The sequence below is a fragment of the Pteronotus mesoamericanus genome, unplaced genomic scaffold (genome assembly GCF_021234165.1).
Source record: "Pteronotus mesoamericanus isolate MK-2021 breed Mesoamerican mustached bat unplaced genomic scaffold, CSHL_Meso_final contig_164, whole genome shotgun sequence".
Lineage (NCBI taxonomy): Eukaryota > Metazoa > Chordata > Mammalia > Chiroptera > Mormoopidae > Pteronotus > Pteronotus mesoamericanus.
In genome coordinates this window covers 17,812,530-17,956,708 of record NW_026555065.1, presented here as the reverse complement: position 1 = coordinate 17,956,708, position 144,179 = coordinate 17,812,530, and the positions used below count along the sequence as shown (strand labels likewise).

The window sequence follows — 144,179 nt, the reverse complement described above, 5'->3', positions numbered from 1 at the left end:
TAAGATGACTATCTCATGGACTATCTCATGGACTACTGCGCAACGTCATAAAGCTTTCTTTCTTAGTTAAGTTTGAAATTGATATATGTATATATAAGTTTACATACATATAATTTACATATGTTAGATAATATATACATCAATTTATAAAACTCAAAGTAATTTTTTTATCCTCACCCAAGGACATGCTTATTGATTTTAGAGAGAAGAGAAAGGAGGGAAGGAGAGAGAAGGAAAGAAACATCAATGTGAGAAACATCGATCAGTTGCTTCTCTTATATACCCCGACTGGGGACAGAACCTGCAACCCAGACATGTGCCCTGACCTGGAATCAAACCCACAGCCTTTCAGTGTATGGGACAATGTACCAACCAACTGAGCCACACAAGCCAGGGCTCAAAGACATTTTTTAAAAATATATTTTAAAAAAGGAAAGGAAATCATTGATCATCACAGCCCTGCGAAGCCGGCAACTGTTTCGGTGATCATTGCTGGCTACAGTGCCTGTGAAGTGCCAGACAGCTTTCTTGCTTAGGCAGCTTTCTCACTCCTGTTTGAAATAAGTGCCTTAAAACCTCAAAGCAAATGATACAATTTCCCACTGCACCTTGAGCAGCCTCTCTCGAGTGTCTGTGACCCAGATTCACCATTCATTCAAAAGGGAACACAAGAGGGAGACAGGAACATTAGCTTTAAAAACCTGGGGTACTCTCCTTCACTCTCAGCTTCAACCTGGATTGCTCAGCTGATTTGGAATGAATTCTAAGGTGAGCCACCAGGAAGGGATTCTGGTTCAAGAAAGAGAAAGGCAAGTGGTAGTGAGGGGAGGTGGAAAGCAGAGACACCTACTACAGGCATACGACAAAAAAAAAAAAAAAAATCCTCTGTGCATAGAAAATCCACAGGCTGGCTGTAGCCATGACAGTTCTTGGCCAGAGCCTGCCAGAGATATCTTCTTTAGGCAGGTACAAAGAAAGCGCTGCCTCTCTGGTGATGCAAGATTTGCCCTCTGTGTTAGGTACTGATTTTTCCTTCAGTGGAAGAGCAAAGGCATGAGAGCATGAAGGAGAGAGAGGTAGGTTTCCTTCCACCATCAGGGGCTCAGAGTGATGAGTCAAAGCAACTGTGAGCCAGTCCTTATCTTGCACATTTGATGAAAAATTGAACCCGGGACTACCTCCCCTAGAGATGGCTGTGAGAACAAGAGTGCACCAAGAGCCTCTCTGAGAAATAAATATTCTTTCCCCCTCTCTTATCACTCTGTCTCCAGTCACATACAGTCTAGTCAGGGTGCTGATCACCATGTTAAAATCATCCACATGTAATTTCAATAGAATGAAAACACAGCTATATTGAGATTTGATTCTCCTTCCCAAGCAGAAATTGTTGTCTTCCTTATTTCCCTAAGTTCCTTAAGGATTCTGCAAATTGTTAAGCTTAATTATCAAAAAAATCTGTTCATATCAGGGAGACTCATCCATCCATACAAAGCAAAGGTTTGGGCTGAGCTGATCCAGTGATTCTGCCTCTTTGACGGGGAAAAAATTGCTTCTGTGTAAGAACTAATACCCACCTGGTTTCAAACCTCAGCCACTGGCAAATGTGTCACAGCAAGAGACGTTTCCTGTTTCTCTGACAGATTGGCCAAGGGCTGAAATTTAATCTAATGTGTCAAAAGTGGTAGGGAGTGGGAAAAAAGCAGGGAAACACTAAACATACTCAGATTTTCACAGTAGTTTGAGACAAGTATGGGTTGGTGTTGATAAGCAGTAAATGTAAACATTGCAAAATGAAGCAATAAAGGGGGATTATAAACCTCCACATTTTTTTAATGATAAAAATATTCACACCAAAAGCAAGATGTAGACATCCACATGGGGAAAAAATGAATCTAGACACTGACCTTATACCTCCACAAAAATTAATTCATATTGGATCACAGGTCTAAATGTAAAATGCAAAACTGCAAAACTCCTAGAAAATATAGGAGAAAACCTAGATGACCTTGGTTGAGTATGGCAATGACATTTTAGATATGACACCAAAGGCACAATCCATAAAAGAAATAATTGATAAGCTGGACTTCATTAATATTAAAAACTTCTATCCTACAAAAGACACAGTCAAGGGAATAAAAAGACTGGCCACACATTGGGAGACAATATTTGCAAAAAATACATCTGATAAAAGACTGTTATCCAGAATTTATAAAGAACTTTTAAAATTCAACAATAAGAAAACAAACAATCCAATTAAAAAATAGACACACATCCTGAACAGACACTTCACCAAAGATATATAGATGGCAAATAAGCATATGAAATGACGTTCCACATAATATGTCATCAGGGACATGTAAATTAAAATAACAATGGGCTGTTCCCTAGCTGCTAGTAAGGTGCTTGGTGAGGAAAAGCTAAGGCCATCTTGGGGTGAGGCCCTTACTTTATCCAGCAACTAGCACCATGCTGGTAGTACCCGCCCAGCACTCGTCCCATACCATGGCACTGTCTCCTCCCGCTTTTATCTACTCCACCCTCATCCTCCACAACGATGATAAAAACAACACCCTCGTTAAAGCAGCCAGTGTAAATGCTGAGCACTACCGGCCATGCTTGTTTGCAAAGGCTCTTGCCAATGTCAACAAGGGGAGCCTCATGTGCAATGCAGGGGCGGGCGGACCTTTCCTAGCAGTTGGTGCTGCCTCCTCCGCCACTGATGCCCCAGCTGAGCAGAAGAAAATAGAAGCAAAGAGCGAAGAATGAGAGGAGTCTGGTGATAACATGGGCTTTGACCTTGTTGACTAAACCTCTTTGGTAACTCGTCCAACAAAAAACGGAACTCTGGAATAAAAAATAACAATGTGATACAACTGTGCACCAAAATCCAGAACACTGACGGCACCAGATGTTGGCAAGGATGTAGAGCAACACGAACTCTCATTCACTGCTGGTGAGAATGCAAAATGGTGCAGCCACTTTGAAAGGCAGTTTGGCAGTTTCTTACAAAACTAACCATATTTTTACCATATAATCCAGCAATCATGCTTCTTGGGTTTTACCCAAACGAGCTGAAAACTTATATCTACACAAACAAACCTGCACACAGATGCTTAAGCAGCTTTTTTCATAATTGCCGAAACTTGGAAGCAACAAGGATGTCCTTCAGTAGGTGAAGGAATAACTACATCCAGACAATGGAATATGACTCAGTGCTAAAAAGAAATGAGCTACCAAGCCACAAAAAGACAAAACTTAAAGGCATGCTATGAAGTGAAAAATGCCCATTTGAAAAGCCTACATTCTATATGATTCTAATTACATGACATTCTGGAAAAGGCAAAAATACAGAGACTATAAAAAGATTGGTGGTTTCCGGAAGTTGTGGGCAGGGAGGGATGAACAACAGAGCACAGAGGGTTTGTAAGGCAGTGAAGTACTCCGCATGATACCACAACAATGGCTCCATGTCATTATACATTTGTCCAAACCCAAAGGATGTACAACACTAAGGGTGAACCTTAAGGAAAACTATGGACTTTGGTGATAATGATGTGGCAATGTAGGTTCATCCAGTGTAACAAATGTACCACTCTGCTCAAGGATCTTGATAGTAGGGGAGACTCTGTATGTGTGACTCAGGGGGTGTTTGAGGAATCTCTGTACCTTCTGCTCGATTTTGCTGTAAACTTAAAAACACTCTAAAAGATAAAAGGAGGGAAAAAAAGGTGAAGTGGCATAATGATGAAGTTCCTATCCATGGAAGGGAAAAAAGAAGATGGGAAGGAAGTAGAAGACTTACTGATCAGATTTAAAAGCTGACCTTGCTGCTGTCTCAAAGCTGCCATGCAGTGTCCATTGCAAAGCACCTTTGTCTGTTCTGAGGCTGGCCCTGCGTTCCCACTTCACCATGGCTCCTTTCTCCTTTCTGCTCTCGCTCATTGCTCCCACCTGTCCCCTTTGCTTCATCTTCCTATTGGTACTTGTTTCCTGTTTTCTTGTTGGATACCCTTTAGGGTCTGGTTTCTGGACTCTGAGCCTCTTCCCATCCCATAATTAGGAATCTTAGCCATTTCTTTGACTCTACAGCAGGCACCCCTTGACTCGGGTAAGATGGAATGACACCAAAGCCAGCATCCTCAGTACATATAGCCGGAAAGAAGACGTGTGTGACACCCACACATCTCATCAGAGAGCAGTCTGGAAAGCACAGCAGTTTTCAAAGACAATATCTTCATGACACGTGTCCTCAAATATGGCCCCCTTAAATAGGTAGGTTTCTCTAATTCCATAAATCTCACTGAAGCACTGAAGTCACGCTTGTTGACCTTGAGGAAAGGAGGACTGCCTTTCTCATGTGGAAGAGGGACTCACGTGCAAACAATTGCAGTCCAATGTGCTTAGTTCAACACAGAAGAAACATTCAGAGGAAGGGCGATTATGGGGAACATAATCAGAATTGCCTAGAAGTGATAAGGGGAAAAAAAAAAAGGCCCTCAGAGGAGGGGTATTTAAGAGGAATCTAGAAGGAAACATGAGCATTTTCCAGGCTGTCAGGTCAGGGGAAAGACAATCCAAGTGAAGAGATAGCAGAGGTTCAGAAGCAGGAAGGCCCACACAGTGCCAGGAGACACACCGGTGCTCCTGAAGCAGCGAGACAGGCGGGTGTGGCAGGGGATGTAGCCGGGTAGGGACAGGTTAGATTGGGAAAGGCCTCTCAGGTTACGCAAGATTTGGCCATCACTCTGGGAGAAGTCCTTGAAGGGTGTTCTGGGTTGGATTTCATATAGGGAAGCAACTAGAAGAAGGGGCATTAGAAGTCCTCCTCATAAGGCCAAACAAGGGACAATATAGCAACAGTGCTTGAGGAAAGAGAGAAGTGAGTTGAGAAATACAAAGCAAGGGGGAATGAATAAGATGTTTTCTTTGGGAATGGAAATTCAGGGGAAGGGGGGAGTGGGAGCCAAGGATGCACCAGAGTACCTGGCTCAGGCGGCTAACCACAGGTGTGGAGTATAAGGACAAGGGGGTGCAAACTTTGTACAGAGATGGGAGATGCCAGTCCCTGCACAAGAGAGTGCTCATTAGATGAATGAATGAGTGACAAATAAACAGAATGCTGAAGAATAGCATTTTGGTTAAATACATTTCTCACTTACAGCGTATTATGTCCATACGGCACGAACATAGGAACAACTTACTTAGCAGAAACAAAGGACTGATAGCCAACCCCAAATGTGATGTCCCAATCCCAGAGACTTTTATCTCAGAGCACAATCTCATTCTCGTCCCCACTGTCACAAGCCCCAGCCCCATCCTCCAGCTGAACAGGTAGCTGTAACCTCTGTAGCACCCAGGACTGCACTTCAGGCTAAGAGCCATGTGCAGGACACACCTTCTCTCAGGTCCTCAGTTCCAACAGAGAAATAATAGCGCCCACTCCACCCACTGTGCACCCTCTCTGTGCAGGCACTTTGAAAAGGTAAGTTGTCTGATACACCCAGTCACGTTGTGTATTAGTGTGGAAAAGTATTTAATGTGAGCCCATTTATGAAATACTGTTGCGTAAGAACAAAGCCTTATATTTTAAATTAGGTCATTTTGGATGAAGCTCATCCTTTAATGTCTTTTTCTTGCTAGTAGTACATAATATCAGATTTTATCCCCAAAACTGGTCTCTCATATGTGCCACCATAGCCAGTAGTTCAGGTCGTTGTTGTTGTAATAAGTTGGTAACAACACACTTGTTACTTGGCAAACAGTATGCCGCACAGTTACATACATTATCAATTAGTCCTTACTGCACCGTAGCAACAACGTTAAATATCTCCACTTTTAAGTTGAGAAAACTGAATTTCAAAAATGTTAATGAAAATGCCCAAGGTCCTGTGCTAAGTAAATGGAGCAGCCAGGATTTATAGCAAGTTGTCTAAATTTTAGTCATTAGGCTGTACGTGAATCAAATGGCAAATCACTGGCTTTGGAACTGCCCACAGAGAAGAGCTTCACTGGCTAAAACTGAAAAGTATGTGCTCGGTTTTCTTGTCCCTAAAGTTGCCTGAAGTCTCTCTGCTTAGAAATGCATAGCACATCGAGGCAGAGAGGCAAAGGGTTTCAAAGAGCCCTGGATGCTCTATGTACCTCTTAGCGCGGTTTTTACTTTTAGGAAAATAACAAGGACACCTTCATTTAGAACTTCCTTCAGTTCTCAGGTTTCTGTGTGTGTCTGTGCATGGGCGCGTGTGAATATGCACTTGGTGGAATTCTACTCCCAACTTTTTATCTGCAAAGAACTGTCATTAAGTGCAAGCTGATAAAAGAAGGAAGGAATATAATCACCAGCTATCTATGCATTTTCTTTAACTACCCAGATGGGAGCCATTATCAGAACTGAGATTAATCATGGCACCCAAAAGCTACAAAGGAAAGCTTCTTTCCTCAGGAGACACCTTCATCAAGATCCTGTCCTATGTCAGATAGAAATCTCCCCTAGAATATTAGAAAACCATTGCAGTGTGGAGCCTTGATTTGATCAAAATCAGTGCCCTTCTAGTCCGAGCCCCCATCTTGAAAACTGGCATTTGTCTTCTGATTTTCTTTCTCTCTCAATTTGTTTTCCTGTCAAAGAGATCACTCCCCGCTCTCCTACTCCATAGCGCCACCTGATTGAATTCCACTCAGGGCTCCTGGTGGTCCTGTTCTCCACATGGACATGAGGGAGCCCTTTTGCCTGTTTCATATCATCCATCTCTCTGGGAAACTGAAATTGTGCTGCACAAGTGCAGTACTTCTTGGGACCTCATTAACACCAGCTCCAAGGGAATGGGCTTCAACAGAGGAGGCATTAAGCATCTAAACAGCGCACTGAGACAGCAAAGACATCAAGAGCATGACAGACAAGTGGTAGAAATCAGGTAAGTGTTATAAAAAGCCAGGGGGTACACAGAGGGCCAAGGGAAGCTTTTCAGTTTATATTTTGTGTTAACATCACATTTGTTCCCCTGTAGCAAGGATAGGTCCTGAAAGTACAGAGATGACAGAGAGTTTGTGTGCCTCCTGGGGTCCCTAGATTCACCTGAACTGAAGCCAGAAATAATACCATAAAACTAATTTAGCCATCACACCAATAGCGCTCCTCAGCCGTGAGACAGACTGGATAATTATATGTTTCCTGCAATTTCCGCCACTCGGCTATTTCAGCAAATGGCACTTCTAAATATACATCACTTTGTTGCAGCTACTTGTCTACCTCAGTTTTTCTTCAAGCAAAAGAAACTGAACACAAAGTTAATTATGAAGATGGAAAGTCCAACTCATTTTATTAGAACAGTATAAGCTCATTAATAGACCCCAAAGTCAAATGTCCTTTTTGGTCAAAGACAAAGATGTTCAAGCCACCAGGTTCTAAAAGCCCATGCAGGTGGTGCCACCTCAGGGCAGTAGCATTATCCCTGGAACTTCACCTGTTAGTGAGGAGATTGGACTAAAGAACCAATGAATTCTGTTCTGCATGGTCATTTGTGCTGTGTCAGCCACCACCCTGTCCTATCCTATTGTTTGTGTTTCTCTGTTGACTATGTTAAGGCAGAAAGATTTCTCTGATCTCTTATATTGTCTGTCCATTGGCTCCCCTGAGTCCTTATGAACAGATACTCAGTTTTCTCAAGTGTCTTCCAAAATACATTTCAGCTCACACATCTATTCACATACACTACAAACAATTAACAGTGAAATCAGAAGCTCTCATGTGGCAGATCTGCTGCTGTAGCTCAGATAAGGGCAAGCATGCACCTTGGATGCCAAAGTCTTTACCACCTTGAAAGGGAGTCCCCCCCATGGGGAGATGCATGCCCTGTGGCTTTGCCCTACCTTCCCCATAAAACAAAAGTGTGTTATACAAAACCACGGAGAAAAACAGACAAGGAGAAAAATTAACAATTTTTTTTCCTGTTCAATAATCTGAGTAGAAAAAAGGTGTGTGGTGAAATACAGTTCTAAATCATGGGTGACCCATAAATAAGTTATATTTACTGAGAGCTAATATGCTGAGCACAGATCTAAAGATTTATTACCTTAATTCATTAATCCATGGTAGCAATTCTGTGAGGAACTGTTGTTAGACCCATTTTATAGATGGGAAAACTAGGATACACAGAAGTTAAACTACCTGTGGTCAAAGAGTTGGTAAATGGAAGAGGAGATATTTGAACCCAGATTATTCAGGTTTCAGAAACCAAATATTCACCACTACACAACACTTTTTATTATGCCCTTAGGAAACATTGATGAAAGTCACAATGTACTGTGAAAAATTTCCTGAGACTATAAGGCAGATCTCTATCTGGAGTCCGTATGCTGGTATTCAGGTTTCCGTATGTTAGATGTTAATTAGAGTCTGAATAGCAATGAGCATACCTACACCAATAGAGGTAGAATGGCTTTGGACCCCAGGCAGAAAGAGAACTATGGTGGAGGAGTTCTTCGATGAGAAAGGCTTAGGAGAATAAGGATCCAGTACAATGGAACCAGGCTACAGTGGTGTGAAGTCATAGAGACCTAAGCTTGAATCCTGGGTCATCCATAGATTAGCTACACAAGCTGAATGTTTTGGTTTTATTGCTATGTTACACACCACCCAAAGACTTAATATCTCAGTACAACATTTATTTTTCTTATAGATCTGCAATTTGGGCAGGACTTAGCAGGGTCAGCTTATCTCTGCTCCACTACGTTAAGGTGGGGTGGCTTAAGGCTGGGAGCTGGAGTCACTGGAAGGCTTGGGAATTTCTGCTGATTGTTAGCTAGGACCTTAGCCAGGACTATTTGCCAAAACATCTATATGTGTCTTCTCCATGTGGCTTGAGCTTCCTAACAACATGGTGGCTGGGTTCCAATGGCAAGTATTCCTAAAGAGAGACAGAAAGGGCCAGAGAGAAAATTGTGAGCTTTTATTGACCGAACCTGAGAAGTCATACAGCATCACTTCTACAACGTTCTAATTGTTGAGGCAATCACAAAGGCCCACCAAATTTAAAGGGGAGAGAAAACTGCCCTCACCTCTGGATACGAGAGTGGCAATATTGCTGAGGCCAGATTTTGAAATTATAATCTTCCATACTTGGTGAAGTGACTTGATTATTTGAGCCTCCGTTTCTTTACCTGAAGAATTAGGATGATAATATTTCACAGAATACTTATAAAGGTTAAAGATGTCAATGTAAGAGATGCTCAAACTTGTAGAGAATTTTTGGTAAGTTTATTTGAGCCAAATTGTCAACAATTGCCAGGAGGCAAAATCTCAACGGATTGAGAAATGTTCTGGAGAATGGCAGTTCTGCACCTTATTTTATGCATTATAATCAAAAGAGGAGCAGAAGCGGGGTACAAGAAATCCATTGGTGATAGAATAGTGAGGCAGGAAGAAGCAAAAGGTGGGGGGAAACTCTGGGACTGGATAAAGGCAAAATGATAGACACATACTTTTGCACAGGTGGGTATAGGACAGTTAACAGTTAACAATTAACATGACAACAATAACAATGAGAGAATTTGTGGTCTCCCCTTAGTACAGTGCATATGTTTTAAGGGGTTCAGAAAAAGGAAATTTAGCATTCCAAAGCTATTTTATCTTAGATGCAAAAAGACAATAGACAAACTCAATTAAGTAAATAGCAACCTAGGACATAACTACTCGCCATGAACTGCTTTTAGTTACAGTTTTAATTTTAGATCATCCTATGTAATTACCTTAGGTCTCTAAATTTATAAGGCCACCTCACAGGCTTCCTCTGAACTTGTCAGGTTTAATATATGACCCCTTATCTTCTACAGAGATGATGTAAGCACACACAATAGATGCTCAATACCAATTCTCAGCCCAGGTTTGAGGTCAGATGTCGGGAAGCAGAAATGATCTATTGCTCATGCAAAGGTTGCTGACACACCTGGACCTGGGTGAGAACTGAGGCCTGTTAGAACTAGAATAAGACTAACAAGGTCAAACCATGCATCCTTCAGGCTCTTCCTAATTATCCTGGGTACATCTCACCAGGATTTCCTCTAGAGAAGGCATCAGTTCAGTTCTGGAATTAACAAAGTTAATTCCTCCCACATCATTGCATCCACATTAGGCCTTTTAGACTGAATGTAAACAAGTAACGAAAAAACTGGTGAGTTAAATGCTGGGACTTAGAAGGAATCTTGATCTCATTTTCAGATGTTTACTTATATGAGAAGGAAAATTCTATACAAAAGCTCTGCCAGGAGGACAAGCTGCTGGGATTATTCTCAGACTCCAACATGCTCTATAAATAAGTTCTGGGCCTGAAGTATTCCTAGTGGTTTGTAGCAAACCAGTTTAAAACATTTAAAACAAAAACCGATGTGATAAACCCATTTCAGATTCACAAAGTTCACACAAAAATACCCATTTGATTTCCAAAGACAAGTTCATAATCTTTTGGCTGACCCCAGAGGCTACCTGTAAGGCCTAAGTAAAATCTGGGCAGGGGAGGCCTCCTGAATTACCCAGGACATGTGACAAACCCATACTCCAGGGAAACCATCTCTTTTCTAACCCAAGTTTGGGGTGGAGATTCATGGGAGGCTCCCCGCTGCCGAGCAGGAGTTTTCTCACAGATTCCAACTTTCCATTCCCTCCATAAGGGATGAGAAAAAAAGCAAAATAAATGGGTTAAAATATACTCCGTCTCAAAATAGCATTCATGAGTCCATCCCAACAAAGGATTTCTTCAAAAGGAAGAGATGAAAGTGGGTCCGGCTTTTTGCTGGCATTTGAGCTGGCATTTGCAGCATTACCGTATGACGTCGCGCAGGGCATGAGAAGCTCTTTGATTGCCAAAGAACAGTTGCACCTCTGTCCGAGTGGCTCTCATGACTCATGTGGCTTTGCAGGGAAAGAGGACTAGGAGCAGATGCGAGGGGGCGATCACAGCAGAGGGAAAGTAACTTGAATACAAACCAAAGGGGGAAGGGAAGAACACAAAAGAAGGGGGATCGTGGGGAAAGAGGAGAAGAAAGAAGTGTTTGGTGTTCTCTGACAGAGCACCTGTTGTCTTCAGAGACAACAGCACATCCAGGAGGAAATAAATTGTTCTTTCTTGATCATGAGCCTGAACAACGCTGCCCAGTAAAATGTCTCAATGGCAGCAAACACCTTCCTTCTCTTCTGGCTTCATGAGCAGAAGCTTGAATTGTATTGGAGAGTGTGGAAATATTTGTGTATTTTCTTTTAAAAATTAACATTTTAATAGTATGTACTATGTGCCAGGTATTCTGCTGAACTCTCTACACAAGTTAATTTATTTAATCCTCTTGACAATCTAAGAAACAGACAGGAAACTGACAGTCTTGTCTCTTCCCATTAATCATCATGGTTGCCATCACCTCCATCCACCACCACAACCCTACTATTGTTTTTTCACTTTCAAAAAAAATTTTATTGGTTGATTTGAGAGAGAGAGAGACATCAATTTGTTACTCTACTTATTGATGCATTCATTGGTTGATTCTTGTACATGCCCTGATGGGGAATCGAACCCACAAACTTAGTATATAGGGACCATGCTCTAACCAAGTGAGCTACCCAGCAAGGGCAGATATGCTTTCATTTATAGTAAGTAAATATCTGATGTTATAGTCAAAGTAAATTTTAAAAACATTGTTTTGGAAAAAATATTTCATTGAAATGCTTCAAAATTTAAAAAAGAGGAGAAACTATGTTAGGAAATAATAATAAATAAAGCCCATTAAATGTTATGATTTTGGGTGGTTGTTTTTTAGGATAAGGTTAGTAAGTTTCTAGTAATAAGCTTGAATCAACTTAGTAGAAGTTGCTATAAAGATGGAAGAAAACAGAGACTCACCAAAATGAGTCTAAGCAGATATCTTATTTTAAGTTCATGTGTCCTCCCCCCCAAAAAAAACTTTTAAAAATGCTATTTCATAAAAATTAAATATAGAATTAGCATTTCTTTCAGAGTTTGGTCAGTGACTAAGTAGGCTCTTTCCTGATAAATTTTCAGTTGTTTATCTAAAATGGCCACACAAAAGCAAATTTTAGCCCTTGCTATGTATCAGCTGCTTCCTACAACATCTTACACACCTCATCTTTTCAGTCCTTTAAACACCACCATAATGTGAGCACTATTTTCATTTCCATCTTTCAATGAAATATAAGTGTGAAGATTTTGAAATAACTTAGAAATGTTAACCTATTGAAACATAAAGTGACATGCTAATGAGTGGCAGGTCTGAGAAAAGAGTCCAGTTCAGCCTGACCTCAAAAGCAGCACTTAAACCACCATGACTCTCAGCCATGAACCCAGGAAGCAATAAGTACTCCCTGCCTCTTCTCAGGCATTGGGCACTGGGAGACACTCTGGTCTCAAGGAATTCACTTCCCTGTTCTAAAAGAGAGGCTATTCATAAAGTTCCCTGTTATTTCCATCTTTGGTGGGTGAGTTACCAGAAACCCAGCCCTGAGTCATAGGACATTAGAGCTTTCCCTCTCCAATCCACCCCCATAATCCACACAGAAATTAAGGTCCGCAGTATTAAAGAAAGTCAGAATCGAGATTCAAATCTCATGACTTCAATCTATCCCCATTTCAAGACATTGCTGGCCCAGAAAAAATGGATCTATATGGTCAATTTTTGGCAGGTGTTTTCATTTTAACAGGATGGCAAAGCACAAAACTTGGGATTGGAACAGGAATCTCATCCCTACTTTCATCGCTAACATAACTAGGGAACTTCTTCCATCCCATTTTCTGGTAGTTTGAAAAGAAAGACTCATTCTACTCTCTGTGGATAAACCTCACATGTTGAAATGACTTCTACTAACTCCAGAAGTACACTTAATTTCGTTAAAATTAATTTAGAAATATTTCCTAATTATTTTGTTTCTAGGTGACAGACAACCACAAAGCAAATCCAGAATATATACTGAATTTTTTTAGTAGAAATCCCAAGTTTGGTCACAATCAATTAATTAACTTCTCTGAAATTTTATTAATTTTTTTATTAAAAACAAAAGAAAACATTTACTTTGTATAACTTATACCCAGTGAGGCACACACAGGGGCAAGACAGGTTTCTAGCCCCTAAGGCACTCCCTATATCACAGAGGAGACAGTCGCGTCTACAAAGGAAATTCAACAGCAAGTTAATCAAAGACTTTCATACATAGAAACCCTAAGAACAAGGATGTGAACAAAGATTGAGTTCAAAGATCTTTTTCTAATTCCATCAGCTGGATAATATTCAAATGACCATTTACCAAAGTGATTTGAAATTGCAGAATCGCCTAATCTGCCTTCAGAATTAATGCTCAGATAATGAATGCCCAGTTCCTTCAGATGTTTAATTACTGAAGGGCCTTACTTTCTAAAAGAGAGGCTATACAAATCCAGGAAGTGACATGGAATCTTAACGAGATGTGATCTTGAGAGGTTGTATAATTCAGACTTCATCTTCAGGCAAGACTTATTTTTAAAAACCTCAGGGAAAAAAACTTGACAGCCTTCTTTGTTGACAGTTTTGATAACCCTCGGATGAGTCTAAAGTGTTAGCTCTTAATGTATGTTTCTCCATCATGATTTCTAGAGTCCCTCATGGAGACTTGACGAGAGAAGGCCTGAGTTCCTCCTGCATCTAGGACTGAAGTCCTTGGTCCCCTCAGGCCTGAAGGACAGTCTGACACTGTAATTGGAGAGTCCAGAAACTGTGGGGCCAAAGGGGCTGGTTACAGTAGCAGAATCTTAACATTCAATCAATAAAAACTAACATCTGGATAAAGCTTGCACATTTACAAAGTTTTTTGACATTTGGTTTCTAAAGCAAGGCTGGGATAACAGCTTTGTAATGTAGATTACCATCCCATTTTATTGAAAGGAAAATGAGACTCAGAGGATTTAAGTTACTAAGTGGTAATGATTATAATAATAATGAACATGTATATGTGCCAGCCACCTTACAAGGAATGTTACCTGATTTGCCTAATGACCAGGCAAGATACGGTAGAGAGTTTCTAAAATCCCCATTTAACAGAAAATAAAACTAGGATTTAAAAAGATTAAGTAATTTGTCTATGGTCTCACAGTTAACAAGTGGTCAAATGGAATTCAAACTGGGGAATTTGATACCTAAGCTCATGCTCCTGTTATATTCATTAGATTTTAGAAAATAACTACCATTTCTACTAAGAGAGAGATTCAAAACCCTAATAAACCCCTGCCCAAATTTTCCAGATGTGCATTCTAAGTCACTCCAACAGTAGCAAAAGCCACCTCTCCCAGGCTCTGGACCCTTGGTTGCCGCCTTCACCCACCCTGCTCCTTCCCCTCTCCCACTTCCAAAGGATCCCAGCAGCGCCTTTACTTCCTTAAGCATTAACAATGGGCTGGGTCGATAATGTCCCTCCACACCAGTGGGACACAAAGAATTGGACTGAGAGAGTGGGCTTCATTTCTCTTTGAGCCTCAGGCAGGACTCTCAAAGAATAATACAAGACCATCGGTAATTTTCTTTCCAAAGCATTTTCCCATCAAACATTCCCTGGGCCTCGCGAGGAGACTCATTCCTGTGTTCAGGAAACTCTTACTCAGTACCTAGAAGGTGTCAGGCACCACTAGGGCCTCTGAAAATATAACAGAAAACAAAATAATACTGCTGCTTTTCTGAAGCTAACATACTAGTGGGGGAAGAGAGGCAAAAAAAAAAGTATAAATAAGGAAATAAACATATGTCAGTAAGTGCAGGGAGGAACGCAGAGCAGAGTAATGGGGACATGGATGAGCGCAAGGGTTGGGGGCTTGCTGCTTTACGTGGGGCGGTGGCCTGAGGCAGAGACCTGACAGAAGGGAGGCTGTGAGCTGTTCACAGATCCGCAGAAAGAGCATTTTGAACAGAGGGAAGAGTGAGTGCAGAGGCCTAGAAGCAAGTGTGTGACGGCATTTTCAGAGAACAGCAAAAAGGCAGCTCTGGAGGCCCTGGAATGGGAAAGGGGAAGATTTGTAGAAGATGAAGTTAGACAGGGAGGCCAGACTAGGTAGGGACTTGCAGGCTCTTACAGGACTTTGGCTTTGCTTTAAGAAACCTCAGGAGCCAAAGAGGGGAAACAAAGAGATATGGCCTAATTTAAGTCCTAAGTCCTTGCTCTACGGAGGCAGCAGGTGGCTGATAGCCTGGCATTCCACTGCCTTTCTTCACTCATCCAAACTCCTCATTTCCCAGACGGCCTAGCCTGGATTTCCTAATCAAGTCTCAGGGCCCTGAGACACTGAAGAAAGAAAAAATAATTTCTATTCCTATCCTGAACTTTGACTTTTAATAAAATAGGCTCAAACTGGATATGATCATCTAGTCATGGTTTCACTATGCTTTAGAATTTCTAGATATATCCAATATCATGCCTGCTCTTTTTTTTGGCAAGAAGTCTAGGCTAAATTCTCATGCCTTGTTTGTCCATTATTTATCTTTAGCTTTTTTTCATGTAGTCACAATGAAGTAAGCACATTCGTATTTACAGCCTGTCCCTATTAAATTTTACTGTTCATTTATGGCCACTTATACAACTAGCCAAGATCTTGGTCTAAGATGACTGATCTCTAGAACCATATCCACAACTCCTAGTCTGAAGTCATTTGTGAAGTCAATGGGTGTGTAGGCCTTATAAATCAGCATAACAAGTCCTATGGATTAAAAAAAAAGAAGAAAGAAAGAAAAAACTATGGTGGATTAAAGATGACCACAAATTCTTTTCTGTTCCTCTCAGTAATGGTGAATTGTTTCTCTTGCCTTTGAATCTGGATTGGCCCTATGTCTTGCTTTGACCAATAGAATGCATGAAATTCTGCAGAAGTAATATTCAGGGACATCTGAACCCAGGCCTTAAAAGGACTATTAGCATCATTTTTTTTTCTCTTGGAAACCAGTTGCAAAAGTGGTAAGAGGATTGAGCTAGATTATTGAATTATGAGAGGCCATGTGGAACAGAATGGATAGAGGATAAGAGAGCAATTCGAACACTCCAGCCTCAGCGGAACTCCTAGCTGAACGCAGCCAATTGAGTGACCTCAGCTATAACAGGTGGAACAGAACCACCCAGCTGGTCTCAGCTGGCCCACAGACTGGTGAAAAATAACAAACTGTTATTATCATAAGGCACTAAGCTTTGGGGCAAATTTTTACATACTTTCCTTGACTCGGATGCTCACAGAGGAATGGTAGGGAGGAGAGGAGAGAGGAAGAGCTACCTGGCTAGCCTGGCAACTACATTGTCATTCGGTTCTTAACTGATCTTTTTTTCTTTCTTGCATCACAAAGTCCTCACCAGTAGTTTCTTAACACCGGTCCTCAGACCAGCGCTGACTACACAGAATTATCTAGGAAACTTGATTAAAATACCAGTTTCTGAAACCTTTCTTTGACAGTCTGGATCCAGAAGGTTTAGAGTGGGGTCCAGATATCTGAATCCTTAGAAATGTCTCCAGGTCATTCTGATGAACATACATATTTGGGGATCTTGGCTCTAGACCATGAATAACTTGAGTAATGGAAGTAGGTTTATCCATCTAGCCCATTGGCCTGGTAAAGTGTCTGACACATATAGGAACTATTGATACATTAGTGTTTGAAGAATGGATGAATAAATTAAAGATAAATGAATAAATAAATCAATCTAAAAACAACAGGAATATCTGTATCTTGACATCCTGTAGCCTCTTTCTCTCAACCACTTTTGCTCCTGTTGTCAATGACAACACTACCCTGTGTATCTTATTCTTCCCTCCTGTTTGTTACCACTGCTACCCAATTAGGAATCCTGTAGGGGTGAGAAGAGGGTGCAGTTTTAAGGAGGGAGCAGGTAAGAAGGGTAAAAGAGATACAGGATTAAGGCAATGCGTGTATGCAGAAATAAAACAAAGCCACACACACACACACACACACACACACACACACACACACACACTTGGCACAGGACTTGAGTTATTTGATTCACACAAAAAAAGCAGCCCCTGAAAAATGGAAAATAAACTCTCATTTTCTCTCCTTACTTCTCTCAGCAATTCTGCTTTCTTTGGAAACATGTCCAAATTCAAGGGCACCAGCAGTTTAGGAAGCTTGAAGGAGGAAGCAGAGAAAAGGCAGAGGGGTGTTTGACAGGGGAGGAGAGGAGAGAGGGCCCGGGACGCTTGGGGAGATGGGAGGGATAATATCTCAGCCAAGGCTACTTGCTTGCTTCTTGCACCAAATTCTTTTCCTGTCACGCTGAGGAAACTCAGTCTAAGGCCTTCGAGATCTGCATTTTAAAAACCTAAGAACCTGAAGGTCCTCCTCTCCCACTTGGGCTTTCAATCTTCCCTGAATACAAAAGACTGAAAAAAAAAATAAAAATCCTGAAAAACAGTCCCAAACCATTTCCTGCAGCTTAATTCATTCTGATCCACATCTACTCAAATTACATTGGTGGCTTTGTTCTCTGGCTGCTTTACTTACCAAATGAAAGGGCAAATTTTCTAGGTATGGGGAGCAAACAGACACAGAGAACCCAAGGGGAAAAAAAAAGATCTAAGCTGAAATTTAATGAATGAAATTAACAACCGCCCCCCCAAAAAATGAAATGAGTTAAAACATATTTTACAGAAATTTAAAGTGCCCAGCTAGAAATGGGACTACTGTTGTCTTTTTCCAAGAGCCTTCAGATTTAAGAGAATCTACTAAAACTTTGATATCAAGAAAGAAAATTTATTACACAAGACACACATTTATAGTAGAAAATAAGCATATAAGGATAAGCAAAAAGAATAATCTTCCATTATCCCATGATCTTAAGATAAATATTGCTGACAGTCTAGATATAGCCATCCATGTTATTATATCTATAGCTGTATTTACAAAATATGACAGACACAATATATACTTTTTTCATTCAATAACCAAACTAAACAGCTTTCTAGGTTAATTGACATTATTAATGATAGTATAGTAAAGTAGAAATACACTTTTTAAAAAACAAACTTATTTTCATTATAGCACCTAAGTAATATATACCTATATATTACTTTGCATATATTTTTTTACACATTTTCTTAAAATATTTTTTAAATCAGTAACATTATTGGTAAAAATAATGGGTCAAAGTTTTTGATAAATATTGCCAAACAGCTCCTCAGAAAATTTGTACCGCTCTACACTCCATTAGCTGTATGACTGTGGCCATTTCCCTATACGAGTTATTCTTGTCATTCCAGGACACTATTTTGTTCTTTCAGCTTAAGGGTCAGAGGGAAAATGTTTCTCTTTATTTGAATTTGTTGTTTTCTCTTCACTGTAGAGATTGTGAAGGCAGAGCTGAGAGCCACAAGGAATTATTGCCAGGCCTCAATACATACTCCAGGAATACCTGACACTTATCCAGCTGGAGTTCAGAGTTGCTATTTCTAAAATACCAGTGACTTTTTTTGTGCTTTCCATTTCCCCCCTTTTTGAATAGGAATGTCTGTAGCAGTTATCCTGAACCTGACCCCCATTGTATGCTGGGTTCAGGGAGCAGAAAACTTGTTTCTTTAGTTTCATTTAAGTGAAGAAGAACTGTACTGAGGAGTTGCACTTAAAGAGCTACACCTGAAGAGCCTCTTCTCATGGACCCATTTTAAATAACAAGATTCTGGACTTCAAGCTGATGCTTTAGTGAGATACTTGAGGGGGAGGCGGTGCTTGTGCAGTTATGAATGTACATTCCATGTGGAAATGTGAATCAGTGAGGACCAGAGAGCAGAATACGGTAGTCAACTTTGGAGCCCCAAGATGGCCCCAAGGAATCCACATTCTGCTATCTATTCTCTTGTGCCTTCTCTACCACATTGCACCAGGGTTGATCTATGTGTCCAATACTGTACAGACAGGACAATGTGCCACCTCTGATGTTAGCTTATGAAAGTTGTGGCTTCCATCTTGGACAATCTTACTCATTCACATGGCTCACTCCCTCTGGAGGAAGCTAGTTGCTGTTGTGTATGTGCAAAGCAGGCAACATGGCAGTGATCTGAATGAGGCCTCCAGCAAACAGCCATGTTCATGACCTTTGTAAGTAGATCCTCCAACCCAATCAAATCTCAGATGACCGCATCCTTGAGAGATCCCGAGCCAAAGAATGCAACTAAGCCACTCCCAGCTTCCTGGCCCACTGAAACTATGAGATAATAAATTCTTGTTGTTTCAAGCTGCTAAGTTGTTACATAGAAATAGATAAATAAAACACTCAGTCATCCTCTATTACAATCTTAAATCAGCCCTTGGCAAGCATCTCTGAAATTCACAGATGAGCAAGAAAAGGGAGTAAGCTGGGTCAATAATGAATCAGTTGGAGCAGATAAGGAGCCTAGTAAGGATACACTTCAAGCAAGGCTCTCAGGAAATTACAAACAGGGATCACCTGCCTGAAGAATCATAACATATACTTTGTATAGATCAGGAGACAGAGATTCCAAACTCTCTCTTCCAGAGCAAAACAAGCAGAAGGTATCAGGTAGTTCAATGTAAATGAATGAATACCTGTCTAGTTCTCGAACTCATGGCGAATTTAAAGTGGCAATGAATGTTTGAGGATAGTATCTTCATCACTGTCAGAGCAAGAATAGAATTCAATTCAGTCCAACAAATATACAATGGTCACTGTTTCTGCAGCAAAGGAAATGAGTGATGCTTTAAGACAGAAACTAGATCATCAAAGGTATTGCTCCAGAGTATTTAATCACTCCACTGCACTCTGCCTCACTTGGCCAATAAAAGTTAGTGCCTGGGCATGTAAGCTAGATAGCTATAGTCAGGATTTAAAAGACTGAAGTAAGACAAAAAGAGAATGAAGGATGGAATAGGCCAGAATTCAGGGAGGAATTCAGGAAAGAAAAAATGGAGGCAATGAGAAAGAGAGCCTCTATAAAGATGCAGTGCTAGGAAAAATGTCAAGAGCCTACAAATAGCTTTTAAGGGAGACTCTAAAAGGATATCGCCAAGGCAGCAAAGTAATAGTAATCATCATCATCATCATCATCATCATCATCATCATCACCATCATGGCAAATGTGAAGGACTCAGCCATATACCAGGCATTGTTCCAAATGGTTTTCATGGATTAATTTATTTAAGCTTTAATAACCCTATGAGATAGCTGCTATTGTTTTCCTCATTTAACAAGCACTGAAGCATACCAACTAAGTCAAATTCCCAAAGTCACAAAGCTGCTGAACATCAGGATTAAGATTCAAATCCAGACATCCTAACCCCACAAGCAGTGCACTGTTGCCTGTAAGTGAGTCAGTGTGGACTGTTGGCCGGAGTCCCTGACCACTTGCCCATTACAGCACAGCTTACACTTTGACTAGAGAAAGCCAAAAGTGAGAGAGCAAATTGGCAATCAAAGCTCCAGATACCTCCCCCAACTTCTCTTTTTTTTTTTCTGCTCAGCTTTTCTAGGTCAAGCATGGAAGAAGTCTTACTTAAAAATGCCTCTGAGGTCAGCCAGGCACAGCTAACTGCCACGGTTGGTACATCCCCGACCCGCTGGCATCCAAGGTCACCCCTCCCCTTTTGAAGAAGACCAATCCAATAACAAGGCCACCCCTTTCTCAGGCCTCACTGGGAGACTTGCCACCTGAACCATGTGCAGTGAACCAGCCTTGCTGAGCTGCTCGAGACCACAGCTTACAGATGACTTAAAAATTAAAGAAGCTTTATTTTTTATAAGCTCCATCCTATGCAGGATATCCTGGACAAATAATGTTTTAATAATACATATAGGACAACTGATAATAAAGCAAACTTTATACCTCTGTGTATAAACTGGTATTAAGAGAAAGCTAAAACAGTGTTAAAACAATAAAATAAGTTTAAAAAACAGAAGAGTTAAGCTGCAAATATGATAACATATTTTTTTTCTTTGTTTCTTTGGCTCCTTGTTTAGCTGATAGCAGAAAGAAAAAATTTAAGTCTCTCGTGGTTAATTATACATTTGTTCTACTGACCTTCAGAAGACTGAAAATTGTACCTCTTTTATATAATCACCTCCTCGGTGCTCCAGGGATACCCTTGGGTACATCTTGACCTCCATATTCTCTGCTAAGTCATGCACTTGTGTCTCTTAAATCAGGGATGGGTAACTATCTCAGGCTTGTGGTTTATACTGTCTCTGTGGGCAAGTATTCAATTCTGACACTGTAGTAGCATAGCAGCCACACAATACATGAATGAATGAGCACAGCTGTTTTCCAATAATACTTTATTTATTAACATTGACATTTATATCCGTGTAATTTTCACGTGTCAAAAAAATATTAGTTTTTATTTCTCTTTCCTAACAATTTAAAAATGTGCAAGCCATCGTTAGCTCACAGACTGTACAAAAACACGCATGTTAGGTTTGTCCCAAGGACTGTGCTTTTCTGACCCTTGTCTTAGACCCTAAGCTGCTTAAAGGTAAGGCAAGGACTCACTCGTCCTTGTCTTCCTCTTACCTAACGCAGAGTCTGCATCAGAGTAGGCACTGATACCCCTACTTTAAATGGCAGAATAAACATAAGTAATAATTCCCCCTTGGTGAAAATAGGGGTGTAGAGCATTACATTCTTTGCCAGATTAATCTAATTTTATGTGCCAATTCTCCTGTTTCTAATTATTGCACCTTAATTTCAACCTAAGTGCTAGATATAGACCTCATACCCAAGTGTGTTTTTTTCCTGCGTTTGTAGTTGATTCTGGCTCATCTTCTTGTTTATTTTCATAGAATACTGGCTTTTCTACCTTGACCTTTGTGGCATTCAGTTTTGGCCTAGTGGCTATATTCTGAAGGCCACCTGCCCCAGATTTTCTCAGGCCATCCTGTTTTCCAAGATGTGTATGTGTATAATAATGTACCTTGGTCTGGCAGGGCCCAGGTCTCAGGGGTCAACAATGAGCAGAACAAGGTGCCTCCACCCTCCTTATACACATTGACATCTTCAGATTTATGTGGAGCTGAGGAAACGTGTATAGACATGTCAGGTGGATGCAGGAGTGCATTGGAGTCTCTGTTTGAGAAAGACAATTGAAAGAACTGACTGACTAAACGTTATAACCCTTGAGGCCCAAGCAACCTGAGCTCAGTATGCTGGAGAAGGTGATGACATAGATCACCAGCTCCGGGCACATGGCTCCGTGCCAAGGGCACTGATAACAGACCCAGATTTCCAACTCTGCCAGCTTTGAAGTTACAGACATAGAGGCAGTCACAGAAATGGGAACAAAGCTTCAGTTCAGAACAGTTGCTCTGTACATTGAGGCCTAAGTCTACAGATCTCTAGCTTGGCCGGCAGAGCAATAGGCTAATGTCAAGAGTGATCGGCTAACTCATGGGAGACACCTGAGCACTCTCCGGAATTCTCAGAGTCAGACACTCAGTAACACCTCATTTCCCAAATGCATATGATCACAAATGTATGTGATTGTGAATTTACAGAATATCAACCATAGCACATGCCTGGTATGCAGCAACTGCTTTGTAAACCTTGGTCAAGACAGATGATTGAATATCATCTATCGCCAATATTTTGTCTGTTTAGTCTATATAGTATTTAGCACCTAAAACCACACCTGGCATACAAATGGCATTCAATAAGTATTTGTTGAATGAGTAAAACTTGAGTTTGTGCCTTTTCAGTTTATTTCATTGTTTTCTATAAATGTGATTTATTAGTGAGAGCATCGTATAAAGATGTAAACAAATGAACACATCAGGGAAATGTCCTGTGTCCTATGTCCTGATGTATGTTTTAAAACATATGATCATTCTTCCTGATGTCATTTCTATGATCCACTTTCCTTTGAACCTACAGCTACCATTATTCCCTTGTACAGGAGCTTATAAATTAGACCAGCCCTCTCTGGATAGCAATGCTGACAATGTTTGAATATCCATTTAATAGCAACTAGCACTGGCATTTTCTTAATGTGCTTTCTCTTGTAATTCTGACAGCTTTATGAATGCTCCAGTAACTTTCAGCTAAATCATCCCCGAGTTTCAATTTCCATCTTTAAGACCTGCAGATAGATCTGTAACCATATTATGCTAACAAATAACTGCATCTCAGGTGGGTGGTGGAAAACGATCTAAACAAACATACAAGGTAATAATGTTGGTCCTTAAGACTGCACCAGCCCTCATTCACTTATTTCCCCTTCAGTGATCAAAGGCATATTAGCCAATTAAAAATAAAATTGGCAAATGGAGCTGACATGATTTCATTCTTGCTGTTTACTTTGAAAGTAGAACATTTCTAGCGAGTCAGTGCTCTCCTGGCAATTTCCTACCCCCATTGCAAAGCACTGAAGGAGAGTGGCAGAAATATGTAACTGGCTATGTTTCTCAGCTAGAACACAAAAGCGATCTTGAAATTATTGTTTAGGGACCTGACTTTCCATTTATGGTTCTGGCTTCTCTAATGTCTTAATTTCCCCATATGAAAAATAAGGAACTCTTCCCCTCAGGGAGTGCCGTTAAATATTCTTGAGAAAATCTTAGATTTCTGTTATTTACTGGGTTGTCTTCCATTTATTTCAGGGAGACTTGCTTTAAAAATGTACCTTTTTATTCCATAAGACCTCAGTGTTTCAGAGCTCTTAGAGTTTCAAATGTCTGACTGGATCAATTCAAAGTGTTCTATTTTTAAGGTAGAGGACAAAAAATAAGAAACAACAAAGTGTGCTTTGAATGACAAATGACTTTCTTTGGGGATCTCTAATTCCCAGCCTTGGAATCTATCAGGACAGTTGTTGATAAGTTTACAGAACATGCAGTGATTAGTAAAATGAATTTATAATCTCTGTCCAGTAAATAATATAACTTCTTTTGTTCTAAGTCCAGCTTACTTAGATTCACTGCAACCTCCTGTCTCCTTGCACTGAATCCAGTCCATCTCTACTCAGCTGTCCTGTGGGTGCTCCATCCATCAACAAGAACTTGTTGAACATCCAGGGGCACATCCTTGAGCCAGCAGAGAATGCATCTTCAGGGTCAGAGGTTGAATGGTGCCCTCCCAAAACATGTCTATGTCCTACTCCCCAGTGCCTGTGAATATGGCCTCATTTGGAAAAAGGGTCTTTGCTGATGAAATTAAGCCTAGGAACTCAGAGATCATATTGGATTTAGGGAAAACCTAAATCCAAAAATTGATATCCTTTTCAGAGAAAGGCAGAGGGAGATTTCAGATACAGAGACACACAGAGAAGAAGGCAGAGATTGGAGTTACGCAGCATAAAGCTCAGGAACACCTGGGGCCACCAGAGACTGGAAGAGGCAAGGAAGAATTCATCCTGAGAGATGTCAGTGAAAATGTGGCCCGGGAAACACGATGATTTTGAATTCTCATTCTCCAAAACTCTGAGAAAATAAATTTCTGCTGTTCTTAAGTCACCTAATTTGTGGTAGTTTGTTATGTCAGCCTTAGGAAGAGAATATTACCAGGTATTAAGTTTAAAACCTCATGCTGAAGACATCTAGGTTTTGATTCTCAAGGATTTATTAGAATCCTTTCCATTTTGATAAGCAACCCAGTTCCAACCGCCATCCTCCTACCATGCCCTGCCAAAAAGAAAAAACAAAATCTATTCTTGTATTTACTTTAATTATACCAGCACATGATATTACCAAAAGAACATAGTTAAGATTTACTGACAATTTGCTGCTGATAATTAAGTTGGTTAATAGTGTCTCCTACCCTTGGGTGGTCGTTCTTGTCCTCTTATTTAGAATTAAAAAGATATTGTTGTCATAATATTTCTAGTTGCTCTTTGATAAATCAACAACTCTGAGAGAGAAGGAAGATCCAGAACGATGACATAAGAGTACAAAAGGCTAATTTCAGCCCAGTCTTTGCCTTGAGCATTTGAGTTTCCGTGAATATGTTTATGAAACTTGGTGATTTCCATATATTTCCACATATGTTTACTCACTCACACATTTTAATGTCCCTAAACAGACTCCATGAGGAAAGCAGCATGATTTCAACCCCTTGGATAGTAATTAATGAAAGTCTCCTTCTCACGAACACATTATTGCCAAAACAGACATACATCCTGGTGGGAATGGAGAAATCACCTAATCAAAGAACACTTGACACTTGGTTAACTGACAAGGGTGTTTTCTAAGCCCCCCCAAAATTCAGAACATTGTATAACTGGAAACAATTAAACCACAATTCTACACCACTTAACAGGATTTTTAACTGTTATTCTTGACTTCATTAACAAAACAAAAAAAAATCCTAGCTATAAACAAGGTTATGTTCAGCCTCTACACTTTTTGAACAGGACCACGTAATTTGCCCCAAATCTGCCTCTTGTTCTCTATCTCCTCACCTTTGCTCTTACCTGGAATGCCACAGTCACCTCTCCTATGTCTACCCATTGATCTACTCTGTACAAAGTCTAGCTCAAATATCATAACTCCCACAAAGACCCTTCTCAACATTTATCCCTGATGACAGCACAAGACCTGCTATTCAATCCCACTCCGCTGCTTGTTTCCTCTTCCTGTAGTTCTTTTGGGCTCCTCTGATCATCCTCAAAAGATGGAAAAACTTGGAGGGGTGTGGGGTATGTGTGTGTGTGTGTGTGTGTGTGTGTTCAATGTCTCTCACTCATCTTTGTGACTGCATACATTTTAAATAAAATATATATACTGAAAGCCAAGATGACAATGGAGTAGATGGATGTTACACTCATAATCTCCTAGGACTAAACTGAAATTACAGCTAAATTATACAGCAATCAACCTGAATAACCAACTGGAGGCTAGCAGAAAATAAGTCTTATAACCAAGGATTTATAGGAGAAGCCACATTGAGACTGGTAGGAAGGACAGAGACACAAAAAGATCTGGTCTCACTCCCATGGGCAGAGTCTGAGAGAGACCTCAGCTGCAAAGATTCCCCCTGAGAAGAATGGGGTCTCAATGCCAAGCCAGCCTCCCCAGCCCAGAGCATCAAGCATGGAAGAGGCACCCACATAACACCTGGCTGTGAAATACAGTAGGAATTCTGTCTGTCAGGGAGAGACAGGAGTTGGCTCGGGATACAGGTAAGCTCTGAAAGGGCCAACACACAAAATCGTGTTTTAACTATTCACCCTGAGCTTCGGTGGAGGAAAGGCAGAGCAGAATATAGTTGTATAGGGAAATATGGGGGTTTGTGGCTCTAGGGAGAAAGCTGAAGGGACAAATGTCACAACTTCTGTGCTGAGTCCCTCTCCTATAATGGAGATGCCATATAACTTGGGTGGAGCACACCTCTCCTTCCAGCATCAGCCTGGGGGAAAGTTATAGCCCCACCCTCTGGACTCCCTGAGAGCCCACTCTGTGGAGCTTGTGCACTGCTGAGAAGTCAGCTGCCTGGGCCAGAGTGTAGAGGTCTGAGCAGACTCAGGGGGTGACAGTGACTGAGTTGTGTGGCTTTGGGATGGGGCCATTCTTCCCACTTTCTCGCACACTTGACTGGTGTCTCCCCAAATAGAAACCTGTTAGCCAGACTTAATGGGTTCCCAATGGCCCCATCTTCATGACTCCCAACAGCCTGCCCTGCTGAAGTCAGTCTCCTAACAGAAACTGAGCCAGACTGAGTTATGTGGCTCTAGGGCATGGGCCATTTTTTTCCTCTCACACATCCAAACAATACAGAGCCCTCATTTTGCATGACCAAATTTTGGCTTGTTTGGGCCTGATAAGCTTGGCTGGCCTCACCCTGATGACTCCTGAGACCCCACACACACCACAGAGTGTGTGTGAGCACTCACTAGGTGGCAGCTGGATTTGGAATACCCTGGGATATTTGCTGAATGGCCCCAGACCCAGCATTGGCGCTGAGTATGAACCTACACCAATCTGGTGAATACCATTTGCATATACCTGGTGACTCACTGAGAACCTTTCATACAACTAGAGTACCACCAAAGACACCTTCAGTGACCGAGTCTAAGAGGCAGCCGGCAGATTAAGAAAGGCAGAGGCAGGTCTCAGGGTACACTGTAACTTTAGCTGACCCATCCCCCACACTCCTACTGATAAAAGCCAGGCTTGGTGCACAGCTTGGTCTTTTTCATACACCTCAGACCCAGCAGAGGTAATCACAAATTGTGGATCACTTTGTAGCTCCAAACAGGCTGCCCAGAACCAGTCACAGGGAGCATCTGACACTGGGCTGCACCAGAGTCCCTCCCATGAACATACCCAGGGGCCAACTTCAAGCAACATTAGAGCAGAATCCAATTAGCTTCACAAGTAGCATATACAACGGAAGATCTTGGTAGATCTCAGACCCTGCTGAAGTGAATTCCATTTTGTATGGTCAGTACCTGCACAGCAGCTCATTCTCTGTGATCAGAGTTGATCCTCACAGTCAGCCAGCCTGAGGGTTGATGTCATGCACAAACAGGGCATTAGCAATTAAGACTCAATTATAACAGGAGGGTCCACATAACCTGCACAAGGGACATTTCTGGAGCACTCAGCTCAGATTATCAAGGAGGCTATGCCTCTGGGGCCCACAGGACAACTACCACATAAGGCCACCCTACCAAGACGGAGAGTCATAGCACAATTACATAGTACATAGAAACAAACAGAAAAATACAGCCAATATGGGAATAAGAAGAAACATGCCCCAAATGAAAGAATATGAGTAATATCCAGAAAAAGAGCTAAATGAAATGGAGGTAAGCAATTTATCAGATATAGAGTTAAAAAAAATATGGTTATAAGAATGTTCAAGGAACTTGGTGAGAACAACAATAGCATGAAAAAGGACACAGAAGCCATAAAACAGAACCAGTCAGAAATGAAGAATACACTAGAAGGAATAAATATTTGTTAGATGAAGCAGAAGATTGCATCAGTGATTTGGAGGATAAGGTAGCAGAAAACACACAATCAGAGCAGCAAAAAGAAAAAAGAATTTTTAAAAAATAAAAATAATTTAAGGAAACTTTTGGGACAACATAAAGTGTAACAACATTGGTACCATAAAGAGAAGAGAGAGACCAAGGGATCAAGAACCTATTTAAATAAATAATGACTGAAAACTCCCCTAACATTTTGAAGGAAAAAGACATAGAGTTCAGGAGGCAATAGAGAGCCCCAAACAAAATGAACCCAAATGGCAAAGGTAAAGACAGAGAGAATTTTTAAATCAGCCAGAGAAAAACAATCAGTTATCTATAAGAGAGCTCCTATAAGATTGTCAGCTGATTTCTCAACTGGAACATTTCAGAACAGAAGGGGTTGGCATGAAATATTCACAGTGTTGGACAGAAAGGACCTACATTCAAGACTCTGTTACCTAACAAGTATATTATTTAAAATTGAAGGAGAAATAAAGAGCTTCCCAGAGAAGAAAAAGCTAAAGGAATTTTACCACCAAACTAGTATTACAGAATATATTAAAGGGTCTGCCTTAAAAAGAAGAAGAAAAAGAAGGATGAGGAAGATTGGAAGTAGGAAGAAGAGGAGAAAAAGAAGAGGAAAAGAGAAGAATATGTTTATAGAAAATAAATTAGCAATAAATAAGTATCTATCAATAATCACTTTAAATTAAATGGCTTCAATGCTCCAATCAAAAGACATAAGGTAGCAGAATAGATAAGAAAACAAGACCCATATATATGCTCTCTACATGAGACCCACTCAGAAATAAAGATACAAACAAACTAAAAATAACAGGATGGAAAAAATATTTCATGCAAACAGAAATGAAAATAAAGAACTGGGGTAGCAATACCTATGCCTGACAAAATAGATTTCAAACAAAGGCTTTAATAAGAGACAAAGAAGGACATTACATAATGATAAAGGAGTCAAACTAACAAGAAGATATACCTTTGTAAACATTTATACACATAACATAAGAACACCTAAATTTATAAAGCAAATCTTGATGGACATAAAGGAGAAATTGACACTAATTCAGTTACAGTAGGGGATTTTAACACCCTATTGGCTTCAATGGATAGATCTTCAGGGCAGAAAATCAACAAGGAGAGAGTGGCCTTTAATGACACACTTGACTAGATGGATTTCATTGATATGTTCAGTGTATTTCACCTCAAAGCAGCTCAAGGAACATCCTTTTCAAGTGCACAAGGAACATTCCTTCAAGTGCATAAGGAACATTCTTTAGGATAAACCATGTTAGGATACAAAGCAAAGCACAATAAATTAAAGAAGATTAAAATCATATCAGTATTTTTCTCTCATCATGCGGTATGAAACTAGGAATCAATACCAAGAAAAAAACTGAATAACACACAAAGACATGGAGACTAAGTAGTATGTTACTAAACAATAAATGAGATAACGATAAGTTCAAGGAATAAATCAAAAGATAACTTGAATCAATTGAAAATGAGAACAGAACAACACAATATCTATGGTACTCAGCTAAAGCAGGCTTGAGAGGAAAATTCATAGCATTACAGGTCTAACTCAAAAACAAGAAAACGCTCAAATAAACAACCTAACTTTAAACTTAAAGGAACTAGATAAAGAACAACAAACATATCCCAAAGTGAGAAGAAAAAAGGAAATAATAAAAATCAGAGCAGAAATAAAGGAAATAGGATCTTAAAAAACAGTGAAAAAGGTCAATGAGACAAAGAGGTGGTCCTTTGAAAAGATAAACAATGCCAAACCTTTAATGAGATTCATCAAGAGAAAAAGAGAGAGGACCCAAATAAATAAAATCAGAAATGAAAGAGAAGTAACAACTGAGACCAAAGAAATACAAAAGGTTATAAGAAAATATTACTATATGCCAACAGAATGGAGATCCTGGAAGACGGATAAATTCCTGGAAACATACAATTTTCCAGAACTGTATCAGGAGGAATCAGAGATTCTTAATAGATGGATTATGACTGATGAAATAGAAGCAGTAATTTTAAAAAAAACTTCCAATAAACAAAAGACCTGGACTAGATGGCTTTCCAGGTAAATTTAACCAAACATTCAAAGGACCACTAACAATGATATTTCTCAAACTATTCCAAAAAATTCAAGATGATAGAAGACTCCCAAGCTCATTTTACAAGGCCAATATTATCCTAATTTCAAAACCAGATAAAGACACTATAGAAAAAGAAAATTATAGGCCAATATCCCTAATGAACATAAATGCTAAAATCCTCAACAAAATACTAGCAAACTGGATCTAGCAATATATTAAAAAGATCATACACCATGAGGGTTTATTCTAGGGATGCAAGATTAGTACACTATCTACAAATCAATAAATGTGACATATCACATAAACAGAGTGTAGGATGAAAATCACATGATAATATGAATAGATGCTGAAAAAGCACGTGATAAAACCTAGCCCCCGTTTTTGATTTAAAAAAAAAACTCTCAGCAAAGTGTAATAGAGGGAACACACCTCCAACTAAGAAAGGGCATTTATCAATAACCCACAGCCAGCATCCTAATCAATAGGCAAAAATCTGTAAGTGTTTCCCTTAAGATCAGGAATAAGAGAGGGATGTTAACCTTCACCACTCTTATTCAACATAGTACTGGAAGTCTGAGTCATAGCAATCAGACAAGAAGAAGATATAAAAGGCATCCAAATTGTTAAGGAAGAAGTAAAGCTACCATTATTTGCAGATGACATTATACTGTATATAGAGAACGCTAAAGATTCCACCAAAAAAATACTACAACTGATAAATGAATTCACTAATGTAGCAGGATACAAAATAAATATTCAGAAATCAGTTGTATTTGTATACACCAGTAATGAACTGTCAGGAAGAAAAACTAAGAAAATAATCCTATTTATAATTGCATCAAAAAAATAAAATAAAATAACTAGGAATAAACTTAACCAAGGATGTAAAAGACCTATACACAGAAAACTATAAAATACTGAAGAAAGTAATTGAAGAAGATACAAATAATTACAAGCATATGCCATGTTCATGGGTAGGAAGAATTATCATTAAAATGTCCATACTATCCAAAGCAATCTATAGATTCAGTGCAATTCCTATTAAGATACCAGTGGCGTATTTCACGGACTAGACCATGCATTCTAAAAACTTACAGGGAATTACAACCGACGCTGAATAGCAACAGCAATCTTGTGAAAAATAAAACAAAGTTGTAGTAAATACTGTACCTCATATCAAACTATAATACAAAGGCACAGTAATCAAAACAGCATGGTACTGGCATAAAAACAGACACAAAGATCAATGAAATACAATAGAGAGGCCAGAAATAAACTCATGCCTTTATGGTCAATTAATATCTGACAAAGAAGGGTAGAATACACAATGGGATAAAGATAGCCTACTCAATAAAATGTACTGGAAAAATATGAAAGTTATGTGCAATAAAATGAAGCTAGACCACCTTCTTACACCATACACTAGGATAAACTCAAAATGAATTAAACATGTAAATGGTCAGCTAGAAACCATAAAAATCCTGGAAGAAAAAAACATAGGCAGTAAAACTCAGACATTTCTCATTGTAATATTTTTTGCTTGTATATCTCCCCAGGCAAGTCAAATAAAAAAAAAATTAACAAATCCAGTTACTTCAAACTAAAAAGCTTTTACTCAGCAAAGGAAATCATCAACAAAATGAAAGGACAACTCACTGAATGGGAAAACATATTCATCAATGATATATCTGATAAGGGATTAATATGCAAAACTTATAAAAAACTTACAAAACTCAATACACACACACACACACACACACACACACACACACACATTCCCTATTCAATCCAGCTAAAAAAATTGGCAAAGGACCTGAATAGACACTTCTCCAAATAGAACATCCAGATGGCCAATAGACATATGAGAAGATGCTCAGCATCACTAGTCATCAGAGAGATGCAAATTAAACCTTAATGAAATATCACCTCACACCTGTTAAAATGGCTATCATCAACAAATCAACAAAAAGCTAGAGCTGGTGAGGATGTAGAGAAAAAGGAACCCTCATGCACTGTGGGTGGCAATGTAAGTCGGTGCAGCTACGGTGCAAAGCAGTAAGTAGGTACCTCAAAAAGTTAAAAATGGAAATGCTTTATGACCCAACAATTCCATTTCTGGAAATATACACAAAGAAACCTGAAACACTAATTCAAAAAAATATATGCATCCCTATGTTCACTGCAGTGTTATTTACAATAGCCAAGGTTTAGAGGCAGCCCAAGTGCCTATCGGTAGATGAGTGGATAAAAAGGCTTTGGTGTATTGACACAATGGAATACTAATTGGCCATAAAAATGAATAAAATCTTATCTTACCTTTTGTGACAGCATGGAGGGACCTGGGGGTTATTATGCTAAGTGAAATAAGCCAGTCAGAGAAAGACAAGGACCATTTGATTTCACTTAACATGTGGAATCTAATGTATAAACAAATAAATAATATAATAAAAAAAAAAGAAACAGATTTATAGCTACAGAGAAGAGACTGACAGATGCCAGATAGGAAGGTGTTGGGGAGTTAGGTGAAAAAGATGACGGGATTAAGAAAAAAAACCCTTATAGACACAGATAACAATATGGTGATTGTCAGAGGGAAATGGGGTTGGAGAGAGGTAGAATAGTGTAAAGGTTGTATAAATGGTGACTTAGGGTGGGGTGAGAAACACATGATACAATATACAGATGATTTATTATAGAATTATACACCTGAAACCAATATAATTTTATGAATCAATGTCACCCCAATAAACTTAATGAAAAAAAATTTTTTAAGCTACTGAATAAAACAAAACCAAACAAAATCATTGAACAATCCACTGAATTAGTGAACCTGTATCCCTTATCCCTCAGCCACACTTCCTGGATGACATTAAAGAAAATATTCAGGCATCTCTGATTTTCTTTCCCAGGAGACAAGTGTCGGCTGCCCTGGGCCCCTTCCATGTTCTGAGCCCCTCCAGACCACCATCAGTATGTCACCTTCTCCTTTCTACTCACACTGCCACCACTCTTTTCCTCTCAAACATTTTTGTTGATGGTCTTCCTGATCTACAAGGCAAGATTCAGCTTTCTAAAACACAATTTGTTGCCATGCTCACTCTTCTGCCTATTGCACATCTGACCAAATTAAGTCAAAACCCCTGGTCTTGTGTCGAAGGCCTTCCACAGGCTTGTTCTGGTCAGCTTTTCTAGACTTTCAGCTAGAGTTTCCTTAGCAAACTCTAGGCCTTAGTTAAACTAAACATTATTCAATTTCCGAACATTCCAGAACTCTTCCATCTTTCTATATCTCTTCAGGCAGATTCATGTCCACCTCACCTACCAGGTGATGTGCACGCCCATCCTTCAAAGCCAAGCCAAGTGCTACCTCCACCTTAACACCTCCCCAGAGCACTGCAGCCAAGAAAGAGTTTCTGACGTATTGTGTTTTGTTGATAGCACCTTCGTTGGAGTTGTCTGATTCCCTTTAAGAGCCAGTCTCTGAGGCCTGCACATCCTCAGGCAAAATGTCAGCCCCAGGCTTGTCTCTCCTACTGTCCCAGCCTCTTCCCAGCACCTCTACCCAGGGACCCAGGCAGAGTATTTTCTCAGTGAATATTTGCTGAACAAAAGAATAAATTAAAAAGCAGATTCTATATTTGTTCTTGCAAAAAGTCATCTTTGATTATCAGACAAAGAATAGAATCTGCACAAAAAGAAGTTAATAAATAGTCTGGGCATATAAACAGCATCATGGCGCCTTCTCACTGCCCTCTTCCAACCCTTGGAGAAATGACGACATGGGAAGACAGAGGACCATCCCCAGCCATGGCTCCTACCTAGACTTGGGGGTTTCTTTGCACCATGATGGGGTATCAAATATCACACAGGCTACCCCACCCACTGCCAGCCTCTGTATCTTCAACCCTTTGTAGCAGAGAATAGAGTAAAGGAAGGGCTGGGAAGAAGGAGACCGGATCTGATAACAAAGCCAGTGTAGCAACAGACCTAAATAAGCATGTGGTGAACCCCAGGAGGTACAAAGGCGGAAACACCAGGAATGTCTGCCCCGAGGCTACCACTTACCCAGTTCCCTGTCTCCAGGGAGGTCTGCCATTTGAGCCTGGTCTGTGGCCCTAAACCTCCTCTCTGACCTCCTTATCACCATGGGGCCTCATATTCCACACTCAGTAAACCCTCTCCCCATGGCAGGAAAGCCACAGTGCCGGGGGCTCGGGGCTGCTCTCAGTAGTCTCCCCGAGGCCAGCCAGACCAAGGTGGTGGCTACATCGGGCTGTTTTCAGACCCTGAGCAAAAGCAGTGGAGACGGGACCCACATCCTGTGTGGGCAGTGATGGTGGAGAAAGCAAAGTGGCAACAGAACAGCTCTGGGGAACTCAGGAAAAGGGCCTAAACAGGGTGCGGAGGGGCCAAGGGTTTGCCAGGAAGTGTGAGAGTCAGTGCACGATCTGACTGTAAGGAGGGAAAGATCCTCTCTTCACCTCCACCCCACCAACACTGGGTGAGGAGACACAAGCTGGTGACACAAGGGTCACAGCTTCTTATTTTCTCACCATCAGAATCCAATTCGCAACTTAGCAGGGATTGCAGGTGAGCTGGGAGACAGGTCCGTGGAGAAGACAATCACCACTGGCTCTCTTGTGTAAGAAATTCTACTGCATGAGGAGGAAGAGAGAGAAAGAAGTCCTCAAAGAAGAAAACAATGACAAACATTAGTAAATGGCCAGTTGGGGCAGAGGGATTTGTAGTAGGAGGGGAGGGAGGCACAGGAATAGCTGAGCAAGGGTAGGATGCAGGGAAGTCCACATGTGCCCAGAGGAGAACAGCACTTCCTCACACAAGGATGAGAAAACGGAAAGCTTCTTAGTCTCAAAGGAAAGTGTGGCCAGAGTGCCCAGTAGCTGAGAAGAGCAAAGTGGGCCTAGGAGATGAAATTCATTCTAGATGGGTTCCTGGGCCCAGATGAGGAATTGGCTCAGTGGACCAGTGTTTTCCAGACTTGCCTGGGACATGTATTAAAATACAGATTACTGCTCTGGCTGGTGTGGCTCAGTGAATTGAGTGCCGGCCTGCAAACCAGAGTCACCAGTTCAATTCCCAGTTATGGCATGCGCCTGGGTTGTGGGCCAGCTCCTCAGCAGGGGGCTCACAAGAGGCAACCACACATTGATGTTTGTCTTCCTCTCTCTCTCCCTCCCATTCTCTAAAAATAAATAAATAAGATCTTTTTTTAAAAAAAATGTAGATTCCTACCACAGAGATTCTGATTCTGTAGATCTGGAAGTCAGTCCAGGAACTAGAAACAACTAGGAGCTATTGAAACAGAAGAATGCATCAATGAAACCTGAAGGTTACCACAACAAACATAACAATAGTGGTGCTCATGATAAAATTACTACAGTTACTACGTGCCAAACTCTGTTGTAAATGTAATGTTACACGTTTGACCTGCATATCTGCCTTATTACTCTCACTTTACAGAACAGGAAACTGAGGCTGAGAGCAGGTAAGGCCCTTGTACAGCGTTAGAGTGGCATCATCTGATGGGACCCTGTCAAATCAGTCTCAAAGACCTGTGCTCTGAACCACTCTGTTATTTGGCTCCATGAGGCTAAGACAAGTCTTCTGGCCTTTGACGAGGCCAGGGTTCTGCCCTCTTCCTGCGGTGGCTCTGGGTTCACAGTGCTCTCTTCACATCAGCTCACTTCCTCCTTACTCCCAACCAGCAGGCAGGGAGAGATGAGGGGACTCAGGCTTAGGGGTGTCCAGTGGTTTGTCCAGTCAAGTGGAATGCAGCGGAACCATCCAGCACCTCCTCTTTGCTCTATCTTCTTTCTCAGCTTATTTGCTGAGAAAAACTGACACTTCCACTGGAGAGTGTGCTGATTTTTCTTTCTGACATTAATCTTAACAGGTCTCTTATCTCCTTAGGCCAATTGATCGTGCAGACCTGACGGCAAATAGTCTGGGAATTAAGCAACCAGAATCGAGAGATTAAACCAAACTCTACTTATCTGGGTCAGACACTTCCCCTGGTTTCTCAGATGCAATTTGTGTGGCATCCCTCACTGGGGTGTATTTAGGATTCCTTCCTAATGCATATTGCTGAAATCCTTGGTTTTCCCTCAGGTCTCTTCCCTCTATCTCTAATCTGTATGTCCCTGTCTGCCAGCCTTGCCCTGCATGACCTTACTGATCTTCATTGTGGAGGTAACTCCATCAGGAATGCATGATTCTTTAGGCAGCTGTGGAAAGAGGAGAGCAATGCTAACGCTGGCCTTGGGAACAAAGGCACAGTGCTGGGAGCCTGTAAAGTTGCTTCTCGGTGCCTCTGGGATAAAATGGAATGCTGGAGTGAAGGCTGACTAACACAGCGAGTATGTTTGTTTTTTTATAAGTAAAAAAGCACCATCATTTCCTACAGCCCAATAAATTCTCTCTGACACCAGGCCAGTTTTTCAAAACATCAAACTCTCCTGGATCTGGATGGGGCATGTACATTGTCTAACCGGCTTACACCTGCTCAGAGCAGGTCACTGAGTTCAGGCTTAACGGCCTCCCCAGTGCTCGGCTGTGAGTCAGAGGCTACATCAAACAGAGGAGTAGACCGGGAGCTTCTTAAGCACCCTTCTTCCGAGTGAACCTGTCGAACTATCAGGGGAGGCTGGGAGGAGTGTCATTTTGACCACAAATATGGTAAACTGGAAAAATAGGTCTTTTGCTAGGAGGATCCTGAGGACCCTCTCCGCTCCAACACAAAGACCGGAATAACTGGCCCATTTCATCCCAGTGGAATGTGGGATGCAAAGCCAGAACACAACTGATGATGATACTTGGGGCTCCAGCTCGCTACACATCTGCAGAGGTGGCAATTGGAGAACACCTGTGCCCAGTGTGAACGATGCTTTGAATGTTCACTATGCTGGTCTGGGGCTGGTGTTTGTTTCTTAACAATAAAATTGTCTCCTATAGTTCTCTGCCATTGCATATATGAGTCCAGAATATGAATATTAATGAAATAAAATGATACATCTTCTACCAAAACTTTATTTGTAGATTTTATTTTCTGTTTACTGAATCGTTGATGTCAGTGCTAAGGTCTTTGCTGCATTTAAAGTGCCTCTTTAAAAATCTCATTTAGAGTGAATATTCCATTAATGTTTTATAGTTTTTAGTGTTGTTCCTGTGAGTCTTGGTTGTTTGCTTCCCCACTTTCAGAGAAGGGTGGGGAAAGAGAAAAGGAAAAGAAGAGATCTAGCTATGGAGAAGGCAATGTATAATCAAGCAACAGAACAGAATGAAGTGGATAGAGCCCTACAAGATAAATTCTTGTTATGGCAAAGGGAAACCCAGTGGGAAATTTTCACTCTCCCTTGGTCCCTCCATGCCAACTACCAATTCTTTATTTTGATTACTTTCTGTATTTATAACCTCACCTTATTCCAGAATGGATTTTAAGTAGCTTCAAGGAATTGTTTATTTTGGTGGTTGACTAAATGACTTCTTGGAGATCCCAAAGCTTTGGACAAATGATTCAAGCTTACTGGGATCAAGGTAAGATATGGAGCCAGGTGCCCTAAATAGTTCAGATGACCAAGTCAAATCTGTTCTAAACCTCCTAAAAAAACAAAATTAACAACTTGGCTGGGGTGACCAAGTCATCCCAGATTTTGGGTGAAATACTCTATCACACAGAACCCCTGAGGGAAACCCAGTCATTGAACTTGTTAGCTCCTGTCATCAAAGCTCTTTGGAGGGTCGGGTGGTGTCTCCCTATCCACATTCCCACAGTTCAAGAAGGTAAGGAGCCTTAGTGGGGGCCACACCTTCCCGGCAAGCTCTTTGCCGGAAACCAGAGCAAAGGGAGCAAGCGCTCACTGTTTCACGAAAGCATCCTCACAGAACTTCTGTAGCATAGTAAAGCCTTGCTTTATCATGACCCCAGATGGAGGCTTTGGGAGCCCCAAGTGCACAGCTGAGATCTGGAGCCTCCTAGCTACTGTACTATATGGCTCCGTGGAGAGAAGAAAATGTCCAGGCAGCCAGGTTCCTACCAGGGCACACTTTGAAGACAAGATGAGAGAACATGGTCCCTAAATCTCAAGCCAGTTAGTTTCAGGGAATATCAGAACCAATCCAGTTGTGCTGCACAACTTCTACAGAGAAAGAGATCAAATGGGCAAGGGTAATAAAGGGGCAAGCTGGGGGGCAGTCATGTCTGGGAGCAGTTCTCCAACCCCGTGTGGCCATCTGCCCTAGCAGCCCAATCCACTGGCTAATCGGAATGTAAAGGATCCTAAAAAGCACAAAAACTCAAAGGCAGGTCACTTCTTGATGTCACCTCTGCTAGTTACCCAGGCTTATCAGACATGCTATTGTTCCCTTTCCTATTGCAAAGCCTGCCCAAGAATGGGCCAGGAAGGTGGAGGTCGGCCACAGCACAGCCCGGCTCACCGGGGCCCTTTCCCAGCCAATCACATTCCAGTTCCATGAGAAGGGAGAGCGACTGGTTTGTGCGTTTCAGGGTAGGAACTTCAGTCATAGTGTAACCGGCATCTCATAAGTGATCAACAATATCTCTTGAATAAATGATGACAGAGAAACCTAAAAGGCTGCCTCAGTGTACCTTCAGTGGACTTATTTATGGTTTGGGAAAGGAACTCCAAGGACTTAATCATAGAAATCAGGGGATGTCTGAGTTTCTAGTAGTTGAAATGAACATCTTGAGAGAGCCCAGCCGGGCCACCAGAGGCGGGTGGCAGTGAGCAAGGTAAGGGGAAGTCACATGGTGTCATTAGGAGAACCCTAATGAGTTCACAGTCCTTGAATCTTGGCTCTTGAAAGGATCATCAATGTTATATCTTCCATTTTGCTTCTCAATAGGACTCCTTTTCAGTAAGACACCCACAGCAGAATAAGATGCAATAGAGCCCCTAAGGGCAGTTTTTAGGTTGCAAAAAAAGGTAAATGAGTATCCCTGCCCCACGTCAATCCTTGATTATAATCAGAAGGAGTATTATGAGAACGGTGTTATCTGTAGAATATTTAACTCATTCATTCAGCATGTATTTACTGAGTGCAAGACCTCTGAAGATACAACAGTGGTCAAAATCTAAAGTCTGGCCTCTAGGACTAAGGCACTGCTTGCTTTTGTAACACCTTTCACAATTCACAAGGCACTTTGATTTGACCATGTGGCCACATTAGGAGGTGCTAGAAATATCCTTTGGGGTATAGTCTATTGAAACAAAATTTTTCATGCTGGGGACCCTCCTAGGGTCCTAAAACTTAACCATCCCTCATGCCTCAAAGTTCCCAAAGGGCAGCAATCATTCACCATCGGCTATCCCCAAACTTCCTCCCTCTGCTCTAATCCTTCAGATCAATAAGATGATTACCACTGTAGTCTGAACGTTTTAAGTTTTCTGTTTATTCTAGTCCATTTTAAAAGTTTATTTTTAACTTAATGATTTTTATGGAGAGATTTTCTGGTCCATTGGAGATTTTTGGTTTTGTGATGGATTTAAAAAAAAAAGAATATAATTCTATCTGATTTTCTTTTCTTTTTTAACAAATCTACAAAAAAGATTTTACAAATCTTAATTTGACAATGTTTGCCTGGGGTGAGTTTTTGTGTATGTCTGTTCTGCTGACCAGTATACCCATGAAGGCATCAGAGTTTGCTACAAGAAAGAGAATTTTCTTTTGTAAAAAAACAATTTGGGAGTTTGAGGGAATGAGGGCAATTGTAAGAGTCAGGATGGAGAAGGACTTCATTGGGGAGATGAGGTAGAGTGAGGGAAATACAGTCCAGTCTGACGGACAGCTCTATGACTTTGGCAGGCCACTTACCCTTCCTGAACTCTGAATTCCTCACCTGCTAAATAAGAAAATGATGTCAGGATCCTGGGCAGTGTGTGCAAGCACTGGGTGTTCAGTAAGCAGCGATCACAGCAGGGAATTGTGTGGCATCGGTGCCCACAGGCAGGTGCTGCAGGGCTGATGCATCTGGCCCTGGAGACCGGCTTTCTGCATGGGGTGAATTGGGTGCCTCGGCTGTATGGACACCTATGAACCAGCCTCTGGCATTTCATTAACATTGAGCTGAGGGTATTCAGTAAATGTGCACGAGGTTTGCTCAATCTCGGAGACTGTAAAAGAGCCTCAAAGACCAAGAGGCCCATTTGGTAAGCAAGGTCAACACCTGGGGAAAAGCTAACACCCACCATCTCACTCATCTAACCCAGCAAAGTGTTCACTCCATGACAAATACCTCACGTGTGCTCCCCTCGTCTTTCTCAGCCTGAAGATAGATGGTGAAACAGGTTGGCTGCCCAACTCTACTTTCTTCTCCCATATTTTAACCCCTCTCCCTTTTGATTCCCCCTCCTCTTGCTGCCACATTGGGCTCTCAGCTCATGCAGCAAATAAGAAAACCTCTTTAGCACACTTGGGGAGAGTCCAGGGTGCAAGCTCTGCATGAGTTTTCACCAACGCCCACATCATGCTTGGCCCAGCCTGTAGTGGGTCCCGACTTCTGCTGGCTGCTTCCTCTGTCCCGTGGAACTGAACCAGGTCTTTCTGAGGAGCCCCAAGTACAGACAATGGTCTCTCTTCCATCCCAGCTCTAAGTCAAATCCACCCTCTCCACAGTAGTTTCACCTGAAGCTACTGCTTCACCCCACCCCGCCGGGGTTCACAATGACTCTCTCCCACTTTTCCCAGGATCCACAGGTCTGAATATATTTGGGGAAGTTTTTTTTATTGTACTTTGTCCCCAGCCTTCTCTGGGGACATCCTAGGATTTTCCCATCTCTTAGAAGCCATTTAAAATAATTTATTCACATTTCCTGACCTGGTTTTGCAGGTCATAATCCATTTCACCTTCTAAGAGAAACTGGTCTAGGGTATCCCTAGCAGATCTTATTGCTAACACCCCTAGGCCTTCCATTTCCCCATCCTTTCTCTCCAGCATAGTAGGACCTCAAAATACAACCTGAGGCCAGTCAGTCAGGCAAACCTACTTTATTATGGAGTATAAGATTCTCTATTCAAATACATAATAAATCCCAGTTCTCTATCCCCTAAAAACATAGAATTTGAGTGTGTTTCATCCCCATCTTATCCCTACCCTCATGTCCCAGCCTTTCCCTGTTTTTCCATTTTGCCAAAATAGTGTCTGTCCTAACTGTGTAGGCTGTTGGGAATGGACTGTCCTCCCTGGCTTGTTTCTCTTTGTCTTAGTATCGCACTGAGGCTGGGCTGCACTCCAAGTCACCCTGGCATTCAAAGAAGGGATCCTCCCCTTGCCTCCCGCAGACTTCACCCTGATCCCTCCCCTGCTAGACTCAGCCTCCTCTTCCCTCTGCTACACTGTTCCAGACTGACTCCTGCAGATTTCTCTTGCCTCTGGTCGCTCTTGACCATCCTGCAAGCATAGTCACATTTCGGGGCTTTCAGGATCCAGCCTCTTCACAATGCTTCCCCTTTCCTTCATCTCTGCCCCAACTTTGACCAAGCCCATTATCAGGGTCTCATCAAGTGCCCGCTCTCTGGGCAGGCACAGTTGTGGTAAGCAGAGTGGAGGCTGGATTTCAACCCCAACTTATTGCCAGGAAGGGCTGCTAAAGCCCACAACTGTAAACAGCAGCTCTGCCCATGACATAGACTTTGAATACTACATAAGGAAGTGACAGTAGAGAGTGGACTCCCCAAGAAACCGAGGTATGTCCCCAAATTCATACATCAGTTAGGGGCCAACCCAGAAGTATGCCTCCTTATTCCCAGCCTTGGGATTCTTGCTCTATTTCACAAATGCTGGTAGCAATCTCCCCTCTCTGACACCATCAGCACGCTAAACTCACATTTAAATTAACAGCGTCTCCTCAGTCAGTTTCAAGTACACATAGAAGCACAAATTTGGGGATGGGCGTGGAGTTCGCAAACTTCCCTTTCACAGATTATATCCACCCAGCACTGGTTCCTGCTCACCTGGGCCCCATGGGGTAGTTAAGAAGAGAGACGTTTAGTGTACTGGAGGAGGGGGGAGGAAATTAACACAGAAATGAAGAAGTAAGGAGGACTAGATTTTCATTTATATGTTTGTGTTAATTTTGATTTGAGCATAAAATATCTTTCAATTTATTTTATATTATACCAATTACATATCATTGATTTGCTCTTAGGAAAACAAATTTCTAAAATGCTACTTCTTTGTGCTCTTTTCCTAAGTCAAAACATCTGTCTTTGTTTTGGAGCTTGGGATTTCTTTTTCCTTGTTTTTCTTTCTTTCTTTATTTTTTTTTATAATCCTCAAGACAGCCACCCCAACACCACAGTGTCATTAACCCAGTTGCAGCTTTGACTGTTGGCTTTTTACCATGCTCCCCGCAGCTGTCACCAGCCTATTGTCCCACCCTGCAGAGAGGTCAGCGGAAGCTGTAACTCATGGGCTGTGGCATTTGCAGAGATACCAGGGAGCCATCATCCAGCCTTTCAAAATAGGCAAGAAATCTGAATGCTGAAAACTTTGATGTGGCAAGGAAATCAGGAAACAGCCAGGCTCCTACTGTTTCTGCTACTCAGGCACTCCCTCCCCCAACAAAGGCCTGAGACAAGGAAGGAGCCACAGGCATCTTAACAGCTGGAAGCAGCCTTAGTTCCTTCTAAGATGAACCACAGTAGCACCTACCAGATGCCCAGTGCTGTGCTTGTTGCTCTACCCACATTTTCTTTCATTATCTTCCTATATTTTTTTCAGATGAGGAAACTGAGGCTAAGAGAGAGAAACTGATTTCTCTAGAGGTCACATCACCAACAAGAGATAAGTTTACATAAGGTGAGCTTGTTATAGGTAAGTTAAGACTGAGAAGGGCCTAAGAGTTAGGGTGAGACTATTAGGAAATGAGAGAAAGGAGGAAAGGGGAAAAGATCCCATTATTTGCCATTGGGCCATAATTCAGTTGCCAGGACATTAGTCTTCCAATAATGCCTGTCCTAGTGCTTAACTGATATTAAAATGTCCCATTGCTCAGCTCTAACCTGCCCCTGGGTGAGGCGTCAGGCGACCTGAAGCTGAGCAGCTACCCTCCCAACCCCTCTGATCTTGCTTGCTCACCTGTGGGGCCATGGCTTCCTCCTTAGCACCAAGGTTTCCACATCCACTTTGTCCAGCGTTGCACTAGCACCTCCGCTCCTCTCTTCCCACACCTCAGAGAAGAAATAAAACTTCCCATTTGGGGGCTGTTGGCTTCTAGCCCAAAGTCTGTATCCCAAATGGATCTGCATCTGGCAGGCCCCCCAGGACAGGCAGGTGATATCCACATTTTCAACTCACCCAGACCATCTGCTCACTTGGCAATAACACTATGCTGGGTGTCTGGGCTAAGGGGCCACTTGAGAAAATGCTGCTTTAATCACTAAGCCCTTCGGTAAGAATTTAAGAAGGATCCTTACTATAATTGACTGAATCTAGTAGCTCATAAAACTATGGTGGGTTTCCAATAAAATCCTGACTCCCTTCATAAAAACCAGGAGAAATTAGAAGAAAAAAATTGTCTTTATTTTTTTTACCTCCTAGATACCAACCAAATCACTGCATAAGTCCAGTATCAGAACAGCGTGATCACCCAATTCATTGATTCCCACAGCATGTATTGACTCTGTGCCATACCCAAAGTTTGTGATGAAGTCATCAAGGAATACAGCCATGATAAGATTAATTAAAACCCTTAAGGGAGGTTCAAGGGAAAACTTATTATCCTTATTAGGCTAATTTGGAGGGTTTTATTTTGCTGAGTACACTCTACTCTCTTTGGAGAGGTTGTAGAGAAGAGGGAAAGAGACAGTGAATAAAAATTCTGTCTGGTGTAGGAATATGATTGTCAGGCTCTATGATTTATGATGCATCCTCACATCCAATAAATACCTCATGAAACTTTTGGAAAAAATGAGCATTTTTATCAATGTGTTTAGAGTTTGTGTTTTTTCATGGGAGCACACACACTGAGATGATATGTTGGCAGAGAAGGGTGAGGAAGGCCCAGCTACATTTGTGTTATACAAAGTGAGGCAAATGTGGTTCCTGCCCTCAAGGAACTCCTGATCAGGTCGGATTGGTAAGACAATCAAAGGACAGCACTGATTGAGGGAAGGCTTTGGTCAGCACCCAAATACAAAGTCAAATTAGTTCAGAGCAGAGTGAGACATTCTGACACTATCATTTTGACATTGCTGATTTTATATCATACATGCCAGTTCACTACTGATTTTTATCCCCTCATCTCGTGAAGCTGAAGGCACAGGGAGTAAGGAATAGTGTGAGGGTGTCTGTCTTGCATCTTACTTGATACATCCTGGATATATATGTTTGTAAAAGTGGTAGAAGATAACTCTTATTAATAGTTGTACCCATTGGGAATGACTTTTAAGCATTATAACAAAGCCAGAAATAATAAAGGAAAAGATTAATTGCCTATGATATCACACACAAATACACATATACACAAACACACAAATTTAAACCACGTTTTTAAAAATCTGGAAAAAATATTTGCTGCATATATCACGGGAGGTCGTTTGCTTTTTTTTAAAGTTGGCTTAAGTTTAACCTTGATTTTGCTGTTAGAGTCTTACCAAGATCTACCCTGCCTCAGTGTAACAATGATTTATTCAAATCACTAATAAAAATATATATACCCGAGAAACTGTCACTGACAAGAGGAGACAGAAGAAGGACATACATCCCAATAAGAAAATGGAAAACAGATACATACAGATAATTCAAAAGAAGAAATAAATATAGCCAGTGAGGTAAGAAAAGATCTCCAGCCTCACTAATAATTGAAGGAAAATTTTACATATATATAGCATACTATGTATAATATATTTTTTATTATATATACACCTTGGATTGACAGAGATGAAAACAATCAGTGATATTACTTGTGATAATATTAATTAATAAAATTATAAAATCATCCACTTTTCTATATTTATGCCTTGGTTATTCTGTTAGTATTGTCTGTAATTTAGACTAGTTTACACTACCAACCTCTGTCACTTGGACTACTATAGTAGTCTCCTAACTTGTCAATCTGCATTCATTCTTTCCTCTGTTTAAAGGTTCACCCTACTCAGCTAATATTATTTTTTCCAAAGCACAAATATAATTCCTAAATCATGTTTTTACCTCTGTTTGATATTGGAAAACAATGAAACTTTCAGAAGACCTACAAATTCATCTACGGCTCTCTACCCATATCTCCAGCCTCATCTTTTACTGTGCTCCTTCTCACTTTCTGCTCCAGTCACAGACGCCTCCAACTCCCTGTCCTGCCAAATTTGCACAGCCTGTGGCTGAAGAGCTCTTACATCCCCCATTAGTGTAGTTAACTCATACTTACCCTTCAGTCCTTGAACTCCCCAACTCCTCCCTGTCCTACTCTCTAACAGTACTATGTGTCTGTCTTTCCTTAGTAACACACAAGGCTCCACAAGGACAGGGACCACATCTGGTGTTGCTCATCATTGTATCCTAAATACCTAGCACACAGTACTTGGCACATACTGAGGTCTCCATAAATGTTGAATGAATTATGGGTCTTTCCACAAAACAAACAGTATGGCAACATATGTCAAAATTTTAAGTAAGTATGTATTTTTAACCCAGCAATCTACTTTGGGAAATTTATTTTTCCCTTACTCTATTACACACACACACACACACACACACACACACACACAGGAGTGAGTCCTGAGATTTTTCTACCTTTTTTGAGTATGTGCATATTACATATAAAATTAGAAACAATAAAAATAGTTTCATTCTTGGGAAAACATAAGTTAATGGTGTCTTATGTAGGCTATACTAAAGTGTTCCAAAATTAAGCAGTTGCATCCAAGGAAGAGCATCAAAATATCACTGTTGTTCATGATACCTCCAAGCTGCTGTGACAAAGTGGTCACGTCAAAAGTCGGAGCAGATAGACAATTTCACCTACGGATGAGGAATTACGAGGATTCCTGGACACCTGCAGAAACAGGCAGAATGCAAGTCAGGTTATAAAGCAGAGGTAAGATTTGCACAGATGAGGAAGAGGGGAGGCTGGGAAGACTGCGTGTCAGGCCACGGGTTGAGCACCAAGAGAGGAGAGAGAAAGGTGCAAGGCAAACAAGGGTTCATTTGACTGAATGTAAGGAGAATAGAGAAAACCGAGATACAAGATGGAAAAGGTAGCCTGGGACCAGATCACAATAATTTCAATAACTTATGGGAAACAATCAGGGGATTTAAGTAGAGGCTAAACATGGCAGGTTCCCTGCTTTATTATTTTTCATTTCTTTTTTGAGATGATAAAAGATGCTATTACCCTCAGTGCGGCAGTGAATTTCTTTATATATTTCATCAGGCAAAAGCTTAAATATAATTATAGGAGAAATTCTTAAACATTGAATTGATGTATGATAGATGTGCACATTTTGAATTTGAGAGATTTTCTGAAATTGCCCTCTTTAGAGGTTGTATAAATTTACATACCTTAAAAGTGTATAAACGTCTGTTTCCCAAACACCCTGGTCTAAAATAGGTTGTCGAAAATGTGTTGTAAGAAACTCTAGATATTAGATGGAAAAATGCAGTCTTAATTTACATGTGCTTATTATGCAGGAACATAACCTCTTTTCAACTATTGGAACTGTTTGTATTTCCTTTGGTGAATTTCGGTAGTTCCCCCATCTCTGCGGTTTCACTCACCATGATTCCAGTTGTCCACGGTCACCGCAGTCAGAAAATACATATGGAAAATTCCAGAAGTAAACAATTCATAAGTTTTAACACACCATTCTGTGTAGTATGATGAAACCTCCAGCTGTTCCTCTCCCTCCCAGTCTGGATGGGAATCATTCCTTTGTCCAGCGGATCCGGGCTGCATACACACTACCTGCCCATTAGTCATTTAGTAGCTTCTCAGTTAGCAGATTGACTGTAATGGTATTGCGGTGCTTGTGTTCAAGTAACCCATATTTTACTTGATAATGGCCTCAAAGTGCAAGAGTGGTGATGCTGGAAATTCAAATATGACAAAGAGAAGCTGTAAAGTGCTTCCTTAAAGTGAAGAGGTGAAAGTTCCATGGCTTAGGGCATCCACTGGGGGTCTTGGAATGTCCCCCTGGGGGTAAGAGAAACTACTTACTGTAGTCGTTCGTGTCTTTTGTCAGTTTTTCCACTAGAGTGTTGATCTTTTTCTTATTGATTTGTAGAATATTTTTTATATTTTAACAAATTTAGCCCTTTGTCTGACATATTTGTTACAAATATTTTCCATGTTTATAACTTGTCTTTGGCTTTATTTATAATGTTCCCTGCCATGCAGAAATGTTTGGTTTTTAGAGCCAAACTTATCAATCTTTTCTTTTATGTCTTCAAAGTTTATCACGTTTAGAAAATTCTTCTTTACTCCAAGATTATTAAAAAAATATTTTTCCTAGAAACCTGACAGTTTAATTTTCATGTTGATAGTCCATCTGTCACTTATTCTGGTATAAAGAGTTAGGAGGAATACAACTTTATTATTTTCCAGATGGCTCCCCAATTGTCCAACACCATTTACTGAATTGTAAATGTTTCCCCACTGAGTAAGATATGCAACCTGTATCAAATACTAAATCCTCATAAAAGTGTTGAGGCCAATTTCTGATTGCATTCTGTCTATAGTTCTGCTAGTTTATTCATGTGTAGATATTAACCTATATTAATTACTATCACTTTATAATAATATTAACACCTTTTAAGAACAGTTTTCCCTTTTTATTCTTCCTTTTCACGATTTTCCTGGAATATTCTAGCAAGTTTATTTTTTCATAAGTACTCTCAAGTCAGCTTGTCTGGTTGCCAAAAGATATGAAAAATCTCTGTTGGTATTTTGATTAAGGCCCTATTACATTTATAGATTAATTTAAGGAGAATTTGGCAGCTTTATAATAATTTGTGCTCCTGGCTTTTCTATTTAGGAGCTGTTTTGAATGTGTTCTTCATTAGCATTTGAAAGTTTAACTCACAGAGAGCTTAGTATGAGGGCCATACTATATGAAGATTATTTGTCAGGTCATTAGGAGAGGAACAAAGTTAGCTATGGGATGGTCAGTTGAGAGAGCACTCCGGGCAAGATGTAATGAGCAACTGATCTATACGAAGGCAGTTGAAGTCAAAACAGCAGAATATTTTACTTACTGGAAACTGGTAGCAAGGGAGTAAAAAGGAATCAAAGCCTTCTCTAAGATTTTGGGATTAAGGGATGGGGAGTTTGGGGGAGGTGGTATTATCAGAAAAGGGAAACAAAAAGAAGAATCATATTATGAGCAGGAAGATGATGTATTTAGTTTGGGAAATATTGGCCCTCAGGTATCAGCAAGATGTCCAGGTGGAAATGTCTCTCAAGCAAATGGAGATAATTGTCTGAAGATACAGACACAGGCTTGGAATAGACACCCATGGGGTGTGAGTCAAAACTCTTCTGGGAAAGGGGGAGTTGCTGGAGGAGGAGGATAAGAGCAGGACCTTGGAGACAATCTTGTTTGAGGAGAAGAAGAAAGAAGAGCCAGCAAAGGGAATCAGGAAATAAGCAGCCAGAGTAGTGGAAGAAATAGTCTAGTGGAGACGCAGAGAGAAGAGAAGACAGAAGTAGCACTTGAAAACACTGCTGTGCTTCTCATTCACAAATCTTTCTCATAAACCTGCAGGAGGGACTAGTCAGCTGAGGTTGAAGTTTTGGCCCCATTACATAGGTTTGAGGCAAGTCATTTAAGTTCTCTGAAACCCGATTTCCTTATGTGTAAAAGAGATAATAATAGTGCCTATCTCATAGGGCCATTGTAATGGTTTAAAGAAATACCTCTGCAAAGATAGCAGGAACTCAGAAACACTCTTTTCTCCTTCCCTCTCTGTATCTGCTGGGGTTCATGATGTGGCATTCCCATGCACACAGAACTAGTGAGAGGCAGAGTTTCACGTTGTACTTACTACACTGGAGTAACCTCATTCCAGGGGCAGTATGCTCAACAATGGGCAATGATGTCAAGGAAGGTGAGAGTCTGGCACTTAGAACATTGCATGTGAGCCAAGAGGAAGAATTTCCTTCAGAACAGGGGATACAAAAGCCACATTCTAAGAGGTTAGGAAGTAGTGGCTTCTTCTCTCCTGTGGGTTGTTCTTGCTCTCCTATCAACCTGCTTCTTATGTATCCTCCCAAAGTTCCTTTATGTGTGCACAAATAATACATGGATTAAAATATAATACATTGTGAACTATGTGCTGTACCTGACTTACTAACAAATGTCCTGAAGCTCTTTCCACCTCTGTTTATAGAAAGCGTCTTGGCTCTTCTGCATAGCTGCATTCCAGTGTATGGATATATTGTAAATCAGCCTACTTTCTATTGAAGAACATTTTGGTGGTTTCCAATCCCCTGCTTTCATAAAATAATGTTGGAATGGTTAACCGTGTACACATGTTATTTCACACAGCAGTTTTATCTGTAGGGTAAATTCCCCAAAGTGAAGTTGCTGCAGGACAAAATCTTAATCAGGCCTATAAAGAGAACCAACCCCTGCGAATACAGAAACCAAGGCTGTTATTCTTCCATGAGGTATCCAGTTTAGCACAGGAATAGATAACTAAAAATCCCTACAGGAAAGATATTTCTTACTTTCCCTCTTTGTAAAAACAGAAAACAAACCCAAATACCCATGATGAATGTGCATTTTACTCCCCGTGTATTGTGCTTTGCTCCAGATGTTATAAAAATCATTGAGTTTGATGTATTCTGTTATAGTTTTTATCCACAATGCTGTACAAAGTCTTTTGAATAACATTAGGGAGGTGGCTGAGTTTTGCAGGAATTAATAGACAGAAGCCTGAGTTGGAGTCCGTTAGAGTGACAACTACGGAGCCATTTTATGATAGCACAACTTCGACAATCACATATTCCTAAACTGAGCTATTGGGTTAGTGGTTGGCAGGCATACAAGTTTAAATCCATATTGTTTTCCCACTCTTTCTTGGCGGTTTCCAACACACTGACCCCAGAAAGGACCATGTACCTCCCACGTCACAACAAGGAGCCTCTTCTTCCCCGAGGCTTGAAGCGCTAAGCTCGTTAGCATGTCCCTGGTGGCTGGGGTGGAGACTTGGCACTTCAGCTGTGGGATAGAAGAGCCAGAAGAGACTAGAGAGCCAAGAGGTGGCCTGTTCTCCTTATTCCTGGTATCAATCATTTCCTTCTAGAAGATTCTGACAATAAGAGAGCTGAATTGTTCTATAGGCACACCATCCCAGGTCACGTCCTCATAAATCAGAAAGAGCTGCCTCCCATGGTCTCCTCCAGGGACAAGCCCAGCAGGCTCAGCAGGGGCCAGCCCAGCAACACCAACCGAGAAGGCAGAGGGCCTGTGTCCAAAAAGGATTTGAAAAAAAGAAGAGAAAGCGCCAAGAAGGCAGAAGGATAAAAAATATTCAAGCCTTGTGCTTTCTAGCATTTTCTTCTTATCAATTAAATAATAATAATAACAAAGAGGGATAAACTTGAGCCTCAAGGAAGAAAAAGCAGAGAGATCAACCAACTAAACTGGATCTACAGTAGCTCCAAAGACAGTACCACATGGTGAAGATTCAGAGAGGCTGTTCAGGGCTCAAGAAAGTAGCTCAAGAAACTCCAGCAAGCTGGGAAGCCTGAAGGAAAGGCATCAGAAATCAAAGCGCAGCTGCTCTCTTTGCTGTTTAAATCATTATATATTAGCTGCAAATTTGGTTTGTTGGCCAACACTCAAAAGTGACATATGGCCAATAAAAGGTTCGATGGAGTTTTCCATCTGCTGCTCAACTTTACCAAGTATGGCTTGGTCTCAGAGAAAGCTGCACTTCAGAATTCTTTCATGAGCTGAGTGCAGACCATTAAATGGGCATGGTTCCGTGCCAGCGCATGCCACCAACCCAAAGCAACATTTGACAAACTGATGTGCATGTTCTCTGGAATCTGTTCCACACTCAGACCCAACCACCTTCCGGGATCCATAGAACAAGAAGTGCCCAAATGGACCAGCTCTCCAGAATGTTGCAGGTGCGGGGGACATTGGTCCTACCAGCGGGGTATGGAGGCATCATCTGGATGCTCTGCAGAAAGCTAGCGAGAGACAACTATAGTCTGGGTGCTCACTAAAACGCATGCCAAATGCAAAGGCGTTGGCTAGTGCCAGTGGCTCAGTTTTGGAAACTGTATTCATTGGTATTAAAATGCAAAGAGAAGAGGTTTATTTTCTTGGCTCTGGATTGTTCATTTCACCTACCTTGGAACTGGAATTGCCTGCAATTGAGCAAATCCAAGCAAGCTGGTCCAGCTTGTGCTTGTCCTTCATATCCATCAGCCTGTGTACTCCTTATAAATGCCATCCCACTGCCCTCTGCTGCCGATATGCAAGGACACATCGATGGTCCTCCTGCACTTGCACTTTCGTAGCCATCCTGCAAGGGGGGATACATTTTTACCCCAAACCTAGATGGGCAGTATCTAGATACTCCAGATCATCTAATCCTTTTCCAATCATTGTGTTCTTAAAAGTGGGATTGGAGTATCCCACTTTGGAGGATTGGAGGAAAGAGGGGACTTCTTTCAGTAAAAGAACAAAAACTGTCCCCAAAGATGATTTCACCCTAACCGAAGGGGACACTAGCATGAGAAATGCACAGGCCATGATACTGTCATTTCTCTTGCCTGCTCTGCCCCTGTCAGAACCACATCTTCAGAGGGAGAGTGAGCCTGGGGGCTAGACTCCCAGAAAGCCCTGTTGCAAACTCCTGATTTGATTCTGTGGGCAGAGAGACAGTGGAAGGACAGGAGAGGGACAGGGAGGGAAAGAGACATGTTGAAACACTACAAGAGGGATTGGTGTGAAAAATGAAAAGTCCATGAGCCCGTGAGGAGGTGACACAACAAATTACAACAATGAATCATTTGCACAGAAACGGGCTCTCAGGTCTGACAGACAGCGAGGGTTTAGAAAGATGGATTCCTCCCGGGCTGAGCAAGGAGCTAAGGCAAGGAAGCCAGTGGCGCTTGGGGTTTGGCAGAGTCGCAGACTCTTTCTCCAATGTGCTGACTTGGCAGAAATTCGGTCCTCAGGAGCCAGCGCCTCTGGAGACTATAATTTTTTTTAACCCATGTGTATTTGAAGGAAAATAATCTCTCCGCCTCTGACTCATTTACACTTAACTCATCAAAAAGTTGTTTTGCTTTGTGCTTTGGAGTCTAATTTAGAAATAGCCTGTGGTGCTGGAAAAAGACCCAAACCCAGACATGAGACTCAGACCCAACTGCTGCTTCAATTACAAATGGCGGGAGCTTATTTCTTTGGGTTGTACTTCAGGGAAAGGGGTCTCTACTATTTTACCCCCCAGGTCTCATGCTCCTAGCACCCAATGCACACACACTCACACACACTCTCACACACTCACACATTCACACAGTCAATAAGAAACTGAGTCTGATAAAAGATCAATGGAACAGGATGCCTGAAAGCCTCTGTTCCCTAAAATTAAGTTCGGTCATGGTACACCTGCAAACAGGAGTGGTTAAAATGCACAAACCACAATCATTTACTTACAGGCACAGACTCTGGATGCAGGTTGGCTTAGGTTCAAGTTCTGCCTCTACTCTTCCTTGTTGTGTTACCACAGGCAGCATCCTTCATTGTTCTGTACTTCAGTTTTCTCATTTGTAAGATGTGGGTAATAATCATAGTACCTGCTTCACAGCGATGAGGCTTAAAGGCACTGATCCACATGCAGTGCTCAGCACAGTCCGCACAGCGTCGATCTTTCCTCGGGCCTACTTAAAATGAGTGAACTGCGACCCTCTTGCCAGATGTAGCAGACTCCCATCAGACACCTGTATGCTACATCTTGGGTCCGCTCGGGGTCCCCTGACTTCTGCCCTAGCTGTCACTGCAGCTGGAGCAGCTACCCAGGTGAAGCACACAGGAGCTCCTACCACATGCTCGTGCATGTGCCTCTCACCTCCTCCGGGGCCTCTCTGTTGTCTTTGGTTGGTTTCTCCCAGAAACAGATGCTGAGATAAGAATTCAAATATGATTCTAGAAACACTGATAAGGGAGTGGAGGGAATGATCGGGGGAGGAGAAGAAAGCCAAGAAAGGATGTGTTAGTGAGAGGTTGTTGCAGTGGATAACGGCGTTCCACACCACCCGAAGCCTCTGGGAGAATGAACAGCACAATGCTTCATAGTTGGTTCATGCAAAGGAATGATGCTGGAGTATTTAGCCACCAGCTCACCCGTCCCAGGGATGTGAACTCCCTGGGACATGGGAAAGGCATGCTCCTGGCGTCTGGGAAAGCCTCAAGCAGAGAGCTGCAGGTGGTGCTCACCCAGAAAGCCAAAGTGTGTGCGAAATAGGGACATGGGCACAGAGCTGCCAGAGTGGCTATATGCATGACTAGGAGCCCTGGGACCTCTCAGGACCCCGCTCAGGGCCCGTGCACGTAGTCAGGAAGCATAGGGCATTTGGGAACCTGTGCATAAAACATTCAGGGGCTGGTGGGGAAGGTGGGAGCTGGTGGATGATTCTTCCTCATGTCCCTTCTCTGGGTCATCTCTCCCAGACCCAGTTTATACATCTTCTTGGAAAATGGTGCCATGCAATGAAGTGACCCATGTCACTTAGAGGAAGTTCGCGGCACAACCTGCCTCAGGTCCTCAACCCCTCCTCCTCCTTGCCTCAGTCTCCTCCCTCCTCACTCCTGCTCCCAGGAATTAAGTTGTTCCAAGAAGCCTGTCTTCTAGGGAAGTGAAGCTAAGGCAACAGGACTAACTTCTTATTAATTCCCATCTGCATCACTGTACCAGCCACACAAAGAACTGATCTTACTTAGAGCGCTGAGAGGCACAATGTGAGATATCAAGTCACATGTGACCTATTTAAGAGGTAACTCATCCAGGGCAAAATACTAGATCCCAGTACTTGGGTGAACCAAGGAGGGAAAATACATTTCCTGGAAAAAAGGGCCCATAAATGCAAGACCCCTACATCCCCCAAATTAGAGAAAGTAGAATTCATGGAGGAATGGGGGTTGCATTCCGTGGGTTCCTGGAATGGAGTCAGTACAAAGTGCCTTTGCAGCCTAGTCGTTGGATCGTGTCTATACCTACAACACCCCACACAACCCTGGCCACCCACCGGTGGAAAACCAGTATTGCATGATGGGAAATGGTCCTTAACAAAAGTATGATAAAGAAGCAGACATTGCAGTTCATTTCAAGTGCTTCAAGCCTAGTTTCAGGTTTTTAAAAATATTTTGAATGTCATTTGAAAGAGAAATTCATTCTCTTCTTTTATCTGGTGAAAGAAACAGCTGTCAGGACACAGAACTGCCCGGCACCTGTGGCACTGGGGCGTCACTCTTGCAGCCCAGCCCAGCACTCCCGGCGGCTCCCACCCCTGCTGGGCCTTCCCTGCTGCTTGCACACCAGGCAGTGCTCTCCGCAAAATGAATAATACATTCCTCCATTTCTCTAAGGACCATTGTCACTCTTTCACTTGCCAAAGTGCAGATGAATATTCAGCGAGAACTGCAGCCTCTGTGCCCACCATGGACAAGCAGAGACAGCAGCAACCCTTGTGAGGGGATTTCAGAACCTGCCTGGAATTCACCGCAGGAAGACTTCTGAACCTGCAGAAGGGGACTCTGGCACTTCTTTAGCACCTATTCACCCACTTTTGACTAGAACATCTCTGGAGGGTAGCTCAGGAGTGGGCCAAGTTTCTGTGTAAGGCCCAGAGAGCAAATAGGCTATGTGGTCCATGTGATCTCTGTGGTAACTGCTCTACTCAACCCTTGCGGCACCAAAGCAGCCCAGAGCAGTAAACACATGAAAGGGTGCAGCTTTGTTCCCATACAACAAGAAGGCATTTACATCGTCTTCGTAAGCACTGTCCTCCTTGTAGAATTGCTGTTCAAACTCAGTTGCTCTTGACAGAAATTACTTAGCAAGTCCCAAACATTTTAGAATGGTTTAATTCATCATCCCCCTCTTCCAGAGATAAGAAATGGGAGAGGAGAAACAGAATAAGTGTGAATATTAGGAAAGGAATAAAGGAAGCCAGGAGAGAAAAAGAAAAAGATGAGGTGACAAATTGTGAGATGGAGGGAGGGGTGGGATAAATATGGGTTGGGAAGGGGTAAGGGAAGGGCTTTAAGGACAAATTGTTACAGGGTCACATCATCCCAACTTCGCAGGACACCCACAGGCAGTTTCCACCACGGTTAAAAATAAAAGCATGATCTGGAAGTCGACTGCTTTGACATAACAGGCTCTGCTTCTGACAGCTGTTGGGACCTTGGCTAAGTAATTAATCCTGGACATCGGTCTTCTCATCTGTCAGGTGGGGATGCATGAGGTTGAAGTGGTGATTAAATGAGGTAACTCATGGAAAGGATTTGACAGATTGCCTGGTGTGATATCATCGTCCAATAAAGGCCAGCTGTTATTATCATTGTTACCTAGAATAAGCCCAAGGAAGTAAAAGGCTGTCAGAATGAAAATGCCAGTGATAAGTCTACAGAGGCTCTTAGTGGTTATTCTATAGTTCCTCTTCCCCTTCAAAGTAGGACAGTCATCAGTGAGTCAACTGGACTGTCTGGACTAAAAATAATCATAAACAGTGACACACACTCAGACGTAAGTTCCCTGTAAGCTGGGGATCCATCCATCCTTGCCCCTGAGAGGTCTCCTGTCTGCAGTTTTAAACACTTAGGCATGTTATGTCTTAACAGTTGATCACAAATACTACAGGGAGTGCTTCTGTGATCCAACCTACATGCTGAGGTTTGTTTTTCCAGTCATTTATTTCAAGCATGCTTTCTAGAGGGCTTACTGAACTTGAGTAGAAATACAAAAAATAATAATAATAAGAGTACAAATTAGATAAAATAGTGTTTAGGGTCCGCAAGCCTAATTGCTTTTTAATTCTATTTGCGTGAAGCCTGGTGAGACTCTGTTCACAGCTCTTGAAACTAAGGGGTCAACAAGAGCATTTAAGATAAGGAATCAAGTTTCTAAGTGAAAATGTAGCCACCACCAGAAAAACAGAAAAATGAGAACTGGCCATTGAATGCTTTCTGGGCTGGAACTGCCCTTTATGGTGGAGTCCTGCTGGCCCTGTCCACCCCTCCTGACCTTTGGGGATCCGGGCATGCTCTACCTTCTCTGGGAAGCTTGAACTCACAGCTCCAGTCTCTGCTGGCTTCAGGCCCCTCTCACTGCCCACAGGACAAATAGCAGGGGCTCCTCATCCAGGGTTTGACTAATCTAGGGAGCTTTTATTAAACACTACTGCCCAGGCCCTCCTCCACGAACCTTGAATTCATTAGCCTGGGTAGGATTGAACGTCAGACTAGCTTGAACAGAGAGTGCAGATAAGTGTTCACTGGGCTACAGTTTAACAGTGGAGCATATCCTTGTAATCAGAATATCACCAGCACCCCCGAGTCCCCTTATGTGCCCTCCCAGACATTCATCCCTCTTGGCATAGGGCACATTTTGTCTGTTTTTTAATTTGACATAAATGGAATCATGCAGTATGACTTTTTTATATTTAAATAAACTTTAAAATTTTAGATCAGTTTAGATTTACAGGAAAAAAGTGTAAATAGTACAGAGAGTTTCTGTATACCCTGTACCAAATCACCTCTTTCGTTAATCTCTTCCCTTACAATGGTACATCTAAGTGTGATACTTTTTATCTGGTTTCTTTCACTCAACATTATAGTAAGGAGATTCATCAACACTGATGCATGTAGCTGTCAATCTTTCATTCTTGTTGCTAAATGGTGCTAGTCCACTGCGTTGGAGTAATCCATAATTACTTATCCATGATACTGTTGATGTACATTTGGATAATTTCCAGTTTGGAGCTCTTGTAAGTAGTGCTGTTATGAACATTCTAATAGGCATCTGTGTTTTTTAAAAAGCTCCCTGGGGATTGTAATGTGCAGCCAGAACTGGAAACCACTGATATGATCTAGACCAAACAATTCATTTCTCCTTGGGTTGCTGTCCTGCGCTTTCTTATCCCTTGGTCTTTTCTCCTCCGCGGCAGGGGGAAGAGTGTGGGGGCGGTGGGAGCAGGGCGTGGTGTTCTCCTGCTCCTCAGAGCGCACAGGGCAGTGCTGGAGGCAAAGCAGGCCTTCAACTAATGTCTGTTTATTGATTCATCAATTGATTATGCTTTCGTTTTCGCAAACCTTCCGTTCCGGATTTGGAAACATTTCTGAGGAGCAGCACCTCTCCCCCTGATGGAGCCAGCTGCGAGCCCCCACCTTTTACATGACTGGCCCTGATGCAGGCTGCTCCCTGGGCCTCACGGCTAGATTCTGAACACGCCCCTCTGGAACACACTTAAGAGTGAACCTTCAGCACAAATTTAAGATAATGTAGAATGAGACCAGGTAATCCAGGTGGTGATATGTTTATTCGTCATTTGGTCATTCTTCTTTTGGATATTGGTTCTCCTCTTCCCTTACTTTTCTAAAAGACACTTATCTTTTTCTTATTAATTTCTTTGCATTAACTTTTCATATGCAAGAGAATTAATGCCTGTTTTCCTCTCATATAAGTTGCACTTATTTTCCATGTGTAGATTGCCATTGGCTTTGGAGCTGGAGTTCCCTGGGGAGTCCATCTCCAAGCCTCTCTTCCCCTTCCCCTTCACCCCCACCCCAGTGCCCACACAGAGGTCTGCAACATGCCTGGCATTGCACACATGTCAACCTCTTCCCCGTGGGACCTGAGAACCCTGATTTTTACTGGGACATCAGGCTGTGCCACTGCTGAGTTTGGCTACGTGGATGCATTATCTTCGTAGGACTACTGAAACAAGCTACCATACACTGAGTGGCTTAAAACAAGGGGAATTTACTGTCTTATGGTTCAGGAGGCCAGAAAGCTGAAATCAAGGAGCTGGCAGGATTGATTCCTTCTGAAGGTTCTGTGGGAGACCCCCGTCCATGACCCTCCCCTGGTCTTTGGAGACTACTAGCAACCCATAGCAAGCATTTCCTGGCTTGTAGGCAACATCACTGATCTCTGCCACTGTCTTCACATCACCCTTCACACCATCTTCACCCCTGTGTGTCTAGGGCTCGGTGTTGATTAATTTTATGTGTCCTTTTGTCTGAGCCATGTTGCTCAGATATTTGGTCAAACATATCTGAATGGTCTGTTAGGGTGTTTTTGGAGCAAGATTAACATTTAAATTGGTGGATTTTGAGTAAAGCAGATTACCCTCCCTAGTGAGGTTGGGTCTCATTCAGTCAGTTGAAGGTCTAAATGCAACAAAAAATTGACCTCTCCCCCTAAAAGATTGACCCTCCCTAGCAAGAAAGAGTCTGAGAACGGGCAATCTTGAGCTGTAATGTCGACTCTTCCCCGCTTAAGTTTCCAACCTGATGGCCCACTCTGCTGCTTTTGGACTTGCCTGCCTCCATAAGCCAAGTCCTTAAAACAGATCTCTCTCTCTCTCTCTCTCTCTCTCTCTCTCTCTCTATATATATATATATATATATATATATATATCTTCATCCATCCAGTATGACCTCATCTGAACTAATTATGGCTTCAAAGACTCTATTTCCAAATAAAGTTACATTCTAAGCTTCTGGATGGACATGAATTTGGAAGTACAACCCAGTACAATTTTTAATTGCTTGGAGTTACTGAATTATTAATATGACCCTAGGGTCTTTGTGGACCCCTGTTCTACCTCTTTTTTCTTAACTCATGTTGCAGGCGTCATGGCCTCAAAGAGTAGAGGCTACACAACTCTTAGACTTCTGGCACCTGCCCAACCCTCGTCCTCCAGCTATTTCAGGTTGGACATATAGGTCTCAGATACAATCATTATATTTGGAATTGGTCTTCTTGACTGTGCTGCCTAAAGCCAGATAGTTTCATTTATTCAAGTGTTTATTGATTCAACAAACATTTTCTGGGCTGAGCACTGAATTCCTAAGGATAAGAGCATGGTTTCTGAAGTCAGGTGGTCTACATGTAAATTCTGATTCCATACTTTCTAGTTGTTTTACTTTTCCCTGCCATAAAAGATTGTTGTGAATATTGAGCAACAAAAGATCTTAGAACAGTGCCTGACAATAAACACAATAAATGTTAGCTATGTTTAACATTATCAAGAAAATGAACAAGACATGGTCCCCATCCGTGGGCTTCCCCGCGCTCACTCTTCAGCCTCTTTATTTGCAGGTCCCTGCTTTTTCCTCACATTTCATCTCTCTCTTCCTCAATATCCCGCAACAACCCCTCCTGGCCTCCAGGATAAAGTCTAACCTGCTCAGTTTGGTAATGAAGCCTCTGCCAAATCTACCCCCCAAATCACCTTTCCAGCCTCTGGCCGAGCACGGCAGGGTCCCAAGGCTCCTGTTTATTCTCTTTGCTTTGCTCAGAATTGTCTTCTTTCCTTTTCAGTTACTCATTTATTTCTCTCTCAAGGCTTAACTCAATCATTACCCATTTTAATGTATTTCTGTTTTCCTCACACTTCCACAGCATGTTATGTGTACTTATTTTATCCAGTTCCATATTTTAGTTACTTGGATGTCTGTTTCCTTCCAAGATGGGAAGGTACTTAAGGGCTGAAACTGTATCTCACTCCCTCCCTCTATAGCTTGTGTACTAGGAACACAGCAGGTCAGTCATAGATGTTTGCAGTCATTTGAAGGGGCCACACAAACTGATTGCTGCATACCATCTTGATCTGCCCTTAAAGCTTCTCCCTCATCCTTTTAAATTTAGGTTGCACTGCTTGAATTCTCCCAGAGTATATTCTCATAGCACGTCTCCTCATTACTTTGTTTCAACCACCTGTACTCACCATGAAGGAACCATTCAAATGTGTGCCATTGTGCGCAGTCCTGACAGACTCTGCTGGGCTGGGCTGTGTCACACCAGCACAGCCCTGAAGGAGTGAGTTAGCTACACCACAGGCTCCCGTACTGAGATCTCATTTTGGCCCTTGCCATTGCTGTTGTGCTTATGTTATTGCACAGGCATGTTTCCTGTGCTATGTTTGAGATATGGTAAATCGGCCTGTAAACTGACAATCCTGACCTGCCCAATCATATAGCTTAACTAACCTCTTAACTCAGGGATCTAAAAAACATAAACAACGGAGACATGATGGAAAATTCCCAAGTGTCTCAGTTCCAACCCCCAAAAAGATGGTAACACAATCAGGTAGTGTCCAGAGAGTCAGCCAGATGGTTGGGTATATTTATTCAAAAACCTAATGTATAGGAAGACAATTGGTATTAAAATGCCTCATGTCTCTGGTCAAAGATGATAAAGGATTTACTTTATTCCTGAATTCTTGGTGTAATCACATTTAAAACTGTTAGCCAGTAAGCATGGTGGAAACAGATAACTCTGACCTCTCTCTCCAAGCCACCCTCCACACTGTGAACAAATCAGTCATTCTGATCTCTGACCACATCTTTCTACTGATTCAAATGGCCCAAGGCTCCCCGTCTTACACTAGACCACAAGTAACCCAGGCCCAAGCTTCCTCTAGGAAACTGGCCATTCCGTGCTCCTCCCTCACACTCTAACCACAGCACTCCACTGTCCGTTCCACAAACACACACAGGCTGTCCCTCCTCCATGCTTTGGCTCATGCTATTTCCTTACCTGTACTTCCAAGTAGACTGTTTTTGGGGGAGAATGGGGTGGGAAGGATTAAGAACAAGAGTTATAAAAATATTTATAGCCTCTGGGCATGGAAGAGCCTCGGTGAATTCTGGGAGCACATCCCACACCAGCCTCCTACTTTATCCTTGCTCATGCTGCTTAAAGTCGGGGTGCAGCCCAGAACTCCTAGTGACGGAGGCTGGAACACCTTTAACGCCTTCAGTGCTTGCTCACCATCCGGGCTTCCTCACCAGCTCCTGCTCTACTTCCTTAGGCAGCTGAATGTCCTAATCCCACCCCAAGCTCCTCTGAGGGCTGTCACGAAAGCTTTGCTTACAGAAAACATGACACGATGAAGCAGCCAACTTGAGTTTAAAAACTGGATTTTAAAAATTAATCTGCACAATAAACAATCCTGATTCTTATCCCATCGCTCATCCCACCCAGCTTAACTCCCCACCCACTTTGCCCTTCCCTGGGCCTCATAATATCACTCCCACCTTTTCCCTTATCTTTAACGGGGTGAACATCAGAGTTGTGCTCAAGAAAGAACTTGTTATAAGGGAGGAGGTAAGAAGTGCAATGGTACATTGTGCACGAGTATGATTTGATAACTTCTTTAAAGGTCGAGGTTTAATTCTTTGTTTTTCAGTCAGGTCATAATACTTTCATATGAAAATATCTGAATCAAGATGTCATGTGAAGCAAGAAAAGGAAAGCAGTGATTGCTGTGGCTAGGGAATGGCGTTGGAGGGACCTTTACTCTTCAGTACATATAAGTAACTCCTTTTGCGTTTTGTATTATGTGCATGCATCACCTTTTCACCAAAGGAGACATGAGTTTTCTTTAAGACTGTGTATGCCCTAAACAGACCCATTGCACTGGAGTTTCAGAGAGCAGTGTGTGCCAGATCCAGGATGGTAACAGGTTAAAACTGCTATTAACTTCAATGTATCTGCACCACAGCTTTGCTGGAGATAAAAATGTGAAGGTTCTTTTGGAAATGTTTCCTCCTTTTGGTATTGGAAATAGAGTCTAGAATTGGCTGTGAACTTGTAAATGACAAATGAACATAGATATAGATTCAATATCACTCCTACTACAGGAAGCTGACAAATTATACAAATACATGTCTGAGAAGCAAAGGAATATTTAGGGATGCAAACTCATGTTTCCTGATTGGTGAATCAATATTACAGTTTTGTAACTCAAGACACACAGCCAGCGATCTTCAATAGTGGAGTTTATTGGCTTATTTATTTTTCAGAAACTAAACCAACAAAATACAGCGTGCTGCAAATGTGTTTCATTTGCTGTCTTCAGTCAACTCCAGACAAGTTATTAAGCGTGTTACTCTTTTACAGGCTGTCGATAGTTTTTCCATCAAAAAACTATTTTAGTTCATTATTGAGGCTTTTTAAAAATGTCATTGTTTAGCCAGTGCCCTATTGATGGCAAAAGATAAAAGAGAAAACATCTGAGGAAATGAAAGACATGAATTCTGTGAGGACAACCATTGTTTTCATTTTAATACAGTTCATTAAATTATCTCCGCTGATGCAAGTAAACTCAGCACTATGCCCATTACTCACTGGAACGCTGGGAGCTCTAACAGAAATTCCCTACATACACCCCGTTCTGCTCTCTGCAGTCAGACAGTCAGTGCGGCATACGAATTGTGCTCTGGGGCTCTACAACCAGACTTTAATGCATATTGGCTGATAACTTTGACCAATTGTCTTAACTGTTCTGCCGAGGTTTCCTCATCTGTAAAATAGGAATAACAGTTTTATCTCCATCATGGGGTAGTGACATGGAGTAAATAAGATAGGGCATGTCAAAAGCTTTGTGGTAAGTGGTCCTCAATAAACATTAGCTATTGTAACTATATTGTAATACAACAGCCAGGTTTGGTGCCATTATATCTGGAACTTTTCTATCCGGATGCTTCTTCTTTTTTTTCTTTGCCTATTATGATCTCATCCATGTATGAACAGCACACTTCTACTGATAATCACGTTCTCCACATTTCAGTCCCTCATTTTGCCTCGGGTTTTTTCCCATATTAAATATCCAGCAATTTATAGCTGAACTGCCCGGAGACATTGATTCTTTTCTGTTCCCCCCTGTTCTCTGCTCTGAGGTTGCTCCTAGACACAGGCAGAACAGTGAGGGCCAGGGTGGCATCATCTCATGCAGACAGGGAGGTCCTAAACCTCCCCTCGTCCCAGCCACCCGTCATCTCTGGAGAACTCTGAGCTTACGCTATTGGCTCCTTTAAATCCTTAGTTAAAAGGAATAAAAAAAAAAAAAAAAGAAAATGGAATGAATTCAAACTCCCCTAAAAAGAAATGGAACATGACTTTACCTTGTTCCAATCTACTTCCAACTGAGGTCTAAGATATATAGATAAATATGGTGGATTGGATTGCTTATGGGTTTTCTTAAGAACCGAATCCATAGGCTTTAGTTGTAATACCCCATTAAAAATAGACATATAAATTATGTTTTTTCATTCTGCCTACCTGAATCCCATGCCTCATTCAAGACTATTGTACAAGTATTCCATCCAGGTATAAACTCTCCCTTCTTTATATGCATATAATGCCCTGTAACTTGATTCCAGACCTTAGTAATACCTGCCTCATTTTAAGGTTATTTGTGTGTTATAGGTGATGGTAACTATGTTCTGACTTTTCCACTGAGCTCTCAGAAATCTGAGGTCAAGGATCCTGCTGTTATTTCTCACCCACATCTTATAATCCATGTCCATTTCCATGTTTTGTCACCCTCATTGCTCCAACCAGCATCGATAGTCCCACTGCTACAGAACCCCGCCAATGCTGTTCTGGAACAGCTGTGGGGTTTGATTGCCTGCCACTAAGAAGCGTAACTCCCAATGCAAAAGTCTTGTGGAAAAGGAAAAGCATTGTTTATTCAAAGGTTTTACAGATTTGGAATAAAGGCAGATTTTTACTACTAAGTCCCCTCCCTTTTAAAACCACCCAGAAACACATAGTCCTGCCTCCCTTTGCCACACCAGGCCAGGTCCAGAACACGCCAGTCAGAGATGCCATCTTTCAGAAAAGCAGAATCTGCAGCTCAGCATTGCCAGTCGCAGTTCAGCTCCAAGCGTCTCTCACACATTCGGGTGGCTGGGCGGGTCTCATGGTGCTCCACCAGCTCTTCCATCATTTTCGAATCTGGGTGGCTGGACAGGTCCCTGCCTCACTGCCAGCTCTGGTGACTCACTGGACTTCTAACTTTCAGACCTCTTCTCTTTTAGTCCAGACTATAACAAGTATGAAATAAGGTCCAGAGTTTGGGGTGTCCAGAAGTATAAAATATCCCCTATAAACTTGGCTGGGGAACGGGAGACGGGAGCAGGGCCCTTAAGAGTTACTTTGCATATCAATAGCAGCAGGCTGGCTCCATAGTAATGCTTAATAGTTTACCTGGGCCAGGGAAATGGGAGCGGCTTTGACCCACGTTGCAGCTAGGAGGCGGCTCCCCAGTTACAGAGCCTGTGTGAGAGCTTGGACACTGGTGTTCACTCCCTGCCATGGGGCCACACCTGCACGGACTAACAATGGCAGCCAAGAGAGGCAGAAAATAATGGGAGTGCTAGCAGGCATAGCCAATTGTGGGAGGAGTCAGAAACGGGGTTGCAGAGGAGGATCCAGGCTGGGATTTAAACTAAAAGGTGGGCAGCCATGTGCTGCAGGACCCAGGGGGGACCATGCCAGTTGAGATGGGGTGAAAGGACCCTGGCCAGCCAGCTGTGAGGAGGTGCCATATGGTTGTGAATCACGAAATGGAGATCACAGCGACACAGCTGATGGTACTGGGAACCTCAGGAGGCCTGCCTAGCAAGCACAGATTACTGGGAGGAATCAGGAGAAGTGAGCCATAGACTTCTGTTTGTTTGTTGGTTTTTTTTCCTGAAAGGCGGTACTTCTGACTGGCATCCTCTGAGGCTGGCCTGACTGAGCAAAGGAGGGGGCAGGACTGGGTGCATTCATGTGTTCAGAGACAGTGGGACTTAATGACAAAATTCTGCCATTACTCTAAACCTGTGGTTTTTAATTCAATAATTCCTTTCCTTTTTACCAAACTCTGGCATTGAGAGCCACAGTTCTTATTGTCAGTGAGCAATAGAACACAGACCATTAGACCCACAAGGGTTCTGTTACAAGACTGCATGGCTTCTCTAGCTTCTCTTTCACACCAAACCTTGTGGCAGACCCATTTGTTACACCAGACCACATAAGCTCTTCCCTTCTCTTTCAACCCACGCTCATTTAAATGTTCAGCCTGGAACTTCCTGAGTGATCTATCCAGCCCCTCCTATGGTGTGTTAGTGTCTCCCATTTTTGCCACTTCCCTCGTATCTTTTACATTCTTTTGGTTGCCATCTTTAGTCAGGGCAAAAGATCCCAGCGATGCATGGACATCCAGGGTGGGCACCCATGCTTCTCGAGCAGACTCTGTATAAGCTCCCCAGGCGATGTCACAAATCCCTGCGTGTTCTCCTAGTCACATACACAATTTGCCCTGGGTGGATGCCCTCTTCCCTTCAGGAAAGCATGGCTATTAACCTGCCTTTGTTATGCAATATATTCTTTTTTTAAAATATACAATCTTTATTATATTTTTCCATTGCCATTTAGTCCCCTTATACCCTCCTTCCCGCAGCAATCACCACACTGTTGTCCATGTCAACATTTCCTTTTTCCTTTTTCCTTTTTGCTCAACCCCTCCACCCCCTAAACTCCCTCCACCCTCTAAACTCCCTCCCTCACACTAGTTGTCCTCTGTTCTCCATCTATGAGCCTGTCTCTGTTTTGCTTGTTAGTTCAGTTTGTTCATTAGATTCCATATATGAGTGAAATCATATGGTATTTGTCTTTCTCTGATGGGCTTATTTCACTTAGCACAATGTTCTACAGGTCCTTCCTTATTGTTGCAAAAGGTAAAACTTTCTTCCTTTTTAGGGTTGAGTAGTATTCCATTGTATAAATGTCCCATAGTTGTTTTATCCACTCATCTGTTGATGGACACTTGGGCTGCTTCCAAATCTTGGCAATTGTAAATGACACTGCAATGAACACAGGAGGGCTCATGTTCTTTCAAACTAGTGTTGTGGGTTCCTTTGGATAAATTCCCAGAAGTGGGATCACTGGGTCAAAAGGCAGATCCATTTTTAATTTTTTGAGATGTGTCTATACTGCTTTCCACAGTGGCTGCACCAATCTGCATTCCCACCAACAGTGCAAAAGGGTCCCTTTCTCCATATCCTCACCAGCACTTGTTGTTCATATACTGATGAAAAGCCATTCTGACAGGTATGAGATGGTATCGCATTGTAGTTTTTATATGCATTTCTCTGATGATTAGTGATGTTGAAGATCTTTTCATATGTCTATTGGCCATCTGTATGTACTCTTTGGAGAAGTGTCTATTCAGGTCCTCTGCCCATTTTTTAACTGGGTTGTTTGTTTTTTTAATGTTGAGTTTTGTAAGTACTTTATAAATTTTGGATATTAAACTCTTACCAGATGTATCGGCAAATATATTCTCCAATTCTGTGGGTTGGCTTTTTATTCTGTTGATGTTAATCATTTGCTATGCAAAATCTTTTTAGTTTAATGAAGTCTCATTTGTTCATTTTTTCTTTTGTTTCCCTTGCTTGGGATGTATCCAATAAACAAAATTTTTTATTGGAACAGGTGTAGCCAATAAAAAAATCTCTATGAGTAATGTCCAAGTATTAGCTGCCTATGTTTACTTCTAGGATTTTTTTGGTTCGAGGTCTAACATTTAAATCTTTGATCCATTTTGAATTTATGCTTGTGTGTGGTATAAGAAGGTAGTCTAGTTTCACTTTTCTTCATGTATTTGTCCAATTTTCCCAGCACCGTTTATTGAATAAACTATCTTTAGCCCATTGTATGTGCTTGCTTCCTCTGTGAAATATTAATTGAGTAAAAAGGCATGAGTTTATTTTTGGATTCTCTATTCTGTTCCATTGATCTATGTGTCCGTTTTTATGCCAGTACCAGGCTCTTTTGATTATTATGGCCTTGTTATATAGTTTGTTCTTTGGTAGCATGATTCCTCCAATTTTGTTCTTCCTTTTCAGGATCGTTGTTGCTATGTGGTGCCTTTTGTGATTACACATAAGTTTTTGAAATATTTGTTCTAGTTCTGCAAAATACATCACTGGAATTTTGATAGGAATTGCGTTGAATCTATAGATTGCTTTGGGTAGTATGGACATCTTAATGATGTTTATTTATCCTATCCATGAACATGGTATGTGCTCCCACTTATTTGTATCTTGTTCAATTTCCTTCTTCAAGGTCTTATAATTTTCTGAGTACAGGTATTTTACATCCTTGGTTCAATTTATTCCTAGATATTTTATTCTCTTTGAAGCAATTGTGAATGGGATTTTTTAATTAATTTTCCTTTCTCTTAGTTCATTATTGGCATATAAAAATGCGACTTATTTCTGAATATTAATTTTGTACCCTGCTACTTTGCTGAATTCATTTATCAGTTTTAGTAATTTCTTGGTGGAATCTTTGGTGTTCTCTACATACCGTATCATGTCATCTGCTAATAATGACAGTTTTGCTTCTTCCTTAACAATCTGAATGCATCTTAGTTCTTCTTCTTGTCTGATTGTTATGGCTAGGACTTCCACTACTATGTTGAATAAGAGAGGTAAAAGTGGACATCCCTATCTTGTTCCTGATCTTAAGGGGAATGCTTGTAGGCTTTGCCTGTTGAGTATGATGCTGGCAGTGGGTTTGTCATATATGGCCTTTATGATATTTAGGTATGTTCCCTCTATTTCCACTTTGCTGAGGGTTTTGATCATAAGTAGTGCTGGATTTTATCAAAAACCTTTTCTGCATCTATTGATATGATCATGTGATTTTTATCTTTCATTTTGTTTATGTGGTAAATTACCTTTATTGATTTGTGAATATTGTACCAACCTTGCATTCCTGGAATAAATCCTGCATAATCATAGTACATGATCTTTTAGATGCATTGTTGTATTCAGTTTGCTAACATTTTGTTGAGGATTTTAGCATTTATGTTCATCAATGATAATGTACTATAATTTTCTTTTTTGTAGTGTCTTTATCTTGTTTTGGAATTAGGATAATGCTAGCCATATAAAATGAGTTTGGGAGCCTTCCTTCCTCTTAAATTTTATAAAATAGTTTGTAAAGTAGAAGTATTAGTACCTCTTGGACTGTTTGGTAAAATTCACTTGTGAAGCCATCCCGCCCAGGGCTTTTGTTTGTTGCAAGTTTTCTGATTACTGCTTCAATTTCGCTAGGTGTAATCTGGCTGTTCAGATTCTTTGATTCATTCTGATTTAGTTTTGGAAGATTGTATGTTTCTAGGAATTCATCAGTTTCATCCAGGTTATCCAGTTTGTTGGCATACAGTTGTTCATAATATTTTCTTACAATCCTTTGTATTTCTTCGGTGTCAATTGTTATTTCTCCTCTTTCATTTCTGATTTTAATTATTTGAGTCCTTTTTCTTTTTTTCCTAATGAGTCTGGTTAAAGGTTTGTCAATCTTGTTTATTTTTTCAAAGAACAAGCTCTTGGATTCATTATCTTTTGTATTTTTTTAGACTCTATTTCACTTATTTCTGCTCTGACCTTAATTATTTCCTTCCTTCTACTCACATTTGGCTTTGTTTGTTGTTCCTTTTCAAGTTCCTTTAAGTGTGAAGTTAGATTGTTTATTTGAGCTTCTTTGGTTTTGAGATCGGCCTGTAATGCTATGAATTTCCCTGTCAGGATTGCTTTCCCAGTGTCCCACAGATTTTGGATTGTTGTGTCCTCATTTTCATTTGTTTCAAGGTATCTTTTGATTTCTCCCTTGATCTCATTTTTGACCCATTCATTGTTTAGTAACATGCTATTTAGCCTCCATGTCTTATGTTTTTTTAGTGTTGTTCTTATGGTTGATTTCTAGTTTCATAGCTTTGTGGTCAGAGAAGATGCTTGATATGATTTCAATCTTCTTAAATTCATTGAAACTTGTTTTGTGTCCTAACATGTGGTCTATTCTAGAAAACGTTCCAGGTGCATTTGAAAACTATGTATACTCTGCCACTTTGGGGTGAAATGCTCTGAAGATATCAATCTTCATTTGATTTAGTGTGTCATGTAAGGCTGCTGTTTCCTTGTTGATTTTCTGCCTGTAAGATTCATCTATTGAAGTCCACGGGGTGTTAAAATCCCCAACTATAACTGTATTTCTGTTGATCTCTCCTTTTATGTCAATCAAGATTTGCTTTACATATTTGGGTGCTCCTATGTTGAGTGCATAAATGTTTACTAATGTTAAATCTTCTTTTTAGATTGTTCCATTTATCATTATGTAGTTTCTTTTTTTTTTTTTTTTTTACTATTGCTTTGATTTTAAAGTCTGTTTTGTCAGATATAAGTACTGCTACCTAAGCATTTTTTCTTTTTCATTTACATGAAATATCTTTTTCCAACCCTCTATTTTTAGTCAGGGTGTATCTTCCAATCTGAGATGGGTCTCTTGGAAGCAACTTATATATGGGTCTTGTTTTCTTATCCATTCACCTACCCTCTGTCTTTCATTTGGAGCATTTAAGCCATTTGCATTCAAGGTGATCATTGATAGATATGTATGTAGTGCCATTTTATTGTTAGACTGTTTTTCTTTGGGTTTTTTTTTCTTCCTTTCTCTTTTTCTTCTCCTTAAATCAAGCCCTTTAACATTTGTTGCAATATTGGTTTGTTGTTAACAAACTCTTCTAGCTTTGTCTTTTCTGGAAAGCTCCTTATTTCTCCTTCAATCTTAAATGATAGTCTTGCTGGGTAAAGTAGTCTGGGTCTTAGGTCCTTGCTCTTCATCACCTTGAATATTTCACACCATTCCCTTCTGGCCTGAAATGTTTCTGATGAGTAATCAGGTGACAGACCAATTTGTGATCCCTTGTAGGTATCTACCAGCTTTTCTCCTGCAGCTGTTAGGATTCTCTCCTTATCTTTAAGCCTTGTCATTTTAATTATTATGTGTCTTGGTGTAGGCCTTTTTGGGTCCAACTAGTTTGGGACTCTTCGAGCTTCCTGGACTTGTGTGACTTTTTCCTTCACCAGATTAAGGAAGTTTTCAGTTATTTCTTCAAATAGCTTCTCAATTCCTTGCTCACTCTCTTCTCCTTCTGATATTCCCATGGTGCCAGATGTTATTACACTTCCTGCTGTCTAAGGCATTTCTTGAGTTCTCCTCATTTTTTTAATTCTTTTCTTTCTTTTTTTTTTTTTTTGCTGCTCTGCCTGATTTTTTTCTGCCTTGTCTTCCAAAGCATTGATTCAGTCCTCTGCTTCATCTAACCTACTGCATATTCCTTCCAGTGTATTATTTATCTCAGATACTGCATTCTTTATTTCTGACTGATCCTTTATGTTTTCTATGTCTTTTTTCATGCTATTGACTATCCTTATAATCATAACTGTTAACCATCTGATAAATTGCTTACTTCTAGTTCATCTAGTTCTTCTGGAAAATTCTCTTCTTTCATTTGGGGTCTATTTCTTTGTCTTCCCATTTTGGCTGCTTTGAATTTTCCACATTAGATGCTAAACTAATCAGCCATTAATCTTATCAGTCATTAATCTAATCATCTGCCATCAGCAGTCATACTTACTGCACCACAGGATGGGACAGAGTAATCCCTGTGGGCGGAGCTATTGCTTCCCCTCAGGCTGCTGCCAGTCAGAGAGGAGTGCTCTGCCTGAGAAAGATGGCTCCTGCACTATGGAAGGTGACTCAGCCCAGGGATCCTGATGGCTGCTCCCTCAGTTCTCTCCCTAGAGCCACCAACCCCAGGCCCTCCTCAAGCATAAATAGACCACTCTGTCTTCCCTTTGCCAGCACCCGCAGTAAGTGGTTGCAAACAAAATTTTGTATTTTGCCCTTTAGAAGGCTCTCTGCATCTCCAGCTGTCTCTCTCTGGCAGATAGAACCCCTGTTGTTTTTCATAGCTGGGTGTTATCAGGGTTCCTTTCTGGTTCTGGTGTTGTAGGTTTGGGACACCAGCTTGGGGTTTAGACCCCACACTCCTCAGGGGGAACCCTGGCCACTGAAATTTCCCTCCAGCACTGAAGCGGCCACCCGTGGGAGCCCAGCCAGTCCTTTCACACCTCCTCCACACTCCTTAGAGGCCACATTGTGCTGCAGTGTTTTCTTCTGTCCATGGTTGTAAGGCTTCTCTCCAGCTAGAGTTCAGTTGGTCATTCAAGATGATTCTTCTACAATTTAGTTGTAATTCCAGATTGGTCCTGGGAGGAGGTTAGTGTAGCTTTCACTTACTCCTCCACCATCTTGGATATGCAATGCATCTTAAACGCTGTATCATCCATTCCCCTTTTCCCCCAATTAAGGATTGTGGGGGGTGCTCTGCACCCCGTTACATGACCTGATGCATAAGAAACAGCTATTAGAGATCCAAATATGCAGTGACTTTACATCACAGCCTTAGAAACCATGACATAAAGCAAGGAATAATCAACGGCATAGTTTTTAATAGTGTGACTAAAAATGGATTACCTGCTCCAAGGCATAAAGAAACAAACAATTAGAGCTGGAGTTGATATGGAAGGGAGGGATGATGTTTAATAATGTGATAGAGGAAATCTCATGAGGCTACAAAAATGGGTTATATATTTTTAGCTCCAAACTGGAAGTGGCTTTTCCCACACAAAGGGGTTACAAACCCCATTAATAACCACAGCCCCTAAAAATTCTGCTTCTGGCTCCCAAATTACTAATTGTTATAATGGGAATGCAACAGTCCAATCAATCTCTTCTTGTTGCCACCAAATACAGAAGTCTATATAAACCATATGCAGCATGTTGGAAAATATTGAAGGGAAACAAGGTCTTCTAAAAAGTGTATCTGATGAACTCAGAGCCAGTGACACTGGACCTGGAAACAGCATTATCTTTTCGTCAACCTAAGTATGTCTTAAAGCTCACGTCATTCAGGGCTTGAGATAATGTGGCGCTTCAGACTCTATTCCAGCCTCTAGTATTTGGAAGATTATTTAGAAACCCTAAAAACAGGAGCAGGTCCTCACTTTTCCAATGGCTTTTTCTGACATCCTCAGGATTTATGTCCACATGGTTCCCTGAAGTCTGGCTGCTCCAAAGCAGAGAACCAAGGCCTGTCTTGCCCAGGAGCTTCAGTGGCCTTCACTCCTGGAAGTCTTGCCCCGCCCAGAGCGCTGTTGGGAACAGGGTGAGGCTCCCTACTGCTCTCCAGACCCCTCTTAATACCCAGGATTCCTCTGCTCTCACCTTGTCCTTGAAGTTGATCCCTATGCATACCCAGCATACCCAGCATACCCAGCTCAAGCTCTATAATGAGCTCCAGGCTGTATAACACACTGGAGGAGCCTTTGTCCTCCAGCAGCTTCCCTCCTCTTACCTGCATAAGTTTCCAGAGTAAAGAAATACAACCTTGTTTCCCACTGAAATAGGAAGGAAGGAGGAAAAATAGAAAGTCCACACCAGTTACTATCTCAGTCCTTTCTGTGGCCATAAACAAAGACTCTATAAGAAAGGCATAATAAGCAAGATGCAGATCCCACAGGGCAGGTAAGACCTTTTCAGATAAGAGCAACCTGAGACTTGCAGAAAAGAAATCACTTTGGACCAGAACTAGTAAAAGGTTATATACAAGTTCCTCAGTGAGGAGGGAAAATAGAAAAGGGCAGAATCTGCTGCCTAGCTTTCATTTGCATCTTGAAGTCTATGCATAAGAACAATGAATGGTGTTTCAATTCATTCTTCATAGTACATACACCATCTTCATAAAACCAACGTACAGAATCCTTTCTAAAAATGCTAGAAATAGATGCTAGATTTGGTTGATGTACACTTGCATACCAGAGTCAAAAAAAAAAAAATAGGCAAACCAAACAGGTAACTCCTCCTAAGAGGACTGGCTTAACCCCAGATTATTTCCATCTGTATGTGCTAAATATGAAAATCAGTTTTTGAAAGAGAATCCAAGTGTCCAGGTAAGACTCTTGCTCAGCGCAAATGATTTAAAAAATAACAGATGCTTTTATGCAATTTATTATACCACTCAGTTACTAAGGAAATAGAAATTCTGGAAGTTGGCCAGCCATGCATAATCTAAAGATGCATGCTTTCCTTAAGAAGTAAAGGTAAACCTAGCTTATCCTTCCTATCACAGACATGGTCTAAACAGGCAGAATTTGTCCAACAATCACATATGGTCTCCAAACTCTTTTATTTTCTTTTCCCCTAGTTGTTGGCCAGTCTTGAATGAAACAACAGGAGAATCTTCAAGAAGGGTAGTGAACAGGCAACCAGCCAGTCTTCACATGTGTGGGGAAATAATATAAAATTTTATATTGCACAAGTAATCAGGTAATACATGTTCACTGTTAAACAAAACAAAAAACCTAGAAATTATATAGATAAACCAATAGTATAAATTAAGAATTGGCTATTATTCTACCACCCAGTCATACCACTATTAACATTTGATATATATTCTTCCAGATGTTTTTATACATACACATAAGTAGACTATGTATCTAAATGTTACAAAATTAGGGTTATTGTACATATTATTTTGTAACTTATTTTTACATTTAGGGCTATAGTTCCATATAAACAAATAACTTATTTAATTATTTTAACATCTACATAACATTCCATTGCACCATAATTATTTTATTAGAAAATGTAAGTTATCTAGGTTTTTTGACATTGTAAACAATACTATAATGAATAAATATACTATAGATGCATTTCTGGCCATTCCCTTAGGACACACTCTTTAGAAAGGAATTGCAGGCCAATGCTGTTCAGGTTTCATAGATTGTTTTGATGTACATCGCCAAATGGTCCTTCAGAAGAGCTGTTCCAACTTATACTCCCACCTGTGTGATGTGGGTGAATGTACAAAGTATTCATCTTAATGCTGTGCAGTACACTTACTGGCAGATTCAACTTCTGTAGCTGTAAGAATCTGAAACATTCACTGGCACACAAGCACACCTAAGATACAAAATGTTTATGCTGGTAAATAATATGTATGTATTCAATCAAAACAAAGATCCTTAAGAGATCCTCATTTGACAGTAAGTCCTAAATCACATTCTATTTTAAAATTTCTAGTTTAACTCAATCACCATCTGAGTCTTAAGGTCTTTATTGACTAGATGTTCTCTAAGGTTCCATTTGTTCCAAAAACCTAAAACCATAATGAGAAACCATCTCACACCTGTCAGAATGGCTACCATCAATAAATCAATAAACAAGTGTTGGTGAAGTTGGGGAGAAAGGGGAACACTTTTGCACTGCTGGTGGGAATGCAGATTGGTGCAGCCACTGTGGAAAGCAATATGGAGATACCTCAAAAAATTAAAAATGGATCTGCCTTTTGACCCAGCGATCCCACTTCTGGGAATATATCTGAAGGAATCCGAAACACTAGTTTGAAAGAACATAAGCACCACTATTTCATTGCAGCGTTATTTACAATTGTCAAGATTTAGAAGAAGCCCAAGTGTCCATCAACAGATGAGTGGATAAAACAACTATGGGACATTTATACAATGGAATACTACTCAACCCTAAAAGGAAAGAAAGTTTTACCTTTTGCAACAATAGGGAAGGACCTGTAGAACATTGTGCTAAGTGAAATAAGCCAGTCAGAGAAAGACAAATACCATATGATTTCACTCATATGTGGAATCTAATGTGCAAACTGAACTAACAAGCAAAATAGAGATAAACTCAAAGGTGGAAAGCAGATGACAGTTAGTGTGAGGGAGGGAGTTTAGGGGTTGGAGGGGTTAAGCAAAAGGGGAAAAGGACTCATGGACATGGACAACAGTGTGGTGATTGCTGGGGGGTAGAGGATATAAAGGGACTAAATGGTAGTGGAAAAACATACATAAAGATTAAATTTAAAAAAAAAAACAAAAAACACCTCTAATTCCATTCCACATAGAGAAAGAAAAAGGTCCAGCCCCATAGCTGGCAGCAGAGACCCTTGGTCTGTCTGGCCTCCTCTTTCGTCACCCCTCCCCCAATTCCCTGCAGAAACATCTCATATCCCCTTGCTGTTTTCTGAGTAAGTCAGGCCAAGTCTGACTTCTGTGTCTTTGGACAAGCTGTTCCATCTGTCTTAGAATACTACCCTTCATTCTTTCCTCCCCTGGCAAATTCTACTCATCCATCAAGGTCCACCTTCTCTGTAAAGCTTTTTTGGATCCCCCAACAGTGTCGCTCTTTGTTTTTCCCACTTTGCCCTGTTTATGCCTCTTTTAAACCACTTATAACACTAAATGCAATGATCTTATTCACGTCTGTCTTTCCTATGTGCTCTGTATCTCCTAAGTTCAGAACTGTGATGTGCTTATCAAAGGCATTTAATAAGTACTTGATAAATGTGCAAGTGAGCAAATGAATAAAGTTTGTAATTCTTCTGAGCCCATCTGTGATTTCTTTAAAAACATGAGAGATTTATTCTAATTCATATCAACTTGAAGACTGTTACTTTGCTCATGCAGGGGCCAGAGTCCCTTCTGGAACTCATGCAGATCCAGGCTCTTCTCAATAGAATGGTATTCCCTCCTACAAGTAAGTGCTCATGCCTGGACTGGAGAGAAGGTGATGAAACCCAGTCCATACACACAGTGCCATAGGACCACCAGGGACTCTCACATACACTGAGGGTACCAAGGGAGAGATGGAAAGGTTACGGGAATTCCAGCTGAACAAAAAGGGGCTGGCAGCTGTAAATGGAACAGGGTCTGCATTTCCTTCCAGCAGCGACTATAGCATGACAAGAAGAATAAATGAGAGCAGATTAAAGGGGGGAAATGTGTTTCCACTGCTGTCAACTTTATCATGTAGGACTCAGGCTAAGGATATAACGTGGATTACCCTCAAGCAATTGGACCATTTTGCAGGTTCATCATCATGTAGCCCTTTAGAACTGCCAACACTGCACAACAGAGTTCCCAAAAGTACTATCCTCCCCACTATTTTCACACAGCAAATCAGATTCCCAGCTGTTTTTCATATCAGTGGTAATCAAAGTTGCATTTATTTTTTGCCATGAAATTGTAGCCTAACCACATTCCAGTGGCCATAACAAGATGGCCACACTGAGCATCGGCTAGCAGCAAGCCCTGACTTGGGAAGTTGGAATTTCAGGAGTTGAGATCCCACCTTCAAAACTGTCTTCTGGGCCTGCAATGGAATTAGCCCAGAATGTTGAGACAGTGAAGTCAGTGGTGAAAAGTGAAGGTTCTATAGTTTGATATCCCTGGACTTGATTTCCAGCTCGGCCACTTTCCATGTGTGTGACCTTAACAAGTTACTTAGCCTTTTTCAGAGCTTTTGTTACTTCTTTTGTAATATGACATACACTTTCTCTGTATACAAGTCCCTTCTCCAGTGTCACATCCTCAGAGAGGTCCTCCCAGGCTAGCCTGTCTAAAATTGTATTTCCCATCATTCTCCACCCCCTTGTCTAACTTTACATCCTTCCTGGCATTTATTGCTATCAATATCTTGTTAGATTATTTGTTTGTTGTCCTCTGTTGGAAGGGAAGCACCAAGAAAGCAAGGTCCTTGTCTCACCCTCTTTAGAAGAGTTGCCAGCACATGTTAAGAACTCAGTAAATACTTCCTGATTCCATCAATGGGAATAGTGATTGTATCTATCACCAAATTGCTATGAGGATTAAATAAAGTATAAAACTGTTTAGCGTATTTTTCAACATATTAGAAGAACACAGTGTATAATAGCTAAGAGTTCTGCTACTAATAATAAACAGCCCATCCCCCAAATTGTTTTTTAAAAATCCAATAGTGAAAATATGACTTTATGTAGTCTTGTATTATGTTCTTTAATGAATAACTGAGCTTCTCCCAAGGAAAAATTGGAGGTAGCTTACAAAAATATATAAAACTAGTTGTGCCAATGTAACTTCTACCATTCTGGAATATTTTTATTGTTGTTGATAAAACTTTAATGAATTTTATTTATACATACATTTCATGGCAAATACCACTAACAATCTTATTCTTCTTATATACAACATTTAATAAGACTAGTGATCAAACTCTGCAGGAAGAAGCATACACGTCTCTCTAACCAAGTTCCATGCGGTGGTCTGGTCTCGTTCCCCCTGTGAAAGTGCCTTTGCTGAGCGCTGCCCGCATAGCCTTTGTCCTGCAGGCTTGGCATTTCTATCTGTGGGAAACTACTCTTATAAAATATAGTAGGTGTCTCAACTAGTGTTCTGGAACCAACTTTCTCATAATGATTGTATTTAATGTATTCAATGTATTTAATGACTCTCCAATATTTTGTATTGCAAAATTCACACTGTAGCACATTTCCTCTTTTCTTCCCTTTCTTTTATTTACAGTCTGTAGATTTTTGTGTCCAGTATTCCTTGGTGCTTAGTCTTTTAATTGAGTTTCATTTGTCTTCTCATTTCATTCATTCTTCTCACTCAGCAATGCCTTTGTCCTTAATCTGTCATCTTGATCTCTGGTTATTATTGTGTGTGCAGTTTTTACAAGGCTCCCAGACTCCTTAGTCATGACTTAGTTCTCTTTACATTTCTTAAATTATTTGATTTAAGCAAATATATGCTCAAAAATGCACCGGTTTCATTAATTAAATTAATAAAGTCTCAGATAGGAGCTTTTGATTTAATTGAGAAATGCATTTACATTTCATTTCATAAGCAATTTTGTGCCTGGTATTATATCTAAAAATAGGCAACATATTTAACACTATATGTTGCAGAAGTTCTAAGCTTAACTCAAAAACATTAGCTCCACAAATCCTCAGAAACACATTTATGAATGGTCATAATCTGATGAATCTTTACTATTACAGTTTATAAAATAACAGTCTTGGTTTTCACATGACTGCCAGAACCTTGAACCAATTGAAGTGGTTAAAAGAAAATTTCATCCATCTGAACCTTAAGGAAACACACTTTAGCATTAAATATTCAAGAGCGATTCTAGAACAGAAAAAGAAACATGAGAAGAAATCACCAAGGTGAGGAAATTGGAAAAAGATAATCAGATAAAGGGTAAAATTATTCCTAAGAAATAGATATCATATTTTTCTTCATAATTGCTAAAGCTGAGCCTGAGCCACAGGTCTGGTTGAAAAGGGCAAAGCAGCGAGAAAAACCTATTTGCTTATGACACTCACAAAGCATCCATTTAGTTAGGAGAATCACAAGGTCTTCCTAGCAATGAAATCCTAAAAAAAAATTTCCCTTGTGGGTCCTAATGAAGGAAATACTGCATGAGGGAATGAATGACTTCTTCAGCACACTCCTATGTTAAAAAGCCGTGGAGAGTGAAAAAGGACTGCTCGTACGGCATCCATGGCAGCGGGAAATGTCATTACCCTTGAAGCAGCTGACAAAAGTGGTCCAGGAGGAGGCAAGACAATGGGGTCCCAGGGTGCAGCTCTCAACTGAAAAATAACTTAAAATTTTTTTAAAGAATGGATGTATTTATTCATTCAGTAAATATACAAGGAGTATTAAATAATCAGGTCCTGTGCTGGGAATTGGGAGTAGAGATAAGACCAATGTAGTCCCTTCCTTCAGACTATGACATACTTGTTGGAAAGATAGACTAACAACTGCAGAACATGGAGATATGTGCAAAATGAGATGACTTCTAAGCTCTGAGTTTCCAGCTCCTTGACCTCCTCCTCTCCAATTGCTTTCTCCTCCACTTTATTAAAGCTGGTCCAGTCTTATTATTACATACTACCTTGGTATTACTACAATCAGCTTCACCTCCAAATCTGTTTTGCTAACCCACAACTCCCCCGCTACCTCCAGCTCACCAACATAATTCTTTACCCTCAATGATGCCTCCAAACCATCAGCCATGTTCTTATCATCCCCAAGTAAGTTCCTTCTTCAATTTCCTTCTTGTTTTATTAGGGCTCATGGCTGTCATTGTAATTGCCTCTTTGAAAATTTCCTCTCCTCCTTTGCACCTCTCTCTTCTGTCACACTCGCCTGGAATAAAACCAAGCCTCGCTGGGTCTAATTTATCCACACTTTGCACTTAAAGTGGAGGAAAAACACACAGCTGATCAGTTTCAATTTAAATTCAGGATCAAAAGCTCAAACCGAACAAAACACTCAACTCTTCTTTTATGTCTCCCTAGCAAGCCTTTCCAGTCTCAATGATTATTATACCTTTTTACAGTCCCATTCTTCAAACCGTCTTCAAATGTGACTTAAACATGTCATTTTAAATGTTTTTTATGCTATGAAGGTAGAAGCCATCACTGCCAGAGGGGAGGGTGGTTGGGGGACTGGTGAAAAAGGTGAAGGGATTAAGAAGCACAAACTGGTAGTTACAGAATAGTCACGGGGATGTAAAGTACAGCATAGGGAATATAGTCAATAATATAGTAATAACTATGTATAGTGCCAGGTAGAGACTGGAAATATCAGGGGGAACGTTTTGTAAAGTATATGATTGTCTAACCACTATGCTGTAGACCTGAAACTAATACAGAATAACATTCAGTGTGAACTGTCATTGAAAAATAAAATTAAAAAGAAAAAAATAAAAATGTTGTTCAAGAGAAAAAAAAATAGAAACCATCAGATATGACTGTATATCTCCTCTTCCCCACCAAATCTTGTAAATCTCCTTTTTCTCCATGTATCTTCTCCATTTCTCTTGTTTCAGAGGAGGAAGCAGAGCTCCTCCAGCAAAGGCCCATCCCACCTCTGGAGCTTGGGCACCAACCCCAGCACCTTCTCAAGGATTCCCTTCTCTGTGCTGTATTTTCAGTCTCTTGCTTGTTATTGGATCATGCTCGTCAATGCATAAACATGCTGTAGAATTTCCCATGGTAAAAACAAACAAAAACCAAATCCTACATCTAATATTCCCCTTCAGTTGCTAATTCAATTTCTCTATTCAATTTTTTTTTCATATACAAGGCGGGGGAAAAAAACCACCTCTGTTCTTTCCTCCTCACAGATGACTAGAATTTTACTTCTACCCACAGGACTCCAGTGAAACTTCTCTGTTAAGGTCATCCATGATCTCTGTGCTGGCAAATATAATGGACTGTTTTGTATTTCACCTTGACCTGTTATCATTTCCTTCTTGAAAACCACCCATCTTCTACCCTGCCAATACCACATCCCTCGGTTTGCCTCCTACCTCAGTGACCCTTCCTGAAATTCAGTTGCTGACACCTCTTCTTCCAACAAGCTGCACCGCTGAGCTGTGTCCTTATATATTCAACTGACCGCTTGACACACAGGTGTTGGAAGGACAGTGGACTGTAGAGTGGCAAAGAGATGACACCCTTGTCAGGAGACTATTATAAAATTCTGGGCCGCAGACAATGGCAGCAATAGATAATGGAGAAGAATGTGTGGACCCAAGAGGTGTTTAGGAGAAAGAGCTATCGGGACTCAGTGACTGACAAATGTGGTAGGAGATGGGAGAAGTAGGTGTCAAGGAGGACAACCAGGGTGGTGTCATTCACTAAGATCAGGAACTGGGAAGGAAAGTGGGCTCCATGCAACACATCCTTTAGAAGTTTTCCGGAAATCTGGTTTCTCCCAGTTGGGCCTTTTGGTAGAATTAGGCAGCATGTAGAGGCTTTGAGGTTTATTCCCCAGCAAAAAAAAATATGATATGAAAGTATTGCTCCTCAAGAACCATATGCTGTGACCATCTCATTCAGCACTGTCCCCTCAAGTAACTGCATTGCACCTGGCACACAGTGCTCAGAGAATATTTATCGAGTAACTGAAAAAGGTAGTTAGTTAGCAACCTTTTCTGAACAGTGAGAGACTGAACCAGAATGGATACCCGTTTCCTGTATAAAATGGAAATATCAGTAGCAACTTTCCCTTAGAGTTATTAAGAATTAAATACAATAATACCTGTAAAGGCTTAGCTACTAAGATACTGTATGGCTTATAGTGGATGCTCAAAAAAGTTTTAAAAAACTATTGGTATTCTTTTTTTCTAGGGAACATCTACTCTACCATGTGAAAAAAACAAATGACTTTTGTAATTTTTTTCCTAGAAGACCCTGAATCTTAAAGATAGAACTCTGAAGTTTGGTTAGAATATCTGGGACCTGGTCCAGTGTCTCAGGCACAGAAAGACCTTTTCTCCATGAAGTACAGTCAGCTAAGGTACTCTACCTACATGGCAGCTCTGTTCCTGTTTCTCATCATGACCCCTCCTAAAAGGAAGCCATGTCTGCTCGGGGGTTGCCGAGTGAATGCTAAATGTTGCACCTAAATTCCTTTAGAAGAGGATTCATGGCTGCTTATCCCTTGGGGGTTCTCCAGTTGCCACACCTTTCAGGGACATGAGCCCCCATACAAGACAAACTGATTGTTGCACAATCAAAGGTAAGCACAGAGGCACAGAAAAAGAGGCTACTCTTCGAAAGCGAACCTATCATTTCCCCCTGTACCGGGGAGGAAGTCCTAAAATCGCTGGAATACAGAGACACTCCAGAGCCAAGAAATAAGCACCTGAGCACAAAAAGAACAGAAAAGACAGTAAAAACAGGGGCTAAAATTAAAATATCCTAACTACATGAAAGCCGTTCCGGCCATCATGGCGCTGCTTCATCCTCTCTACTTCTCTGGAACAGAGGGCGGGCAGAGGCGAGCCAGCCCAGCTGTTCAATGGAATGCAGCATGGTGGGAAGGACAGGGTTCTTCATCAAAAGAGCAACCACCCCCAGGGGTTGTCTAGTGCTCCAGGGCTGACAGAGCTCTGTAACACAAATGTAATGGGGATAATGTTTTATAAATACTTTCCAACTCTTTTTAAAAAATATTTCTTCTTGCCCTGTGGCTACCTGCCCATGGAATCAATGACATGCATTGCTTCAAAGAAAGAGTATCAACAGCCCGGAACAAAGGAGCCATTTCTCAACTTTGAGTTTTAAATTTTTTTAAATATTTTATTTATTCATTTTTAGACAGAAGGGAAGGGAGGGAGGAAGAGAGAGAACGTCAATGTATGGTTGCCTCTTGCATGCCCCATACTGGGGACCTGGCCTGCAACCCAGGCATGTGCACTGACTGGGAATTGAACCAACAATCCTTTGGTTCACACGCTGGCATGCAATCCACTGAGCCACACGAGCCAGGGCTCAACTTTGAGTTTTAAATTCACTTTGTTGTTCTATCCATGGCAACGACAGTTCCAAAGCCAAGATTTGATGAAGGAAAAAAGTATTTTTTAAAATCTGAAACTCACTGTTTACATATTAAGAGTAAACTGGAGTTCTGAGCATAGAACTCTACCAACCAGGCTAGAGTCTCTCACAGGCAGTGCACTTTGAAGCTGCTACTAACATGGAGTCTGAGGTATGTGATCTTATTCAGGTTCAGCACCTGTGAGAGGGAAGGGAGGAAGCAGAACTGGGAAGAGAAAGAACTTGAACTTCAAAGCAGGTCCCATGAAGCTTTGGCCAAACCAGCAGGGAGCTCCAAAATGAGCAGAGTTGTCTGTGTCAGGCTGAAATGGCTGGGCTTCTACACCTTGCCTTGCTTAGACGTAGGCCGCAGAGTGTGATATCAGGTGAGGCATCTCTGCAGCTCAGGCAGTCTCTGAAGGCCACCTGCTGACAGCACCCCCAGTGCTGGGACAACAAGTTGTCCCTTGAGGGGACTCTGGGATGCACACATGCGCGTTCATCACAGTGACCTTCCAATTTTGGGGAGAACTGGAAAAAGGAGGGAAAGAAGGGAAAAAGATGAGATACGTTGTCCTTGCATTCTAGAAAAAAGTACTATAGTTCTTTGGCAAGATCTAGTTAAGGATAGATGAGTGGTCAGGAATGCAGGGGCCCTTGTCACAGAGACTTATGCAGACCACGCCTTCAGGAGATTGATTTACAAAGAATGACCATAGCCTCAGTCCCAGCAAAAGTCAAAGACTGCATGGGCATAGTATCCTGAGCTACTTGTATTGCAATAGTTGATCTTCTGGTCAACTTCCCTACACCTCCTCCAGCTTCAGTGCCCCTGCCCCGCAACACACACAACAGTGCTATGACAATCTCATCTGTGCTTGGCAAGGAAGAAGATCAAAGCACAGGAAGTAACCTGAATAGTCTGTCCCAGCCCAGAGAGAATCACAAAGCACTTACTGGCTTTCTCTCTCCAGAACAAGGTTCTCTTACATTCAGTCCTAGTTGCTCTAGAGCTCTTAAATTCCTACCTTGGTGAGAAATTCTAAGGCCAGCAAACTCTGAAGAATCCCTGATGAATGTCTTTGTCCCTATTATTCAGAGTTAAGGAGGCATCAATCTCTCCACGTAGGCTTGGCAGCCTTCAGAGCAGACTAAGCAATGATACAAACTCAGACCCTGAGGTGGGTTATTATATTAAAGACAATATGATAAATCTCCACACTTCAGCACATTGGAGCCAGGGTCCCTCCTCTTCTTGTGTCACTTGCCACCCCCTCAGAACACCTCCATGAAATAGAGCTGGAGGATAAAATGACCAAGCAAGACTGAGGCGGGTCTTTTACCAGATCACTCAGTAAACCGCCAATTACTGGCACACTCAGTGAAGACTTTTATTTAAATTCTTAGAACAAAGACAAAGCAAAGCTAGCACAAATGAAGTGGGAGTAATATAACCTAAAAGCAGCCTAAAGGCAAAAGTCCATTTTTTGCAAATAGAGCTAACAAAAGTCCCCCCCTCATCCCAACTGATGGCCTGTCCAATGCATTCAATTTCATTGAGAGCCAAGGTGCTGCCAAGTTCTGGTAACATAAAATGTGATCACATGGAGTTACAACACAGAGGGAAAAGTGATGAATACTTATGTTCTAGATTTGTAATCACACAGCCTAAAAAGCATGTGCTATTATCCCCATATGTTGTGTTTCAGAAAAAAATGAAGGAAGGGGGATTTAATTCAGGTTTCACTATTTCTAAAATTATTTCCACTCTAAAATGCTTTTTTAAATAATATTTGATCTGCAAAACTTGAACTCCCCTTTAGCATTCAGAGAATTGGAATATGCCCTCTAGTCGAAGGGAAAGAGTATAAATTTTGAGAAGGCCATGGAGGTCTTCTGGAAATTGAAAATATTTTGAATAATTTTCACTGAGTTGGGCTCACACAGCAATGAATGAGACCAACCTGAACTGGGTTGAAAATGGAAAGTTTTCAGTCAAACTCTAAACCTGTGCTTGGCCCTGACTTTTGTTGGTAAACTTGGCTAAGGGTAAGGGTAAGGGAGAGCCAGCAGGTACCTTGTGGATAAATCTGTGAACCATAGAGTAGAACACTGACCAACTCACAGACATGGCTGACGCTCAAGCTAGCAACTGCTGGGATGGTTAGACAAAATATGAGGGAGCGCGGTAAGGAGTGGACACCTTTGAGTCCTGAGGATTCCCGGGCTTCTCTCCCGTGCAAGCAACCCAAGGGAAGGCCTGCGATTGAGACACTGTAGGCTCCCTACAGCAATGCATTCATATTCAACACTCACTCTTCCCCAGCCTTCCTAGGCTGCTCTTAACATGGTAACAACCAATCCCTCACCTTAGTAAGGGTTACCTATGGGACTGGACTCTGCATATTTAATTTGCAAAAGACAGTGGCAAAATACGTGCACTTTTCTGCGTATACATTATATAGTATTTATTTACTATATATCATATACTAAAACGGTAATATCACTCTAGCCAGTGTGGTTCAGTTGGTTGGGTGTCATCCCACAAATTGAAAGGCTGCCAGTTCAATTCCTGTTTAGGGCACATGCCTGGGTTGTGGGTCTGATCTCCAGTGGGGACACCTACAGAAGGCAACCAATTGATATTTCTCTCCTTCTCTTTCTCCCTCCCTTACCCTCTCTCAATTAAAAAAAAAACAAACAAAAAACAAACAAAAAAAAAAAACAGTACTATTGACAAGCTGGGGTCAGAGCATGGGAAGAAACTTAGCCATCTGCTTCCTTTTCCTTCCTCTGTCTTCACAGTAACAGGGACAGTTTATAAAAACTTTCATTTCCGTTTTGAGGTGCAGATATAGGCTGAGAGTGGCCAACATTCCTAGCTCTTATTCCATGAAGGAGAGTCAAAATATCTTTTCAAATGACAGATTTCACAGGGCTCCTAAAAGATTTTCCCATGTTTCCTCCAACAGAAGTTGGAGATCCCAACTGTGTTTGAAGCATCAGCAGGTGGAGCTGGAGAGCTAACTGAACCACTTAGTAAGGGAACACTTCAGACAAATGCAGAGACAAGGGAGCAGGTGGCATTTTTGATGGGACAAAGGGACCAAGTTACAAAGACCCTGTGTATTCCTATGTGAGAAAGTCATTGTGGAACTTCTTATTTATTCATTCAACAATATTTATTAGATCCCCATCATGTACCCAGCTGGCCCTGTGTTGAATGAACACTGGAAGTTAGATGGACATGGTTTTGCCCTCACAAAACTTACATTCTGAGGTGTTGGCTCAGTTAGCAGGTAAGGGTGTTCACACAGTTTGGCATTAGACAGACCTTTGTCTGCATGCTGGCTCTGCTACTTAGTTGAGAACTATGTAACTTTAGATCTTAAGCAATTGGCTCAATGTATTATTTATACAGTAGGGATAGCAATGTCCACCCCAGTAGTTCTCAACCTTACTAGAATCACCTGGAAAACTCTTTAAATATCCATGCCTGAGCCTCCCCCATACATTTTGATTCAACTGGCCTGGTTAAGTGCCGAATCATCAGTAATTTTAAAAGCCACTGGGCACTTCTATTGAGCTGCCAGTGAGAACTATTCCTCTCTCCTCTAGGATTGACGGGATAATTACACTGGAAGGCACACATGAAGATCTCCAGTTTTGTAAACACATAACTTTTAGCTTTAATTCCCAAGCATATGGGTGCTGTCTAACTCAGCAGAGGTCCAGGTATCTAGGAGAAAATTATTAACATGAAGGTTGTCAGTGAGCAAGAAAGAGCTGAAGATAATCCTGATAGTGTCCTTTAAAAGAAATGACTACCGATCTATCACTTGATCATGGCTCAATCACCACCTTGATGCTCATGTTAAATAAGTGAGCTTACATAGCCATTTCAAGGGATGACTTGCTCTAAAACTTCTCTTTTTGTTTATTTTAATTTCTACTTTCAATACAAACCACCACTTAGAGTTTAATAATGTTTAATATGGCACTAGTAAGGAGAAAAATTAAGACTCTGTCTTAGAATCATATCTAGCCCAGCCTTTGCATTTTACAAATGAGAACAAGGAAGACCTAAGAAGTGAAGTGATGATTTGTTTGCTCAGCATGAACATATCTAACAATTTAGCTCTATGCAACTTTACATAATAGATGAGTTTCCTACTGGTTGTATGTAAAGAGGATCTTTGTAAAGTAAAGTATTTGTTCAATGTACTAGAAGAATTTCCAAGTTATAAGAATAAAACCATGAATCCCTTTGGTTCAAAGCAAAAAGTTTTTTCAAGATGGAAACAGGAGTGGTATGGTTTTTCATTCTCTCCAAATCTCCACACAGAAGCAGACAAAGCAACTGGAGAGCAAATCCAAAGACCCATGGACAGCATTTTAAGTAAAATTTTGTCAAGCTATCTCCACAGATCACAAATACAAAGAAGTGGGACAAGCCACCCTCATGACATCAAACATGCATAGTATCAGCTCCTAGGTGGGAGAAAGCACAGGGAAGGCACAAGGACTATGAGAACAACAGTTATAACTAAAAAAAGTTTGGCACAGTCCAACAGTTGGAAAACACCAGGGGTCCCCATAAGGTCTGACGTGTATGAACTCTAAAAATGGATTAGCCAGGGCTCCCTTCCAGGTCGAGGCCAATGCATAGAGATTTGAAACTTCCGCTCATGTAATAAAAGCTAAGCAGCATAGAGATAACAGAGAAAAATGAAAGAGAAGTTCCCAATAAAAGTAGGAGTTGAGGACAGAGCCAGTAAATCTCACTACAAGAAAACAACAGAAGAGGGTTCTCTGTGAATTGAGAAAAGCTATACTGAAAATCACCTAAAAGTTCAGGAAAAAATAATTTCACATGGAAGTGAGGAAAAGAATGGTGTGGGGACCAAGTTCTACACTAAGTTGTGAGAGTAGGAGACAAAGGGGCAGAATAGCATCCCTTCAGCTAAGGGAAGCAACTCAGTAGCAATGAGCATCCCCAGGAGCCCAGATTCTTTGATCGTGGTCTTGATACACTTTCCAAATAAAAAAAATAAAGAGCACTTTGTAAAAATGGCTGGTTTTATGTATAAGGTGAGTCAGGAACATCTTTGTATATCAAGTAGTGAGAAAACTATCAAACATGTCAAAGGCCTTCAGAAGACAACCTGAAGAAGCTCTCACCAGCTAAAGGTGAGACAATTTAACCAGAGGAAAGGGGGAAGGCGATAACAGGGGAAAGAAGGGGAACAGTCATCAAAGGACCCATGGACAAAGACAATGGGCGTGGGGGGAGGATTGAGGGTGGGAGGTGGGGGTGAGTAGGGCAGGGGGAGAGTCATGGGAGGAAAATTGGGACAACTGTAATTGAACAATAATAAAAAAAATACAGATGAGACAATCTGAACTTCAAAAAAGATAATTGCAATTGGAACTCATCAAATATATTAAACACATTAATTTATAATAATTTAAAAGATATAATTGATTGTATTTAGAAGAAAACAAAGAACCATTAATCTTGAGAACTGATAAAGAAAAAGAATCAAGCGTGCATTTTGTCATTTCTCTATAAACTGGGTATCCCTGGATACTCAAAAAGTAGATGATATAAATCATATCATTGTAAAATATCCCAAGTAATAAATGAAGAAGAAATTATAGAATCAGAATGTCACCTTTTTGCAACCTCTAAAGAAAGAAAGGATTAAGGTAATGAGCATGAAAGGCTGCTAACGTCACAAAGAGATAAGCAGACAGTGTGTGCTTCTGCGAAGAGATCGCGCCACCACCTGTAGTCTTGCCAAAGGGAGAGAACGGAGAGTGATCAAACTTCTGCATCCAGCTGCCGGTCGACAAAAATGTAGAACAAACAGAGGACTACATCAAGCTATACTATAGGACAAAGTCAACAAAATTGGGAAACTCTACAGATCAAATGCCCTGGGTTTTTCCAACAGATAAATTATAAGGAAAAGAAAAGGAAAGAGGGGAAATCTATATACTAAAAAAACACTTAAAATACTTCTTTTTAAAGCTAGGCTATACTATCCTAAGGATACACTAAATTAGGGATGGGTGATAAACTATTAAAATTACACACACAAAAGTGATTACATGTCAGGATTCTGGCTATTTTCAGAGAAAAGGAGGAGCTGAGATTGAGGAGCATGAATGGGTTTCTAAAGTGTCTGGCAAAGTTCTATTTCTTAACCTGGGGTGTTTATCATAGAAAAATAACAATAAATAATAATATAGCAATACACTACTTTGTATGGCTTTCTTCATCTGTGGTTTATTTTACAATAAAAAGCTTTTTATGATCCTTTTGCATTATGAAGAATAAATGCACAAAGTAAGTCTAACTAGTTCCTAAATTCCCTTTTCTTGGTAAATCCCTATTTTATCACATAGTTATTCAGAGCAAGTACATGTTTGTTTTTGGAATGTATGTTTAAGAATCACTACAATGTAATCAATTAACAAATGTTTATTAAGGATCGACTATCATTGCTGTCCCATTGTGATTGGATTATATCTTCAAATACTTGCTCTGTTTCCCAGATTAATATCATGTATTTGAAGTATTCACTATGGGTTTAAGTTTTTGTGTTGTTTGTTTATAGTGTTTAGTTTTATTAATTGATTAAACTACTGCATTTTGGAGAAAAAAGGCTCATGAAACACTTCCACTCAGCACAAAAGTAAATGGCCTCTTCCCCTGGCCTTAGCCATTGCCGGTACCAAGCCACGGTCCAGTGGTCCAGATTGCCTCAGCCTATGGGTGTTGGCACCAGGAACTCTGCTCACAGAGAATCTGCTCTGTTACGGGGCTACATTTTAGTGACTCATCATTGCAGCCTCATAACCACACCACACATCTGGACAGCCAGTTCCTCGAAATGACAGTTTCAGGGAGGTTTATAGTGGGTACCAATTCCCAGCAAAACTAAAGGGTGTTTGAGAATTTTTACCACCCCAAGGTCACAAACATCCAGAAGCATCTGTTTTCCAGGAAAACCCAGTCTCTAAATCTCCAAGTTAACGGGCATATGCTTTTTCTGTAAAGCAAAGGAACAATGAGAGTTACAAAGCTATAAAATTTCTTTCAAGGCCAAGAAGCTTCTATTTCAATCAAGAGTAATATAATAATAATTATTATAATAATATAGATTAATGATAGAGAGATAACATTGACCATGTGGAAGAGGCTATTCTGAGCATATTACATGCATTCATTTATGCAATTTTCACCACAACCTAAATAGAGGTGGTACTATAACATCCCCATTTTACAGCTAGTGGAACCGAGGAGCATAGAGGTTAAACAACCTGCCCAAGGTCACATAGCTAGTAAGTAGCAATGTTAGGACTCAAACTAAGTGATCTGGCTGCAGAGTCTGTAATACTGCCACAAGTTCTTAATGCCTTGGCAAGCCCAGTAAATGATAGGGTAGAGAAGATCGTGGTCTCTATTTGAACGTGCCTGGCCTTGTTGAATTTGCACTTTAGATAACAATTCTGGCAGAGAACACAGCCAATCAATGATCAAATAGCATCCACTCTGTCTCCTTAATAGCTCTTGAAGCTGTCGATTCCTCTCCATCCCCATTACCACTGCTTGGGTTCAAGCCACTATCATTCCTCCACTAAAGTCACCTTCCTGCCTCTAGCCCTAATTGGAAATAAGGATGAACGGCAAAAACAGAAATATGGAAGGTGCCACGCTAGCCGAAGAATGCACATACACCAATAACCTCTAGAAGCAAGAGCTGGAAAGAAGTAGAAGCAGCTGCAAAACTCAGATCCTTACAGATCTAGAGAAAGATGAAAGTAGAGCCAATATGAAGACATTAAATAAAATGACCCCATAAAATGCAAGCCTCCAGGATCTGCCCTCAGGAACTGGGACCCAGAGCAGCTTACATATGGATTGTCTGCTATCCCCCTACCTCTTCCAGCCTCCCTGGGGATTGGGACTCATTATCAGAGAAGCTTGGCTGGCTCTAATCACTCCCCCTCCTGCACCGGCCTTGCTGAAATGTGCCCTGGGCAGGGCATTGGGCAGGAAGGAGACTCCTCACATGATCCCGCTTAATCCTCCTTTCCTCTCTTCCTCAAGCTGCACACTGCAGTAAGAGCGCAGCAGAAATGAAGGCAAAAGGCGGTCCACGGTGGACAAGAAGGGCCCTGCTCCTGGGCATCCTCTGGGCTGCTGCACACCTGCTTCCCCCAGGCGCTTCCCTGCCCCAGCGTCTCCCAAGGGCCACAGGTAGGTGGACACTGGGGTCAGCTACCCCTGCTGCTACTGCTGCCACATGTAGATGATGGGACAAAGAGAGGGAAATTCTCACTTGACTCTCCTTTGCTTACGCATCCTCCTGTACTTGCTCTGATTTTTAGCATTTGGAAGGATATGAAACACTTTCGATTTCTCAAATAAGATCTCAAAGATAGCGCCAAAATAATTCATAGATATCATGAAGCAGGAGAGCCTCCAGCTTTTATTGTTGGAGACTTCATTAAAAAAAAAAAAAAACTTTCATCCTAGAAATTCACTCTACCAACAGTGGATGATTCTTTGCAGGCCTGTGGATAACTTGGGCTCTGAAATGGGAAAATGAAATTGTGCAGATATCAGAAATCTTTATAATTGGGGATATAGTTTCCACTTGAGGAGGAAGAGGGTTTCAGAATTCCCTTTTAGAATTGGAGCAGACAAGAAAGAATGATTTCGTGAATTCCTTTTTTTAATTCTTCCACTATTACCCACTTACTTCATTAAAGCACTTCTTTGGGGTCAAAAGACTAATCTTTTCTCTTTTTTGAGGATCCACAACTGCATCATATTCAAAAGTGCTTTATACATTTTCACCAGGGTTCTTAAAATACCACCCAGAAACCCCACACTTTACAGTTTTCTTAAGCAGTTTCCCTGTGTGGACTTGGGTTGTGTGATTCCAACACCCTTCAAATTTTCACCTCCTTTTCCTTACCAGGAAATAGCACCCAGTGTGTTATTTCTCCATCATCAGAGTTTCCGGAAGGTTTTTTCACAAAACAGGAGCGCGCAGATGGAGGCATCGTCATCTACTTCCTAATTATCCTTTACATGTTCATGGCCGTGTCTATTGTCTGTGACGAGTACTTCCTACCCTCCTTGGAAATCATCAGTGAATGTAAGTGGCTGGAAATCTCCTGTGACCTTCCAGAATAGCTATGCCACACACATATAGGGCTATATTAGAAATAGCTCAGCATGATTACCTCTCAACTGGTTGCAGCATTTCTCTATTAGCAATTAAGCTCAGTTATTTGTTTCCAAAAATATCTACCAGTTCAAACCCATTGGCTATATCCGTTCAGTCATGGACATTACCCAAGATTCTGAGCTCAGGTCTTTCATTGGTGCCCTGGTACCTAAAATGGAGATTTCAGTGATGTTTTATGCAACATAATCAAAAATGCCAGCGTTTCCAATCTCCATCTCCTACTTCGTTAGTTTTGTTATTTGAGCAGGCTCACCTCAGAGAAAATCAAAATTGCGGGTTAGCTTTCCTGTTGGACAAGAACAGCATCCCCCGCCCCACTCCGCACTTCACTGAGGAGAAGAGCAGGATCATACGCTCTCCTTTACCCATGGCCCCATCCCCCACCCCCGCTGAAATGCTAGTCGAGTTTTTTCTCCCTCGTTCACTATGGTATAGCAGTACCCTTAGGACCTAAGACAAGACCTGGCAATAGTGGGGACACTCACCACACATTTAACAACAGAATTATAGACTAGGTCAGCACAAATTTATTATAATTATTATTTAATTTAAGCAGATATAAATGCATACATTTTTACACTGACGTTGTTTTACATTTCCATGATCTGGAGACCCCTACAATTACCCTTTGGTGTATTTGCTTTCAGTCTTTTGGATCTTGCTACAGATAGAGTTTAAGGTCTTTTCTTTTTTGTCACATGATATTGTGTACATTTTCCCAGAGTATTCGATGCTCTTCAAAAGCATGACTTTTAATGGTAGCATGACAGTTTAAGATTCTATAGATGATCTGAGCACCTAAAACTGATTTTATATACATAGTAGGCACCGTGTAGAAATTTAGTGTTTAAAATTACTAATTTTATGACTATTTGTTTTTTAATTTTTTGTTTTAAATAATGTTATGCTTCCACTTCTATAAAACCTTTGCAAACTTTCCTGATAAAGATGAGGAGCTGTGCGTGTTTTAAGCTTTATCTTATACATTGTCAAAAGCATTTCACAAACAGGGAGTGAACCTCAACCTCCAGAAAGCGTGGTAGTGTCCATCCCAGAAAACCATGAGGTGATATCATTTTAAGTGTCTTTGTTAACTGCTTTAAAAATGATACTTCATTTCATAAACCTTGTATTTATCTTTTATCTTATTTGTGAGGTTTGACATTTTATAATTTTATTGAAATTTGGTTTTTCTTTTGTGTTTTATTGCCCATGTTCTAATGGGGATGGTGGGTGTAATTTGTATTTTTTTATTGACTTCCAGGACTTTATTTTTAAACCATGAGAACATTAACCCTTTTTATATTTTTTTCATGGTTTGTTTTTGCTTCTGTATTTTGTGTATTTATCCCATTGAAATTTTACATATTTTAAGTAAACTTATAAGTAGTTTATGATTCTCCTTTTGGTTTTATACTTAGAGTTTTTTATCCCTAGGGCAGAAAAATTATCATATTTTATTTACTTATAGTTTTTTTTTACATTTTTTACCTTTTCCCTTAAGAATTAGCTTTGCAATAGGATACAATGGTATTTTCTCAAAAGTTGACCAATTTTTATATATTAAATTTATACATATTCATATATATGTGTGTGTGTGTGTGTGTGTGTGTGTGTGTGTATGGATCTGTTTCTATCTTCTCAACTCTGCTGTAGTTGTTCATCCTTGAGGGAATAACCATACTTTTAAATAGAAAACCTAAAATAGATCATGTTAATCATATAAATCCAAGAAACTTAAAATTCAAGGTACCATATCCTACCTAGGATCTTTCTCTTTCTGGAAAGTGAAATAATCACTTTTTTAAAAAATTATGCTTTCACATCTCCAAACAATGACTTGACAAAAAGAATAAACCATCAAAAAATTTGTTTATAAAAAAATTGTCTTTGGAATTGTAAATAAATAAATAATTTTTCTAGCCCAGCAGAAAGACACCACTTCATTAAAATTTAGATTGCTACTTCAAAACCATCTTCGTTAAGTGACTTCAGAGAACATCTATTGTTATCACTTGTGGAATTACTCTGAAGCATCATCAACAACATGCATTTCTCAAGTGCACTACTCTTTGCTCTGAAACAGAACACAATAGCTGTTATGGATGTGTGGCTGATGGATGTCACGCCACTGCCAAATCTCCCTCAGTCGCTAAAAGTTGACCCTGGTCTTGAGTATTGAAAATACTGGCAACAAAATGAGATAGAAATAGTGCTGGCTCAATTCATTTTTAGATGTCTATCAATTAATGCTATCGTTTCTCTTTTCAAGGAAGGTCTAGTATGGTCTCATCCAAATTAGAACATCAGCAATAAAAAACAGTCTCCCTGGAATTTGTTTACATCCACAGAAAAGTCTGCAAATGCTTTACATTTCTCCATGGTTCTTTGATGAGCATCGAGTTACAATAGTTCCACCCATCCTGTCAACTAATAAATACTATTCTCAAAACAGTTTACTGAAGCATTCCACAGAGCATTGGAGTGTCATTTACTTATTCATTTGTTAGTTATCCTAAAAGACAAAGCATCGTTCTAAATTAAATCTGTATGATTTTATTTAGTCCTCACAAAAAAACCTATAAAGTAGGGACTATTGGATTGGTTTTACTAAAGAGAAAATGGAGGCTGAGAAGGTATGTAATTTTTCAAGGCTTCACTGTCAGTACACAGCATAGCTCTGGTTTCTCTAATGCCAAAACCCAAGAACGTTCTCGATTGCTATATGATATAATTTTACACATCCTTATTTGAGATCAACTGCCATAACATGATTGTTTGAGAAGAACTTTTCTATACGAACAATCATAAAAGATGTTTTTCTCCCAAGGGCATTGAAAATTTTGACTGCTCAAGAACCCTATTCAACGCCCACTGTGACGATAGAGGAAATATACAACAAAATGAAGATAATCCACTTAAAAAATAAAACTAGACTTTTGGCAACCTATTGGGGGTTGTAAACTAATACAATAAACATTTGCCCACAATAATTAAACTCTGAGGCCTACACTTTGTTTGTAGGGTGTTCATGAGAGCGGAGTATAGCACTGTGGAATCAAATGGTCAGGCATGATGCAGTGACTCTTTTTGCAGTCCATGTTCTGGGTCCCAACATACAATTGTAGAATTGGCAGGCTCCTGGCTTACCCTGACCCCGTCGTCCCTTTACCCCCACCTCAAATGACCAGCAGAAGGGGCCTCAGCAGAATGAATACTAGAAGAGGCTCAGGAGCGGAATCTCTGTGCAGCGGATGGAGGAAGCGGAGGGCAGAGTCTCTTGCTGACACCCTGGCTCCGCCCTGGCTCAGGCAAGCACGCGCTCTTTGTAACTATGTATGCCGGAATGGCAATTTCCCCCAGGGCTGCCACCACCTGAGGCTTCCAGCAAGGACCTTTCCCTTCTCCTGTTCTACTCATAATCATAAAAGGCACACCACCTGTTCTACTCATAATCATAAAAGGCACACCACCTCTCCTCCCACACTTGGCACTGGAAAAGCAAGCACATACCTCTATTAGACAACCTGAGACATTGCTCTGCCATCCTAACAAAATGCTATTGCTACACTCTCTTCCTCTAGTCCTATTGCTTCTTTCCCCCCTTTTAGATTCTATAGAAAAAGAGGCTAAGGATAGTTTTTTTGACCACAGAGGGTAGAAATGAAGTTAATCCATTTTATTAAAGGTAATAAAAAAGTCATACTCTAGCTGGCCAGGACATTTTACCTTTGCAGATAAAACCTGGTTTCTGTGGTGGGAGGGAGGTGAGGGATTCAGGAAAAGAGGTTAAAAGATGTCATCAGAGTGGGAATATTATCTGAGAGAAGTTAGAGCTAAGGGTAATGGGGAAAGGAAAAAAAAATATGGAGAACTCTCTCATTCCCATCAGTTGTGCTGCTCTAGACCAGTACCTGGGTGGATACTCTCTGGGGGGGGGGGGGGGTGTGTGTGTGTGTGTGTGTGTGTGTAAGAGACAGAGAGAGAGAGACAAAGAGACAGAGGATTCCAAATGACAGCAAGGGAGAAAGGGGAGTCTCGGTGGTCTCTGTCATTCACAGTAAGCCTGACTTATGAAACTTTGTCTAAATTCCCATGCTGGGTTTGTGAAGTCAGGGACATTACGTGTGCTCATATCTTTTTTTTTTTTCTTGGGCGCTGTCCACTTTGCCCTACACCTCTATGCTATACCCGCTAAATGGTCTACGACAATGCTGAGAACCCTCGGAGGTGCGGGAGGGGAATGCCGTTCTGTGCTATAGGGCCATATAGTGAGATGGTTGAAACAGTGTCCACCTTGGAGCCTGACACAGCCCAGCTTCAAATCGCAGCCCCGCCCTTCACCAGATCTAACTTGGGGCAAAAGTGCTGAATGTCTCTCTGCCCGAGCTATCAGCTGTGCAGCAAGGGTAGCTGGAACTCTTAGTTCATAGAGCTGTGTGCCAAGTACATGTGGAAATATAGCTGCTCACACAAGGACTTAGCACATGGCAAACATTCACTGAATGTTCACTGTTACCTAAGAACAGCCTCTCAAGGTTAGAATCCTTTACTCAGGAAAGATGAAAGTGAAGGTGAATGATCGAAGTCAATATAAATATGTTTGAGGCACATACCAAATCTAGGGTACATCTGCTACAGCTTGGAAACCAAGTTTAAGGTGAACAGAAGCAACTACTACTTCACAAGATAGAAAATAGGCTTACGAAATCCATTCTTTTATTTGGTCCAATAACCCATTTGGAAACTAAACGATACCTTAAACACCTCCAGGATATTGTTTAGAGTTCCCTTTACTTTTTTTTTACATTAAAATCCATACCGTTTTATTCCATCTTTAGCAATCTTTTATTGTTTAAAGTATATTTTATAGTTTATTTAATTTAAATGTAAATTAAACTAAAAATATAAACTACATTAACTTATAGCCCACATAGGACTATTACCTCTCAGTTCATTTTTTAGAAACACAAAGTTCCAGTACAAAGCCAAAAAATAATCCTTTTTTACATGTTTTATTTGTAATGGGGATCTCTTAGAATTAAACTGTTCAGAGCCTTTTTTAAAAGAAAAAATCTTTTTCCTATGAAACTTTTCATTTATTTCTTGTATTTTATTTTTTACTGTATTGTTTAGTCCCTTTATACTCCCCTCCCCCCAGCAATAACCACAGTGTTATCCACGTCCGTGAGTCCTCTTTCTTTTTTGCTCATTTTAAATGTTACACTAATATATTACTCAATTACAAATTCTAATCCCTCCACCATACTGATTCTTTGAGGCATAGCATATCTTAAGTGAAAACAATCTTAAAAAGGTATGAAGAAACATAATTAAATAAAATATTTACTTTTATATTAAAAATTATTCTTATTCACTCTGCTCTGAACTAATATTTGCCCATGTTCCACTTTATGTTTGAGAAATACAAAATATAAAAGGAATGCAAGTTTTAATTCCAGGTAGATTTGGTTCCAAATTGATAAAATTGAAAAGGAGTCAAGTAATTTTGTGAGTATGGCATTTGGATAGCCTACAGTTTCCGGGATTGTTTGACTCTTAATCCTCCTGAAATTTACCAAGGCAGAGCCTTCCCAAAGAACAGAGTCTAGGAATAACGCTTCCTCCCTGCCCCAGGGGCACTCATCCTCCTCGTAAGGGCATTTTCATCCTCTTTTTCTTTCTCTGATCTAAATTGTGGCCCCCCCCCCACCTTGGACTGCATCTAAATCTACCCCAGGTGCAGGGATCTAAATAAGCATCAAGTCGTCTGGATATTACCAAGATGCTATTATAGGAACAGGAATGATGATGACGATAAAGTCATGTTTTAATCTCTTCACTTTACCTACATGGACAACTGAAAGAGCAGCTTTTTAAAGTAAAAAAGAACTAGGTGCCCACCCCACCTCTACAATTACTATGTGACCTTTGCAAATTATGGGGCCTAAACTCTGGTAATTGTGAGGTTTGGTGATAAATGCCTTGCACATGCATTATATGATAGGCTTCGGGCAGGTAGACATTCATTGTAATATTATAGCTATTAGATCAGGGGTTAGGAGAATCCTTTTTCAGTGGAATCAGGCATTTAAAACCATTGTGCAGGATTTCAAAATTTATTCCATTATAGTTCAGACAAAGTATAAGGTGGTAACTATAAAGTTCTCAAAATGTTTTTTGTTATTTGAAGAATAATAAATATGCTCACAAAGCATATACATGCAGCTGTGCACTAAGATGCAGGCATTCATTCCAATGATGTTAACTTTACTAAAAATTTTCTTAAAAATACTTGAAATTAATGTCAGAACAAGTTTTGCAAAGCATAAGAAACTTTGGTTTGCTGTCATGCTTCATTTTGGACTCTAAATAGAATTACTCAGCATGACTACCCATCCCAGTCACTAGAGGTGGGTCTGAATGACTTTTGATTTCTTCCAAAATTCAAATTTATTCACAAAGCATGAAAATTTGCTGTTGTTAAGGACCTTTAAAAATCATGCCAGAGGATACCAAATTGCATATAGCCTATAGTTCTAACTCTATTAAAATCTGAAAAGGACTGGAAATCCATCAAACTGATAACTGGTTAAATACAATGGCAAGGGTGTGACTCTTCCCTTCCTTCATCACCTAAATTTTCAACAATGTAGGGTTTTTTTTATTATGGTAATTTATTTAACATGAAAACTGGTACAGAGTCTCTAGAGCATAGAATCCATACTCGAAATTTTGAGTAAAAATTTACTTAAAAATTAGAAGATACCTTAAAAATTGTGTGGTCCAACAGCCCTCCCCATCACCAATTTTACAGATGGCAAAATACAAACCCTGTTTGAATGACTTGTCTAAAATCTCATTTTAGGGTCCTACTGTCAGGGCCAGAATCCAGGTCTCCACTTTAGTTTAAAATTCTTCCTACTATATTTCCAGAAGTGGATTTTCAAAAAACTGTTCCAAACTTCCCAATATAGCATCCTAGACGAGAACACCCCTAAGAAAAAGTCTGATGAGTTTTAGTAATCAGCTCATTATCATAAAGTTGCACTTTATATAAACAATGTGATATCTAAACTTATAAAGCAAACTCACCTTGAGCATTTCTACTATATCCTGATGGAAAACATGATTATTCCTTTAGAGCAATAGAGAGGAAAGGAAGTAATAGCTCTAGGGAAAATAAAAAACCCGAACAATTTATCTTTAATAATAAACTATAGCGGAAAGAAATGCTACCCAAAGGTCAGCAAAGACAAAACCAGTCTATTCGAAAGTTCAGATGTATAAACCATTTTCACAAAATATGCTTAGAACCTTAAGATATAACTTGTTAAAATATCTTTGAAGTTTCACACATCCGTCGATATGGGTTCTTTCCTTTCATAACTCAATTAGAGCCCAGTGAACAGCAACGCGCTTTATTGTTACTGCCTTTTGACAGTGCAAGTGTTCGAAAGGGCCACCCACCTACCTTGCAAGGACCTGGTAGACCTCACCCAAGACTGAATTTCCCCAGCGAAGCACTCTTCAGCTAAATGAAGACTGGCCATTAACTCTTCCTCTGTTCCGAGTTTGGACAGTAACTTCAAGATAAAGCATTTTCTTCTTTTTCAATGTCCTCCATATATTATCTAGCCCTGATCTGATTTGAGAAGAGAATTCATGATAATATCCAATATTACTAAATTTACATGTTCTCTGGAATAAGCTGGGAAACTTCCAAAGTACCCCTGACTCCCAGTAACTACTATTTTCCCCCAAGAAAGGAAGGAATTGGGGGCATTTATATGCCAGTGCCATGAGGCAGAGAAGATAAGGACCCAGTCATGGCATAAGTGGCCCACCTAACTGCCATCCTTAGGTTGCGCTTCTGTCCTGAAACTGAAGTAGCACTGGACTTAGAACCCATATACAACCAACATACAATCCTTGGGGTTTATGTAGTAACTTCTCACACTTGAGATCCTTCCTATCCACATAACTTTGTGTTACGTAACCCCTTGGACCTATTTCTTTATCTGTAAAACGTAAATACCACCATTCACATTTGAGAATGGTTGAGATTAATAAATTATGTATGTGAGAGTGAACTGCATACCATCAATGTCATGTATTATGTACTTCACACCTCAAATGAAAAAAGTTAATCACAGAGCAATAATCTTTATCTTGTTCTACTCTGTTTTATGGCCAGTTGATCTTACTACACATCACAGAGTTGTAGACAAGAGTATACATATATGTATAAATTATATATAAAATTATACAACTGTTATATATTATGTGGAGATATATCTCTCTCTCTATATATATATCTACAGATATATATAATCTCACACTCTAACCTGTAAAAGAACTGCTATGAAATATAACTTTCATAAATCATTACTTCTCTCCCTTCATTAGCCACTGCTGGTAGATGTTCATCCAATGATATGACCAAAGGCAAAGAGAAACAGGACAGAGGGCCTGGATTGGATCATCCCAATAATCCTGAGAGGGCTTTCCACAAGGCTTAGCAGTAAAAACCTAAGTCCTTACTAGGACCACAAGGTCTTACATGATCTGGCCACCTATTACATTTGACCTTATCCTCTTCTGCTCCCCCTTCACACATTTAATTCCAGACAGGCTGGCCTTCTGTTTTCTTGAACACACAAGCTAGCTTTCACCCCAGGACCTTAGCACTCACTCCCTCGGCCTGCAATACTCTTACCACAGGTGTATGTATAGCTGGCTCCCTCCCTTTGGAGTCTTTGTTAAGTCACCACATCTCAGTGAAGTCCTTTCTGGCAGCCCAGTCTAAAATTACAATCTTTCCATCATGAAATTTCATATTCCCCCTCCATGACTTTGTTTCTTGCTATTTCTAACATTAGTGTGTTATCTTAGTTGTTTTCTGTAACATTAAAGCTCCAGAAGAGCAGAAACATGTTTCGTTGCTGCCATACTTCCAGCACATGAAAAAGCATCTGGCATAGTAGGTTGTCAGTAAATGCAACAAATAGATGGACAATAGCCAGGTGTTCCTATTATCCATGGATGCTAAACAAATTACCCCAAAACTGGGCTCAGCTAGGTGATTCTTGCCCAAGGTCAGAGGAGAGGGTGGGATCACCTGAAATCCCCTCGCTAACATGGCAGGTGCCTGGGATGGGGAGACTCCAAGCAGCGGGGGTTCCTCAAACATCTCTGCCTCTATTTGGGCTCTTGAGGAGGCCTCTCCAGTATGGGGGCGGGGGGGTTCAAGGTAGCCAGACTTTTTATGGGAAGCTTCTGGCTCTAAAGCAAATGTTTCTAGAGAGAGAACATGAAGAAGCTGGTCACCTTTTATGTCCTAGCCTTACAAATATTATGGAACTGCCATACTCTGTTAGTCAAAGCATTAGTCACAAGGGCTCATCTAGGTCCAGGAGGAGACATAAACTATCCCCCTTCCTTTTTTTTGATAGGGAACGAAAAGATTCTGAGAAATCATGTGGGCAGAAATATTATAGCCATTTTTGTAAAATACAATGTGCCACACCAAGAAAAAAAATTGGTAAAGTCAAAGGCAGATGTTCCAGAAGGGAAGTAGAACACACGGTGGACCCAAGAATGAGGAGCATATAATGGTCCCCACAGGCAAGAACGAGGAAAAATTGACCACAGGTGATAGACACTCAACCAAGCACACCAGAATTTAAGGGTCCTAGAAGACTGAAGGGTCAAGAATCAGTAGGCATAAGAAACAATAAACATCAACAAAGCATAGTTATGAAGAGCCTTTGAAACCTGAATTTTAGTCCTAACCTTGTGACCTCGAGTAAATGACAGACATCTGCTACCTTTATCAGCTATTTTTTATTCTACCAGTAAAGCCCGATTGGGGGGTTTCTGACGCAACGTTGTCTCAGCCTTCCCAAAGCAGGGTGGTTTCTTTAACATGGCTTTCTCTCTCCTTTCCATAATAGGTCCCTTAGCTCTAAAATTGAAGGGGTAAAGAGTTTAAGACTCTCATCTCATCAATCACTGAAGATAATGGATTTGCATGCTTGTAAACATGGGGAATACACAAAGTTTGAATAGTGATATTTTCTTGTATTTCCTACTCTAGAGCAGCTTTCGTGGTTCCATGATTTAAATCAATAGTTACTACACAATACTCAATCTTGTTTATAATTTCCTCTCATTTGTATTTAGACAAAGTTCAAATTGCCAATTTGCGAATACACTTCATTTATAGATCTTAAAAACTACCGATATTCTTTTTCTCTTCTTTCCAGTTGGGTTAGGATTCCTGCATTATCTTGATTTTCTCAGCTCCTATTGGAGCACTGACAGGTTTTTAGAAGTTACGCTGTTGCTTACACACCTACAAAAAGAACAGAACCTTTTCAGGGTCCCCAAATATCTATCTTTGCATTCAGAACACTGAGTTGCAACGTAGTTTTAATATACATCTGGCCTTACCTCCCTGTATTTTTTTTACAAGAAGCTTTAAGTCATTAAGTCATCAAGAAAGCAACTCTGGATTCCTCTACTTCTTAACCTGCGTATTTTACTTTTCCAGTTAGTCAGTATTAGTTCTTTTCTGTGAAGCTGTAGCTTTGACTATCTATTATATTTAAGTTATAAAGACATACTCTTTCATTTGTCACTTTCCCAGGCATAACATAATTTCATTTGTCTTCAGCCCTTGGATTGTCTCAGGATGTTGCAGGTGCAACTTTCATGGCAGCCGGTAGTTCAGCTCCTGAATTAGTTACTGCTTTCCTAGGTAAATATTGTACCTTATATTTTTTGCTAACCCCATGTGATTTTATCTACTTCAAGTCAATACTAACTTACCTACTATCTTGCTCACAGGTGTATTTATCACTAAGGGAGATATTGGCATTAGCACCATTCTTGGATCTGCAATTTATAATCTCCTTGGAATCAGTGCAGCCTGTGGCTTGCTATCTAATGTGGTATGTAGGAAAACGTTATTCAACAAAATTTATTGTCTTGACAAAGAACTGTTTATAGTTTAGAACAAACAAAGCACTAGCAGTGTGTTCAATCAAATTTATTAATCAGTAGAAAAACCGGCATGAACTCAATTTTAAGTTAACCCACAAATAGCTCTTGGTCAAATTTATGAAAATCAGAAGTTTAGAAACAATTTTCCTTAAGTTCCTTTTTCTCTAAGCAATATGCAAAATATTTTGCTACAAATATACAAACAATTTTATTACATTAAGCTTGTATGTGAAGTTACAGTGTAATAGAAACAGTAATTATCATTTTACAGGTTTCAACGCTCTCGTGCTGGCCCCTGCTCAGAGACTGTGTGGCATATGCAGTCAGTGTAGCGGCAGTTCTTGGCGTAATATTTGATAACCAAGTGTACTGGTAAGCTCGAAGTAATCATTACTCTTAGCTAAAACACAATTACAGAGATTTTATGAAATTCTAATGGTTTATTAACATTTCATTCAAAAACGTTAGTTCAGATACTTCTCAAATATCTGAAAGCCCCATTTTCCAGTGGGTCTCTGAACTAAAGTGCCTCATCACAATTGCTGGTTGCATTTTTCTCCCTTCTTTGCAATTTTGTCCTCAGTCTCCTTTTTCTCTCATTAATCACAGGCTGTTACCATCCTTCCTTCTCCCCACCAACCTGACTGTTCAGAGTCTCCCAGCTTTTGCTGTCCATTCCGATCCTGCAGTTAGCTGCCTCACCTCTCAGGGTTTTCACCTTACCTCAGTTAGAAGTGATCATGGTCGACAGACTGGAGAGAGATGAAGGTGGAGGGATTAAAAGTCCCTTGGAACCTCTGCATTTCTCTCTGATGTAATTTTGGAAGAGGAATTAGAGCTTTCTTTCTCTAAGATTCCAAAATATTTAGGTTTCAATGTTAAAAATTGCTTGTTTTCTTTATAATATGCTCCCTATGCCTTGCTGTTCTAAGAGAACAAAAAAGGGAGTAACATGGTAGATAACTTTTTCAGCTGATATGCACCAGGTATCTACTAGGTTTTTATCAGTATGCTAGGAATCATAAGGGATAAACAATTTTATATTTTATATGCACAGCCACACAGGTTGTGACTTACACACGACCAGAGGACACCAGAAAGAATTTTTTTTTTAAATTGTAAATGGCTTTCCCCCTGGAGTTTAGCGGTGCCGCACAATACCTGCTATCAAAAAACTTAAAATCTAGCAGGGAGAAAAATTTCTAAATGAATCATTCTGAAATCTAGTGTGTCTCCCAAAGAAAAACTATTGGTTTCAGTCAGGATCTTTCTGAGGCTCAGGAGCTGTCTGCAAGGGGACAGTGACTGTGGGAGTATTACTTCACCAGAGAAGTTAAGAACTCTGTGCTTTTGGCTACAGCAGAGATTCACTAGCTATAAAACAAAAGGTAAATGTAAGAGTCAAATGTATGGTATTCTTTAAATAGGAAATCACAGTGTAGGGAAATAGGAGTTTTCAGTTCCTAAGGTATAATTTTATTTTTGAGACTATCTCCTTGTTTTCTTCCAAATTCAGTTACATTAATTTTATTTTTATAATCCCTGAATGGGAAACAGAAAAGCCCCAGCCAAAGCCTAACATATTCTGAATATTTTACACAAAGTTCCTATATTAGAAAATTTGAACACAGTAAAATGAACTAACACATGCTATACTACTCATTTATAATTTTTATGTATTTTGAGGTACGGATTCTGCCAATGAACTGAGGGACAAAGAATGTCCATTATTACTATTCATTAGTTTTACTTTAATTTTGAAAACCTTTAATTATTATTTTCTAAGTATTTTTATGCCTACTATCTTGAAGGAAACTAAACGAAGGCAAGTTTTCCAATGCTTGTCCTTTTTATAAATATAGGAAAAAGTCAAGTTCCTATCAACAAATTTGTGACAACGCTGTAACACACCTACAAAACCAAAATATACCTAAAAATATTTTATTGTTCTATTTCTGCATTAAAAATTAAGCAGATACTACCCAAAAGCTATTAACTCTCAAATAACTTTCATTTTTTTATTAAAAAACACACAAATTTCTCTAATTTGTAGGTATGAAGGAACTTTACTACTTTTGATATACGGATTATATGTTTTGGTGCTATGTTTTGACATTAAAATTAACCAATATATTATAAAGAAATGCAGTCCTTGCTGTACCCGTCTTGCAAAAGCTATGGAGGAGAGAAGTGAACAACAATCACTGATGGGATGGGAAGATGAGAGTCAGCCATTCATCCGTCGGCAATCAAGAAATGATAGCGGAATATTTCATGAAGATTCTGGTTACTCCCTGCTTTCTATAAGTTTACATGGTCTTAATCAGGTTTCTGAAGGTAATAACCACATCCTGCCCTCTATTAACAGTCTATTCACTAGGGAAACAATCTCATTTCAGCCAAGTATTATATCCTTATTATATAAAAGACACTGGAGATTCAGAGATGAAGAGGTAGTCCATATCCTTAAGGAGCTCCCGATACTCTACGAAAAATAAAAAACCAAAATAGCTAAAATATGAAGGTTTAAGTACTTCGAGAAAGAAAGTATAACTGTGTTTCCTAAATGGGACAGATTATTTAAAATTTGATGAGGATGATTAGACAGAAAAAACTACCACACAAAGGAGCATTTAAACTGAGCCTTGTAGAATAGGTAAGATTTTAATTGATGACCCGATTTACAATCAGTAAGTAACAGCTACTGAGGTCTTTATTAGGTAAATGATGCAGAGGTAAGAATAGAGTATATTCTACGGATTGGCACCAAGGAAATAACATGAGCTTGTCCAAGTACTAGCATAACTGAGTGCAAAATGTGCACAGTAAGAAAACAGAGGAAAGGTGGATAGAAAGGAATGGGATAGGAAGAGACTTAAGTGTTTGAGTCTTTGCAGGTTTGTGAGCAGGGAAGTTGTTAGAACTGAAACATGTAAAAGACAGGGAGGTCTGTTAGAGGCTACTAAAACAGCTCACGTGTTTAACGGATGACTAGATAGAGCGAAGGCAGCGGGAATGAAAGAGAACAGACGCGAGGCAATACAGAGAATGTATCACAAAGACCAGGCAACTGAAGGACTGTCTGGGGCCAGAAAAGGGAGCAGAGACAATTCTGAAGATTTGACCATCATTGACTAAGAAAATGGAACACCGCTTACAAAAACTAGGAATTTAGGGAAAAGGGCTGTTGAGAAAAGGAAGGAAACAGTTGAGTTTTAAATGTCATTTGAAGTAGCAAAACATTTAGGTACAAAAGTTTAGTAGAAAGTCAAATTCAGTTATGGTTAGAAATATAAAAGTATGGGTTGCTTTTTTATAAAATGGTTATAGAAAAAAGAGTCTAAATTTAATTTAGTTCATTAGGAAGGGAATTTATTCTAATTTAGTACCTAAAAAAATTAAAACATGACTTTTCCTTTTTTACAAAAATTAGCTTCTAGTCTCTTAGGTACAAGAGTTATACATCTCTAAGATAAATTTTATAACAAGAAACTCAGAACAATGAGTCCAAAATTATTATTAGAGCCCTTGCTAGTTGGCTCAGTGGTTGGAGCATCATACTGTAACTAAAGGGTTCCAGGTTCGATTACTGGTCAGGGCACATGCCTCGGTTGCAGGTTCATCGCCAATATGTGCGACCTCCCAGTCCTGACACATACAGTCCCCAGTCCCGGGTGCGTACGAAGGAAACTATCGATGCTTCTGTTGCATCGATGTCTCTCTCTCTTCCTCTCTCTAAAAAAGCAAATGAAAATATTCCTCATGTGAGGAGGATTAAAAATAAAAAGTTACAGCTATTATTACACTAAAATTGTATCTAATATTAATGGTCCATTGGCTGAGGCTTGGCAAATTTTTTGAGTTATTTTACCAGCATTCGTTGTAATGTTATTTGATCCAATATATGGGTATTTTATTTTGTAAATGCAACACAAATTTTAGACAAGTTTAAAGTGAATGCCCATTTTTATCCAATATATTATTCTTGTCTTCCACTAACTTCATAAAACAAATTGAATAAGGAACATACTCATTTTATAAATGACATCATATATTCTATACTAGTTCCTATTTTCTTAAGGTTCTATGAACTATGGTGAATTCTGAATTTAGTAATAAAAAAATAATGAAATAAGCCCCTCAAAATCACTTACAATGAGAATTAGATTGGAATATTCAACTTAATAAAAATTATGCTCTAATTATTTTATAATCCCTAAGTATACATTATCTGATACATAGGGCGAGCTGTGGCATCATCAATATTGGGAAGTGGAGACAACTAGAATGGCTAAGGTAGAAGCCACGTTAATCCCATCAGAAAAAAATATTACTAAAGACCATCCGCATTGTAGAAAACCAAGAGATGTCCAACTGACACTTCCTGAACATTATCTCTAACATATTTCGGGAATGACCCTCCCAAGACATTCTGATGGTTTAAGGCCCCAAATCGAGAAATGCTGAGTATCGCATTTTACACTGTCTGCTCTACAGTCTCAATTAGTTTCTTTTTTGCCAGCAGTATCAGTAATGAGGTATTCAAATGTTTTAAATAGCCTTTTAAACCTGATACAGCTAATTTATTTCAATATAGCTTCCTAAATGGACATTTCTAACTTAATTGGCCATTTGAGAAAACTCACAACCATTTAATTTTTCCTCAACAGATCCACCAAGTGTTTTCAACATGCCTGAAGCAGATTTAAAACGAATTTTTTGGGTACTCTCCCTTCCTATTATTACATTACTTTTTCTAACCACACCAGATTGTAGAAAAAGGTTTTGGAAAAATTATTTTGTGATAACCTTTTTCATGTCGGCACTATGGATATCTGCATTTACATATATCCTGGTTTGGATGGTCACAATAACTGGTATGTATCTTAAGTGCAAGAGCACAGTTTTAAAAGAAAATAATCAGTTTCATATAAGACCTTTATATATTCACTAAAGGTAATCCAGCTAAGGAGCAAATTTCTTTTTCAGCAAAGAGTGAAGAAAAATGCTCTTTATCAAAAAATTAAGTATTAATATACCAATCATCCAAGTTTTCTGAGTTGCATATTACTTATCAACTATAGTCTCACAATTATACAGTCCAGGGATACAAGACAAGGGATCATCTTATAAATGAAATCAAATTCACAGGATTGCTTTCTGTTAGGCTAATAATTAAATCACATCACTGGGGTCCATAATACACTCTTGAGTTCAATTACATAATAAAAAAAATAGCAGGATGGCAGTGTTTTGGGAAAACAATGGGTGCTCACTGTTTAACTGGAATACATTTTATTTTGCTTTTTACTATGGCAATACAAACATACTATGAAATGAGTAAAAAGTATATGGTATAAAATAAAGTTTCATTTTAGATTTCTACTACCTTGATGATTAAGATTTAACTATTACTGCTTGGCCATAATCAGCTCTAGTCCCATAGTACTCCTAGTCCAGAAGGAAAAATTGAATATAAACACAGAACAATTCAGAAACTTCTCCCCAAAAGTTAACCTGAATGAACTAGAATCAGAGGTGAGCAAACCACCTCCTGTGTGCACAAATCACTGGGCCTCCTGTCTTTGCTAATCAGGTCCACTCACTCACATCTAACCTGTGGATATTTTCACACTGCATTGGCAGAGCTGAAGAACTGCAGCAGAGGCCATACAGTCTGCAAAGCTGGAAATAATTACTATCTGGCCCTTTACAAAAAAAGTTTGCTGGTCTCTAACTTTTTTAAAATTAATAGGTGACTTTGAATAGTAGGCTAGCAAAAAGCAGAATATTTCTTTTTCTTTTTTAATGAAGATGAAAAAGTCCAATTAACTTGCAAAGTAAATCTCTCCAAACTTTGTCAGCCAGAACATAGTTGACATTACGAAAACAGGGAAAGAGCAAAATCAAGTAACAGATCATAGAACACCTCGCAAGGTGATAAATATTAGTGTTGTTTTATGTACAAACGAACTCTGGCCAACCAGTAACAAAAACTAACAATCAATTACAATTCCAATATCTATATATAAGCATGCAATAATAAATAGACTACTTAAATTTTTTTCTTAATTGCTACTTGAAAAAAAGGAAAAAGAAAGAATGATATAAAAGCAAGTTTTCAATTATAACAATAAAACAGTTACATGTACTTTTTTTTTAACTTCCGCTGGTTCTATTTCCTAGAATGAAAACATTTCTGAAAAATGTTGAACTGACATCAAATTTAACAGAAGCTTAATAAATTTGGACTATGATATTAGAAAGACTCAAGAAGAACCCTATTTTGTTTTCCTCAGATTTATGGTACTTTCTCAAAGAAAACACTAAAGTAAGGTATATCACTAAAGTAGGACTTGAAAATGTATACCATGTAAACACATTTAAAATTTAAAAATAGCTATAAGTAATTTGCTTAACACTGACTGCATTAAGAAAATGCTTTTAAAAAGAAAAAAATGACCAATCTCATTAGCATACATTAGGCAACAGCCTTGATGATATATAACAGCGATGACATCCAAAACTCCTGTAAGCACACTGGGGAGGAGAACTGCTCCTTGGTAGAATTTTGTCTATTAAATACCTATCATTAAAAATCTCTAGTACCCATGTTATTCAATTTACCAATCTTACTCAAATATTTCACTAGCTAAAATCTAAGTGCATACATATTGGTTCTGAAATCTAAATGTGCCTATTTTCTTTTTGTTCATGAAGAAAATATCTGAAATATCTGCAGAGAATGGTTAGTGAATTTATGAGATTTGTAACTCATAATATCTGTTTTTTACAGGGGAAACATTAGGAATTCCAGATACAATAATGGGCCTTACTTTATTGGCAGCAGGAACAAGCATACCAGACACGATTGCAAGTGTGTTGGTTGCAAGAAAAGGTAAGAATTAGGTCCCTCAAGCTGCAATGCCCATTCTTTAAGCCTGGCTGAACACAATGCAAAGGTACCTTTAAAAATATTTATTTCCTCAGTAACATACTTTGGGGGAAAGAAAAAGTAACTCAAGAGGAAGGTTTTACTGTTTAATAACAAACAGATTAATTTCACTAAATCTAATCCCCCAAATAAAATTCATCTGAAATGAGTATTAAATTGTAATTAAACATGTTAAATTAGAATGAAAAGCCAGAAGTGATCTACACCTTATTGAAAAATGGTTTAATAAAGATAATTATTAGATAAATAAATGTTAATACTTTAAATACTAAACTCCCAAAATTAAAAAATACAAATTCAGTTAAGACTTTTTCTCTAATACAGTTTTCCAAAACCAACAAACAAAAAAGTATCCAGTGTCTTTTCTTTGAAGCTTATTAATAAAATACAGTATTGGTATGCACACTTTAACATCATGCTTTTTTTGCAGGCAAAGGAGATATGGCTATGTCTAACATCGTGGGATCAAATGTGTTTGATATGCTGTGCCTCGGTGTTCCATGGTTGATTAAAACTGTATTTATAAATACATCCGCTCCTGTAGAAGTGAACAGCAGAGGACTAACTTACGTTACCATCTCTCTCAATATTTCAATTATTTTTCTTTTTTTATCAGTTCACTTCAATGGCTGGAAACTAGACAGAAAGTTGGGCATAGCCTGCCTATTATTATACTTGGGGCTTGCTACGTTATCAGTTCTATATGAACTTGGAATTGTTGGAAATAATAAAATAAGTGGCTGTGGAGATTAATATTAATAGTGACAGGTGGAAAAGGTAAATGATAGAAAGGGGCAGAGAAGGAATACTCCATTTCTTCATTTAAGACAAATAAAAACCATCTTGAACTTTAGCCTCTAAAACTTCCTCAGAGTAATTCTTTATCACCACAGAAAACTAATTTAAAAATCAACCAAAATCACATCTTAATTTGTCTTGAGTCCTTTCTTATCAGGAACAATTACATAGAGATAACAGAAGTTCGAAAAAAAAATCTGTTTCACAATAAATAACTTGGTAAAAGCTGAAGAAACTCGAATAAACAAATCCCACTATGTAGTACTGAAAATAACAAGGAAATGACTTATTTCATTAAAAAACAGTTTAACCATTCATTTAAACTGAATGACCAGACTTGCTGTCTTTAGAAACCCAAACTTGAGATTAACAAAAATCACAGTATATTTAACACTATACTGTTGAAAGCTGGTGGAAGTTTTAAAAGTTCTTTTTTACAGCTTTTGTAAGCAGACAGTATTACTTTTAAAATGACTTGTACTAGGAGATTCAGCAAAACAGATATAAGAATGTTCCAACCGTGGTTTGAAATTATGCATTACGATCCAAGCGAACATCGATTTCTCTGCCACTGATTTTTATGCCATTCATTATTCTGCAGGCTTTTTCAGCTGATTCTGGGGAGTCAAATCTGACCGTTCCACAGCCTTTTGACTTTCCATTCTCCATTTTTATTTCTGCAAACATTACATGACCTGTAAAAGAAAAATTACAGAATCACTAGCCAGTTTAAACAGGCTCCATATTTCACTACACAGGTTTGAAAATTCTCATTTTCAGTGAAGCAATTAGTAACCTGACTAGAAATATTAACATCAATGATTTAAAAATAACTTATATAAGTATTATTTACATAATTTTGTATTCTGAATATAATGCAATTCATATAAAATAATGAACATACAGGTTAGGATATACAAAACTGGACTAAAAATAAGTGTGCTTAGGATTTACTAATTTTAATAAAATAAAAACTTTATTTGTTAAATCCTTAGTTTCTTTAGTAAATTTTATAGCAGTAAGGCAAGCAAGCTCAAAATGCCACTAAGTCACCATGCCTAATGACAAACTACAAATTTAAACAAAATTATTTTTAGACAAAATTGTTGCTTTCCGCCCAATCACTTCTTCCTTCCCCTTTATCTTCCATTTTAACTTCATCCCTGAAAGCAGTAGCAGCTGTCCAGAAATTAAGTTTTTACCAGGTCACAAATGGCCCCAACTAATTCTGCTTTACAACCACAGTGCTGAAGTCATTCATTCAGTATCGCAATTTGAACTCCAACCCAAGAATGGCACCAAACATGTTATGGAAATAGGCATGGAAGGGATAGTGCAGATTTAAATTAATAAAGGTAAAAGCAGTTATTGTAAGGGCACAAAGAAGAACTTCAAGGGGTTTCCAGGAAGAGGAGGAAAACTAGACAGTTATTCCATATAGTTAATATCATTGCTGACCCTAGAGACTGGTATTTGATATAAATCGATTATCATTTGCCAAAATAAAAAGAGGCCATAAAAATCCATGACCCAAACCAGAGTTACTGATCATTACACACGTTACATATGTAAAGTGAGACTATCCCCAGGCTCACCGGGAGGTATGATCACCCAATCCACAAAGATTTAAGTTGGAGGAGTGTGACCACTTACCGTATTTCCCTCCCCTTGAAATATTGTAGTTGCCAGATCACTATAGGCTAATTTTAGTCTGGCAACGAAGTAAGAGTGCCAGACATATGTAATTCACATTTAGTTCTATAAAGGGAGAAAAAGGAAGAAGGGGGGAGGTAAAAGCAAAGGGCTTAGCTAAAAAATCCACAAGCTCTTTTCAGGCAATGGGAACAATTTTTAATCTCAATGCATGAGTAAGATTTTTTTCTTTTTAAATATTGATCCAATTAATTTCGTACCTACAACATCCTGGACTACTTTTCTATTGTGTCTTCATCTATCCTCCCACCTAATAACTGTATATATTTTTTTTAAAAACTGACAGTCTGTTGCTCACTCACTCGAAACTAAGTACATGGTCCAAGTTAATAAATGTCATGTTGAGCTAAAACCATGATTTTATAACCCAGACCAGGAAATATTTAACTGTCCTCTAAATATCTTAAAACAGACTAATTCCCAGAGAAATGTAAATAGTTAAAATAGAGCCAAACAATATTCACCCTATAAGTGGTTAAAACACACACACACACACACACACACACACACACACGAATGGCATTTTCTAATACATCATAAAATGAAACTGGAAAATTTTTAGAAAAACTTCAAAGATAAATACACAGCAATTTCCAGAGTCCTCTTAGTATCTTGAATGCTGGGATCTGAAAAAAAGCAAGTTTAATTAAAGAAACATACCTTGGTAAATGGCAACACTTCACATTGATTTTAAAGGGAACTATGGATCATTTTCAAGGGCTTTTACAGCTGTCCTTACAGTTTTCTACCTGAGTATGCTCCTTAAATGCATAGAAAATGGCTACTTGCTAGGTTTTAAAACTTACAGTTTTACAGTTTGTCCTTATTCTAATTTTACCTAAAAATGTACGCTTTTTCTTAACATTAAGTACCCCACCATAGGTGCATTAGCAATAGTAAGGGGTTTTTTTTACTTTTAAAGGAAATGTTTTAAATTTCAAAGGAAAATATATAATTATCTCTTGCAAAATATGTCTCAATCTTTCAGGACAAATTTTTTTGTTTGCCTCTCACAATCTTGGTTTACAGATCATCACTCAGATCCCCAATGTGTTGAGCTCACAATGATCTCGAGGCTTTTCTAACTGACAGGGTCTCTTAGCAAAGATACGTGAAAGTTCTTACAGTTTGAACACTCAGGCGACACAGAAAGTGGCCTATGGATACTTATTTCATGGTTAGACTGTCCCAAAAGTCCCAGTAGGCATAGAATCAGAAAGAGTTGCATGTTTTCTAAGTTTTTCTTTTTGATCCCATGAAAATATCACATGAGAAATTTTCTTAAGATAAATAATTGAGGAGAAAAGATGTAGTTTCAGCTAATTAAAATCAGACCTCTCTCTCTGGCTTTTTAGATTCTCTGAGGACTTTCTTAAATGACTTAAATATCTACAAATATCTTGTATAATTCTAAGAAAAACAAAAATAAGACTGCTTTTTTAGCAAAAGTATAGGACAAAACAGCATGCAATGAGAAATTGGTACCACAGAATAATCAAATATATTGCTGTTACATTTATTAGTGATAAAAATGATATCCTGCTATAAAAGAAACCTTGCTACTTTACTTAATTAACCTAGCTTATTAACTCATGGTGTATATTTTGAGAAATGTGTATCATTTCAAGGAAATCTACTTCCAAAGCAAAGCTGTAAGATAACCACAGGAGGAAAAAAAATAAGCAAAATCAGGTATTCTACAAGAAATGATGATGACGCAAGGGACAAAATAAGTTTTAGTGTTTCTTTACAAATAAAGTGACTATCAATAAATGTTCTTCATATACTATTTTACTGTCACTGCATTATTTTAACTGTTAAGTTTTCCTAGCATCAACCTACTATGCATGCTTGAAGCAGCATGTGGCTTTTAGTAAATAAAACCTAGCAAGTAGCCATTTTCTATGCATTTAAGGAGCATACTCAGGTAGAAAACTACATAACAGAAATCTGTGGGAACAAAACTCTATTTGTTTACATAATTTATAGCAGTAATAATGAAGTATGGACACTGCAGTTCTAAAATGTCATGGCCCTGCATCACACTAAGCCAGAAAGCCAGAGTACAGCTAAAGAGTTTAGACAAAAACGGAGCAAATTTAAAGGACTATGCACATTTAACTTCATTAACACAACCTGAACTAATGTGCGGTCCAACTCTGAAGTCAGTTAATTTACTTCCTCAGCCTTCTTAAAATGCATGTCACTGAGGAATTACGTAAGGCAAGATAAAGGAAACCTATTTTACTATATTTACTTATTTTCTATTTGGGGATATATGAAAACCTTTTTTTCTAAATTATAAAGGCTGAGAAAATGTTGGTTGTATTGAGGGTAATATAACCCAAAATACAACATTTCTTAGCCTTAGTAACTGTCCCAGCAAGGACAATTAACAACAACAGAAATTTAATAAGCAGAGGGCTTGCTGGTAGGCCATTTACTGGCACATAATGTCTGTGGGAGATACATGAAGTACCACTAGACTCTTACTAGGAAGCAACCAAGAAAATACAGGGTCCAGCACAACTAACACCTGCTTGAGTATGGTTGGTAGGGTATTAAATACGGGTGTAATAATTTATAGTTTTAATTTGAACATTTCACCTAAAATGTCATATGGTGTGCTTGAGTGTGGTATCATTATGTTATAGAGCTACATGCTTATGATTTTGTAATAAAAGATTTTGTAATAAAAATGGGGCATTATCTGTGCTGGACCCTGTAAATTTAAACACCCTGGGCTCAGGAGGCAAAACAAAACAAAACTCTGCCTTTATTGCAAAAGAAGCTATTGCTGGCTTGTAGCAGGTTAAAAAGAAACTTCCCATACTAGGAAAGAAAAACAAGTTTTGAAAACGAAGTGATGAGGCAGAAAAATAAATGGTTCAGTTCATACAAACTAGGTAATTTCAACAGTTGTCAATAGCTGGATACAATTGTGTATTACCACATAACTTATTTTCTTTCCCATCAATGAGTTTCAAGATTAAAAGCAGGAAGGTGGTAGGAGTTTAAGTATGATATTACCTTAATATAAATCTAAAAGCCAGAAGCTTTTATAATTAAAATTGATTTAAAAAAACCCAAAATCATTACTCTCATGGTAAAAGTACGGACTGATCAAAAAGGGACATAAGAATAGAGCTAAAATAACAAAGCAAAGAATAATGATTTAACCACTTTTTTTATTGTCTAAAATGCTGTACAAATTTTTTAAAATGCAGATTTGGATACTAATATTTCCTTTCAGAAAATGTCTTTGAATTGCTGGTGTCCTTCTGTCAAAACAATACCACTACAGCTAGACACCCACCAAAAAAACCTCAAGTCTGTTGCAAGCCTTGCTCATACCTGACATCAAAATAAATAAATAAATAAATAAATCTGCCTACATAGGAAAATGAACAGTCGATTCAGTATTAGTCACATTTTCATTAATCTCATTTGTTTGTCCCACTTTGTTCTTTTTATTTTGTTTCATTTCCACTTTTTAAAATAATGTCATATCACATTTAGAAATTCATTTTTTCTCTGAAACTACAACAGAGATTATCTATACTTGCTGCCATTGCTCTTCATGTCATATGTTACAGTAAGGCCCTAATGTATTCATTCCTCTCTAATGTATGGGACTTGTGGCCAGATGCTGCTTACTTGTTCTGGGAGATATTCTAACTCCTATAAAAGACCACCATCACCTCAAAACAACTTTATAATTCTGCTATGTCTTAGTGGTGATTGCTTACTACTTGACTCATTTTCAACAATTTTTTTTATCAAACAAAAAAGGTTGAGTTACTCTTCTTTGAATACAATATTTTTAAAAAATAATCAACAAAACAGACCAAAAGAACATAATGATAACAAACTGCCAAAAATACAGTATTAGCAGATTTAATGAATGAATAAATGAAGATCTCCTCAGAATGTTTAACTCACCCAAAAATATTTAATAAACTCTTACTATATGTATCAAGGCAATGAAAGGTTCTAGGATAAAGAGATAGTTTTTGCCCTCAACAGCCTCCATCTAGGAGGGAAGAAAACATGTGAACAGTTTATTATAATAGAGTTCATATAAAGTCCTCTAAGAACACAGTGGATAAGAGATTCCACAGTGCCCACTTTGATCACAAATTATCACTTTTTGTTAAGTGACTACACAAGCTACTTTTGTGGGAGAACATTAGATTTAGCCCCTTTATGATCTCAAAAAATTAAAGATATATTCCAAATACTCTTAACTTTTCATTAACTCTCAAAGACTGAATGTACCATTTTTAGCCCTTTTATAACATTATATGCCATCTATATAGCTTATTTTTGTGATTATAGTCTCTGGGACACCACCCAAAAGCAGAAAAATACTAGCAGGAAATCTGTTATTTTGTTCCACTTACACTAATTCTCTCATAATCTCAATCTCTCTCTCTCTCTCTCTCTCTCTCTCTTTCTCACTCTCACTCTCTACTAAAGAAGTCCTTTTTTTAAAAGCACTAAAACAGCCCTGGCTGGTGTGGCTCAGTGGACTGAGTGCCAGCCTGTGAACTAAAGGGTCACGTGTTCGAATCCCAGTCAGGGCACATGGCTGGGTTGCAGGCCAGAACCCCAGTGGGTGGCATACAAGACACAACCACACACTGATGTTTCTCTCCCTCTCTTTCTCCTTCCCATCCCCTCTCTAAAAGTAAATAAATAATATCTTTTTTTAAAAAGTACTGAAACACCTAATCTTCTACAGCCCTAATAAACATACTAAGGTAGTACAGGTAATATTAGAGCCAAGAATAGTTCATAAAAGAATCAGAAGGGCCACCAGAATGTATGTATGTCTAAAGTGTTACGGGCAAGGGGTTCTATGCTATTAGGTAAGCTTCCAGTGCTGTGTAGGCAATGGAGTATATAGAATGGGGTCATCTACTAACTCCATTATCACTTGGAGTTAATATCACTGGGTCATGCTGACAATACACTGCACTATATTATAAACAAGGAAATAAATACACCATTCATTAGTATTTCCCAGAAGAAAAAAATATTTTTAAATGTGAACAATCATGATATATCAACCTTTTAACAATCAGATAGTAGACCAAGCATTTTCTTTATCCACAGGAGACAATGACAGGCTCTACTTTACATCATGTCATTTAATAGTAACTTACATTGCTCTTAGTCAAAGTAAAGCAAAAATATTCATTTATTTGAAGTAAAATTAGACCTGTCATACAACCTAGGAATAAGCATCTAGACAGGTAAAGATCTAAACCCAATCTTTAAAAGTTTAAATTTCTCCTCCATAATCACTATCAACATAACTGCAGTCATTGGCATACTTACCACACTGACTGAATTTCTCTTTTAGTTTCTGCCAAGTCAAGTCAAAAGGCAGCTAGAATGGAAAAAGGTATTAGTAACAGATACAGAAGGCAAAAAATAATTTGAAGTACCCTTTACATTTAGTTGCTTACATTTCTGACAAATATTTGGTTGCCTTTGGAGCCTATTCTGTCTCTCATTCCGCTTCCCATCGGACCCGATAAAAATCCTCGATCCATATCGATGCTCCTTTCCAGTATAGCTCCTATACCTGGTCCCATTCTATCAAAGCTGGAACTCATCCGATCCAGTCCCATCCCCATTCCTCCAGTCACACTGTTCATGCCACCCATTCCACCACCTGGATTTTCAGGAAGGGACAAAGAGGATTTGGGAGTTTGGTGTTTTTGTTTTAAAAGCAGAAAAAAGGAAAAGGAAGAAAAAAGAAAGAGAAGGGAAAGAATCATTTTTGAGAAAGGAAAGAAAAATTAATTTGTTTATGTAATTAGATTATATATAAGCATAAAATTATTTTCATACATACAATATAACAGTCTTCCAAGGAACAGAATTTAATTTGGTATACATCTGGTTAGTTGAATGTTAATGGCTAACTGAATGTTAATTTTAGCCACTATATAATATAGTATATACATATACTTCTGTAAAATTATACTCTGATCATAAAACCCATCATATATGTTATATAAATTTTCTACCAATTACTTTATCCAATAATGTTATCATAGTTTTTATCCTCTTTTTTATTTTCTAATAACACACTAACCTTATTAATTGCTAGAAAAAGATAGATGGGGCAAATTCAAATTATTACAGCTCCAGTAGATCAATTGTTGCTCTCATCATACTCTCCTATATAATATTCTTTTCCTAGCTTCCCTTTCACCTCTGTATCTTCTGTTTCACATACAATTTCTCTTTTTGTATAAGTTCAATTTTCAATAACCACAGAAACACAGTAATTTTAATCTCAGTATTACACAAAACCTGCAGAGGTAATAACAAATGAAATCAACAACCCTTTGGCCAGAGCTTGAGAATTTATCTCAGAGCGCATATCCACTTCAGTCCAATCCTACTCATTCTTGAAATGTATCCTTTTTTCTCATACCTAAAACCCTCATACACAGAAATTCTAAAAATTAGTATCACTCTCAAGTTGGTTTTCTGTGAATAATAAATATAAAATCAGGGAAACAGAAGTGTAAACTCTGAGGTGAAAAAGGAAAGGTAGGGAAGTTACCATTAATAGGAAATTGGCCAAGGCTAAAAGAGATGATGAAAAGAAGGAATGAAATGAGAAGCAAGCAACGATGGAAAAAGGTATCTTCAGCTGACAGGATTTTTTAATTAATTCTTAGAACAGCTCAAATAGACTATATTTCCTACTTGTGTGATTTCAATCAATTGAAGGAAGTCAATAAAGTACAGAGAACTCTTAGAGATATGGTTGAATAAAGAACAGAATAACTAAGCCACGTGTTAAGCCTTTAAGCCTAAAATGTGGTAGTGGAAACAGGTGGAAGAGATTTGGCATTCCCCAGTGTTTCAACTACTCTTGATTCTATCACAGGAAAGGTTTAAGAGGAGAAGAAATAAACATCTCTTTCAACATTAGCCCTCAACCTCAGGTCTCTTTAGAAGTTTATATCTAGGGCAATTCACCTGCTTCTTCCAAAAGACAAAAAGGGTATCCAGAGATGAAATGAGCTAGTAACCAATAGCAGTTGGAAACAAAGTTGGTGCCAATGCAAAAGTTGTTCTTGACAAATGACCAAAGAAATCCCCAGACTTCTTAGTTGGAAAGGAGATTCTTGGATTGGCTTATAGTTAACTACATACTCTGGTATTAGTTTAGAAATACCGAAGAAGTAAAATTCAAAGTTACTTTAGAAATTTCAGTGAACACACAGAAAAGCTCAATAACTATCAGTTTCTGCACATTATAAGGTAACATTATTAACATATAAAAACTAAGTATTACTATACTACAATAACTACTCTTGCAAGTGTTTTGCAAGCACTCAAATATTACTGAATAAATTCCAGTAAAATTTAAACCTACTTATTCCAGATCCCACTGGACCCATGTTAGAAGCTCCTATTCTTCCTGCAAACCCTCCAATCATTGCACTGCCTAAACAAGGATGGAGAGATAATATACTAATTAATTTAAATAATCATACTTTAAAAGTCCCAATGTATTATGCTCTCAGAAGATACACAGTAACTGAAAAGTAGTCTTCAAGAAATAGGGTTCAAATATGTAAGATACTGAAAAAGACAGCTAGTACATTAAAATCCATGTGTTTTTCTTCTAGTAATAAATTTTGTTAAACATTATGAATTTCTAATGTCTCACACAAAAAGAAAAAAACAAATTTGGAAAAATATAACCTGTGAAAAGAAAAAAAGTATGCAGCCAGCCTACCAAGTCTACCAAAGGAATCGCCAAAGCCTCGATTTATTCCAATATCACCACGTCCAAAATCTCTCTCCATGCTACTAGTCATTGCACCACGGTATAGCTCTGAAAAAATTATGCAAGAAAATTAACCCTTTTTTCAAGTAAATTAGTACACAGTAATCCATTTAGGAACATATTGAAACTAAAGAGATAGCCAAAGTCACAATTACAAAAACAGTCTATGAATTATCCAACTTCACATTCCACGTATATACGAATTCGCCAGGCCGGTCCCTAACACCAAGTGCCCACACTCTAAAGACATCTATAGTACACATCCCTAAGTGGGGGGTGGGGGGAAACATTTTACATACAAGTTAAACTAAAAGTAGCATACACATCCCTCTACATACATTTACCTACCTCCCATTCGACCAACTCCTCCAAATCCTCCCATGCTATTAATTGCTTCCAGACCACCAAACCCAATGCCTATGAAATAAAGATTAATTTTGAGATTTGACTGTTCATTGAAAGGTAACATTTTGTAAATGTTGAGTCTCACCAGTTAGCTCTTCATCTACCCTATTTCATGCAGCTGCTTCTTAACACATCACCTTTTATATTCCTTGAGTATGTACCAGGTTCAATTTCTGCTAACAGCTTTTAGGAAGTGAGCCAACAATAAATCATGACTTTTTTCCCCTTGGAATTCTCAATACAGTTCCTTATTTACTAAAAATGGTGGCAGGTACATACCGAAAAACAAGTGCTTATACATACCTCCTCCAATTCTATTCATTCCTCCAAAACCTGGACCATCCATTCCCATACCTCAAATAAAAACACAGTATATACTTTGAGTAAATCTTATTTTTATTACTCAAGAATGACATTAACACCAAACAGCAAAATAGATACCACTGGTTTAGTCACAATGGAACACTACAAAAGCAGGGGAGCACAGGTGGGATGGTTCAAAGCTCCAGGTCACATCAATGGTCTAATCATGAATATTCAAAAAAGCTTCAATGAATAATCATTATACAATAAAATTCACTGGTCATACATTTGGTTAGAAAATATCTAGCACTAGAAAATTATTCTTTTTTTTTCAGAGCAGACAAAAAATATCACTCTCATTGAATTTTTTTTTTCAGACAAACACAAGAGTATCATTATAGCAGATCTGGACATCAGGTCAGAGAGTTAAGCATCTACACACAATAGCTAAGAGAGCAGTGAAAAATTAAAGAATAAAAATAGTATGTGTTTTGGAGGGTGGAGGGTCTAAGAGTAAGGAAGAAAATTTCCATCTGTTTGGATCAGATTGATTACCATAACTACCCTAATAATTTAAAGTGTGGTTACAGCATCTCAAAAAAATGAAAATCCTATCACATTTATTAATCTATCAACTGAAACACTTCTCAAAGTGTGGTTTGGGGACCTTGAGGGTCCAACAGATCAAAACTATTTCATTTATACTAATGACAGTTTTACCCTGATTCTCTGAGTATAATGTGGAATTTTCTGTAAACTGCTGTTATGATGTGTCAATGTAACAAACTAAATGCAGAAAATATAACAGCATCACTATCTTGCATTAAGCCAAACATTAAACAGATATACAAAAAGGCAAAACAATGTCACTCTTGTCACTAATTCTTTTGTATGGAAAAATATAATTCATTTTTTGAACGGTGTATTTATGTTAACACAATGGGCTTACTATTTTTAAATAAATTTATAAATATGTTTTAAACTCTACTATAGTGAATATTGATAAAGGTAACCATACAAACAAGCATATTTTGGAATCGTGAACATATTTTAAGTATATGTTTTTAAGGGTTCTGAAACCAAAAAGTTTAAAAAACCAATCTTAAAATTAAAATTAAATGTTAAGTCTAAGTGAAGAGCCAAATAACTGTCTTAAAAAACTACTACCCAACTAGATATGCAGATTTAAACTGCCTATGATGTGGTAGCCTTTCAGCCATTCCACAAATACTATAAATATATCCATGTTACACAGGGTACCGTGTTGAACATTCTCCTTCTGCCTTAAAGCCATTTCAAAAATGTGCAGTGCTAAAAGGCCAGCTACAGCAAGGCTGGCCTCCGAGAAACCCACCTGACATTTGCCCATTCTCTTTCACGTTCTCTGCTCTCCAAAGTTACACTCCTTTTTCAAACTGAAGTGACCTCCTAAATATTCAACTATAAAATGCAGTCCTTTGAACATTATTACAAACTACTAAATGTGAGCTTTATGATCTAGCAAATACACTGTTTAAAAAGAAATAAGCAAGTTATAATACTCACCACTTGGACCTAAATTTCCCATTACACCACCTATGTTCAACTGGCTGGCACTAATAGGCTGTCCACCTGGACCAAGTCCCATTCCAATGCCCCCAAGACCACCTGGAACACAAATAAGAGTATTACTAACTCATATATGATTAAATAATTGGCACTACATTTTTTAGAGCTATAAACCTGTAGAACTCTAAAGTTTTGAAAATATGTAAATAAGACCACTGGTTCTTGTTTTCATTGGGGTGCAGCACACTGACCCTCATTAAAATACCATTTATAAATAATGAGAAGTGTTTTATGAAGCAGATTCATCTTATATCCCAATTATAGGCATATGAAAAGGATTAATAAAATACTAAGAGGATTTTAAATATTGTATCACCTTATAAATGGCATACATATCTGAAAACGAGACTTTCTCAAATTTGTAGAACCACTTAAAATCTAAGAATTACTTTTAAAATGGTTCAAATCAAACTAAAAAGTCAACTACCATAAAAACAAGATTGAATAAAGCAAATGTCACATTACCTACTTTATCATAAATATTTATGTATACTTATATGGTACCTTAAGTGTTTTCACATCTATTATCCATAGACAAGGAAATCTTTGAGACTTTAAGTTATTTGCACAATGCCATTTAGCTATGTGATTAAGGCTAGAATTTAAGTTTTCTGTCTCTAAATCCAACATCCTTTTTACTACTTCGCTTAAAATAAACTAATTAAATCTACTGAAAATAGACATCAAGAAGACAATCTGATGACCTTATAGAACTAAATAATATTTGAATAGGTAATATTTTAATCTACTTTTAAAGTTCTTGCTAATGTATCAATTAGAGGCTGAAAAGCTACACACACACACACACACACACACACACACACACACACAGAGGTAGAGAAGTATATTGTATTAAATTGAAAGATGACTGTGACCTGGTAAAGGAAATATCTTTTCTCAGCTCAGTCCCTAAAAATCGTCCAACTGAAAGCAATAACATATCTGAACATCAGCAATGCTCATGTCTACACCTAGCACTATCATTCTTCACTAAAGGAACTGGGATTTCTTGAAAGTAGGTCAATTCCATGTATTCAAAAAAGAAAAAATCGTCATGGTTCTGGGAAATCCTGTTTCTACCAAAAAGAATATCAGAGGCATAGGAAATGAGGAGGACCCCACCTGTCAAGTTATAATCTGAGCAAAGAAAGGGAGTGAAGGAGAAAAAATATAGGGAGGTAAATAATAATTAGTGTAACTCTAAGAAATTGATTCTGTCAAAATCTATGAGGTCTTATATCAGTATATCAATAGAGAAGAGTATATAAAAATGAAAATCTCAAAAAGAAAATAATATAAAGTAAAAATGTAAGTTAAGATTTATTTTTTATCTAAATAAATGAAAGATTAATAGTTGAAAGTAAATTGGGAGACCCTGCAAAAAGCCAGGATTTTTAGAGATGACACTGTGAGTGATAAGGTAAACTTGCTGGAAATGGAGAGAACTGCCCTGTAAGAGAAGGGGCAATATTCAAAGACACATGTGCTGAGAATTTTCTAGTTTATTCTTTAAAAGTGAGTATCCAAATTATGAAAGCACAACAAATAGTAATCCACGCCCATACTGTTGCAAAACTGCATCCCAAAGACAAAGATCTTAAAATCAGCTACTTGAAGAACACAGCCTACCTATTAAAAAAAAAAAATTCAACAGATAACTGACCTATAGCAACAATGGAAGCCAGATGACTCTGTAATATTTTCAAAGTGCCAAGAGAAAAGAACCACCCATCTTAAACTAGATAACCAGTGAAACTATCTTTCAAAATATAGAAAAATCAAAATTGTGAGAATTTACTAACAGATCCTCACTGAGAGAGCTTTTAAAATATATGTTTCAAGGGGGAAAAGTAGTGCCTGGGTCTAGGAAAAGAGAAATGATGAGACAAAAAATGGTAAATAATAATGACTGACTTGTAGAATTTTTTTATAAAACAATACAGAAATAAAACACTGAGCAATGATACCTCAGACAAGAGTTTGATCTCCAAAATACATAAAGAACTTACATGACTCCACACCAGGAAGACAACAATCCAATTAAAAATGGGCCAAGGACGTGAATAGACACTTCTCCAAGGAGGACATACACAGGGCCCAGGGACATATTAAAGGATGTTCGGCATCACTAGCCATCAGAGAGATGCAAATTAAAACCACAATGAGATACCACTTCACACCAGTCAGAATGGCCATCATAATCAAATCAACAAACAAGGGCTGGCGAGGCTGTGGAGAAAAGGGAACGCTAGGGCACTGTTGGCAGGAATGCAGACTGGTGCAGCCACTGTGGAAAACAGTTTGGAATTTCTTCAAAAAACTAAAGATGGAACTGCCTTTTGATCTAGCAATTTCACTGCTAGAAGTATATCCTAAGAACCCTGAAACACCAATTCAAAAGAACCTCTGCACCCCAATGTTCACAGCAGCACACTTTACAATAGCCAAGTGCTGGAAGCAACCTAAGTGCCCATCAGTAAACGAGTGGATCCAAAAACTGTGGTACATTTACACAATGGAATACTATGCAGCAAAAAGATAGGAGGAGCTCCTACCCTTCATGACAGTATGGATGGATCTGGAGAGCATTATGCTAAGTGAAATATGCCAGGCAGTGAAAGACAAGTACCATATAATTTCACCTACAAATGGAACCTAATCAACAAAACAAACAAGCAAGTAAAATATAACCAGAGACACTGAAATAAAGAACAAACTGACAGTACCCAGAGGGGAGGGAGATAATGGGGGAAGCAGGGGAAAGGTTGCAACAGAACATGTATAAAGGACCCATGGACAAAGCCAAACGGGGTAGGATTGAGAGTGGGAGGTGGGGGTGGGTGGGTTGGGAAACAGTGGTGGAGAGAAAATGGAGACAACTCTACTTGAACAACAATAAAAAAAGAAATAAAGCACTGAGCAATAATAGCATATATTTCAGGAGAAAAGTGATTAGAATAAAAGCATTCAAAGGACACTCTACTATTGAGTAAAAAAATAATTACATTAACTAGAGACTTTATAAAGACATATTAAAATTTCTAGGATAACCACTAAAAGAGAGCAAAACAGGAGAAAAAATAAGATAATGGGAATGAATCCAACTAAATCAATAAATGTGGATTAAAAAAACAAAGTTGTATCTACATTATTAGAAAAAAAGACTTAAAAGTAGTTACTAAAAATAAAATCACTCTATAATGATAAAATTTTGATTACTATATAAACATGTATTTTCTAAAGTTGGATGCACCTACTAAGTTAGCTTTCAAATACTTAAAGTAAAACCAACAGAAAAAATATACAAATCCACCATTTTGGTAGAAGAGATATAACAACATTTAAATTATTTAAAAACTTGATTTACTGGATATATACAGAACACTGCACTCACCACCACACCTGGAATATTTATAAAAATGTGCTACATATCAGGCCAAAATGCAAAGTTCAAAATTAATTCCAAAGAATCACAATGATACAGATCATCTTCTCTGGTCATGTTGTTAAGTTAAAAAATAGTTAAGAGGAAAAAAAAAACCCATACATTTGGAATTCAAAAATACATGGTGTAAGAAAAAATCATAATGGTTGTTTAATAAAAATTAAATCACAATAGATATACTCCATAACAAAGCTTGGGCATAATGGCTAAATTTGTAGTCATTAACTGCTTACATTAGAAAACAGGAGCTGCCAATTAGTGAAATATTCAACTTAAAAGGTTAGGAAAAAATAAGAGACTAAACCCAAAGTAATAGACAGAAGAAAATAATGAAGCTTAGAACAGAAATTAAGAAACAGAAAACAAAATTTACTTTGAAAGCCCTAATAAAACTGACAAACCTCTACCAGGTGTGTCCAACCTGTGGCATGGTACCCAGGATGGCTATGAATGTGGGCCAACACAAAATTGTAAATTTCCTTATAACATTATGAGATGTTTTTGTGATTACATGTCACAATATTCACCATTTACCAATATTTAATGTGTGGCCCAAGACAACACTTCTTCCAGTGTGGCGCAGAGACACCACAAGGTTGGACACTCCTGCAAGCAAAACTGACCAACAGAAAAAGAGAAGTTGCAAACCTTCGAAACTTAAAAGAGAGAGCCACAGATAAGGCAGAAATTTAAGAGACTATTTTATGCCAATAAATCTAAAAATGGACAAAAATGGTAAAATTCTTAGAAAAAATTAAAATAACTAAAATTGACTCAAGGTGCAATAGAAAATGTGAACAATCAGTAATTTAAAATCCTCCCCAAAAATATACACCATGGCCAGACTGTTCTGTACATAATTCTAGCAAACACTGATAGAACAGATCATCTTACTACAAAAACAACACACACTCCCTAACTTAATAATAGTTGTAACAAAAATTAGAATAACTAAAAAACAGAAAAATATATAAAATGTGGTATTAAGAGATAAAATAATTAGAACTACTTGTATCAACATAAAGAATCCAAAAAAATGTTAAACTAAAAACAGCAAGTAGCAGGACAATATATATAATACAATGTCACATACCAAATTTTAAATTCAGCAGAACAATTCCATATAATGTTTATAAATATGTAAATGTGTAATCAAATTATTAAAACCTAAAAAATAAACATTGTATTCATCATAGGTTGTTTTCTCAAGGTAAGGTATCTGGTGGGGTTTGAACAGGGGAGTGGAATAATCTCAACTTTATCTATAAAGTTTTATTTTAAAGAAAAATCATCTAAGACAAATATGGCCTGTGAGAGCTACATGAGTAATTTTAACTTTGGCTGTACACTTAAAATATTAAAATATTTAATAATAACCAGAGAAGGTATCATAAAAGAGTAAGAACAAGAGCTAGTATTTATTGAGTGCTTATATTATGCAAGAACTGCGCTAAGAGCTTCATGTACTAACTCAGGCCATACTCATGCCAATCCCATAAAGTAGGCATTATTATCACCCTCATTGTACAAATGCAGTATTGAGTGGCAGGTGTTAAGTACATTACATTGTGGCTTCGCAATCCTTTGGAAAACATTTTGATAACATTGATCAATGAGCATACCTTGAGAACCTGTAAATCTACTTCAGGATTATCTACTTTAAGGAGATAATGAAAAACATATCAAAGGTTTGTATACAAAAGAACATGAATTACTGTGTTGGTGATTAAATGGAAAAAAGTTAGAACACCTAAATATACGTAACAGTGGAATAGTTATGGAGCATCCATATATGAGACTATTATACAACCAATAAACATATTTGGAAAGAATTTTCAACATGGAACAATACTTACACTCTGTTAAACAAAAAGATATAAAATTATTATATAGTAATTCTCAACTATGTAAAAGATATACATAGAAAGACTGGAAAAAATACCAAAAACATGTTATAATGGAGGTTACTTGCGGTAAAATTACAAAGACTTTTTCTCCCCTCACCAAAATTTTTATAATGAGGAAATTTTTAGTATATGTTTTTATAATGGGGAAAACCTACCAAAATGAGAAAAAGTGGCACACATTTATCTTCTCAATCATCCTAATCAATCATGTCAAACTATGTCTGTAACTCCAAACTAACTCCAAACTTTGAGTAACTTGGGATTTAGGCACAAAAACAAAAAGTTCTGCTTAGCACATAGTAAAATTGAAAAACAATACTCTGCATTGTTTCTAATGGCTTTTACTTACGTGGTAATTGTGGTGTTTTACTGTCATGTGAACGGTAGTCTTCATGAGGGACAGACTTGTCATCCTAATTGCAAAAAAGTTTGTTATAAGCTTAATATATAACTAAAGAGATCTGTAATGTAGAGGAGAACAGGGAAAAGATTTCAAAAGTTTGGAGACATGAAGTGATATATAAGAACTCACCATTTTCACATGCATAGGTCTATCAAACAAAAACTGCCCATTGAACATAGCTGTTGGTTCAGTCAAGGAAAGCCAGTTAAGACAACTATAAAATTACACTTGAATATACATTTTTAATAATCTTAGAGTCAGACTAGCTTTAATATTTTAATCAACATATTCAATATTTTATTCATTTGTATTAGTCTCTTCCATATACTCAAAGGAAAACTTTAATTCTTTGCTTTATAGTTTGATTTTATGTATAAAATGTGATCTTTTCATTCAACCACTGAATAAAGAAAATTAACAAGACTTCATTTGAAGCAGCTGTAGTACATAATTGGATTACATAGCTTTCAAGAGTACATACACATACAATTAATTGTGGCAGGAAGAGAAAGTAGAAAAAGGTTCATACCAGGCCTATACAATATAGCTAATTCAAGTTTTAAGAGTGACTTTAGTACTTGGACAGAAAAAATTTGATGTGCTGGAGACTAAAGTCTAATATACATTTCTAAGCCAGGCAACCTTAAATTCCAGGACTTTCACAAAATGGTAGCAAGCTTCTTCACCCTTATTAAATAATCCTAAAGTGTAAATCAGGATACAAATTGCTTGAACCGCTTCAATTGCTTGTTCAAAAGTGACAGTGCCCATTCCTCTGCTCTTGCCATCTTTGTCTTCTTTAATATCTGCCCGCTTTACAGTTCCAGCTATGCTGAACACTTCCTTTAGCTTCTTCCAACCAACTTTGAAGTCAAGCTTAACATAAAATTATATAAAGTTATGGACCTAATAAACCCCCTCTCCCCACTTACAAATAATATAAACAAATCTTTTATAAACTCTCAAAACTATAAAGAACTATAATTCTTGTTAAACATATATCAAATAATATTCAAACAAAAAGATCTTAGACTGTTTAAAATCAGTTAAGCTATATCTACATTATTCCTTATCCTTAACTTTTTTAAAATTTACAAAATAATCTCTCACTTACTGAATCCTGTTTTGTACATTTGCATATCTATTTTTACTAGGAGAAATTCAGATTTTGGAAAGTACTATTGATATTACTAACTTTCAAAAGCTTAGAACAAATGATAAACCAATTACAACATGCACATTCACAAATATCAAGTATTAAAGCAAAAAAATCCATTTACCAATATGAATTAAAATCACATAAAAGTAAATAATTTCAAGAACTGCCAAGTGTTTATAAATTCCACAGTTCTTTTTCTTTTAAAAAAATTCAAAATACTTGTATATATACTCTAACCTTATTTTATAAAAACTTAAATTGGGTTTGAGTTTATAATAATTTATGTTTGGCTTACTTTAGTTAAAAATTAAATGTTCTATAAATTTATAACCCATTCATCTAATCAAATATTCCCATCATTAGAGCTAGATAGCTGAATGACAAAATTTTAGACCAAAGCTTAAACTTACATTAGCAACAAAAATTGTGGAACCAAGTCTACCAGCCTGCAAATTACTGATAACCTCAGGAGGAATGTTTGGATTATTGAGAATGGAAGGTGGTAAATTCATCAGCCCTGATCCCATATCGGGTACATGTCCTCCTGGAAATGATCCTCCTGTTCGTTGCAATGCCCTACGAGCATTTTCTCCATCAGGATCCTATAACACACATTGAATGTTAAATGCCACTAGATACATTAGAAAGTCTACATAATTAAAGCAACAACTTCATATTCTCCAATAGCTATCCTATCTGGGTCAAATTATTGGCCCTGTTAAAGAGTGAGCTTTTTTCTCACCTAGAGAATTCAGTCCCATAAAAACCTGTGGACAGACAAAAGATTAGTCTCCAGGGATGTCAATTAAATACCTCTTTCCAATCACTAAAGTCACTTAAGAACTTGAAATTAGTTTACTTTTGCCTTTGTACTAGTGTGCAAGTATATGGCACCTATACATAAATATATATAACTCAAACAGGAACAAAATACTTACTGTAACTCTTTTCTTTCCCAAATGTACTAATTAGTGAATTGTCACTACTGGATGACCAATGCAATGCCAAATAGAGACTAATTCAAAGCTTTTCAAGAGCAGAACAGATTGTTATAAAATCCAGGAATAGTGGGTTAGAAGGGAACTATGATAGTGTATAAATTTCATTCCTGAAAAAACAAAATATAATTATCTACCTTCCAACCTCTTTCCTTCCTCAATATGATTATGATCTAAGATTGGGGGAAGGGAAAGAATAAAGAAAAGCTAAGTGTCCAAATAAAGACCATCCAAATGAAAAAATAAAGAAACGCTTTATTTTTCATTAACTTTAAAAGGAAAGCAAAGCAAGTTTAACTGTACTTCTCACTCATCTCACTAGGTGGAACGCAAGAAACAAACAAAAAAAAAATATATAAACACACATAAGACTATCGTCTGCAATACCAAATAATTATGATATATGTAACCATCAGCTCTATTCTGCTGGCCTGTCTGGGAATACCAATAAAAAGAAAATTTGGTGACTTTAATAAATTCTCAAGGAAGGCTGGAAGAAGAGAAGGTAAAGAAGTGAATGCAAGAATAATAGTATTCTGGCTTCCAATATGTTTCTTTACCATGAAGAATAAAAAGAAATATAGAAGTAGAGAAATAAATGTTTCTAAAGAATGCCATAAAATCATAAATGCTTCAGGTTTAAGGTTTCAGAATCTTGCACAAACATAAAATTTAGGATTGTGGTTACCTGTAGAGGAGGCCACAGAATAAATGCTTCATGAACTATTAAGATAAGTTGTTTGTTTGTAACATTAATAAAACATATTAACATTAATAAAGCATATTACTATGCTTTTGTTTTGATTTGTCTTACATATGTGACATATATACACATATATATAAAACATATATACAATTTATATAACACAAATTACCTTCTATATAACATGGTTTTTATTCCTCTTTTCCCCTTAGATGTCAGCCTTCCAGTCACTGACTACTATAGCTATTAGAGAGTCTTTAATAAGGTTACAACTGCTATTAACTCCCCTCCCCAAATTACATGAAAAAGTGCAGCTCTACTATCTGTAAAGGAACACTGGAAATAAGTTTTTCCTCAGACTCTCAGTGGTACTTCTCTGCACTAATCACAGCCATCCATTTGTAAATCATATTCCCAGAAAAGGGACCTTTGGTGATATTAATCCAAAAGAGCTAATTGAATAAAGAACACCTTATCATTTAGTTTGGTCAAACTACACCATTTTTTTATCTTCTAGCGGTTAAAAATGGAAGTATCGTCTATTGGCATGGATCATATAAATCTATCCCTAGGGTCTCTGAAATATTACTGAGGATGTACAATGTGCTAAAACTTAAAACAATACAAACAACATGGACCTGGCCTTTAGCACTCAATAAATTTTTTTCCAATTAGAAATGAAAACACCAACAATCTATAGTACTTGTCTTTTGAAGAGTAAGAAACATCGTAAAACAGCAAATCATAATCCTTAAAATAATTATTTCCCAGAGGGTGGTTATTGTACAAATGCCACCCTTTCAGATATTATTTAGGATATAAACACACTTTTGGAACACTGATCCTGGCTTACACATAAAAACCACTAAATATTGGGTTGGTCAAAAAGTTCATTTGTTTTTTTCTGTAAGATGGCTCTAGTAGCACTTAGCTGTCTTTAACTTCATTCGAAACAATTTTGTTAGATTGTATTGTGACAGGTGTCATAGCAGCATGTGTTTTAAAAAAAACATTAAAATTGGTGAATTTTTGTGTAGCCATTTTAGCACTAAAGATGGAAGAAAATATGCAACATTTTTGGCATATTATGCTTTATTATTTCAAAAAAGGTAGAAATGCAACTGAAATGCAAAAAAAGATTTGTGCAGTGTATGGAGAAGGTGCTATGACTGATCAAACATGTCAAAATTGGTTTGTAAAGTTTCATGCTAGAGATTTCTTGTTAGACAATGCTCCACAGTCAAACCAGTTGAAGTTGATAGCGATCAAAGTGAAACATTGAGAACAATCAACATTATACCATGTGGGAGAGATAGCTGACATACTCAAAAATATCCAAATCAATATTTATTAGTGAAAATGAAAAATGTATCTTTATTTCATGGAAAAAACCATGCAGACTTTTTGGCCAACCTAATAAATGTCTTGCACAGAGCGTAAGAGTCTAAATTTTCTCCATCAATTACCTACTTTCCAGTCACAAAAATAAACAAACAAACAAACAAATAAACCCCCAGGCTCAAACAGAATTAGAGGAATTCAGAAGCTGATGCAAATAAAGGAATTTGGGATACTTGTTTATGTTGGTAACATGGCCTTTCATTTTAAGATATAGCAGTGCCTGCTTATCCATGGTTTCACTTGCCTTGGCTTCAGTTACCCCTTGTTAACCACAGCCCACAAATATTAAATGAAAAATTCCAGAAATAAACAATTTGTAAGTTTTAAATTGTGTGCCCCCCTAAGTAGTGTGATGAAATCGTGTTGTCTCACACTGTCTGCCTGGGACATGACTCATCCCTTTGTCCAGTGTCATCTGCACTGTATACACTACCCACCCTTTAGTCACTTCGTAGCTACCTAGGTTATTGGATCAGCTATCATAGTATCACAGTGCATGTGTTCAAGTAGCCCTTATTTTACTTAATAATGGCCCCAAAGTGCAAGAGTACTGATGCTGGCAATTCAAATATGCCCAAGGGAAGCTGTACAGTGCTTCATTTAATTGAAAAGGTATGAATGTATAGGAAAAAGTACAGTATATTTAGTGTTCAGTACTATCCCTGGTTTCTGGCATCCACCAGGGGTCTTGTATCTCTTGCAGAGAAGGGAGAATAGAACTACTGCATTATCACCTCATAATCAGGGACAGGAGAACAATGACCAGGAACATTCTCACATTGGATAGGAATAACAACAATCATAATTATTATTACAGTTAACATTTATTATGTAATTACAATATTTTGCACACTATGTTAAGTACTTTATATAATATCACAATTAAAAGAAATAGCTAACATTTATTGAATGTTTTTATATATATAAACTCTTTAACTCCTTTTAACGCTTATCGCCATTCCCATTACAGTGATATTTAAAAAAAAAAAAGGAGACATTATGTAATTTGCCCTGGGTCATACAGATTCTCATATGCCACAGACTGAGTTCTTTACCATGTACCTCATTTAATCCTCATAAAAACCCTACTGGTTAAGTATTATCTGTAGTACCATTATCATTACTAAGGTGTAGAGAATAAGTAGCATGCCTACTCACACAGCTAGAAAGTGACAGAACTAGGAGTCAAATCACTAAGTTAAACTATCACTGACAGTACTGCCCTACTATCAACGATTAACATTCATGCTAGTGGGACTCTTCAGGGTCCCAAAGTTATATCCTTTGTCCTTTTTTAATACAAACTTTAGCAAGCATATATACATAACTGGTCTGTGACCAAACTATTCAGGTACGATTAACAATATGAACTAAAGGAAGACTGGAAGATGACTGCTATTCAAGCTAATTATTTGTAAGTTCAATTACACCTAACTGTAACAGTTTTATAATGTATCTCTTGATCAATCTTTTATCAAAATATTTACATTTGGTAACAGTACCATACAAAGGACACATCTCCATTTTAGGATTTCCAAGTTCTAGTTAGTTATAAATTTCACTAATAGACATAACTTTTCTTAAGTTTTAATCTGGTACAATACCAGGTTAATTTTATTGAAGGTGAATATCAATTTTATTCAAATCCATAAGTTATTTACACTATTAAGCAAACTCTGATTATCAACTACAAGAATATCTACTATATTTTCCAAATTAAACACCACAACCTAAAAACTGAGTATGTGTATAGTAATTAAAGTGTGTCATCTTTACATTTCTGAGTCCTGAATATCTTTAAATCATGTACATCTGCTTATAATAATTTGGAGCATATCAATATATATGATAACTGCTTAAGGGCAAATAGAAAATCATGTAAAAGCAAGCAAAATTATCATCAATATGTTTTAATAAGCATTTATGCTAAAAAAAAAGTAGTAGTCAGATAAATACATTACCAAATATGAAAATCCAAAGAAAACATGTCCTTATATTCAAATGTTTAAAATTCCAAATACAAGCACTCTTACCTCTTTAATATTCAGGGGTCTTCCACTAAGATCATATTTGTTCATGGTTTCTAGTGCTTTCTTTACAAATTCTTCATCTTTAAATTCGACCACACTTAATTGGGGAAGAAAAATGGGGGCGGGGGGGATTTTTATGTACTAAGATTATTTTTTTACAACCAGAAGTTTAAATTTGACTTAAGATACTTAAAAAAAATTTCTTACCCACAACCCTATATCCAGGTAGATTTGTCAATATATGTAAAAGAAAAAAAGTTTTATCAATAGACGAAGTTAATGGTAGAATATGACATTTAAATCATTAAAAGCAATCAATTAATACAATGATTTTTATTGTCTTTATACCTCCAGAACATAAAAGGCAAGTGACCACAAATTTTCTGTATACTTTTAAACATATGTATTTAAGATAGTAGGATCTAGTGTAACAAGCTTGAAGCACCTTTTAGATGACTCTTCCTTAAGTTAAAACTAATGTAATGTCATTGCACAAATTCAATCAAAAGTAATTCAAAGAAATAATTGAAGCCTCCGTTATATCTATCTTCACATTGTCCTTACATAGTTACAAGTATTTTCACAAGCTGTATTGTGCACAAATAGTTTTTAAATTTTAAATTTTATTAAAATCAAAACAAAATATTAATCTCACTTTTAACAAAGGTCTCGGGGGAAACTGGCTGCACACAATTTAACAGCATTCAGTTTTAAAAACATAAATAAAAAATCACCTATGTTAAAGAAACAAATTTGTAGTATCATTTTTAAAGTAATTCCTTGTTATTGCTACTACTCAAAGTGCCACTAAATGTAATGACAAAATTTTTACTTTTCATGCACCCAACTGGTTTTAGCTAATAAAATTAAACACTGTTAAGAGCTTTCCATTGTATTCTTCAGTATATTCTTTCTTGTTGCTAAAAATGAATATCAACTATCACCCAATTCCTTCTATGTCAATTTAATCATCAATGTCACTCATACCAATTGGTCAGAGCACTGCCTCTTATGTAGTCCTGTAGGCTACCAAGTTAAGTTTTTTCAGTATAAATTTCAAACATACATTCTGAATTGACAACCTTTAAGCTATATGCCTCTCATAGAACTCTTAGGGAATATTATCAATTCAGTGACTTTAAAAATATCCTTGAAGACATCAAAACACAACAAAAAGTCCTATATTAAATTCTACTGTCTAGAAGAAGCATTACCTTAAGAGTATTAGAAACGTGAGTGCCCTTTATGAGCATTTACAAAACCCATCCCTTCCAGGCAGCTAGCTTGATTTGTGTTGTGTCAGACTTGCTGGTATAAAGCCTCAAATCTTGCATAATAAAGTAAAACAAAATGAAACTTAAGTTTCCAAAAACTGGTACAAGTATTATACAAAAAGTAAACTGCTGAGGAACTTTTAAACCTCAAGCAGATTACTGCCCACAGCACTTACCCTTGATTTTCCTTCCGCATCCTTAAAGAGCTCCACGTATGTAACCTCACCAACTACATAAGACATACAAAAGGAAGATACCAAGAAACAATACATTTAAACACCAATATCTTGCTTTACTGCACACCTGTGCACAACTCTACAGAAAAGCACCTATTATTCACCAACAATCAAAACCAGACCAGCATACCTCCTGCAATGACTATGTAAATTTAACTAATTTTCAGAAATGTACATCATCCACATTCTCTAAAAAAAGCTAACAACCATATTAACCTAATTCATACTACAGATCATATTTTGGCCAGCATGATATAGTTGGTGAACAAATGCACATATACATACAAATGTTCCCTTAGCCTATCATATTAAAAACATCAACATTAGCACTTTTCAAATAACTTTAGTCGCCTACACACAACAGCTGTTTTAAGGTGACTTCCTACCTGAATGTCTTCAATCATGTTTGCCATCAAACTAAATTTACAAGTCATGCTTCACAGCAAGCCACACACTTTCTAAATAAAGTCAATGAATAAAACCAATCAAATAGTTGTCACCTTACAACAGATACACCAATGCAATTTTTAAAAATTTATTAGAAGAGATGAGCCTCAAAGCCAAGTACATAGTTTGCAGGACTGTTAAAACTCAATTTTTCAAGATAACAAAACTAACTTTTACAAAATCAAGTATTAAAATTATTTTTCCCCAAAACCAACCGTGCATATAAAATGAAGGTTTTCTGGTTATTCTGAAAACAAAACTGCAACAGCAGTAACACAATTTTAATATAGAACTGCAGAGACAGCATCATCGCATTCATGACAATGCAAACAAAATGAATTCCACAGCCAGATTCCAGACTCCACCAAGATAGTAACAAAGCAGCTTTTGGAAAAAAATTAATCAGACCTTATTATTCATACTTTAACAGCTAAATGTATTGCTTAACTAATGCAATAGTCCTTTAAAAATCTATAAAAACTTCAACTAAACAAAGCAATCACTTTTAACAAATTCTTGGTGGCATGCATATGCTGGCTCACTACTATCCCACTGAAATAACAAAAAGAACATTTAAAAAATCTTTATTTATCCATACTACCTTGTGATGAAAATGTGTTAGGTGAAAGAAGAGGAAAAGATTAATTAATTTATGTGTCAAGAAATAAACATCATTTTTTTGAGTCTGTGAGGCTCAGAGGTATACAAAAAGTTTGCTTAGTTCCCTCCCCTTACATATGAAGATCAACAAACAGTGGATTTATCAAAGATGTTTACCTTTTTCTCTCATTAAATCTTTAATAGCTTGCCATTTCATGTCATATGGGATGTTGCTAATGAAAACTCTGTTACGATTTGGACCCTTCTTTTCCCCAGTGCCCGAATTCTTGTCTTTTGAATAAGGATGAAATCTATGGGCCTTCTTATTTCCTGTTGATTTTTCTTTTAATTCAGATTTTTCTTCTTTCACTGATTCATCATTCTCCCTATGAATTAAAAACAAAACAGAAGTCTATATTAAAGATTCAGTATTTATCACTTCACTTCATAAAAACCTCCTCTAAGTCAGCGCTCAGCAAAGCAGCTGGAGAGTCAGACTGCTGGCTTTGAAATTACCCAATGCTATTGCAAAGTAAGGATTTGGGCATAGTACCAAAATTCTCGTTTCAGAAGCCTTTTTTTCCATATCAAATAGCTGCAGCATCCAAATAATCATCCAGTTTTTCCCCATCACATACATAATAAATGTTATTAGAACGGAGAGGGGAAATGGGTGATTTTATTCCTATAGTAGGTTAAAACTGCCACCTTTAATGGAGAATTAACTTTCTGGGCCTTATTCCAAGCTCTTAGAAAACTAATTTACAAAATGATACCCTGAAAAAGTTCGTTTCTTAAAGATTAACAGTTTCTTCCCAGAACTTTTCTCCTCTGTTGCTTAAAAACAGTTCAAATACATAGTTATAACTATATCTGTAGGTATACACTCCAACATGACTCAAAATTTTTCTCTATTTTCAGTTTTGATCAACATAGAAAACTACTAAGATATCCTAATATTTTCATACTCAATATCTTCTGTGTTTTAACCTATAAACTAGGATAGGGTACTTAACAGAATCATGCCATTTTTGTTAGTGTTACCTATAATGAGATGATGGCATAGAAAAAGAAAGCAGTATTTAAAAGCAGCACCAATGAGAATTTTAAAAAACCTAAGTGGCAAAGCAAGTTTGGCCCTAATGTCTCCTACTTTTTAGCAGTTTTTCTGGCAGAAAAACTTATCTTTTAAGCCGAGCAATCATGGGAATCTACACATTGCAGGGTACCACACACACCTCTTATTCTAGTGGCTTCTTCCATGATATACAGACATTTTCACACATTACTTTTCTGAGTGGGCAACAACATAGCCATAGAGTATGTAAAACTCTACAAGAACAAAAATTATATGCACTGGTATCAGCAGCATCTAGCATGGTGACTGCACATAATACATGCTCAATAAATATTAATTCTTGAGTGAGCAAACAGTCAGATGGTGCCGATGTCTGCCAGAAAAACTACTAAAATTAGGAGACATTAGGGCCACACTAGCTTTGCCATTTTTCCAGACCTTGACATAACACCTTTACTGTCAAACATTGTCTTTCATCACAAAAGGCACAGCCTGGAAGTGATCATCTCATCTGTCCAACTCTAGCAAGTACTATTTGCCTACATAGCTGCAATACAGAAAATGGCAATTGTTCATTTACAATGCATAAATTAAGACTGTATACGAAAGGCAGATCAAGTTAGAGTTAGGGGTATGGTCTGATTAAGAAAATAAGCTGTAATTACTCAATTTCTGCACTCTTTCTATGTTCTAAATACATTATGGAAGACACAGTAAGAATATATGTAAAAACTCAAGGAAACAATGCTATATAATATCAAAATATTGGCACTATTTCCAGAATTCCACGTAGTAATTCCCAAACTACTCATTTAGGCAAACACTTCTCTTAATGTACTTGAAATATACACTGAGACTATTCCTTTTTTATTTTTATTGAATTTACTGGGGTGTCATTGGTTAATAAAATTGTATGTTTCTGGTGTACAATTCTATAATACATCATCTGTGTACTGTGTAGTGTGTTCACCACCCCAAGTCAAATCTCCTTCCATCACCATTTATCCTCACTTTACCCTCTTCTAACCCCCCTCCCTCTGGTAATCGCCTTACTGTTGTACAGACTATGGCTATTCTAAGTCACAAACATGTTTTCTCCTCTTTAGACTGATTTATACCTACCCAAATTATAATATAAATTTCTGAAAACTCAATATTTAACATCAAATGAGAAATAGTTTTAGTATGATTCTAAAAACATAAAGCTATAGTATGAGATCCAAAATTAAGCCCAGTTCTATTCTTTACTACTAGGATATAAAAGACAACTCGAACTACTTTACCTTAGTGCAATGTTTAATATTTTATCCTAGACTCTATTGTAACTCTTAATCTCTACATACTCAATCACATTCGAATAATAAGGAGTTATAACAATACTATTTTTCCTCCTAATCACTTAAGAAAAACAGAGCTAGTATACCATTTGGCACAAAAAAAAAAAAACCACTACACCTAGGGAAACATCTTTAATTTTTTGTCAAAAGATATGAATATGACCACGAACTCCCGGGCCCTTTGAAGCATACAAAGATGAATAAGACATAGTGGTTTCCATCCTCAATGACTATGGATTAATCTCAGCAAAAATCATTTCAATCTTGATAACAAGAAGCTGTGTTCACATCTAAGCAATACAGATTTTTCAAGGCAGTATTTGGTAATTTTTATCATCTCTATGTATTCTTATCATTAAAAACATATGGAAAATCAACTGAAGTTTATGCGTTGGGTTGTTAACTCCTCCCGTTGGGTCACAGGGTCAAGAAAAGGTTGTTAGGTATTCAGTGTAAGTGACATGCTGAACCATTATATGTTTTTATGGAATAGGCAGTACAAGAAGCCCCTGAGAGTAAACTGGCCTCTTCACTCAACTTCTTAGGAAAGAAGATAGGAGAGAGATGAATTATAAGCAATATAAAAAGGATGTGCATTTGAATTTACTAGTAACATATCTTAATTTCTTTACCTTGTATTTTCCTTTTCCTCAATTAGAAGTTATAGCGATTCTTTTCCCACCCCTCTCCTCTCCTGTCTAGCTAAACTACAGAGACTTTAAAAGGGAGTAGAGATGTTTAGGTTTGATGGAGGTTTAGAAACCAGCTTTACTTGTTCTAACACTATTGCTGCATTGATCCCATCCAAGTATAGAAGGGCTTCTCTCTGTAATTCAAGCCTGTACTTTCTGTTCAGGAGAAAAGGGTGGCAGACCCATGTTTAAGTACTTTTCCAAAGCACATTTTAAATTTATCATTTCACTGGTTTTCATTCACATTTATGATGCCAAATCCCTGAAAGCCCACACATTCATAAGCATGGTAGGCAGTGCTTCAGTCACTTTGGGTTCCTCAGTTACTGAGGTGCACCATATTTCACCATGAACAAACTCCTAGGAGACAGAATCTTTTATACCCTCAACTCTATTCTGCCTAAAGATACTGCCTATTCTATTCAAACCCAAATGAGAGCAAGAGTGTCATAACCAACCCAGCTGGTAGAGATGGCTTATCTGCAACCAACCCTTAAAAAGACCCGTCCAGATTTACTACACCATTTCAAATATTTTTATACAAAAGAAAAGAATATGTCCATGGTCTATTTCAGTGTGAGCGTATGTTCACTGCTTTCTACTCCAAGAAATAATTGAGAAAGAAAACGATGTTTTCACTAAATAACAACATACTTTCAACTTTAAGTTTAAAGAGCTGGGCATATGCAAATAACTGCCTGACTTCATATCCTCTCATATAACAAGAACAAAGGGGATCATAACATTTCATTATAGTAACTAGAAATTATTATGAATTCGAGTCAACTAAATTCTTCATAGGCTCTAATGACAGCTGCAACCTTAAAAGTAGTGGATTTCCTTCAACTAAAAAAAAAAAAATCTTACTTTGCCTTTAAGAACCTACCATCACCTACTGTCTTTAAAAAATAGCCTGCAGGGTTGACAAACATGTGGGGGCCGGGAAGGGTGCTAGGAGCAAGGCACATTTCCCTTTTTAAAGTGACTCTTCCAATTCAAGGATAACAATGGATTCAGCCTCACAGGCATTATTAAACTTCCTCTTGGTGTATATCTGTTCAGAAGTGACTGCTTACTTTAGAAAACAATTGAATTTATAAAGCTCAGCACCAGGCCGGGGAGATATGGGGATATTCCTTTGAAATACGTTCGAGGTGGTTAGGAGGAAATGTCCGATGATGTCATCCCTAGATACTCCCTAGCGATGAACACCAACTACCAGCTTTTAAAGGGGGACCGTTTTCCAGCAGCCCGTGGCTTTGCTCAGATTCTCCAGCCGAAGTCAGGGAAGAGGGGGTGAGCCGTGGTCTCCGGCTGCCAAGGGAAGGGGGACGCGGCCCCCTCCCGACCCGCACCCCCCCAGCTCGCCGGGCCCGTGGCAGACGGGTTGGGCCTGGGAGCGGCCCGGCTGCACCTGCTCCTCCCGTCGCCTACGGCCCGAGAGCCGTTATCCTCCGACGCCCAACCCGACCTCCGGCCCCCTCAGGCCGAATTCCCGCCCCCCACCTCGTCCCGGTCCCCGGAGGAAAAGACAATACATTTTAACGCCATTGGAGCTGCTGCTGTGCTGAGGAGGCTGTTTCTCGTTCTCAGGCGGGTGCGGTTCTCGCCGCGGCTCTCCTGGCGGCTCTGCGGGCTGTTGATGCGGACTGTCGTCGCCAGGGGCCCCGGACACCTCGGACTTGTCGGCGTCCGCCATCCCGCCGCCACTGCCTCCGCCTCGGTCGCCTGCGTAGAGAGGCTCCGAGCGTGACAATGGCGGCGGCCGGGGAAGCGGTAACGGATCCCGATTTGAAAAGGCCCCGAGCGCTCAGTAGCTCGGATCTCGCGAGAACGAGTCGGGGCCCGGAGACTGGGAGATGGTGTGAGCCGGGGGTGGGGGGTGGGGGGTGGGAGTGCGGGATGGGGGAAGGGCAGGGATGGGGTGGCAGGTTAGGGACGCCATTGCTGAAGTCGGCCCTGCTTCAGTCCGGGAAGGGCTTGACTTGTCCAGAAGCCCCTGGTGAGGCCCCATTCTGCCCACCAGTCGGCCTGTCGCTTGGCTCCCAGTGGGGTCTTCGCTCAAAAGTCAGTTCTGGGGTTAGAAACCTCTAGAGCTCTATTCAATTCATACTATTCAATTCATTTTCAAGTGGGAGCTGTTTAAATTAGAGAAGCACACAGCATTCTGCATCTTTAAAAGACATCTGCAAGTCTTCAGATTCCCCGTAGAAATCCTTGGAATAATGCAAATAAATCACTTGGCACTTTAATGACTACTCACCCTGTGGACATACAATAAATAGTAATTGATGACTGGTTTCAATTCACCAAAATAAATGACTGAATTTCTTGAGAGTTCTGGTTCTTCTTAACAATGAGGTTTTCCTTGGAACTCAGATATCAACTTATAAAAAGGAGACTGAAGTTTCTCAATTCTCTGGGCAGCAATCAATGGGGAGAACAAATAATTTTTATAAGAAATCTACTAGATTGGTTAATAGTAGACATTTTGGATTTTGGTTGTGTGTTTATTATATACTGATGGAAATAATACTTGAAGCAGTTTTAGACTCTCAAACAAATTTAATTACCATATGGAGTTTTAAAATATAGTCATAGATTTTTCCCCTAAGTATGAAAAAAAAATCCATTAAGCTTAACTCTTAACTCTTTGGTACTTTAATTTCTCATTGAATAATCTTTTTCAACTGAAAAGTTCAAAGACCATCCCAAACATTTCTTTTCATAAAGAAGCAAACATGTATGATTAACGTACTTTGCAGAATTTCACACACATTAACAGTAAAGTTGTAGTTAGAAACATACTCAAGTATTACATAATTTCCCCTGTTCTTTGATATTTCAATATGCAGGTCTCTGCATTTAATCATAAAACATTTGATTCTACGCTAGAGGAGTTAATTTATGTCATCTAACATACACACATAAAAATCAAAACAATTTTAATCATTAATGAGTACACTTGGTAAAATACTGCTGTTTAAGATTGCACTCAGCCAATCCTAAAATTTATTGTACAGAGAAAAAGAAGGGGATGGGATTTTGATACAGAAAACCTGGGTTAAAACCCCAGCCCAGCTCTGCCACTTTCTGCTTGTAACTCCTTGGGCAAGTCATTAACCTCTCAATTTGTCTGTATTAAATAGGAATAATAATACTTACCTTGAAGGATGAAGGTGAGGATTAAAAGAAAGCACTTTATGTAAGGCCAAGTACTATATAAATGTAAAGTAGTATTACAATTCCCTATTTCTCCAAGTTGGGCAGGATTTTAGTCACAGAGTAGTCAGGTAATATTCCCAAGAACTGAATTTATAAGTACTTTCAAAACATTCATCATTCTCTATTATTCTTTTGTTATAGTTGAATTTAATGATGAAAACTTAACCCCAGAATCCCTAGTATGTTCTTGCAAATTCCTTCAATAGATCCAATTTGATATTTTTAGGAGGTCTTTATGCTTAAAACAGAGTAGTAGCTGCATGAAGAATACAAAAGTGAGTATGGGGCTGTTGAAAGAAGATGTTTATAAAAAACACTATTTGAGTTCTGTAATAAAGATAAAAGCAAAGTATAATTAAAAATATATTTACAAAAACAGGAGACCTGCCTGCATGCTGTAGTGTAGTATTTAAATATTTATCTTGATTATTGAGCTCTTTAGTCAACTTTGAAATTCTGTGCCTAAGACAAATGCCTTCCTCACTGTACCTTAGTTCTGATTCTAAAAATTCATAAAAAACAGAGGTGAATTCGTAGAGGGGGTTTCTCAGAGAACTTCACAGAGGAGCTGGATCTTAAAAGATGAAGAGAACTGAGGGCACCTTCTGAAGAGAAAATGATTAATCCTTACCACTCCATCTGACTGCTCTGTAGATCTTTCCTCCTTCTTTTGCTATTAAAATTGTCTTCATCTTAGCTAATCTGCAAAAAGTAAAGAAAAAATTGTTATTAACATTCTATTACTACATTCCATTTCTATAGTTTCCTTTTCTTGCTCTACTTTTTTAAGTCCATACTGTGAAATAATTGAGTAATGCTTTAGTTTTTGTCTTCTTACAGTTCCCATTACAAATGTCATCCTTTGCAATCACACAAAATGTGTTAATAATAGAACTTCACATAGCCACTTCGTTTTTTCTTACAAATTGAAGTGTGTGTGTATGTGTGTGTGTGTGTGTGTGTGTGAGAGAGAGAGAGAAGCCATTATATAGATCTAGAAATTTAACCCTAAAATCCAAAAATATTTTCAATTAATATGTATATCATTTAGGAATTGTGTTCATCTGCCAGTAACAGAGACTAGAAATAAAATAATGGTGTTTGAAGCAAGATAGAAGTTACTGCTTTCTTGAGAAAAAGTAGTGCAGAAGGAGGCATCCCAGAGCAGACGTGGCAACCCCCTAGTCATGATGGACTCAGAATCTTTCTGTCTTAATCTTATACCATCCTGG

At 38.8% G+C, this 144,179-nt stretch overlaps 2 protein-coding genes and 1 pseudogene across 2 annotated transcripts; 2 read left to right on the top strand and 1 right to left on the bottom strand.

Annotated features, from left to right (window-relative positions):
• The first annotated feature begins 2,466 nt into the window (after positions 1-2,466).
• LOC129062872 (60S acidic ribosomal protein P1-like) lies at positions 2,467-2,808 on the top strand (annotated as a pseudogene).
• Positions 2,809-90,277: 87,469 nt separating this feature from the next.
• SLC24A5 (solute carrier family 24 member 5) lies at positions 90,278-110,152 on the top strand. Its single transcript, XM_054565460.1, has 9 exons — positions 90,278-90,398; positions 91,126-91,305; positions 102,077-102,160; positions 102,250-102,353; positions 102,677-102,777; positions 104,459-104,742; positions 107,076-107,282; positions 109,202-109,303; positions 109,791-110,152. The coding sequence occupies exons 1-9, from the start codon at positions 90,278-90,280 to the stop codon at positions 110,111-110,113; spliced, it is 1,506 nt and encodes a 501-aa protein (XP_054421435.1). The 3' UTR covers positions 110,114-110,152.
• Positions 110,153-110,195: 43 nt separating this feature from the next.
• Positions 110,196-141,548, bottom strand: MYEF2 (myelin expression factor 2). The gene is made up of 17 exons (XM_054565461.1): positions 141,261-141,548; positions 136,793-137,001; positions 135,509-135,561; positions 134,266-134,273; positions 134,062-134,155; positions 129,337-129,528; positions 128,490-128,643; positions 127,897-127,946; positions 127,714-127,777; positions 121,950-122,051; positions 120,405-120,455; positions 120,045-120,113; positions 119,646-119,744; positions 119,280-119,351; positions 117,346-117,554; positions 117,215-117,266; positions 110,196-110,853 (listed from the first exon to the last, which is right to left on the bottom strand). The coding sequence occupies exons 1-17, from the start codon at positions 141,419-141,421 to the stop codon at positions 110,690-110,692; spliced, it is 1,803 nt and encodes a 600-aa protein (XP_054421436.1). The 5' UTR covers positions 141,422-141,548; the 3' UTR covers positions 110,196-110,689.
• Positions 141,549-144,179: the final 2,631 nt, after the last annotated feature.

Excerpts from the sequence above, each read along its gene's own strand:
- SLC24A5 (XM_054565460.1), top strand. The coding sequence starts at position 90,278 with ATGAAGGCAAAAGGCGGTCCACGGTGGACAAGAAGGGCCCTGCTCCTG. Across the intron at positions 102,354-102,676 it reads GTGGCTTGCTATCTAATGTG|GTTTCAACGCTCTCGTGCTG; the intron begins GTATGTAGGAAA and ends ATCATTTTACAG. Across the intron at positions 102,778-104,458 it reads TTTGATAACCAAGTGTACTG|GTATGAAGGAACTTTACTAC; the intron begins GTAAGCTCGAAG and ends TCTAATTTGTAG.
- MYEF2 (XM_054565461.1), bottom strand. The coding sequence starts at position 141,421 with ATGGCGGACGCCGACAAGTCCGAGGTGTCCGGGGCCCCTGGCGACGAC. Across the intron at positions 137,002-141,260 it reads AGCTCCAATGGCGTTAAAAT|GGAGAATGATGAATCAGTGA; the intron begins GTATTGTCTTTT and ends TTTAATTCATAG. Across the intron at positions 110,854-117,214 it reads AGAGAAATTCAGTCAGTGTG|GTCATGTAATGTTTGCAGAA; the intron begins GTAAGTATGCCA and ends TTTCTTTTACAG.